General features: G+C 38.5%; 1 protein-coding gene across 9 annotated transcripts; it reads right to left on the bottom strand.

The window, feature by feature from the left end:
- Positions 1-22,183: 22,183 nt before the first annotated feature.
- On the bottom strand, positions 22,184-104,751 carry TAB2 (TGF-beta activated kinase 1 (MAP3K7) binding protein 2). Of its 9 annotated transcripts, XM_081529929.1 has the most exons (12): positions 103,617-104,009; positions 87,073-87,122; positions 81,139-81,218; positions 79,096-79,244; positions 74,448-74,578; positions 74,077-74,207; positions 60,737-60,926; positions 45,866-47,366; positions 29,261-29,421; positions 28,955-29,048; positions 27,557-27,637; positions 22,184-24,138 (listed from the first exon to the last, which is right to left on the bottom strand). In XM_081529929.1, exons 7-12 carry the CDS (start codon positions 60,836-60,838, stop codon positions 23,996-23,998), a joined length of 2,082 nt encoding a protein of 693 aa, XP_081386055.1. In that variant the 5' UTR covers positions 60,839-60,926; positions 74,077-74,207; positions 74,448-74,578; positions 79,096-79,244; positions 81,139-81,218; positions 87,073-87,122; positions 103,617-104,009; the 3' UTR covers positions 22,184-23,995. The 9 variants fall into 9 exon arrangements, with proteins under 9 accessions (XP_081386055.1, XP_081386053.1, XP_081386057.1 ...); XM_081529927.1 differs by lacking the exons at positions 74,077-74,207; positions 74,448-74,578 and adding an exon at positions 88,016-88,147; XM_081529931.1 differs by lacking the exons at positions 74,077-74,207; positions 74,448-74,578 and adding an exon at positions 63,646-63,798.
- Between the last annotated feature and the right edge of the window lie 24,883 nt (positions 104,752-129,634).

Below are 129,634 nucleotides of genomic sequence, written 5' to 3'. Positions count from 1 at the left end.
AATTCCCCAACTAGGGATTGAACCTGTGGCCTTGGCAGTGAAAGTGTGGAATCCTAGCCACTGGACCACCATGGAATTCCCAGGAAGAGTGTTTCGATATAAGCCTGGCAACCCATTTTCCAGGAACAGAAAACAACGAGAACCTGGACCATAGGGAATCAGGCCCTTGTCCAGGGTGCCTGTGGGGCCCACTGGGCGCTTGCCTCCCTCAACTCCCACTCTCACCGTGGAGGGAGTTAACAGTTACTGACGGTGATGATTAATTTTATCTACCAACTTGACTGGCCACAGGGTGCCCGGATGTTTAGTCATAGTATTCTGAGTGTGTCTGTGAGTACGCTTCTGGGTGAGATTAACATTTGGAGACTGACTAAAACAGATTGCTCTCCCAGTATGGGTGGGCTTCATCCGATCAGGCGAAAGCATAGACAGAACCAAAAGGCTGGCCCTCCCCTGAGTTAGACAGTTCTTCCTCCTAACAGCCTTCTGACCGAAACATCATCTCTTTCTGGGTTTCACGCTTGCTGGCCTTTGAACGGGAACTATTCCTGGGCTCTGCTGGTTCTCAGGCCTTTGGACTCAGACTGGAACTGAAGCATCAGCTCTCGCGGGGCCCAGTTCTATAGAGCAAATCTCTCTCTCTCTCCCTTTCTCTCCTATCAGTCCTGTTTCTCTGATGAACCCTTACTATACTGATGACTTTAACTCTCTCCCTGCACTAATTACTTAACAACCTTCAAATTAAGATGCTGACTTTTAGTAAGTTTGAAAGACTCAAGCTGGTGATGATTTCAAAGTCAAAGCAGATAAGCAGTCAGTTTTGTCGGTGGCCTATTACCGTGCAGATTTAGAGGATTTATAAATGACTGCGGAAGGAGAAAAATGGCTCATCTCAGTGTGTTTTCTGTTTGGGGAACACACACTCAGGCCACTGGTCCTGTGTATGGTGCTAGAAACATTAGTGTTATCGATCATTTCTCTTCTTGGTCAAGAGTACGTTCTCAGGCATCTCAAGACATCCTGTGTCTGTGGGGAACTGCTAAGTATGAGCTCCAAAGTCTTGTCCAGCCCCAGCACTCTATGATTTTTGAAACTATTTCCTCTCCATTTATGTAGCATCACTAGGCAGCTTGCTTTGAAATGGGTAAAAATACATGTGCCCATGGAGTCTTTCCTATCCAACTACAGAAGCCTTTCTTCCCTTCAAATCTCACTTCACGTGTGGGCTGGAGGCATCGTTTTTAAAAGGGCTCCAGACGCTGCCCTGGGGGTGCTGAGGATGCCTGGAGAAAGCTTCTTCAGGACTTAGAACTTGGCTCCCTTACCCCCTGGAAGGAGAGAAAAAGCAGCATCGAAATTCTCCAAATTAGTTCCGCTTTTCTGGGGGCAGTGTTCATCTGAGTCGGCTGAGAAGGGAGCTGATCAGCTACAATCCACTCCAGTCTAGAATCTTTAGCTCTGTCTCACTTAACAGCCACTGGAAGAACACGCCCCCCAGATGGCTGGTAGCGTTCACCTGTCACTACCCAGCCCTTAGAGGCTTCCCTGGTGGCTCAGTGGTAAAGAATCCGCCTACCAATGCAGGAGACACAGGTTCGACCACTGGGTTGGGAACATCCCCTGGAAGAAATGGCAATCCACTCCAGTATTCTTGGCTGGAGAGTCCCATGGATAGAGGAGCCTGGCGGGCTACAGTCTACGGCGTCGCAAAAAAGCTGTCCACGACTTGGAGACTAAACAGCCACCACCAACCCAGCCCCTCAGACCCAAGAGCACAGGGAAGTACCTTGTCTGACCATTAGGTGTCACTGTTGCACACAACTTGTATTGACCTGGATCCAGGCGCTTGACCGCGCTCCAGCTTCAACTATCCAGCAGTGCCCAGCCTGAGGCCAGAAATCAGTAAACCCGTGCATAATGTTTATAGAATATAGGTAAAACTCATTATCTTGCACTCTGGCAGTTACATTTCTTTGTTAATGGGAGATGTAAGAGCTGTGGGTATCACGAACTACTGAAAAGGAAAATAAATTTTATTTTTATATCATAGTTTTAAATTCATCGTAAACTAGTTTGAATACACAGAAAATTGCAGAGACTATTATGAGAAACATATGAGCTGAGTTGCAATATCTTGCCATGTTTTTTTCAGTGTTTGTTTTAATGAAATGAAACACTGAAGACACAGTTCTCTGGTTCTCCAGAGATAACACTATCTTAAATTTGGTGTTTATCATTCCTGTGTATTTCTATGCCACCACTGTATTTATATGTACTCATAAACATTATATAACATCATTCTGTGTGTTTTCAAATTTTAGGTAAATGTTACCATCCACACTATGTGTGTTGTTTTGAAAGTTGCTTTTACAACCTCAATCATTATTTTTCGTTTTGGAGGTTTGTTCATGTTGATGTAAGTAGCTCTGGTTTATTTATTTGAACCACTTTATTGTATTCAGTTGCATCTCTACAACAATCAATTTATAAAATTATTGGCTGATTTCAATTGTTTACTCATTACAGCAAATGTTACGATGACAATTTTCAAACAACTTTATTTAGGTATAACTTGCATACCAAACAGTTTACCGACTTTAAGTGTACAAATTTAATGACTGTTAGTAAATTTACCAGGTTGTGCCACTATTACTATAATTCAGGTTTCAAATATTTTGCTATCATTCCAGTAAGGCTCCATGCTTGTTTACCATAAATTCCCAGACTCACGACAACCAGGCAACTGCTATTGTATTTTCTGTGCAGTGATCATCCTTACACGGGTCTCTCTGTGCTCATGTGCAAGGGAGTTTCTCCCACGAAGAGTAGAATTGCAAAGGCCATGAGCACACGTATTTCGATTCTCAAATTTTGGCTTATTTTCCTTGTGTGGTTGAATCAATTTACACTCTTACCAGTGGTGTGTACCCTTCTTCTTTGTCTATGTTCTTTAATTTTGTTCTTTTCTTTGCCAATCTGATTTGTGTAATCATTTTGTTGTTTTAATTTGCATTGTCCTAATTTCTCTCTTTTGATATTTATTGACTTTTTGAGTTTCCTCTTCTATAAATTGCCTATTCATATTCTTTGCTCATCTTCTAATGTATTGTCCTTTCCTACTGATGTGTAGCAGTCCCTTATATATATCTATGTGTGTGTGTGTGTGTGTGTGTGTGTATAATAATTATTTTTTTTCCATTACATGCTTTGGAAATATCGTCTCCAAATCTGTGGCTAACTTCAACTCTAGGGATTTTTGTTGAAAGAAGTTGTAAATTTTTTTTTTTTTTCGGCTGTGCTGGGTCTTCATTGAGGCATGCAGTCTTCTCCAGTTGCAGTTCTTGTGCTTAGCTGCCCCACCTCCTGTGGATCTTAGTTCCCTGACCAGGGATTGTATTCTTGTCCCCTGGGTTGGAAAAGTCAGATTCTTTACCACTGGACCACCAGGGAAGTTCCAAAAGTTGTACATAATTATGTAGTCAAATTCATCAACAATTTGGTAAGGGTGTGTGAGTTTTGCATCTTATAAGAAATATTTTCCTACCCCGAGATCACCAAAATATCTTTCTATATTTTCCTCTAAAAGTTTTAAAACTTTACATTTCACTTTAGGTGTTCTTTTTTTTCACTTTAGGTCTTTAATCCACCTGTACTTGGTTTTTGTGTGTGGCGAGGAATTTTTTTTCTCCATATGGACTCCTTTTCCTCTTTCAAATCACATCCCATGTCAAGTTTCTGATTCTGGGCCTCTCTAGTCTGTTCGTGTGGGCCTGTGCCTATACATAGCATCTCCATTATCACAGCTTGAGAGCAAGTCTCAATATCTGGGATGTTACCAAGCTCTACAAGGGCACAGGTAAATGACCATTGTGCTAACTTCTATATTCCCAGCATCTAAAGCTCTAGCACATAGTAGGTGTTCAATGAGGATTTATTGGATGAATGAATGGTGCTGGGGCAAGTCTCTTTTCTCCTTTTTCTTCAGGAGAGTCTTCGCTATCTTTGGTTCTTAACAGTTTTCGATAAATGTTGAGATCAGCTTGTCAAGTCCCACAGAAAACCTTAATGGAAATTTTATTAAAATTCCTTTGAATTGATAGACTTGTAGAATAGTTCATGGAGAACTGAATCTTTCCATCTAGGAACATGGCATATATCTAGATTTACTTAGGTTGTCTTCTATTTCCTTTAGTAATAATTTGCAATTTTCTCTACAAAGGTATGGGTGCATATGCTACTGAAATTATTCCTGAACACCTTGTAGTCTTTATTGTTATTACAAATGGATTCTTTTTTCTTTCCATTTTCCCATAGTCTATTCTTTTCTTCCCCCATAGTCTATTCTTGGTGTATTTATTTTTGGGTAAATAAATCTTGAATTCTCTGAATGCTTTGTTGACATCTATTATGAAGATTCAATTTTCCCCTTTAATCGGTTCATGTGCCTTTCTTTTCTTTATTTATTTGGCCACACCACACGGCTGGTGGGAAGTTAATTCCCTGACCCTGGTTCACCAAGTTAGAAAGTTACCAAGTCCTAACCACCGGCCAGCCAGGGAATTCCCATGTGAGTTTCTTTTATAATATTAATCTTAAGTCATCTCTGCATATGGGAGAAGCCGGTTAATTTTCTCTGTTAACTGTGGAGCAGTGTGGAAGTTTCTGTAGTGATGGAAATGTTCTGCTTTGTTTAAGAGAGTAGTTACTACCCATGTGTGGCTACCGAGTGTTTGAAATGTGGCTAGTGTGGCCGAAGAAGTGAACTTTAAATTTTGTTTTGTTTGCTAATTTAATTCTAAATTTAAGTGGCCACACGTGGCTCACAGCTGCTGTCCTGCACAAAGTCCAATTGTGAGCCTGATGCTGGTCAGCTTGTGATGCCCCTCGGGGTTTATCTCTTGTGTTCTCTTCCCTTGAATGGGCTCTTCGGGAAATGTGATCAAGACTATGCGAGACCATTGCTTCCCCTGTCCTTGTTCAGTCACTCAATTTTGTCTGACTCTTTGCGACCCTATGGATTGCAACACACCAGGTTTTCCTGTCCTTCACCATCTCCCGGAGCCTGCTCAAATTCATGTCCATTGAGTCGGTGATGCCATCCAACCATCTCATCCTCTGTCACCCCCTTCTCCTCCTGCTCTCAATCTTTCCCAGCATCAGGATCTTTTCCAAGGAGTTGGATTTTCTGCGGGGAAATATAAAAAGGCAGCTGAACCCAAATCATGATGCAGTGAAAAGTCACATGATGGCCAGAGCAGCCTCCACCCCACGCTTTTCTGCTTCCCGCTTCTCACAAGCAGGGGAATGGTGCCCCACTGCACGTTACCAGGTGGACAACGCAGATATCCATATCCTGAGTGCAATGCCTTAACGCTAAGCGTTCTTGGGAAAATACTGTGCACGTGTATTCCACTGTTAAGGAGATACATATTCACTATAAACAATAAGGAGATACAGAAAAATGACCAGGAAAAAAATCAAATCATCTACGTAACATTTTGGTGTATTTCCTTCTGATGTGCTCTCAAGAGTTTTTGTTGCTATTGTTGGTTTGCAGATGTACAGTTGAGCTCATTCTCCAGATACAGCTAAAAATCGTATTGTTTCCTATACTATTATAACGAGCAATTTCTCATCTTATTACAGGCTTTGTAAACATCATCTGTTAGAGAGACTATAATTTTCTTTATTGCACATTATTTGTTTGTCTTTTGCTATCAATATACATATCTTTGGCATAAAGCTTTTATCTTCAGTTGAATTACTAGGTGCAAGCTAAGTGACAGATATGCTGAGGCCTATTGTCCAGTTCCTGGAGAAGAAAATGGCAACCCACTCCACTATTTCTTGCTAGGGAAATCCCATGGACAGAGGAGCCTGGTGGGCTACAGTCCATGGGGTTGAAAGAATTGGACACGACTGAGTGACTAAGCAAAGCTGCCTTGAGACCCTGCAGAGGGATAATAAATATTACTATTACTATTGTTGTTATTAGGCCCTTAATGAGCAAGTAAAGGCTGGGTGGGAGGCCTCTTGCTAAAAGCCTTTATCTTCTGCAGTGGAAAAACAAAACTGACACAGCTGAAACAACTGATAGACACAGAACTCCTCAGTCAAGGCGGGTCTGTCAGGCTGCTGAGGGCGTCGCCCTGGCTGGGAACACGTGACCCATGAGCATGTGATGGGGACATCTGGACGGATGCCTCTGAGGCTGTTGGTTCCGCAGATCCGCCAAGCCTTGAAGCTGGCGGAAGTGGCCCCTCACCAGGAAGAGGTGGCCCTGCCCTGTGTGGGAAGACATGGCAGGGCCTCAGCAGGGCCCCTTGAAGCCTCCCTCATCTCCCCTCCTGGCTGCCAGTTCGATTCCAGCACACAGACTGTACCTGATCAAGGAGAAAAATGATTATATTCCCAAGGAGCTGGGAGAATCAGAAAACATTACAGACAGGAGCCAGGGGTATCTCTCCGGAATTGGATTTTGAGGGCCTTGATCAAAGGAGGATGGAATATAAGATTGGATAAGCAAGAATTCATCAATTTGGGGTGCTTTATTGGACATGGGGTTTAACACCCTGGTAAGGCCTCCAGAGGTGGGGAAAACTCCCGCTGAGGTGGCTGTTTGAAGCTGAAGCGTGGCAGCCAGCGCTGAGTGAGGCCTGAGTTGCCCTAACAGACGGTGAAGGAAGGAATGGAGATGGCGGGGAATGGCCATGCTGGAAAGCGTATCCTAGGTGAGGCTGAAGACTTACAGGGGAGATACTTTAGGAGGGGCGGCCATCAGGAATGCATGGGGGAGAGGCAGCCAGCATCACCAGGAGGTTCACGTGTGCTTTCTGCAGCTGCCCAGGGTTGATGGTAAAGGGTGGCACAGGGCAGGGCTCATTAATATCCATTTCCATCCCTGGTCGGGAAGATCCCCTGGAGAAGGGCACAGCCACCTACTCCAGCATCCTTGCCTGGAGAATCCCATGGACAGTGGAGCCTAGCGGGCTACAGCCCATAGGGTCACAAAGAGTTGGACACGACTGAAGCGACTTAGCACACACGCATGTTATTGGGCCTTGATGATGGGGAGACAAGCGGCCATGCAGAACTGTCCATCATGGGCTCCACCAGACCCCTCAAGTCATGGGGTTGAATGAACCACCATCAGTTCATTTTCGGATGAAGATGGTCCACCCAGAATCAAGCCCAAGCAGGATCAGATGCCCCCAGGGCTGGGAGAGGAGGGGTGGAGAAGAAGTGGCTGCACTTCCCAAGACCACTAATGACACCAGGGGTTGCATGCTTCTCTTTCTCCAACTTTGGGCTCTGCAGGGTCAGAAATGGGGAGCCTTCTTGCCAGAGTGCACGGCCAGGCCCACTGAACCACAAGTACCGCGGTGGCACCCGCAAACCTTGTGTCTGGCAACCAGCTCGTGAGGGTCATGGTCACGGTCGGCGGGAGAAGGCTGGGCTGCTTCTTAAAAAATGGGGCCAAGGAGGCATATGTGAGGAGCCCAGGTGATCGGCTTGGCCTCCGGCTACCTGCCTCCCGCGGCTCTTAGTAGACAGTGCTGCCTTGGGCTGTGCAGGTGGTGGTTGGCCGGACTCAGGACCCTCAGGGAACGAGGTTTGGGTTACATCGGGGACGCCCCCAAGACCAGCGGAGGGTGAAGGGAAAGTGGAAAGGGCAGAGGACGAGGGAGGCAGTGAGTATGGGCTGTGGCCCTGAGACCAGCTGCAGTGACGGGAGCTGGAGCTGGACCACCTCCCTCCATCCACAGGAAGAGGCCCACAGACCCGTGGAGGTGTTGGTCCCTAGACCCACGTGGAGAGATGCGGTAGATCCATGAGGCATGTGGCTGGACCGTGACAGCCATGAACACGGACCATCCAGACATCCCGCTGCCACAAGGCCCCAGCTGCTGCCCCCTGTGGATCCATCGTGGCATCTCTGCTGAGGTTTCCAGCCACTGATGGAGCCCAGGGGTGCCGAGTGGGGCCCCTTCCGTGCAGACATGGGCTCCTCTGCTCCTCAGATAGGTCGCTAGAGCTGATGACTCCCCACCGCCTCGGCTGGAAGGAACTGCCTTAGATGTGTGCTGGGGTCCCAGTCTGTCTGCCTGGTCCTTCTCCTCTCCCCCCACAACCCTGGGGCTCAGGCCCACCTCCAGCTCTACAGGCTCCCCCCACCCCCATCTCGCCTCTCTCATCTCGCCTCACCGTGTCTGCTTCTTAGAGCCTGGGAACTAACAGAGAGGACCTTCGGATTTAAAGCCTTCACCGCTGGGTCATGTCTCAAGGGGTTCAGGGTCTACAGAGAAGTTTAAAAATGTTTAGAACAAAAGGCAACCTTAAAAAAAAAAGTCAGTTATGGAAATGCAACATATTGTTCTCGTTTTTTCTTATTTGCCACAGATCGCTGAAGGAGTCGGCGTGGGCTGGGAGTAGCTTGAAGCCTGGGTAAGGGAGCCACCGGAATAAACATCCCGCTTCGGGGCTCCTCTGTTTCCCTGGCTCTGTTGCTGTGCCTCCTGATGAGCCCGTGAACCCAGCGTGTGCATGCTGTGTGCTCGCGTGGTGTGTAGTTGTGGGTTTTTTTTCTTTTTTCTTTTTTTCCATTAGTGCTTTGTGAAGAGGGCCAAGGATGGGACTCACACAAGGTTAAATGCCTTAGCCCAGCCAACGTAGGTGGTCAGCAAAGGCCCACTGCTGGGGGGACTTCGTTCTCAGGCACTGGAGGTGATGGCTTCACGTGGACTTTCAAGCAGCGCCTTCCGAGGTGTGGAGGAGCCCAGACCCCTCCGTGGAGCCGTTGCTTCCTCCGCTCCATGTCCGTTTCCTGTGATCAGCATCCTAGGTGCTTTTGAAGCCTGCTGGACCACGTCTGTGCCATCTTGTGGAATTAATCACAACTTTAATCCTCTGCTCAAAGAGTTGCTTTTGAACTCTGGAATTATCAGCCCTGTCAGAAACTATTTCTGAAGGGAAAACTGAAAACAGCTTAAACTCCTCTCTCTAAAGTTTTTTCCGGGTGAGCAATGTTTTCAAGTCAAAAACGTTCCCTTGTAATTATGCCTCCGTGTGCATTGGTGCTTTTCTGCCGCTTGACTTCCCTTCTGTTTATTCAGCAGTCAGGAGCCATGCCGCATGGGGCTGGGCGGAGGGAAGATGTTCTCACGATGTGCTTAGAAAACAAGAAAGGGGGGCCGAAGGGGAGAAGCCACGCGTGTGCTGAGTCCCTCACACCCCAGCTTGGCAGTCAAGGGGGGAGGCATCCTTCTGAGATACTCTCGCTCTCCCCTCCTTATTAAAGAGAACATTGAAAGACAGCGAGAAAGAAGCAACACCATGTCAGATTTAGGAATCCATCCAACTTAGTATCAGCGGGTGCTGAGCAAATCAAGAGGCAAGGAGTATAGTATCGGAGCGCCCCTCTCCAGCCTTTCGGGTACGGTGACCCCAGAGCGGTTCACTTGCCTGTTTCTCTTTCCACCCGCCTCAATCTCACAACCGAAACGTGCTCTGAAGAGGCTGACAGCTGATTTTTGGAGCACTCTGCAGCATGTCTTGACTGGTGAGGTTCTCCACTGTTTCACAGAAGCGGAAGCCAGAAAAGCCAGTTCACAGTTCTTCAGTAAAGGAAACGGCTGCTGACATTTAGAAGTGTATTTTTGGGACTTCCCTGGCGGTCCAGTGGTTAAGCCTCCGTGCTTCTGATGCAGGGGGCCAGGGTACGATCCCTGGTTAGGGAACTAAGATCCCGCATGATCCCTGGTGCAGCCAAAACAAAACCACCCAAAAAACTACTAGAACTGTATTCTCTTGAATTTGAGCACAGGCTACTAAGGGGAGAACATGAAGCTAAGATATGACAAGACCACTCTCAAAGCAGGCATGTGACAGGCAGTGCAGGAACGCAAGAGGTCCTGGGGGCCAGGTGGGCTCAGGGGAGAACTTAATGGCCTGCCTATGTCCCTAGAACCAGAAGAAGCCTCGGCATGTAGGACTGCGTGTTTTGAATGAATAAAAAAGAAATTTATAAAGCAAGGTTTAACTCAGAAGAAGCATCTGATGGTTGTTGAGGACGTGTAAGCATAAAATATTACATAGCGAGTATAACCAGAGGTATTAATTTTATATACAAGAAAATTACTAGAATTAAATAGTTTAATGAAAAGGCAGTCACCCTGGGAGGACGTCTGTTTGTTCTGCAGAATTTGAGCTGCCAGAGGCTGTGCCCTGGGGATGCCCTTCCCGACGCTGTGTCCCTTTGTGGGACACGGGGTGCTGGCTGCGTGGGACTGAGCACTGCCAGGACAGGGCAGCTCTTCCCTCCCTCACAAAGAACGACCCTTAGGAGGGACCAGAGGATCCAAGGTCCTTAGACAGCGCCGATCTTGGTGGGACAGTTCACCGGCCACTTCCACAGTGTGTTCACAGGCGCTGGTCTCATGCTGAGCTCCCTACGATGAATGGGGGCACTACGCTCCTCAGCACAGGTTGTCCTCATCTTTCTTAGCGTTAATTCAATGGCGTCAGTGAATTGAGAAGAACACCAACCAGGTATACTGGTCACCTGATAGACCACGACAGCTTTCAGAGAGACTGGTATATATACTACTGTGAACTTGCAAACAAAACACAGGTTGGCGACAGTATAGATAATGGAAATTCTCACATAGGATGATGTCTGTGAGTCCTTGGCTTCAGATGTGACAAAGTTCCACATAATACCTGATCATTACAAGAGGGTACCTCGTTGGTACTTGTTTTGTGTTTCTGCTTTACCTCTTCTTTGTCTTTCTCACGAGTGTTTCTTCATCAGTTTTTCCTTCAAAGTATTAAAATGTATTAAAGGTTTCCTCCCCTAAAGTTTCTTTTAAGACACATTCATTATTTTAATTTAATATGTATTGTTTTCATACGATAAAGGGCACTCACATAAATTGTGTGACTTTTATAAAGAGAGTTCCCAATTTTTAAATGAGTTTTGACAAATGGATACATTTGAACTGATTCATTGGGAAAGACCCTGATGCTGGGAAAGATTGAGGGCAGGAGGAGAAGGGGACGACAGAAGATGAAATGGTTGGATGGCATCACCGACTCAATGGACATGAGTTTGAGCAGGCTCCGGGAGTTGGTGATGGACAGGGAAGCCTGGCATGCTGCAGTCCATGGGGTCGCAAAGAGTCAGACATGACTGAGCGACTGAACTGATGTGACTTTTCCACAGTCAAGGTGTAAACACGTCCGTCACTCCAAAGGTCCCCTTGCGCCCTTCTCAGTGAATTCTATCCCACTGCTCTGTTTTCTGTCACTGTAGATTAGCTTCGCTGTTTCTGTAATTTCACAGTTATGAAATCACACAGAATTTGCACTTCTCTGTCTGGCTTCATTTTGCCTTTTCATTCTGTTCATGGGGTCAAGGCAATAATACTAAAGTGGTTTGCCATTCCCTTCTCCAGTGGACCACGTTTTGTCAGAACTCTCCACCATGATCCATCCAACCTCTGTGGCCCTACATGGCATGGCTCACAGTTTCATTGACAAAGGTCTGTCAAAATGCCAACAAGGGTCCATCTAGTCAAAGCTATAGTTTTTCCAGTAGTCATTTGTGAATGTGAGAGTTGGACTATAAAGAAAGCTGAGCACCGAAGAATTGATGCTTTTGAACTGTGGTATTGGAGAAGACTCTTGAGAGTCCCTTGGACTGCAAGGAGATCCAATCAGTCCATCCTAAAGGAAATCAGTCCTGGGTGTTCATTGGAAGGGCTGATGTTGAAGAGGAAACTCCAATACTTTGGCCCCCTGATGCGAAGAACTGACTCATTGGAAAGGCTCTGATGCTGGGAAAGATTGAGGGCTGGAGGAGAAGGGGATGACATAGGATGAGATAGTTGGATGGCATCACCAACTCAATGGACATGAGTTTGAGCAGTCTCCGGGAGTTGGTGATGGACAGGGAAGCCTGGTGTGCTGCAGTCCATGGGATTGCAAAGAGTCAGACACGACTGAGCGACTGAAATGACTGTGGCTTCTTTCACTCAGTGTAACACATGTATGATTCATCTATGTTTTGGGGTCAGTCTTTGTTCCTTTTTAATCATTCCAGTGTATAGATAGGCCACATCTGTTTGTCCCTTCACCTATTGATGGGTGTGTGAGTTGTTTCCAGTTTGGGGCTATAATGAATAATTCTGCTGTCAACATTCACGTTCAAGTCTTTATGTGGACTTCTGTTTTCATTTCCTTCAGCAAGTTACCCTCAAAACTTCCATGGCTCATTATTGTCTATCAAATTAAGTACACTCTCAATCATCATCAACAGAATGGTTCAAAGTATCTTTCCTGTCTTATATTCCCAACTGTACTTAACCTTTCAGCCAAGCGAGGTTCCCTGTGGATCTTTGCAGTCTCTGTAGCTTCTAGACTTCTACGAGAATCTGCATTTGGAATGTCTTTTCACCTCTGTCAGATTCCCACCTGCTATGAATCCCATTTCAAATGCCTCCCTTTCATAAGTTGTCTTTGACTCAACCAGTAGAAGTCATCTCTCCCATCACTGAAACTTGTGCCCCCTGTACAGCACTTGCCTTATAATTATAGTTGATTCTCATTATTTATGGTAGTTGTGTTCTTTGAAGTCTCCACAAACACTGAAATTGTCAGTACTAAATCCCTGCTCCTAGGGGAATACAGGGTTAGGTTCCCATGAGGCTTTGGTCACAGTGTTTTCATCAACCAATCAATATGTTACCTTGTTTTTACTGTGTGTTTTTCATACATATGGTTGACTTGTTGACATTGACCTCCCCGGTAGCAGCACTGTTTGACTCGTTCATGCCCGGATGAAACTTGCCTGACACACCGTCGTCTTCACAGGCACACGCTGGGCTTGAACTCAGGAACACTAGACAGCACTTTAGCATTATGTTTGGGGGTCACTGTAAACAACAAGATCATCAATAAAAAGCACAAAAACTCAAAACCTGTGGCACTAAATAGACCATAAAAAAAGGACAGGTGTTTGTAGTAGGAGAGCTGAAACAAGAAGGCAGGGTCCTCACCTGGTCTGTCTGACCTGCGCCTGAGCATCAGGAGATGTTCATGCCCATGAATGCCCATAGTGAGGAGGCAAATTCGCAAATGAAAAGCAGTTAATGAATTCGTTTTTGTTGTGGTTGCCCTGGGTCTTCACTGCTGCGCATGGGCTCTAGGGTGCACGGGTTTCTGTAGTCGTGGTTCGCGGGCTTAGTTGCTCTGCCACAGCTGGAATCTTCCTTCCATCCCTTTGACCAGGAATCAAACCTGTTGTCCCCTGTGTTGGCAGGAGGATTCCCCCCCACTGAACAACCAGGGAGTTCCCCAATTCACAAATTTTATGGAATTCTGAGAGTAACAAAGATTGACTGTACTTATTTCCCTTTCGTAAGCTCTAAGATGGTGACTTTATCTGCCGTGTTGTCTAACACAATGCCACGCCTATGGGAGGAATGTGATATTGAGATGCACTTGGAGGGGGGAAGTGATAGAAAAATAAAGTTACATGAGATCACCAAATTCATCAGGTCACTTAAAATTCATTGTGCGCCTTTGTGTGCCAGGCTCACGTGGGGAGCAGCTACATAGTGATGAACAAGAGATCCTGTCTTCACTCGTAGGAGTCAGATTAGGAAGATCAGCAAAAGGCGGAGTAGCAGAAGTTGAAATGTGAAATTCCTCCTCAAATGGAAAGCAGATTCCAGAGACTGAGAGCTGGAATAAATAGCGGCCTTGGAATAAACAGGAATACAAATTGCTCTGCAGCTCCCTGGAGAACCTGAAGGCAGCGTACTGCAGTGGTTAAAAGCACAGCTGGAGACTGCTTGGTTTTTAATACTGGCCGGGACTTCCCTGGTGGCTCAGACGGTAAAGTGTCTGCCTACAGTGAAGGAGACCAGGGTTCAATCCCTGGGTCGGGAAGATCTCCTGGAGAAGGATATGGCAACCGACTCCAGTGTTCTTGCCTGGAAAATCCCATGGACGGAGGAGCCTGACAGGCTATAGTCTATGGGGTCGCCAAGAGTCGGACACGGCTGAGCTACTTCACTTTCGCTTTCACGAGTCCTATTAGCTGTGGGAGAGTTACTTAACCTCTATTTGCCTCAATTCTTCTTTTGTAAATGGAAATATCATGTTATCTGCCTCTTTGGGTTGTTATGAGGATAACATGAGTTACTATTTGAAAAGCATCTAGAAAATGAAAGAAAGTGAAAGTTGCTTAGTCGTGTCCGACTCTTTGTGACCCCAGGGACTATACAATCCATGGAATTCTCCAGGCCAGAATACTGGAGTGGGTAGCTGTTCCCTTCTCCAGGGGATATTCCCAACCCAGGGATCGAGCCCAGGTCTGCCACATTGCAGGTGGATTCTTTACCAGCTGAACCACCAGAGAAGCCCAAGAATACTGGAGTGGGTAGCTTATCCCTTCTCCAGCAGATCTTCTCGACCCAAGAATCGAACGGGGGTCTCTTGCATTGCAAGCAGATTCTTTACCAACTGAGCTATCAGGGAAGCCTTGACAAGCATTTAGAACAGTGTCTAATAATGCAGTAAAAAGCAGGTGTTAATCATTCTTTTAAAAACTACACAATGCCCAGATTATCTGCCGAAGAAGCGAACCGTATCAGATCAATGTGATTCTCTTTTTTAAGAGAAACAGGGAAGTGCAATGTGAGGTATGTAGGTCTGCTTGACATTTCATTATCAAGCCAGTAAACGTGAGCAGCGTAGTTCGAGGATGTGCTGAGTTAGAGGTGTTCTGAGATGGTTCCAAGGACTGAGTCATGGTTGGTCCTGAGGCTAAGAATCACCACCCCATGCTGCTTGTCTCCTCATGGGTCATGTACAGCCCTACAGAGAAAATGCTTAGGATGTAGAGAAGGATGAATTCAGGATGGTGGTTAACAGTTAAATAACCTAAAATGTTAGAAAACAAAGAGTCTATAAAAACAGCAGAGGGCATTCCCTGGTCGTCCAGTGGTTAGGACTCAGCACTTTCACTGCTGTTGGGCACAGGTTCGATCCCTGGTTGCAGAAGTTCTGCATGCCCCTCGGTGTGACCAAAGCATGGATGCATTAAAAAAAAAGGATGTAACAAAAACCAGAGTGAGTAACTGGATAGCACAAGTTTGAGGTCAACTAGATCCATGAGATGGTCCTGCACAGCACACAGAGAGAGCTGTGTGACAAACGTGGTGGGAGGAGACCTCCAACATGTCCCCAGCGTGTCGGCAACACATAGGACACGCAAGCGCCAGGAAACACATATTAAGCCCATTTTCTGAATGAATGAAGATGCCAAAGGTTCTATGTCCAATTATAATTTATAAAGCATAGTAGAGCAACCTGGGACCTTGAGAAATGAAAACAGATTGTACGAGGAATAACTGAAGGTCGCTTTTCTGTTTAGAGGAGAAAGCTGGTGTTACTAAATTGCATTTTTTGAGAATGGAAGGGTTTTTTTTCCTCTATTTGCTTGTAGAAATCTGAGAAGATAGAACCAAAGACTCAGTATAGTAATACAATCTTTTTACTTGTGGACTCATGATCACGTAAAAATGCCATGAAAAATGAAAGGTTTATACAACGCTAAGGGTCTCAAGAATTCTGCTCTGTAGCAAACACAGATGCCAGAGGACACATGCTCAGAGGGAAAAAAATGACTATTGGCTAAAGGTTTTCAGAGAATCCTGCTTCGTCTTTTTAAAATTTTTTTCTCTTCTATTTTTTAAATTATGAAAGTTGATAACACATTTATAGGAGACCTGGAAAATACAGAAAAAGTTACATGCAGTTTCACTGTATATTACAACTGTGGCTCGAGTCCTGCTTATTGTTTCACTTGTCTTAGAACGTGGGGTCCATGTGTTTTAGTAATATGAAATCAGTGCTTCTAACTATGGTATGTTAATGGTTGTGAACAGCAGAAGACAATGAAATTGTGGTTAATGAAGAAATAACAGGTGACAAGTTTAAACCCTTTGCTGTGTGTTTCTGCCATTCAATAGCAATGTAACTGTGCTTTGGGACATTGAATCTGTGCTTCAGTGAAACAGCCTGTGGGATAATTCTTTGAAAATTCAAAAAGTCAATGTCATCCCTATCAAATTACCAATGGCATTTTTCACAGAACTAGAACAGAACATTCCACAATTCATATGGAAACATAAAAGATCCCCAAATAGCCACAGCAGTCTTGAGAAAGAAGAATAGAGCTGGAGGAATCAACCTTCCTGACTTCAGACTGTACTACAAAAAGTCATCAAGGCAGTATGGCACTGGCACAAGAACAGAAACATAGACCAATGGAACAAGATAGAAAGCCCAGAAATAAACCCATGCACCTATGGGTACCTTATTTTTGACAAAGGAGGCAAGAATATACAATGGGGCAAAGACAGTCTCTTCAATAAATGGTGCTGGGAAAACTGGACAGCTACATGTAAAAGAATGAAATTAGAACACTTCCTAACACTATACACAAAGATAAACTCAAAATGGATTAAAGATCTAAATATAAGACCAGAAACTATAAATCTCTTAGAGGAAAACATAGGCAGAACACTCGATGACATAAATCAAAGCAAGATGCTCTATGACCCACCTCCTAGAGTAATGGAAATAAAAACAAAACTAAACAAGTGGGACCTGATTAAACTTAAAAGCCTTTACACAGCAAAGGAACCTATAAGCAAGGTGAAAAGACACCCTCAGAATGGGAGAAAATAATAGCAAATGAAACAACTGACAAAGGATTAATTTCCAAAATATACAAGTAGCTCATACAACGCAATACCAGAAAAACAAACAACCCAATCAAAAAGTGGGAAAAAGATCTAAACAGAGATTTCTCCAAAGAAGACATACAGATGGCTAACAAAGACATGAAAAGATGCTCAACAACGCTCATTATTAGAGAAATGCAAATCAAAACTACCGAGATATCACCTCACACTGGTCAGAATGGCCATCATCAAAAAGTCTACAAACGATAAAAGCTGGAGAGGGTGTGGAGAAAAGGGAATGCTCTTGCACTGTTGCTGGGAATGTAAATTGATACAGCCACTATGGAAGACAATATGGAGATTCCTTCATATCTAGGAATAAAACCACCATATGACCCAGCAACCCCACTCCTAGGCATATACCCTGAGGAAACCAAAATCGAGAAAGACACATGTATCCCATTGTTCACTGCAGCACTATTTACAATAGCTAGAACATGGAAACAACCTAGATGTCCATCGACAGATGAATGGATAAAGAAGTTGTGGTACATATACACAATGGAATATTACTCAGCTATAAAAAGGAACACATTTGAATCAGTTCTAATGAGGTGGATGAACCTATACAGAGTGAAGTAAGTCAGAAAGAGAAAGATAAATATCGCATTCTAACGCATATATACAGAATCTAGAAAAATGGTATTGAAGAATTTATTTACAGGGCAGCAATGGAGAGACAGACATAGAGAATAGACTTATGGACATGGGGAGAGGGGAGGAGAGGGTGAGATGTATGGAAAGAATAACATGGAAACGTACATTACCTTATGTAAAATAGATCCAATGGGAATATGCTGTATGGCTCAGGAAACTCAAACAGGGTCTCTGTATCAATCTAGAGGGGTGGGATGGGGTGGGAGATGGGAGAAAGGTTCAAAAGGGAGGGGATATATGTATACCTATGGCCGATTCATGTTGAGGTTTGACAGAAAACAACAAAATTCTGTAAAGCAATTATCCTTCAATAAAAAATCAGAAAACAAAAACTCAAAAAGGTAGTAATTTTGACTTCAAGTTGATTCACGTCATAAAATGTACACGTTTCATGGCATCCATCACACAGGTAGTGTCTTGGTTACACACGCCCTAGTCACAAATACACACCTAGTCCATGCTCTCTGCTATTGTTCCTTCAGTCAGAAGTCTGCCTTTCCATCTCCCTCTTGGGAAAGGGGAGGAGAGTTATCACACATTTCACATTCAACTTTCGTCTTTTTTCTTCTAGACCAATTTTCCCGGAAAAATATTCTCCCATTTTTCTCTCTGCTTCAATTGTTAGTTCAAAAAAAATTGAACCTTGTTATCTTTAAGAGTAAGTCATGCAAACATCTTTATCTAAGAAAAGACAAAATTAAAGCTCTAAAGTGAAGTCAGAGGTAACAGAATCAGGAGACTCAATTTCAAATGCCAAATTTCTGAAGGTTCCAGAATATCCAGGGGTCTCAACTCCTTCATCGTCTTCCAGAAATGCATGTTGAGAGTTGAAACGTTCTCACTTCACTTCATTGTTGATTTATCTATGCCAATAGCACTGTGTCATATTTTCAGATGCAAAGCATTCCAGTCAATCAGTGGTTTGGTCTGGGAACGTATCACTTATGATATTGCTCCTATGAGAATATATACATCAAGTTCAAAGTGGCTGTACCTGCTGATTAACTTAGGACTAAAATGTTAGAAATTAACTTGGTCCTCAAGCATCATTATCACCATCAATTACTGACTTCTTTTTATGCATAGTGGCATTGAGTGTGAGGACACAAAGGGGTTAAGTCACAATACCTACTGTCAGTATGTGAATGGAGAGGTCAAAGCAGCAATGAACGCCAAGTGGGCAGAAAATATAGCAGGTGTAGTTTGGAAAGTTTTCCTAGTCTTGACCCTTGACCTGATGCTTGAAGGGTTAAACCCAAGTAGAGACTGGGGAAATGGGATGGACGAAAGTACATTGAGGGGCGGGGGGGGGGGGATGTGCAAGATCTATTACAGTAAGTGGTTAGGCCAGCTGAGTTGTAAAGCATATTCTATTGGAAAGTAAAACCATCCTGGTAAGACTACAGAATCTTACAAGTCAGCCCAGTTAGCAATGGGGAAACAGTTGACATTTCTGAAGAGAACATGGATAGGATGTTTTCTCTTTAATCTAGCTGCAGTGTGCAAGGTAAGAGGAAGCTGGAAGCAGAACCACTTAGATCAGTGTGAAAGGTGTGAGCCTACTAGGAACTAGTTAGTGGTTTCTTAGGTGGGAGTGGTTTTTTTTTTTTCCTTTTTTTTCTTTTTAAAATCTCTGGAAAACATTTCCCCAGTGAAGATACTGCAGTATTTATTCAGTGTGCTATGAAGGATCAATAAACATTTTTGGAATGTGGATCAGTAAGTTGTAATTGTTCTATTATTTAAGTCGTCCCTTGGTATCCTCCTGACCCCATACCAAAATCTGTGGATGTTCAAGCCCCTTATAAAAAGGTACAGTATTTAGTATGTCTGAAGTCATCTCTGATTCTTACAATACCTCATACAATGTAAATAGTTGATGATACACAATAAATTCAAGTTCTGATTTCTGGAACTTTTTTCCGGAGTATTTTTGATCTATAGTTGCTTAAATCTGAAGATGTAGAATCTGTAGGTATGGAGTGCTGAGTGCAGTTGGGATCAAAGGAAGGATGTCTTCCTGCCCCCAGAAAAGGGGTGTGTGGGGGGGGAAGGGGGTAAAGAAGGGGAAAGAGTGGCTAGAATGAAGTGGACTTTGGGTCAATTTTAGGCTTAAAACAAATATGCAGATGTGCAAACACTGGACTAAGTCCTTTGAAGAAAGTATTTATTTTCCTGGAGAAATGATTTGTTATTCTCCATCATAAAAAGTACATTCTTTAGAGAGCTGGACATGTATAAACAGACTTGATCTTCAGGTCAGCCTTGAAACCTTTGCAAAGCAATAAATCTTTTGACATCAAAAGAGGGACAGAATTCAATCACAGTGACTGAAATACCAAACTCTGAAAGACTGAGATGTTCTGAGGCCAACTCAAAGAAATAAACAAATCAAGTTACCATTCTGTTCGTTAATACTGTTGAGAAAAATGTTTCAAAACCCATTCATACAGAAACGTAACCCACTGCTTTAGGATACTCCAGTTCCTAGTGAGAGAAGAGGTTGGCTCTGATGGATTCACATTAAGCCCCTCAACACCCCTGTGAGGAGAGTTTAACATTAATATAATTATCCTCCTTTAACAAGGTAAGGAGTGAAAAGCAAGTGACTATCCTAGGATCACAGAGTAAATCCAGGGAGATGCCCAATTGGATCGTGGCTGTCCCAACTCTTTAAGACTTGAGGGGGTCTAGCTGTGGAACAACATGGCAGTGTTAAGAAAGCAACTGCTTTCATAACCTTCTTAACTAAGTAAATAAATGAACTATTATACTGTTAACACAGCAACTCTGTTTTTGAATCTATAACATAGAAAAAACTTAATAGTTGTGAAGACAATGCATAACCAAGCATTTTTAATGATTAACTACACTCCCTGGGGTGGGGGGGTTGAAAGACAAGAACAACAGAAAACACTGAACAGCCTAGTACATGTTGAGGGGGGAAAATCCAATTTAACAAATACAAAGCTACAAAATTGTGCTTTCTTTAGAGGAAGTCTTTTCTCTCATTTGCCTAGTTATATTTTCAGATGGAAACAATAAAAATGAAATCGCAACCCTGAATCACTTCAAGTAAAATGGATATGCTTATAGCTTCTAAAAACTAGAGCCACAAAAAAACATGCTCACTTGTCATGGAGAAATGTTAACTATTTTGTAATATTATGTGTAAAACTATACTAATACCTAGCAAGCATATATTAAATCTGGAATGGCCTTTGGTGCCACTGCAGACTTATTATTTTCTAAGGCAGCATGGCCATCTTCAATTACTCACAGGTTATTGTATCTTTTACCATTTAAAGTATCATTGTTCACTATAATTGCCTATCAACATTAAATTGGGATACAGGAAACTGATGAAATGTCAGTTAACTTTGCTATTTATACATGCTTTGATTAAATTACAAATTTAAAGCTAAGAGCTAATACAGTTTTGGGCTATCATAGATATGATTTTATGCACAATTTCAATTTTCCAGTATAAAGTCAATTAACATTATGCTGTAGCTTGATCCTTCTTGGTCATTTAAAAAAATGGAAATTTTAAAAGAAAAATAAATTTATTTTTTCTACAAAAATTCTCAATACAATGTGCATCTTCTTTGTATAATGTACTAGCTATGATAGTAGATACTAGTCAATATTTTGTTAAAAGCTTTCCTGAGAGGGCCAGTTTACATGAGCCACTAACTGCCCACCCCCCTTTTAAAAATAAAAAATGTCAGCACCCACATATGATCAGCAATGAGAAGTGAAGTCCATTTTTCCATCTGAGGCTCATAGGACCTGTAATTCTATTTTACTGCAACAATTCTTGAAGGTGGTCTCTAGACCTTATGTTCCCTGGCAAAGAATATATTCGTCCTACTAGGTTTAAAAGACCAATCATGGTGGACAAAGTTGCTCAGTCCTGTGCAACTCTTTCAAGACCCCATGGACTTCCAGTAGCCTTCCAGGTTCCTGTCCATGGGATTCTCCAGGCAAGAACACTGGAGTGGGTAGCCATTCCCTTCTCCAGGGGATCTTCCTGACCCAGAGATTGAACCCTGGCCTCCTGCATTGCAGGCAAATTCTTTACCGTCTGAGCCACTAGGGCAGCCACGGCAGAGCTTTAAGTTATGTCATAATGAGATCAGCAAGCACTACTTGGCTCTTTTTCAAGTTCAGAAAAATTGAGTCGTAAGTTTTTGAAAACTCTTGAAGGTTCTCTTCCAGAGAAGTACTGCCATCTTCAGCACATATACATAGTGTGAGAGAGCCAATATGAACCAAGTGACTTACTCAGGCTAAATGGCCCAAGAAATCACATGTCAACAATGGGGTACACTTAAAGAACAAAACCCCAAGAGAAATGAAAGAATAAAGCCATAGTAAACTTTGAAAAGAGGAATATTCATTTCTCTGGCTTAGCTGAACATGGTTGCTTTCGTTAGTTAAAAAGAAGCCTGGGGAAATTGATACGAATAATCCGAGAACTGCTGCGGAATGCCATGATGTCAGGAGGAGACTCTGGAGGTTGAGTTTCCTCTGATTTCTATTAACTATCAAATGTTCTGCTGGGGCATAATTTACCTCCTGTCCCACAAAACTTTAAGAACAAGTCACAAAATCCATGTTAGAATATAAGTTTTTTAATTTTTATAAATAACTTATCTGTTACAAAGATAGTTTACCCAGCTAAATCACAAAACTGTCAACTCAAGATATCCAAATTACGTTTTATTAATAAAACAAGTAAAAACTGATTTATCAATCTTCACATAGAACTGCAGATGAAGCTGAAAAACAAGGCCTATTTTAAAACAAAATGCATCAAGTGTGAGGGCTTTGGGTTTCTTATCTAATTAACTAGGATTGTCATAGTTCTTCTCATATACAAGATGCAAAGCCTGCAAGTTAAGGCTCTGACATTCATATAGAATCACTTGTAATAATCTTGCTTATTTAAAAAATATTCATTTGCAAACATTTACAGTGGGTGCCAGTCTACATTATCTCCTATCTTTTGCTACATTTCAACACTTCCCTTAATCCCATTCTAAGCACTGATATATAATTTCATAATTGTTTTTTTAAATGCATATTGTTATTTTTTCCTTGATTTCATTTCGTTATATACATTCCTGATCATCTGAATATTTATTTTCCTTATAAAAATATATCATCAAAATAAAGAGATGCTTGAGGTTGCTTCAGTGTTCAAGTTTGTTTGTTTTTCTTTTTTTTCCAGCTTTTCTTCAGTTGTCCTAAATACGACTAGCCTTGTTTTATAAATATACACGATACTGCCACCAAGTCAGGTTTAGAAACGGACTGCCCCAACAGTAAAGCGTTTAAATTTCTCTCCAGAAAAAGGGCTGTAGGTACTGCTGCTGGTTTTGAAACTGTACTTTCCCAATAGTAATCTCTTGTGAAAGTTCTGTGGGACACAAGGCAGATAAAGCAAGCTTAACCTTGTTGCTGTCAGTGGGTTAAAAACACCTTTTGTTTTAACCTTCCCTGTGGAAGATGAAACACCACGTTGTGTTACCCACCACTAAAGTCAGTATATAGTGTGACCTATAAACATAAGTCTTGTAATATTTTCTGCAATTCACTGTGCAGCATCTGTATGTCTTCACAGAACATCGGTACTCATGAGGGCAAAGTACAGAATAAGTAGAGGAAAGTTGTTTTGTGCATAGTTTCATTTCATTAATGCTTTTTTATTTTGAAGGCAATGCTTCTCTCACGTAAGGCTTAAAAAGGGACATGATAGTACTTAATCACTAAAAGGAAAAAAGAAAATTAGTTAACAAAAGACTATTACACTATACATATAGAAATATAAGAAAATAATAGGGAAGAAAAGAAATCACTTAAAGCGGACTTGAGAACTCTGTACAGTAGGAAAAGCTTTGGGGTATTTCACTCCATGTTTGTACAGACAATGCTGCTGCTCTCCTTTCATCTTTAGACCCTAGATGCTGGCTTCACAGAGTGGAGACGTTTTCAGGGAAGACAAAGACAAGGCCAAGAGTACCACAGATTTGTGAAGTTCTTCCCCTTTCCATTGGCACTATACAGCAGCAAACAGTTTTTAAATAAACCTTGTTGCTTTTCTTCATGTTTGTAGTGTTTCACCGAAAGCTTTAAAAAAAAAAAAAAGCCATGGTTCTATTCCTTCCTCCTGTCAAAATTCAGTAGTGACATGAGGGAAAAAAGTACTGGGAACACCTAGGTATATTAATATGCTGAGAATTATCCATGATGGGCTACTGGTAACACTGTACATGGTTAGGCAGTGGGCAACCAAGTCTTTCAGCAGATTACCTTTCATGTGATGAATTTCAACTGCCCATGACATTAGACTGAGGTATTATTAGCTCTGTGGGTTGACATTTAACATTAGCACAACACCATCTTGTCACACCTTCAATTTTACAAAATCCTATGTGGCAGTGAAACTTTTCCCCTGATGACAGACTGGTTTCTTGAATTTCAGATGTGGTTTTAGAGAAGATATAGGGCCTCCTGGCTCAGAAATGCCTTGGCATCTCACACTGTTCGCAACGGATTAAGGCTGGATGGTTCAAAAAAGTACAGGCAGTACAATTCCACTGAGCCCCCTCATCATCTTCTGTGTCTTGAGTCTTTGGTGTTTTGATGGTGGACCTTTGATCTGTAAGGAAGCAAAAGAATTATTTTAAAAGCAAAATCAGTCATAAATTATTGGCAACTATAAACACTGTTGGGCTTTTCTCATAGCTCAGTCAGTTAAACATTAGCACCACACAGCATGAAACAGCCTGTTAATCAAGCGGAGCATCTAGCTGAAACTGACCCACAGGCTTGATCCTCACAACCTGTATCTATCAGGCTGGCACGTCTCCGCTGGGGAATAGCAACATGGACATGACTTAATCCCCTCAATATCTCCTCAAATGGGAAAAGAGCATCATTTCCCCTTACTTATAGCAGGAGAAAAGGGAAATCAATTCATATGGTAACTAATAGCCAAGATTACCATAATGTCACCTAAGAATGTGAAAAGGTATCCAACTACAATGCAGTATTGCTAGTGCATTAATGTCTCATTCAAGTTTGAGTTTCATTTCTCACTGATGTAGTAGTTATATTTCTGATTTCTATCATGAATGGAAGTGTTTATTAAATGTTCTCCATCTGATAGAAATCTAAAATTGAACAATACATACTGATTTCTAAAATCTTATTTAACTAAATGTCAACAACAGACTTGGAGAAGCAAATCAGTATAAAATTTTATCTGACTTTATTTCTCATGCTGTTTGAAAACATATTTACTGTGGAACACTAGAAAGACTACCAGATCCAGAGTCATGAGAATGGAGTTCTATTCATGGTTCTGTTATTAACTCCTAATTTCTTTGCTCTGTGATCTTAGATGATCATGTTTCCTCTACATCTAGTCTTTCTTTCTTATAAAATAGTCACTGCAGTTTTATGAGGTCAATGTTCTAAATGCTTGAATGTACAGAGGTATCTTAAATATAAGAAATATATTCCTCCATAGTTGTGTCAAAGATGAAATTACATTTATAAAACTACTTTCTTGGGGGAGGGAAGTATCTTTGTAATTTAAAAATAGGATTCCTATAAATTATTTGGGGAGGTTTGCAGTAAAAGGAGCATGCATTATTGGCTCTCTCCAGTCAAAGTTTATGATTTGTAGTTTATAAATTATATTAAAAATGTATATTAATTTGCAAATTCTACCTATTCCACTGAGCTGGTAAGTAAATGATATCTTTTCTGTTATTTTAAAAGACAAACGATGATATATAGTGGATAAAAATATAGGAAGTCAAGTTTCTGTAACAAATTCAAAATAATTAAGTGATGGAACTTTGTTTAGTGGCACTTTATTTACTGTTTGGTCTTAAGGTTAACATTTTATTGCAAAATTCCCACTTTAGGCATGGTCACAATTTTCAGGCATCACCATGATTTTTGGCACATGCATGAGCACCATGAAAGTATTATTTATATAGTAATTGTCTTTAAATTGAATAGCTTTAAAACAAATATCTAGGGAACTTTGCTGGTGATGCAGTGGCTAAGACTCCGCACTCCCAATGCAGGGGGGGCCCAGGTTCACTCCCTGGTTAGGGAACTAGACCCCACATGCCACAGCTAAGACCTAGCACAGCCAAACAAACAAATACATATTAAAAACATTATCTATTTAAGGTTTATCTAGGTAAAAATATTTTAAAAGTCAAGGGTCTGACAATATGAATTAATATCCACCTAAAACTCATTAAAATGAATGGTTTAAAAAAGTTCAACTTTTTACCATCTACAATTATTCCGCATTCCATACTTAGGAAACATTTTATACAACAACTGTTTTAATCTGGGGATAATCCAGTCTACTTATCAGAATTTCGGTCTCACTAAGGTTAGAAAACATTCCAATCTGGCACATTTTCAGTAAAACCCTGTCTATCCTTTTTGTTAACTACAAAGGTTTTTTAGGAGGGCCATTCAATCTGTATTAACACTTCATTCTATTACTAAGTGCCAGGATTATCTTCAATATTTAAATATCTAAGGTAATCAAATAGAGGACCTAATTTTTTTTTAAATGAAAAAATCTTCAATGGTTTTCTTGCAACTGCACAGAATCTTCTGGTCTTTAGAATTATGATTCTTTATTATTAGTGGTATTTGGAAACTAAGTAACCACCAGAATCCAGAAAAGAGGAAGTTATTTAGGGTGCACAGTACAAGATGACTTGTGATGGCCACACTTTATTTTAGCTGTTAAAAAACCACATTGTAAAGCAGAACTGATTTTAAGAACTAAGTAAACCTCTCTAAGTGAAACTAGTAACTCCCTATTTTAGCCTGAAGGCAAAAATGACTAATTCTTTATTTCTCTAAAAATATCCAGTATACAAGCATTTATCTTTTGTGAAAAGCTTTTTAAGTATTTTTTTTTCCTTACTTTTTATCATGGAAAATTTCACACACACACAAAAACAGCGAAAACAGTGAAATAAACTCTCAGACCTTATGCTGCTTCAACAACTGTCAAGACAAACCTTATTTCATCTATACCCCATCTCCCTCCTACCCATAACACATAAGCACTGAATTACATGGAAACAGAACAGGATCTTTTTATATGAGAATTTTTAGTTTTTGAAAGAGAATAAAAAGATTATATTACGGCAATTCATTCAGAGTCTAAAATATCCATTTTGCTTATCTTAAGGAGCTAGGCTATACCACTGCTTTCCTTACTCCTTTATTTAATTAACATCCAATGTCTGAACACCTGCTGACTCATGTACTGTGTCAAATGCCCAATTTCACTTTTGCTCCTCTGTAATAAGACTTCATTACATTCCAGCTAATTATGTTTAAAAACTTCTAAATAATAAAAAATATGAAGCTACAGCTAGGCCTAATTGAATTATAACTGAATAAAAACTTAAGGAGTGGAGAGAACAGGATACTGAATGAGAATATGAAAATTCTTGTAACAAACCAAAGATTGTTCCTATTTCTACATATTTTTTAATGCCTGGAGTAAAAACCCCACACAAATGTTTCGACATTTCTTATTTCGGTGTGTACATAATCTGTATCAATGATGTAAAAGTGATAGTAGGTAATAATCAAGAAAAACATTTATCTGAAATTCAGAGAATTTTGACTATAGAGAACTATGCATAAACTATACAGGACAGAATACTTATGAAAAATAAACTTTCGTAAGTTAGTGTCTTCCTTAACGTTTGTCTAAAATTTCAAAGAATCCAAGTTTTTATACCTGGTGATTTTTTTTTTTTTTGCCAAGATTTGCTATTCTGGGATTATACAATGAATGTTAAAAACATGCACATTACTTTTAAAGGGCTAAGTACATGACATTTTTGAACACTTCCAATTCCTGGCATGTTAAGTGAAAATAAGTATCTTCCTAATGAATCCATCCAAAAATGACGAAGTTGGAAGTACTTCTAGAGTTGAAGGCTGCTAAGAATAAAATTTTCTAAAATCTTGCTTTTCAAAATGCAACAGTTTTCACACTTACTGGATACACTAACCTTTGGGTTTTGGTGGCACAGGGCCTACAAATCCAATATTGTCATAAAAGTTATGAATAGCGCTGGGATTAAAATGTGGTCCTGAAATATATAAAAAGAAGTATATCAATGTTTATAGCTCAAAAAAATTATAAAATTTTTAAAAAGCAAATATTTTCTTTCTTAAAAAAAAAATCACAGTTAAATAGAAAAAATATTTTTCTTTTATTTCACACCTCTAATCTCCAATTACATGAAAGGATTTCAAAAACAGCTGAAATAGGTGTAATATATTGATAGTACCCATAACAGAAGTCTAAGCTGTAAACTGAGGAAGAAGTTAGATTAATGCTAGTAAGTAACAGAATTAGAACAGATCCCTATTACATGTGAAAAGTTAAGATAACTTAAAATTTGACAATGTAAAATATAATTTTAACATGGTCTTAAGCAACTAAATAGCTTGGCCTCAGGTAAGAATAAAAACCTGAACTCATATAATATGATGCTTCAGATTTTAAACAAAAGGAACAAGTTCAAAGATTATATTTTCTAGACTAGCACTAAATTTTTCTCTCCAAAGTTAAATTATGCCATTTTCTATGACTGTTTCAAGATAAACAGCTTACTTACTAAAAGAAAATAAAACAAATCATCTTTCAGTTTAATGGATTTTGGCACATACTCAGAAGTGTGACTAAGGGCTTATTTTTTGGCTTCTTCCCTTTCCTGTCTTTTTCATTTTATATATTTCTATTATTTCCAAACTTTAGAATTAGGTTTAAGTTATAAACATTCTTTTTACTTGTCTATGGAACACTTTTTACTCACTTACGTACTGTGCCAAATGCCCCAATCTTTTTTTACTCCACAATAAGCAATTATTGCTGGTCAATAATAGTTGAAGTATCATAAACTATCATTTTCCTAAAAATATTTTAAGTCATATTTTAATTTTCTTCTCTATGTCATCAATTAAGAAAGTGCCATCAGAGTGGGGATGCCTTTTAATCATGTTCTTAAAAGCATAATTCTTCAAAGGTAAAAGGAAAAAAGGGAAACAGGAAAAAGGAATATAAGTATATATATGTTACAATCTTAATAAACATTGTAACAGATTATATTAATACATAACAGCAATACTTTTGACAATATAGCTAGACATACTAATCACTGTCTTCCCTTAACATATGACTAAAGGGGATCTGAAGGATATTAAACATATCAAATTACTCCTCAATCAAATATACAACTTTGGAGGGAGGAGTGGAGAGTGACAGAAAATAAAAATCTAAGTAGTACCATATGGCTCCAAATCAAATGTGAAACAAGATTACAATTGATAAGTCTGTTTTCAGCCACAGGAAGAGCTGATAAATTAATACAAAGAATTTCAGCTGAATATGCATTGAACTTTACCTCGGGCTTGAAAAAGATCAATTTCTTTGGTTAAGCAGTCAATGTCAATCTGGAGTTGTCTATTACAACTTCTCAACTGCTGCATTTCTTCGAGCTGAAAAATAATTTCAGGTAAGGATCTACATTGAACTCTTGTGTTATTAGTTAAGGAGGAGTCAAGTTTTGCAGGGGGAGGTAAGGATAGAAAAACAAGTATGAATTAAGAGCATTTCTAGAAAACTAGGTCAAGCTTTTATATTGGTGACAGGTTGCCTGTTCTCATGTTCAAGCATAGCAGTTACAACAGTTACAGAAAGAAAGACTTACTGAAGGTATTTGGGATATGGAATTTGATCTTTTCAGACGCCTTCGAGTTAGATTATTTTCCATTTCATTGACCTCAGATTTTAGTTTATCCAGCTTTTTCTTTTGAATCTCAAGTTCTCTTTGAAGCCGTTCCATTCTGGCCTTCTGGTGTACCAAAAGAGCTGCAATACATATTAGTATACATGAAGATCCACCCAGTTTAGTCAGTTAACCTTTAAACAACCTTAGGAAAACAAAACAAATAACTATTTCTGTGACAAACAAGAGGCTGCAAAGAATCTCAAAGATAACACTAAAACAAAGTATTGTGTGTTAAATATTTAAAATTTCAAAATTTTTAACTTTAGAGAATTATTTTATTTTTGACTTGAGAATCATTTAAGCATATAAATGTCTTAATGGGAATGTGGGCTAGGTTAAATCCATTTTGATATATGTAATAAATAAAACTGATTGATTTCGATCCACATGATGTTAACATTAAATTGCTCAAACTGCAAATCAAAAACAAAACCATTCAGATAAACCAAATATATTTTCTTACATTCCAATTATATTTTGTGAAAACGTTTTCCTAAAATTTTTTAAAAAGAAAATAAGCAATCAATCTTGTCACATGAATGATGAACTGCTTGGGAAACCTTAGTAAACTGAAAAAATTGGTATACATGTTCTTGCCACTTCTGGACAAAGCGAGTTTTGACTTTTTAGGATATTGCACTGATGGGGAAGATAACTGAATTTACTATTAAATGGAGGCTTGGGATGACTCTACCATGAGAAAACAAGATGATTTGAAAAAGTATAATAAGTAACCTCTAAAAATGAAAAATAGCAATTAAAATAAAAAAGTCAAGTCGATTAAACAGATTAGATTAATGCTAAATAGTCACCATCAATCAAACTAAAATTTCCAAGAAGCTAAAAAATAAGGAAAAGGCTATATATATTCAGGCCATTCAGTCCAGCAGTGTATTATACAATCTGAATTAGGGTGTGGGGTACAGGGAAGCTAGTTAGGCTCAAGTACGTTAAAATTAACTTTAAATGGTACATAATATTTTTCCCAACAAAAATCTGACACTAATATAATCCACAAGTATCTCTCTCTGTAATTCTTCTTTCTTACTTATTAGAAGAAGAGTATTAGGGGAATATGTCTCAAGTTTTAAAAACCATGACTGATTCTTGGTATCTTATCTCTCATTTTAATATATATCCCAAAAACACAGGGAGGTGTTTTGGAGGTACACACGTTCCTGATAGAAAACTCACTGTGTCTTTGTATATCCATAACCACCCCAGGCTTGTTTTGTCAGGCTTTTAATTTGGTTTATTTTACTTGAATTACAAAGTTTTATCCCTCTATTTCCAAAACATAAGAATTGTGCATTAGAGTTTATTTCATTCTCTTAAAAGAAGATGAGGAGTGGATCGTTAATTTCTGAGTGGGAGAGTAGGAGGAGAAAGACAGAGGCATGAAGTGGGAATGAAGGGCAAGGCAAAGGAAAACTAGAAGAACATCACATACTTTCCTTCATTTCTAAACTCTGATGATCTACCAATGAGTCTCAAATGCCATTAGTTAAGACATTTGTTCAAATTAATGATTATTTAAAAGCAGTACTTCTTAAAAATCAATGGAGATTATCTCCCTAAAAGCTTTCTGCTAAACATGCAAAACAAAAAAAAAAACCTTTAAAAAACACATTTATTTAGTGGTTCTAACGACTAAGTGATAATTTATATTTGTACTGAGTTAGAAAATAAGACATACATTTGTGATATTATTCAATATTACATGAGGAGAGGGGATAAGAATAGATTTTCTGAGAAACTGATTTATATGTTGAGGGCAGAGAGAGAACCTCCGAGTGAGGAATTACTGTTAACAATTAGCTCTAGGCTGGTGATTTCTTTGAGGTAACCAGCAGAAGCAAATGCAAACTGCTCTGGCAACCTACTTCCAGTACGGAGGGGCACCTACTATGGAATCCAAAAAGGAAAAATCCTCAACAAAGAGAAGCTCTCAGCAGAAAAGTATGACCGAACAAGAAAACCATCTACCATGAGAATCAACAGCCTGAGAGGAGCCCCCTAACACTTGGTTATATAACAGTTTGAAAGAAGCTCTGGAAATATCTGTTTAAGATGATTATAATGATTACAGAAGAATATAACAAAACAATAAGACACCATGAATAAGTTTTGGAGAAGTACCATAAACAATCTCTAGAAATGGAAAATAGCCATTGAAACAGTCAACCAAATAGATTAAACAGCAGATTACACATAGTCAAAGATATATTTAGTGACTCTTAGATAAATCTAAGAGTATTCTCAAAATGCACGGAGATAAAGTGATGTGAAACATGAAAGAGGGGTTCAATTCAGTTCAGTCGCTCAGTCATGTCCGACTCTTTGCGACCCCATGAATCGCAGCACGCCAGGCCTCCCTGTCCATCACCAACTCCTGGAGTTTACCCAAACTCATGTCCATTGAGTCGGTGATGCCATCCAACCATCTCATCCTCTGTCGTCCCCTTCTCCTCCTGCCTTCAATTTTTCCCAGCAGCAGAGTCTTTTCAAATGAGTCAGTTCTTCGCATCAGGGGGCCAAAGTACTGGAGTTTCAGCTTCAGCATCAGTCCTTCCAATGAATATTCAGGACTGATTTCCTTTAGGATTGGCTGGTTGGATCTCCTTGCAGTCCAAGGGACTCTCAAGAGTCTTCTCCAACATCACAGTTCAAAAGCATCAATTCTTTGGTGCTCAGCTTTCTTCACAGTCCAACTCTCACATCCATACATCACTACTGGAAAAACCATAGCTTTGACTAGACAGACCTTTGTTGGCCAAGTAATGTCTCTGCTTTCTAATATGCTATCTAGGTTGGTCATAACTTTTCTTCCAAGGAGTAAGCATCTTTTAATTTCATGGCTGCAATCACCACCTGCAGTGATTTTGGAGCCCCCCAAAATAAAGTCTGTCACTGTTTCCCCATCTATTTGCCATGAAGTGATGGGACCAGATGCCATGATCTTAGTTTTCTGAATGTTGAGCTTTAAGCCTACTTTTTCACTCTCCTCTCTCACTTTCATCAAGAGGCTCCTTAGTTCTTCTTTGCTTTCTGCCATAAGGGTGGTGTCATCTGCATATCTGAGGTTACTGATATTTCTCCCAGCAGTCTTGATTCCAGCTTGTGCTTCATCCAGTCCAGCATTTCTCATGATGTACTCTGCATATAAGTTAAATACGCAGGGTGACAATATGCAGCTTTGACATACTCCTTTCCCGATTCAGCGCCAGTCTGTTGCTCCATGTCCAGTTCTAACTATTTCTTTTTGACCTGCATACAGATTTCTCAGGAGGGAGGTCAGGTGGTCTGGTATTCCCATCTCTTTCAGAATTTTCCACAGTTTGTTGTGATCCACACAAAGGATTTGGCATAGTAAAGAAAGCAAAAGTAGATGTTTTTCTGGAACTCTCTTGCTTTTTCTATGATCCAATGGATGTTGGCAATTTGATCTCTGGTTCCTCCACCTTTTCTAAATCCAGCTTGAACATCTGGAAGTTCATGGTTCATGTATTGTTGAAGCCTGGCTTGGAGAATTTTGAGCATTACTTCGCTAGCGTGTGAGATGAGTGCAATTGTACAGTAGTTTGAACATTCTTTGGCATTGCCTTTCTTTGGGATTGGAAGGTCAATATTAGTCGAAGATAAAAAACTGATTAAGAAAAATATATAGTAAGAGAAATGAAGGAGTCATAGTTACTGAAGGTATTATTATGGGGATGTTTTAAAGTTACAGAGTAAATACTTCAGAATGTTTCTTAAGCAGAAAAAATACTACATCTTTGGGAATTCACAAAGAAAGGAGTTTTTGCAACGGCTGAAGATATGCCTTACCTTTGGGAATAAAGGTGAGATATCGCCTACAACAGGCTGAAACCCTAAAGTAAATCTACTGTCTTAGAACTTATCTAAGAGATGTTTCTTTTCAGTGAAAACAAAGTCTTGGAGCAGAGTTATGACTACATTAGAAATAACAAACAATTTGCAGACTATTAAGGATCTTTTAAGTATGTCCATTAATTATAAACAAACTAAAAAATGCTCTGGAAATAGTATAAGAGAGACATGATCTCAATTTCTCTAGTAGGTGCCTGGATTTTTATGTGTCTAGTTCACTTTTCAATTGTGGTTTGGGTGTTTTAGATAGGAGTCTGAGAAAGATGAATTACAAAGTAGTGTCAAGGTGAATTTCTAAAAATCACTGAAAATTCATCTAAAGCTAAACTTTGTCTCCAGTTGTGGTTTTGTCTACAATTCTAATCTTCACTGTACAAAATATTACACAACACATATTAAGAAACATTATTAAGACTCATAATAAAGAAAAATGATTATAACGTTTACTTATAAAGACAATTTTGCTTTCATTAGTCTCTCCTAAATGAAGGAGTTGGGTATTGATTGTCTCGGGAGAAAGAAATATGAGAATTATACTTCCAGCATCCAAAAGAAGCAGACAGCTTGGAAACAGTCTGAAAGGGTGACAAAATTACGGCTGCAGTTGTGGGGTAAGACTAGAACATTTCACCTCTGTTATATGAAAAGACTGAATAGGAATCTGAGGAAATCCCTTAGACTGGCTTTTTGGGTTTTTTTCCCCTTTGTTTTGGCATACAACAAAACTGCTGTAAACAAAATACTATCAACCACACCTACAGATGAATTAGGTTCATGTACAATGTAGTGATATGTACTTGTAAAGAAGGGGGGGGTGATTTGTTATACAGACTCCAGTGGGTAAGCTGAGGAAAAAATCCTCTCCATTCCTGTCATTTATTTACATTTAGACTAATATGGACTTTAAAAGTCAAATACAAAGAATCAATATTAGAGAGGATTTCCAGTTAAAGGTGACTGAAAGGAAAGTGAAAATGAAACTCGCTCAGTTGTGTCCGACTCTTTGTGACCCTATGGACTATACAGTCCATGGAATCCTCCAGGCCAGAATACTGGAGTGGGTAGCCTTTCCCTTCTCCAGGGGATCTCCCCAACCCAGGGATCGAGCTCAGGTCTTCCACATTGTAGGTGGATTCTTCACCAGCTGAGCCACAATCTTCTGCCTTTAGAAACCTCATGAAAATTACAGAGGAATAAAATGGATAGAATCCAACAAAGGTAAACAATAGGAAGAAGGCAATTAGTGACATGAGATTTCAACAAGTTTCTGGAAGACTGAAAGCAGATGAAATGGAATTGACTAATGGAGGGTGGAGAAAGCTACAGTCTCGTAGACAAGGAGGGTACTGCAAAGAGGCAGCTTAATTTGCCACACAGAAACCTAAAAGAGGCTCCTGGAGAATGCAAGTAAATAACAGAAGGTAGAAGTGAGGGATGGACCAGAAAGTGGGGCTTAACTGCAAGTCTCTGGATAGAACAGTCAACCTCTCTCCATCCCGTGGAATCTTAAGCACAGGATGCTTAAGCATAAGCAACCTAAAGCCTTTTTAGGTTGCTGACACTACAGAAAGGTAGCTCTTTGATATGCTAATTCTACCAAGGAAATAAGGGATATACTTAACTCTTCATATAGTGACTTCTTTAGTTTTTCCAAACTTAACTGTCTAACCTGCCCTTTTAAATAAACAAAAAAAAGGAGGAGGAATAACAAAGAAAAATATACTCAGTACTTTTTAAATCTTTCAGTCAAAATGAAGTTTTAATTAAGTTTTAAGCTTACGGCTCCCTCTGGTGGTTGTTAAAATAAACAAGTAGAATCTCTATAAACTAGTAGAATCTTTTCAGAGACTCAAAATTAAAATTGGTAGCATGTACTGAAGCAGTCATCTGTGTTCTTCCTCAAATACTTCTGGCTCTCTGCTTTCCAGGTATATGGTAGAATTGCGCCTCCTCATCCTCTCTGAATTAGGGGTGGTAAGTGGACTTGTTCTTTCTAAACAGTAACATGTGTCGGGGCAGAAAATTAAGGAGTCAGAGCTAATTTGCTGGACGGCCTTTGTCTCGCCTGAACAATCATGGAAGCACAGACATGGAGCTTCCCTTAACCTGGGTACCTGAGTGAGGGTGATGTAGAACAGAGCCCACCAGCTAATCTATTTGTCAAGTGAGCTAGAAATAAACCTTTGTTGTTTAAAGACACAGTTTGTTAATAGCAGCATAACCAAGCCTAAATGATACATCTATCAAAATTAAAAAAATACAATATCGTTTGACACAGCAGTTTCCTACTCCTGGTAATCTCTTCTGCCAACATACCCGGGTGTGGTTAAAATTTTCATGCATAAAATTTTTACTGCAGCAGTTTGTAAAAACAAGACCCTAAGATCTATCAAAAAAGGAGTGATTAGAAATTATGGTACAAAATACTATATAGTCATTTTTAAAAGAAGCAGATCTGCAATTCCTGACTTGGAATACTCTCCAAGAGACAAAAACAAAAGCTCTGATAAAAAGAGAAACTATGTTTCACTTGTATTAAAAATGTATAAATATATGTATGCTTCATATATAATTTCAATTTCTAGAAGAATACAAAATGAACTGTGAATAGCTACTGGTTGTCTCTGGTGTGGAGAACTTTTCATTATAAATCCTTTTAGTTTGCTTACATTTTTTTTTTAAAAAAAAAATCAAGTATATTTAGAAAAATATTTTGGTGTAATCCCTATAGAATCCCAGCTTGTAAAAACTGACAAGCTGATTCTAAAATATATATGGAATAGCAGGAGACCTCAAATAACCAACCTAAAAAAAGAACAAAGTAGAATGTACACACTACAATTTCAAAACTTACTATAAAGTAACAACAATCAAAGCAGTGTAGTAATGGCATAAGGACAAACATATAGACAAACAAACAAAAAACCTGGAAGTACAGAAATAAACCCATCTGTTTATGGTCAACTGATTTTCTATCAAGGTCCCAAGGCCATTCAGTGAGAAAAGTCTTTTCAACAAACAGTGCTGGGAACAGATAACCAACAAGGACCTACTGTATAGTACAGCGAACTCTGCTTCAATATTCTGTAATAACCTAAATGGCAAAAGAATTTGACAAAGAACAGATACAAGTATATGAATACCTGAATCACTTTGTTGTACACCTGAAATTGACAACATCGTTCACTCCACTCCAACATAAAAAAGAAAAAAGGAAACTGATGGCATAGGAGAAAATTTTGCAACAACAGCAACAAGCCTAAATGGTGCCGGGACACCTGGATTGCCACATGCAAAAGAATGACATGTGGACACTTACCTCACAGCTTTACATAGAAATTAACTCAAAATAGATGAGAGACCAAAATTTAAACTCTAAAACTAAAACTCTCAGGAGTAAATCCTGATCACCGTGGATCTACCCGTTGATTCTTAGACATGACACCAAAAATATGAATAATGAAAGGAAAGAGATAAGTTAGACTTGAGCAAAATTAAAAACCTGTGCTTCAAGGACACTTACCAAGAAAGTGAAAGGATAACTCACAGAATGAGAGAAAAGAGTTGCAAATCACATAGGGGACTTATAACCAGAAAATACAAAGAACTCATACAATTCAGTAATAAAAACAAATGACCTAATTAAAAAATCGGCAAAGGATATAAACTGGCATTTCTCCAAAGAAAATACACAAATGGCTTGACATCATTAGTCATCAGAAAAATGTAAATCAAAATGAGATACCACTTTACAGCTACTGGGATGGTAAGAATCAAAGAAAATAGCAACCGTGGTAGAGGATGTGGAGAAATCAAAACCCTCAAAGATTGCTGGCGGGAATATAAAATGGTGCAGCCACGCTGGAAAACAGTGTGGCAGCTCATTTAGTGTGGCTAAACGCAGAGCTACCATAGCACCCAACGCTTCTACTCATATGTGTATACTTACACTTATGTGTACACATATGTCCACATAAACCTGTACACAAATGTTCACAGCAGCATTATTTACAAAAGGCAACAGTTAGAAACAATCTAAATGTCCATTAACTGATGAATGAATAAACAAAATGTAGTGTATCTATACAATGGCAGAATGCACCATAAAAAGGAATGAGGTACTAACACGTTACAACTTGGATGAGCTTTTAAAACACTATCCATAACATAGTGAAAAAAGCTAGTCACAAAAGACTATGTATTATGTAATTCCATTCATATGAAGTGTCCAGAATATGTAAATCTACAGACAGGAAGCAGATTAGTGACTACTTACGGCTGAGGGTGGGGATGATGAGATAGGAGGTGACAGATAAAGGGTACTGAGTTTCTTTCTGAAGTGATGAAAATATTCTAATATTGGTTGTGGTGACGGCTGCACACATGTGACTATACTAAAAATCACTGATTTGTACACTGTAAATGACAAACTTTATCTCAATAAATGTTAAAATAATGACTAAAATTTTTTAAAGCAAAAGAATAAAATATTTGTACATGCTGAAATAAAATGATCTTAAGATACGTTAACCAAAATTGTATATCATATAGCCCCACACAGTATGTTTATCAGTGGGTTTATGTTATACAGACTGTAGAGTATATATATAATTCCTCATATATGTATTTATACATACTCATATATATGTGCATATATATATTGTCTTTCATAGAAGAACTTTTTATGAAAGTTTCATAAAACTTTCATAAAAAAAAGTGACTGTGAGACAAAGACTGTAATTATAAAGGGAAGGAGGATAAAGAACTAATAATGGAATTTCCTCAGATAATTAAATGGTGGGATGGTTGGGCAAAGGGAGAGGTCAGGGGTCAAAAGGAGACATTTTTATTGTACCTTCCCTTTTTGGCGTTAAATTTCTTTTACCATATGGATATGTAATTTTCATTAATAATTGTAAAAAAGTTCAGCTTAATATAGGAAATAACTTGCTAGTAAGCAAAACTCTTCACAAATGGAATGTACTACCTCAGGAGGCAGCTTGTTTCTCAGAAGGTACCCAAGAATAGGATGGATTCACATTTGATGGGTCCACCTGCTGGATGGTAAGTGGACTGGACAATGTCTGCTGCAGAGTTCTAGATGATGTTTAGAGTCTCTTTCAATCTTGAGATTTATTCCAACTTAAAAAGGTGGTTAGTCTTAAGACTGGGAAGAATCTATGAGAAGTAGGCCATTCTTTTCTCCAAAAGAAAAAAAATTTTTAAGTGGTCTGATGTCAAGTAATTACTGAGTTAATTTAACATGATCTCAATGTCAACAAAGCAAATCAATGTTTAAAAAAAGGCATTTCCAATTAGCAAATGAGTAAGTCAAAGTGCAAATTTTAAAATTTAGATTTTTAGTTTTTTGAAAAGAATATCTAACATCCTCAATTTTTGTCATGATTAGCATTTTTATTAAATCTTGTTAAGTAGAAAGGTGCTGGGTTTGGAGGGAAGTACTGCTGAAAAAATGACAAGGAATGAGAAGCTCTAAGAAGCTAATTTTCATCTCATAAGTTTTTTTATTTGTATTTCTATTTTAGGTTCAAAGTCAAAGCTACTGCTTTTTAATATAATAGGACCATAAATATAACTGGGAAGTATTAAAGTATCATAAAAATGATTATAAGAAAAGGTCACTACCATAGGTGTTTTCGGTATCGATAATGGAGAAGGAGAAGTCATTTTTGGCAGCAATGTTAGTTTGGTAAGAGCCTCTGGCAACTATAACAAAATACAGAACACAGGCCAACCCTTTCCTCCCCCAGTCTCCAATGAAAACTGGTTTGAATGAGTGGAGCATTTGTTCTCCACACTTACCTAAGTTGCCAGTGTTACAGAAAGCATACGTTTATGAACGGGAGAGGACACCAGAAAATCTCAGAATACAGTGTATGATGAAAGTGCTTATTGGTTCTTTTCAGAAGTTAGGTAAAGTCAAGTGGTATGACTCAAGGAAGGAAATACAGCTATCTGGCCAGTAACCTTACTACTGGTAAGCAATTTTCACTTTAATGTTTGTTTTTAGCAAGTAAAGAAAGAATCTACTAGACTTTGAACTGAAATCTCTGAACTGAATTTGTTTTTTCTATTTGGGACTCATTTTTGTCTCTGATTATTATAGCACTTTAAGGACTCAAGTATAATTTGTTTCCTTTACAGGAGGTGGTAATAATAGACTTGGTGCTGAGATGAGCAGGGTTCCAATTGAAGTCTCTGTGTCTTTGTCTTTTGAAGTAAAATGCTGACTCAAGAGTTAATGACTGGGAAATGTGAAGATGTAGAAACAGAATAGCTGTTGGGCTAGGAACTGGTAACAATTTAGACTATAATTTGGCCATATAACACAGTCACCAACTCTCAGTTTTCTGAAAGATAGAGATAAAGGCCTGACAAACATTCCTAAGTTGTTTATACAGGAAGGACCACACTTCAGATGAAAACTGCTGACTACAAGAACACAGACCTTAGACTAGCTGAAATCAGAAGGCTAATGATACTGGAAACCTCACCCTGATGCCAACCAATCGAAGAACTGTCCATGAGCTCATCAGCCCTGCTCCTTGAACACTATAAAACTCACTAACCTTCCAGGGTGGGTCACATGGTAGTCAGGGAAGTAGCCCACTGTGGCCTCCTTTGCCTGGCAAAGCAATAAAAGCTACTCTTTTCTACTTCACCCAAAACTCTTGTCTCCGGGTTTCTATTAGGCACTAGTGAACAGAGTCCGAGTTTCAGCAAGTTTCATTAACTGTCCTCCTTCCCTCTCATTCTACAACAGAGGGCGTATAAGAAATTATAAAGAAATTCTCATTTTTGAAATTTTTATTGCAGTATATATTTCAAATGTTAAATGGTAAGTTAAAAATAATGCATTTTGGTTCCCAAGTTACTGATGCATGTTCTCTCAATTTGAGAAAAATATTTTCCTATGATTCTAGTACTTGGCTCAACTTTTTTTCTACTCTGAAACAGTGTTTCAGGAGCTTTAAAAAGATCAATTTCACTGCAGGAAGCAGGGACATTTCTTTTCTCTTTATTACCCACACCACACAAATTAAGAGTTCAGAAAAGATCCTTACTTAAAGACCAGTGTTATTTGGGTCACCTCGTTTAGTGCTGTGTAAATGGTAAAGCATTACACATGTATAAGCTGACAATGCAAGAGATGCATTGTGTAGGAAGGAACAGTCCTTTGATTTGATTGGATGATACAAAGTCTCGGTCAACACTCATTTCATGGTAACTAGAAGGAAAATGAGGTAAGAGGTCGAAGAACAACAGCCACCCCACTACAGTGCACACACGCAGATAACACAAGGGTACACAGCCATACACGTGTTAGGAAATTTCATATGTATGCAAGTATGCTTAAGGAAAGTGATCATGGTTGTTCCAGCTGTCTGAAGGTGATTAGTAAAGAGAAATAATCTGAGTGGCCCATTCTGGGAAACCCTACTTTTTTGGGTAGGATTTGAGTTCTCAAACCAGATCCCTTATTCATTAGTAATTTTGTTTTCTACCTTCAAGTATCTTTATAAAGTGCTTCTTACCCCTACCCAGGGTATTCCTTTATTGTTCCAAGTTATTTCTAATTATATCTATATATAATCTATTTGTGACTTCTTTCCTAATAGCTGCCTTTATTTTTATTAAGTGATCTTTTAGCTCCATGCTTCTCAAACTGAGGCATACATGGCCCCTATAGTGGTATAGCAGGGGTTATATAAAGGTACAAGATAAACTTGAACCATCTTTTCAGAGGGTTCATTCTGAAAATCTGAAAAGACATTATAGTGCTGTGGGCTCTGTTAACTGCCTAGGTGAGAATCTTGATGCTGCTACCTGTCCTTTGTATAGGTATTTAACCTACCTGTTCTTAAGCATTTCAAGCTGAAAATAGGAATATCACTAGTATCTATATTTGGTTACAAGAAATAAATGGGCTTTCAGAACAATGCCTAACACACAGTAAGCTTTCAGCAGGTATTAGTTGTTATGTATCTTAACATATTGCACTCATCTCACACGCTAGTAAAGTAATGCTCAAAATTCTCCAAGCTAGGCTTCAGCAATATGTGAACCGTTAACTTCCAGATGTTCAAGCTGGTTTTAGAAAAGGCAGAGGAACCAGAGATCAAATTGCCAACATCCGCTGGATCATCGAAAAAGCAAGAGAGTTCCAGAAAAACATCTATTTCTGCTTTATTGACTATGCCAAAGCCTTTGACTGTGTGGATCACAATAAACTGTGGAAAATTCTGAAAGAGATGGGAATACCAGACCACCTGACCTCCCTCCTGAGAAATCTGTATGCAGGTCAGGAAGCAACAATTAGAACTGGACATGGAACAACAGACTGGTTCCAAATAGAAAAAGGAGTACCTCAAGGCTGTCTATTGTCACCCTGCTTATTTAACTTATATGCAGAGTACATCATGAGATATGCTGGGCTGGAAGAAGCACAAGCTGGAATCAAGATTGCCGGGAGAAATATCAATAACCTCAGATATGCAGATAACACCACTCTTATAGCAGAAAGCAAAGAGGAACAAAAGAGCCTCTTGATGAAAGTGAGAGAGGACAGTGAAAAAGTTGGCTTAAAGCTCAACATTCAGAAAACTAAGATCATGGCATCTGGTCCCATCACTTCATGGCAAATAGATGGGGAAAAGGTGGAAACAGTGGCTGACTTTGTTTTTTTGGGGGCTCCAAAATTACTGCAGATGGTGATTGTAGCCATGAAATTAAAAGATGCTTACTCCTTGGAAAGAAAGTTATGACCAACCTAGAGAGCATATTAAAAAGCACAGACATTACTTTGTCAACAAAGGTCTGTCTAGTCAAGGCTATGGTTTTTCCAGTAGTCATGTATGGATATGAGAGATGGACCATAAAGAAAGCTGAGTGCTGAAGAATTGATGCTTTTGAACTGTGGTGTTGGAGAAGACTCTTGAGAGTCCCTTGGACTGCAAAGAGATCCAACCAGTCCATCCTAAAGGCAATCAGTCCTGGGTGTTCATTGGAAGGACTGATGTTGAAGCTGAAACTCCCTTACTTTGGCCACCTGATGTGAAGAGCTGACTCATCTGAAAAGACCCTGATGCTGGGAAAGATTGAGGGCAGGAGAAGGGGACAACAGAGGATGAGATGGTTGGATGGCATCACCGACTCAATGGACATGAATTTGGGTAAACTCCGGGAGTTGGTGATGGACAGGGAGGCTGCGGTTCATGGGGTCGCAAAGAGTGGGACAGGACTGAGTCACTGAACTGAACTGATCTTATCTTAACATTATTCATTTCCCCCTTGAGCAAATGTAAGCAAAGATGGAGAGACAGGAAATGCTGGGGGGTGGATTCAGATAGGGATCTCAGAAATAGTCTCATTGAATATTTGACTTTGAGTAAAGACCTGAAGGAACTGAGGGAGATAACCGTGTATTCAGGGAGAAGAGAATTTCAGAGAGAGAGAGACCAGCAAGCACAAAGGCCCTAAACTTATGCCTTCTAAGGTTTAAGGGGCAGAAGTATGAAGGCCAGTGACTGATGTGGTGAGTAAAAGTAAGAGATGAGGGAGAGCCAGTGGCTCTCTGAATGAAAAGGTGGTGATCGTGTGCAGATGAGTCATATGATCTGACTTATGTTTTTCAAATCGTATTCCTGTGGATGCTGAGTTAAAAGACCCTAAGTAGGCCAGGGTGAAACCAGGTAGACTACTGCAATAATCCACTTGAGAGAAGATGGTAGCTCAGACCAGAGTGTTGACAATGGATGGGGGTGGTAAGAAAAGAGAATTCTTGATATACTTTGAAAGCTAAAGTTGACATGATTTAGTCCAATTAGATGTGAAATGTGAAGGAAGGAAGGAGTCAATGGAGATAGGAAGAGTAAGCTGGGGGCAATGTAAGACGTTTTTTCAGACACAGTATACTTGGGATGCATTAAATGGAGATGTTAAGGAGAGTTAAATAAACTGCTTGAAATTCAGGAAATAAATCCTGGTTAGAGTTACAAATTTGGGAGCATTTGGCATAAAATTTAAACTTATGAGGCTGATAGAGATCATCCAGGGAATAGTAAAGACAGAAAAGAGAGAAAGCCCAAGGACTGAACTTTGAAGCTTTGATCTCACTTGTTTGAACAAAGCAGTGAAAGGTCAGAGAGATGAGGGAGAGCCACCAAAGAGCAAAAGGCGAGGTGCAGTCCCAGGGTGGCAGACTGTAGTACGTCAGGTGGAGAGAATGTTTCACCGAGAAGAGGGTGCTTGCCTGCAGCGAACACTACCGATTCAGATCAAGGAAGACAAGGACTGAAAGACTACTGGGTTTATAATGATGCTGTCAATGATGGCCTTGCCAGGAGCAGGTGTGCTACAGCAGGAAAAACCCCGACTATAGAGTAGGCTCAAGAAAGAAGGGGAGAGAAATTAGAGACGGCAAGTTTAAGCAACACTTTATTTTCATATGCCAGTCAATGTATGAGTACCTTATGTCTACTTAAGTAAAAAATTCCCCTTATCAAGTTATCTTCATAAAAACAATTACACTCTGGGAGGGTGGGAGGGGAGAGATACAGGTGAGGAAGATGAAGAGGTACAAACTTTCAGTTATGAAATTCTCAGTCACAGGTATGAAATGTACTCTGGAGGAATACAGTCAACAATTATGTAATATTTTTGTAAGGTGACAGGTGACAGCTAGACTAATCATGATCATTTTGAAATGTACAGTAATAATGAATCATATGATGTGAGTGCCAGGAACTAAAACAGTGCTTTAAGTCAATTATACTTCAAAAGCAAACAAATAACTTGAGACATCAGATCTGTGGCTATCAGAGGGGAGGAGAGAGAGGGGAGTTGGATGGAAACAGTCAAAAGGTACAAATTTCTAGTTATAAGATAAATACTAGGGATGTAATACAGTAAAGATAAAATACAGTAAAGATAAAAAAACACTGTTACACATTGTAAATGAAAGCTGTAAAGAGTAAACCTCAAGAGTTCTCATCACAAGGAAAAATATTTTTTAAATATATTTCTTTAATGTTGTATCTATATGAGATGATGGATGTTCACTAAACCTACTGTGGTATCATTTCATGATGTGTGTAAGTCAGATCATTATGTTGTACACTTTAAGCTTATACAGTGCTGTATGTCAATTATATATTAATAAAACTGTTAGAGAAAAATACTCTCCATTTAAAAATTAGCAACTATACAAACACAGGAAATCTACTTTGATGGAAAGAGTAGAAGAAAGGACTTTGGGGGAAGAATAGGAATTAAGTATCAGTGGAAAAACATGATGTAATATTAAAAATCACTTATTGCCAAAACTAAACAGAAATGGCTCCAGTTTAGTCACAGATATATGGAACATAAAGTCTCAGCACAATTTCTAGAAAATCAGAATAACCCACAGAGCTTTAAAACACATGTGTATGCATGTACACGTATGCTCACATGCACCTAGGCTTTACCATTCAGAAGCTCTAATTGAGCAAGTCTGGGGCTGAGCCTGGGCAATTTTATGTTTTGAAAGCTTCAAAGGTGATTACAGAATTTGAAAGCACCACAGCCCAGCATGGGTTGAGAATCACTAGAATATAATTGTTTAAAACAAACCAAACCAAAACAATCAGGCTCCTTTAAGAAACTCAGCAGTAAGATTACTATTTTAGAAATTTTAAAAAAGGACAAGTGGTACTAGTAGCAGTAGGAGGCTATTTACTGCACGGGGGTGACTATGTAGTATTTTCCAACCTGTAATACTGAGAACAATTTACTGGGGGTATAGATGATTGTGATACATCCTTACTCCAAAGGACTCCGGCTAATTTACAAAACCCGTGTCAATACTGAAGAAACAAACACTTTTTTTTATCTGACTGAATTTAATAGCTTCTTATTGAAGATTAAATAACTTAAGAGGTCAGATATAATATAAATGATCTCTAATTGAATTAATATAGATATAATTTAGTATTATGCCAATATTACCTAGTCTATTCCTGAAAAGCACAATCAAGTGAGATAGATTTGAAACTCTTATTCACAATTCCAAACAAAAAGATTGCATTAACTGGTGTTTAAGGGAGACTGAAAAGAAGAAAAAGAGAAATTTGAATCCTGTTACTGATACTTTTGAGTTATTCAAGAATGCATAGCAATTTAGACTTTGATACAAAATAAGGCAAAACCGTATTAGAACAATGAAGAACAGAGGATTCTTCTGGCCAAAGATGGCAGTTCGCTGTACTAGTTCACTAATCTCTTATTAAAATGTATGTTTTTATGAATTTTTATTTTCAGAAAATTTAAAGGGAAAGTCAGCACCACTACAGGTGAAAACAAACTTTTATGAATATTAAGAAAACAACCAAATCAAGGGGTGATTATTCAGAACATCTGATAAGGCTATCATTCAAGCTTCAAGTTATAACATAATAAAACTGATATATTTAAAATTTACATGAATACTCTCAAAGGTTCTTAAGATAGTATTATTTTGGGCAACATTTACAACGTAAAATAATGATACCGATACCCACTTCTGCAGTGAAGTCAAATGTACACCAGTTAAACCCAGAACGGAGAATGGCCCCATTGCAGTATTTTTATTACCTTGCGTGTAGGCAGCATCATCAGATCCCACACTCAACTTCCGCGCTTCACTTATTCTATCCACATGTGCTAAAGCAGGGTCCGTGAGGTGCTGAATATTCTCTGTTTCTACATAATGATCAGGGTGGTTTAAAAGGTTTGTAAGTTCAAAGGTAGGGGACACCACCCCTGGTGAAACTGCAGGGGGTTTATTGGGAGAAACTGTAATTTTGAAAGTATATTTTGTATTGGGTTGAGTGACCACTACTCGAGGAGAAGTTGCAGAGTTATTGCCTATTGCTCGACTTTTGGGAGGGTGGTGATGAATAAAGGCAGGACCCATGCTCACTTGCCCGGACATATTCCTGGAGGCAGCAGATGCTCCAGAGTTGGTGGATATGAAGAGAGTGGGCTGATTTCGTATGACCTGCTCATCTCCTGGGGCAGCATTCGCTGATATATAGACCTTAGGTTGACTACGGGACATCACCTCATCAGTATTTGGGGGACTGGCAGCTATGTAAACAGTGGGCTGGTTTCTGTTTAAGGTCTGGCTGTTGACTGAAGAGGAACTGCTGGAGGTTCGAGGTCCAGAAGAACGCAGTTTCGAAGAATTGTTTCTTTGTGGGGGTTCAAGTTTGATTTCAATCTGGTTTTTTCGAGGTCCTGTTGAAATATTCTGAATGTTATATTGGCTATGGGCAGAAGACTGTGAGCTACCAGACGAATGAATTGTGGGTGGTTGTGGAGTCGTAGGTGAACTGATGGGCATATAGACATGAGAGGTCTGGTGGCCTTGCTGATTCGGCTGCTGGGCTGAGGTATGTGGCAGAGGATTGGATGCAGGATATGTAGTCCAGGGACCAGGTTGTGAAGGTTGATAAACTTGTTGAGGGTTCATGGGATTAAACTGAGATACCCAGCCAGAATGCTGTTGTGTCTGTCGAGTTGTACCACTAGGAGTTGTAATGTAGGGCCTAATATAGATAGAATTTCCCTGTGGACTGTTAAGTACAGGTGGAGGTACACCATGTATGTGCAAAGACGTAGGAGTATTACGACCAGTCTGGATATTTGGGGCTAACGTTACCATAATGGGATTAAATCTTGGAGTTTGTGGAGAAAGGTTAGATGTTCCTTTGCTGCCTAAGTGAAATCCAAGGTGTGGTGCTGAATTAGAAGCACCGGATGCACTGGACATTCCAAAAACATTAAAGCCTTGAGGAACTTGAGCTGGTGCTGTCTGTGGCTCCTGCTGAAACAGTTCATTATTGGACTGACCACCTTGAAGTTGTCCGTCACTAATGCTGTGCGTTAGAGTCCTGCTTCCATTCATTCTATTTCCCTCTCTTCCATGGTGGTAAACATTCTGTGACTGCAAGTCCAAGTTGAGAGAAGTCATGTGATTGCGTAGACCAGAAATTCCAGAATCATCCGAAAAATTCAAGTCTCCTTCACCATAAAGATACCTTGTACTCTCCTGAGAGAGAACTGCACAGCAGGCATCCAGGTTATTATTATTCTATAAGACAAAATAAAAACAGCTTGTGTTAACCAGAAGCCAATGCATATACTCTCATTGCTATTAAAATATTACAAGATTAATCAGAGATTATTAGTTAGTACAATTATAACAGATACATTTGAGCCTTTTTTCTTGAGAAACTAATATTAATGCAAACAGTTGAATTAAAAATCCTCATTACTGGGACGTCCCTGGCAGTCCAGGGGTTAACTTCATCTTTCAACGCAGTGCGTGTGGGTTCAATCCCTGGTCAGGGAGCTAAGACCCCACATGCGACTCGGCCAAAAAACCAAAACACAAAACAGAAACAATATTTTAACAAATTCAATAAAGATAAAAAAAATCCTCATTACTCAAGTAATGGTAAGTTCTCTAACAAACAATAGCTATAATAGGAGTCATTATTATAGTAGAAATAAAGAAAGGGGACCACAGAGGACAAGTTGGTTGGATGGCATCGCTGATGCAATGGACATGAGTTTGAGAAAGCTCCAGGAGATGGTGAAGGACAGGGAAGCCTGGCGTGCTGCAGTCCATGGGGTTGCAAAGAGTTGACATGACTGAGCCACTGAACTGAACTGAACTGACTGATTTACAGAACAGATTTATGCAAATATAGTAACACTGCAACGTCATTAAAAATGCAGTTTGAATGTTGAACAAAATATAAATACTCAACTTAAGCATAGTAGTTAGTTCAGTTGCTCATTCGTGTCCAACTCTTTGCGATCCCATGGGCTACAGCACGCCAGGCTTTCCTGTCCATCACCAACTTCTGGAGCTTGCTCAAACACATGTCCATCAAGTCGGTGATGCCATCCAACCATTTCATCCTCTGTCGTCCCCTTCTCCTCCTGCCTTCAATCTTTCCCAGCAACAGGGCCTTTCCTAATGAGTCAGTTGGCCAAAGTATTGGATCTTGCTGTATAATTAATACTTTGCATGTTCATGTGCTATATGTATATATAATTCTTTCAAACCAATGACCTTTTAAAAACTATTTTTTGTGGTATTTAAGTTAAAAAGTTCTAAAATTCATAACAAAGGTGTCACAATTCCTTACGTGCTTCCTCTTTAGTGTTAAAAACAAACCACATATGTATATGTATGTAATATAAGCTCAAGGTAGCCCCCAGAGTAACTGAGTTCACACCTTTGCCTTTAGAGAGCATCAATAATTCTACTCCAGAGAAATGAAAAAAATAAAAACAAACCAAAACATGACTGGATTGCTTCTTAAGAAGAGACTGACTAACCACTACTCAAAAATTATCCATAAAAATATTTACTGAATACCTACGATGTGTACAACATTCCTGTTTGGGACTGTGGAGGACTCAAATGATGTATAAACCCAGACTTTTCCCTAGACGAGCTTGCAACTCAATTAGGGAGACAAAATATGGATTTGTGAAAAAGTAACATTTTAAAAACATGAACATGTGCCAAATAATAAGTGGTACTGAAGTTCAACAGAGAGTTAATATTGTAGGCTACTGTAAAAAGGACTGTGTTAATGAAGGAGGTACAATCTCATTGATTTCCTTAGTATATGGAGGAGCTGAATAGGAGAAAAAGCATTCCTGGTGAAGGGAATGGCATGAGTAAATACAGACATAAATGTGACAGTAAGTAAAAGTATGTTCTAAACAAAGTGATTGGAATAGATCAGGCTGGAGTTAAAAGTTTCTATTGGAAATTCTGTGGAACAAACTGTTAGAAAAGCAGATTGGGATTAAATAATTCACAGTTTTGAAAAATGAGTCACAGGACGGAGTTTGGGCTTTAATATAGGAAATGGGAAGAGCCAATCAACATATGCCAACAGAGAAGTGAAGACACAAAGGGTCTCTGGGGAAGATAAAGAACTCCACTGATACTTAAGATAAAGAGGAGAGGGGAAACGTTTTGACAAGAAGATCAGTTAGAAGACATGAAATAATGACTGATTGTGAAAACAAATTATGAAAGACTACAAATAATCTTTCCCTGATAGGCTTCCCTGATAGCTCAGTTGGAAAAGAATCTGCCTGCAACACAGGAGACCCCGGTTTGATTCCTGGGTCGGGAAGATCCGCTGGAGAAGGGATAGGCTACCTACTACAGTATTCTGGCCTGGAGAATTCCATGAACCATATAGTACATGGGGTCACAAAGAGTTGGACACGACTGAGTGACTTTCACTTTCACTTCACAAACAGTCAACACAATTTGGCTATAAGGGAGAAAGAGAACTCAAGGAGAACTGGAAGACTAAGAACCTGACAGAAAGAGGAATTTTAGAGATAAAAAGGATGAACAGTCAGGTTAAAATGTCTACAGGTGATTTGATATGAGATAAAATCTCGGTACAGAAAATGGTACTAAAAGGCATCTCCAAGTCTTGTTAAGAAATGGTAGTTCACAATTTGAACAGGTAACACAAAAGAAAAGATTAGTGAGCAAGGTTGGAATTTTTCCCTCTTAAACCAACAGTTCAAATCTTTAATGCCATAAAAACCCTTTTATCCTACACACAGCTATGAATTAATATACACTAGTTTTTCAAAGACGGAGAAGGCAATGGCACCCCACTCCAGTACTCTTGCCTGGAAAATCCCATGGACGGAGAAGCCTGGTAGGCTGCAGTCCATGGGGTCACTAAGAGTCGGACACGACTGAGCGACTTCGCTTTCACTTTTCCCTTTCATGCACTGGAGAAGGAAATGGCAACCCACTCTAGTATTCTTGCCTGGAGAATCCCAGGGTCGGCAGAGCCTGGTGGGCTGCCGTCTATGGGGTCGCACAGAGTTGGACACGACTGAAGCGACTTAGCAGCAGCAGCAGCAGCAGCAGCAGTTGTTCAAAGAAAATTTAAAAATTCATCACAATCTTTATCAACTGATTACTCCTTATCATAGTAAGACCTTATCTTTTGCCAAACCTAACTGGTGCTTTTGCTTCAAGCTCAGTTTATTGCTATTCCTAGTAAATTCTTCTCCCTCCTAAGTCACAAAAGACCTCATCTACTCATCTCCTTTTTGCTAACATTCGCAAATTAAAATGCATATTCCCTACTAAATCCAATCCCACACTTCCTTTTCAAAAGCTGACATCCATATTTACAAAATCTTTTAATTCTCCTGAGCTCTCAAAAATCCCTAATTCTTTATAATCTCTCATTACTTAGTATTAATACATCCTAGTCCCAACTACGCCATAACTCACATGTCCTTAGGTTTTTTTACTCTCTTACAGACATTACTTTCTTATTAGCAAAACCATAAAAGAGTTCACAGGGACTTTTATAAGGCTACAATAGGATAAAAGGAAACACACTTTTTAAACATTTTATTTCAGAAAAGTTTAAACACATATAAAAGCACAGTAAATATCACAAGTGAAGTGAAGTGAAAGTTGCTCAGTCGTGTCTGACTCTGTGTGACCCCATGGACTATACAGTCCATGGAATTCTCCAGGCCAGAATACTGGAATGGGTAGCCTTTCCCTTCTCCAGAGGATCTTCCCAACCCAGGGATCAGACCCAGGTCTCCTGCATTGCAGGCGGATTCTTTACCAGCTTAACCACAACGGAAGCCCAAGAATACTGGAGTGGGTAGCCTATCCCTTCTCCAGTGGATCTTCCTGACCCAGGAATAGAACTAGGGTCTCCTGCATTGCAGGTGTATTCTTTACCAACTGAGTTATCAGGGAAGTCCAAATATCACAAACTCTCCTATATTCATTATCAATCTTTATATGGCAAATCTTTCTTCACCAATTTATCTACCCCAGCTGTTCCCATTAAGCTAGATCAAGCCTGACACTATTTTGTTTCCATCTGTAAATACATCAATATGTATCTTAAAACATAACCTCAAATGGCATTATCATATCCTAAAATAATCAGTACTTAATATCACATAATATGCAAGTAGTACTAAAGTCCTCTGTCTCGTAATATCACATAATATCCAAAAAGTGTTAAAGTCCCTTGTCTTGCAGGTATTTTTTTAGTTAGTTTAAATCACGATCTGAGCAAGGTTCACATATTTAATTTGGTTGATATGCCTCTTAGATATCTTATAATAACAATTAACCCTCTCCTCTTTCTATAATTTTCTAAGCCATTTGTTTTTTGAAAAATGGGTCATTTGTCCAGCAGAATTTCCCATCTGGATTGGCTGACTGCACCCTTATGGTGTGACTATTTCCTGTATTTCACTGTAAACTATCTCAATACAGGTGTGCGCAGGTTCATGCGCACAAGTTTTTGGCAAGTCCCTTTGTAGGCTTTGTTTCTTTTTTTTTTAATTTTTTTTTATTTTTTAAATTTTAAATAAATTTATTTTAGTTGGGGGCTAATTACTTTACAATATTGTAGTAGTTTTTGCCATACATTGACATGAATCAGCCATGGGTTACATCATGTGTTCCCCTTCCTGGACCCTAGGTTTTGTTTCTTATTGTATCACACAGGAGGCACAATAATGTATCTGCCTGTCTTTTTGTGACCTTAAGGCTGATTGCTAGGTTCTGATGTTGTCACAGTTTGATCCAGCTAATGACTTTTAGCAGTCAGTAATCATCACTGTTTAGAAACTTTATTAGGGGATGCAAAAGGGTAGTATTCCAATTAAAAGATTCCTTTTTCATGTATTGACCTGCAATTCTTCCTCAAAGAATTTGATCTTTTCAACTATTACTTTTTGCACAGAAGAGGCAGGATAAATAAATTCTTTCTCTTTACTGGTTTTTAGAATAATGAATTGGTGCCCTAGCAACTTCCAAAGGTGACACGTTTTCAGTATCATGATACACTCCTGTATCTTTAACATTTTGATATGTGTCAAATGCTTGTCATTTATGGTCATTATATCCTATCTTTAGGCTAGTGGGAATGATTCCACATTGGCTCCAGTGTACACAGGACATGAGCCCAGTAGTCTTTCTTAGCTTCCTTGCTTGCTAATATGACAAGATGTTCAAGATCACCTTGTACAGCTCTTATCCCAGAACTAGGATCAGCTGTTTCTTAAAGAAGCCCAGGTTACTTTAGTGGGAAATGGTGCAGGACTCCCATTAAGTGTATCAAAAGAGGTGGGGTGAGTTTTTAAAAGGTTGAAAGTCACTGCTTTTTTGTACATATACAAATCTGCATTCTCTTCAAAATTACAGGATAGTCTGAATTGTTATTTCCAGCTCATCTTTCGTTTTCCCCCAAGCTTCCCACACAGACAATATCAAAGTATACACTATAATCATCCTTCTCATACTTTAATTCATTCAGTCTTTCAACCAATATTTACTGAGCATCCCATTAGGCAAGCAGAAAGGAATATAATTGCTGTCTTAAGGATTTCATGGTCCAGTGGAAATTAATGTGTACATAAATAAATATAATGCACAATGGTAGGTGTTTTAATAGGAATATGGATAAGGTTTATGGGTAGAGGTCATCTGAGAAGACTTCAATTATGGCTATAGTACTTAACTACTAAGGCTTATAAGTAATACTTAATGCATTATTTTGAAAAGAAAAGCAATTTTAAACTTACAGATTTAAATGTCATATTAAGAGAATTAAAAAATAGTGAAAATTTCAGTTAAAAAACTGAAAGTGGCAGCTACACAACATTTGTACACTATTCTAAGTTATGATTTAATTACCAAATATGAATGTTAAAGATATGAATTACACCTGCTGAAAACACAGCTATCTTAGAGAATCCACAGCACAAGGAAACGATGTAAGTAGTTCCAAAAAGAGGGAGCTGAGCAGTAAACAAATGCAGAAGAGAACAGAAAACTGATACTTCCATTCTCCTAAGAAGTAAGATGTTTAAGAACATGTATACAAAGTGGCAGTGTGACATGATCCTTTAACCACTGATTTTTAATATTCTGTATACTATTTTTTCAGGGATGACCTAAATCAAATCCCTTATGATTATACAAAGGAAGTGAGAAATAGATTCAAGGGACTAGATCTGATAGACAGAGTGCCTGATGAACTATGGACAGAGGTTCGTGACATGGTATAGGAGACAGGGATCAAGACCATCCCCATGGAAAAGAAATGCAAAAAAGCAAAATGGCTGTCTGAGGAGGCCTTACAGATAGCTGGGAAGAGAAGAGAAGCGAAAAGCAAAGGAGAAAAGGAAAGATATTCCCATCTGAATGCAGAGTTCCAAACAACAGCAAGAAGAGATAAGAAAGCCTTCCTCAGTGATCAATGCAAACAAATAGAGGAAAACAACAAAATGGGAAAGTCTAGAAATCTCTTCAAGAAAATTAGAGATATCAAGGGAACATTTCATGCAAAGATGGGCTTGATAAAGGACAGAAATGGTATGGACTTAACAGAAGCAGAAGATATTAAGAAGACGTGGCAAAAATACACAGAAGAACTGTACAAAAAAGATCTTCATGACCAAGATAATCACGATGGTGTGATCACTCACCTAGAGCCAGATATCCTGGAATGTGAAGTCAAGTGGGCCTTAGCATCACTACGAACAAAGCTAGTGGAGGTGATGGAATTCCAGTTGAGCTATTTCAAATCTTGAAAGATGATGCTGTGAAAGTGCTGCACTCGATATGCCAGCAAATTTGGAAAACTCAGCAGTGGCCACAGGACTGGAAAAGGTCAGTTTTCATTCCAGTCCCAAAGAAAGGCAATGCCAAAGAATGCTCAAACTACCGCACAGTTGCACTCATCTCACATGCTAGCAAAGTAATGCTCAAAATTCTCCAAGCCAGGCTTCAGCAATATGTGAACCGTGAACTTCCAGATGTTCAAGCTGGTTTTAGAAAAGGCAGAGGAACCAGAGATCAAATTGTCAACATCTGTTGGATCGTTGAAAAAGCAAGAGAGTTCCAGAAAAACATCTATTTCTGCTTTATTGACTATGCCAAAGCCTTTGACGGTGTGGATCACAGTAAACTGTGGCAAGTTCTGAAAGAGATGGGAATACCAGACCACCTGACCTGTCTCTTGAGAAACCTGTATGAAGGTCAGGAGGCAACAGTTAGAACTGGACATGGAATAACAGACTGGTTCCAAAGAGGAAAAGGAGTACGTCAAGGCTGTATATTGTCACCCTGCTTATTTAACTGATATGTAGAGTACATCATGAGAAATGCTGGGCTGGAAGAAGCACAAGCTGGAATCAAGATTGCCGGGAGAAGTATCAATAACCTCAGATATGCAGATGATACCACCCTTATGGCAGAAAGTGAAGAGAAACTAAAAAGCCTCTTGATGAAAGTGAAAGAGGAGAGTGAAAAAGTTGGCTTAAAGCTCAACATTCAGAAAACTAAGATCATGGCATCTGGTCCCATCACTTCATGGGAAATAGATGGGGCAACAGTAGAAACAGTATCAGACTTTATTTTGGGGGGCTCCAAAATCACTGCAGATGGTGACTGCAGCCATGAAATTAAAACACGTTTGCTCCTTGGAAGGAAAGTTATGGCCAACCTAGATAGCATATTAAAAAGCAGAGACGTTACTTTGCCAACAAAGGTCCGTCTAGTCAAAGCTATGGTTTTTCCAGTAGTCATGTATGGATGTGAGAGTTGGACTGTGAAGAAAGCTGAGTGCCGAAGAATTGATGCTTTTGAACTGGGTATTGGAGAAGACTCTTGCGAGTCCCTTGGACTGCAAGGAGATCCAACCAGTCCATCCTAAAGGAGATCAGTCTTGGGTGTTCATTGGAAGGACTGATGTTGAAGCTGAAACTCCAATACTTTGGCCACCTCATGCAAAGAGTTGACTCACTGGAAAAGACCCTGATGCTGGGAAGGATTAGGGGCAGGAGGAGAAGGAGACAACAGAGGGTGAGATGGTTGGGTGGCATCACCGACTCGATGGACATAAGTTTGGGTAAACTCCGGGAGTTGCTGATGTACAGGGAGGCCTGGCGTGCTGCAATTCATGGGGTTGCAAAGAGTTGGACATGACTGAGTGACTGAACTGAACTGATACTATTTTTTTATCTAGAATAGTTCTGAACCAGTATATTATAGGGAAGATAATATACTTGTCTTCAGAGAAAAGACAAAGAAGCCTACCCAACTGAGAAAGGGAGTTGCTGTTCAGTCGGTCAGTCATGTCTGACTCTTTGTGACCCCATGGACTGCAGCACACCAGGTTTCCCTGTCCTTCACCATCTCCCGGAGCTTGTTCAAACTCAGGTCCATCGAGTCCAGTGATGCCATCCAACCATCTTGTCCTCTGTCATCCCCGTCTCCTCCTGACTTTGATCATTCCCAGTATCAGGGTCTTTTCCAGTGAGTCAGTTCTTCGCATCAGGTGGCCAAAGTATTGGAGTTCAGCTTCAGCAGCAGTCCTTCCAATGAACACCCAGGACTGATCTCCTTTAGGATGGACTGGTTGGATCTCCTTGCAGTCCAAGGGACTCGCAAGAGTCTTCTCCAACACCACAGTTCAAAAGCATCAATTCTTCAGCGTTCAGCCTTCACTACGGTTCAACTCTCACAATCATACATGACTACTGGAAAAACCACAGCTGTGATTACAAGGATCTTTGTTGGTAAAGTAGTATCTCTGCTTTTTAACAGACTGTCTAGGTTTGCCATAGCTTTTCTTCCAAGGAGCAAGCCACTTCAGTGATGTCCGACTCTTTGTTACCCCATGGACTGCAAACCGCCAAGTTTCTCTGCCCATGAGATTCTCCAGGCAAAAATACTGGAGTGGGTTGCCATTTCCTCCTCCAGGGGATCTTCCCAACAGGCTGCCGTCTATGGGGTTGCACAGAGTCGGACACAACTGAGGTGACTTAGCAGCAGCATATATACTCTACATTTTATTTTACTTAATACACCCTGAAGATTATACTTTAAGAGTTTCTCTCTCCTCCCTCCCTCCACATTCTGGACGGTTCTTTCAGTAGCAAATCTTATATAGTCTTATTGAAGAATATAGTATTTTTCTATTTTTCAATGATTCAGTGAACATTCTCAGTATAGTCTTATCAGCGAACGTGATTTAAAAAATTAGGAAGAGGTACCTGAGTTGTATACCTCTGTGTATTTTTGCCACTTCTTCTTAATATTATCTGCTTCTGTTAGGTCCATATCATTTTTGTCCTTTATTGTGCCCATCTTTGCATGAAATGTTCCCTTGGCATCTCTATACTTTTTTTGAAGAGATCTCTAGTCTTTCCCATTCTATTGTTTTCCTCTATTTCTTTGCATTGATCATTGAGGAAGGCTATCTTATCTCTCCCTGCTATTCTTTGGAACTCTGTATTCAAATGGGAATATCTTTCCTTTTCTCCCTTGCCTTTCACGTCTCTTCTTTTCACAGCTGTTTGTAAGGCCTCTTCAGACAACCATTTGCCTTTTTGCACTTCTTTTTCTTGGGGATGGTCTTGATCCCTGCCTCCTGTACAATCTCACGAACCTCCCTCCATAGTTCTTCAGGCACTCTGTCTATCAGATCTAATCCCTTGAATCTATTTCTCACTTCCACTGTATAATCATAAGGGATTTGATTTAGGTCATACCTGAATGGTGTAGTGGTTTTTCCTCCTTTCTTCAATTTAAGTCTGAATTTGGCAATAAGAAGTTCCTGATCTGAGCCACAGTCAGCTCCTGGTCTTGTTTTTGCTGACTGTATAGAGCTTCTCCATCTTTGGTTGCAAAGAATATAATCAATCTGATTTCGGTATTGACCATCAGGTGATGTCCTTGTGTAGAGTCTTCTTTTGTGTTGTTGGAAGAGGATGTTTGCTGTGACCAGTGCGTTCTCTTGGCAAAACTCTATTAGCCTTTGCCCTGCTTCAATCTGTACTTCAAGGCCAAATTTGCCTGTTATTCCAGGTATTTCTTGACTTACTACTTTTGCATTCCAGTCCCCTTAATGAAAAGGACATCTTTTTTGGGTGTTAGTTCTAGAAGGTCTTGTAGGTCTTCATAGAACCGTTCAGCTTCGTCAGCATTAATGGTTGGGGCATTATTGTGATATTGTTATATTGAATGGTTTGCCTTGGAAATGAACAGAGATCATTCTGTTCTTTTTGAGACTGCATCCAAGTACTGCATTTCAGACTCTTTTGTTGACTATGATGGCTACTCCATTTCTTCTAAGATTCCAGATTCTTGCCCACAGTAGTAGATGGAATGGTCATCTGAGTTAAATTCATCCATTCCCGTCCATTTTAGTTTGCTGATTCCTAAAATGTTGATGTTCACTCTTGCCATCTCCTGTCCGACCACTTCCAATTTGCCTTGACCTAACATGGACCTAACATTCATGGATCTGACATTCCAGGTTCCTACTGCTCTTTAAAGCATCAGACTTCACTTCCATTGCCAGTCACATCCACAACTGGGTGTTGTTTTTGCTTTGGCTCCATCTCTTCATTTTTTCTGGAGTTATTTCTCCACTGATCTCCAGTAGCATACTGGGCACCTACTGACCTGGGGGTTCATCTTTGAGTGTCCTATCTTTTTGCCTTTTCATACTGTTCATGGGGTTCTCAAGGCACGAATACTGAGAAATCTGTATGCAGGTCAGGAAGCAACAGTTAGAGCTGGACCTGGAACGACACACTGGTTCCAAATAGGAAAAGGAGTACGTCAAGGCTGTAAATTGTCACCCTGCTTATTTAACTTATATATACAGAGTACATCATAAGAAACAACTGGGCTGGATGAAGCACAAGTTGGAATCAAGATTGCCGGGAGAAATATCAATAACCTCAGATATGCAGATGACACCATCCTTATGGCAGAAAGCAAACTAGAACTAAAGAGCCTCTTGATGAAAGTGAAAGAGGAGAGTGAAAAAGTTGGCTTAAAGCTCAACATTCAGAAAACTAAGATCATGGCATCAGGTCTCATCACTTCATGGCAAATAGAGGGGGAACAGTGGAAACAGTGACAGACTTTATTTTGGGGGGTTCCAAAGTCACTGCAGATGGTGGCTACAGCCATGAAATTAAAAGACGCTTGCTCCTTGGAAGAAAAGTTATGACCAACCTAGACAGTATATTAAAAAGCAGAGACATTACTTTGCCAACAAAGGTCCGTCTAGTCAAGGCTATGGTTTTTCCAGTGGTCATGTATGGATGTGAGAGTTGGACCATAAAGAAAGCTGAGTGCCGAAGAATTGATGCTTTTGAACTGTGGTTTTGGAGAAGACTCTTGAGAGTCCCTTGGACTGAAAGGAGATCTAACCAGTCCATCCTAAAGGAAATCAGTCCTGAATATTCATTGGAAGGACTGATGTTGAAGCTGAAACTCCAATACTCTGGCCACCTGATGTGAAGAACTGACTCATCTGAAAAGACCCTGATGCTGGGAAATATTGAAGTCAGGAGGAGAAGGCGATGACAGAGGATGAGATGGTTGGATGGCATCACCGACTCAATGGACATGAGTTTGAGTAAACTCTGGGAGTTGGTGATGGACAGGGAGGCCTGGTGTGCTGTAGTCTACGGGGTTGCAAAGAGTTGAACACGACTGAGTGACTGAACTGAACCTGAGTTGTAGGAGAAGATATCGTCCCCTCACTGTTGCTGCTCCTTTTCAGACTTTCTTTAGTTTTTTACTTCATTTTTATTACCCTTACTTCCTCTTTCATTTTCATTACCCATCTGATATCAACAAATAGGGACTACTGATTCACTCACCAAATATTCATTATGGGACTTCCACTATTATTACTGTTATTCATATTGGTTGCTAACATTACTTGAGCACTCATTATGAATCAGGTATCCTACTAGCTGCTTTCCTGTATTATCACATTTAATTCTCTGTGAAGTTTTTTTTTAAGTTTTCATTGCACACTGGAGGAAAATGAGGGTCAGAGAAGTTAATTCAATTGCTGCTATTAACTGTCAAATATTGAATTCAAGTCTCTGTTGCTCACAAAACATAAGCTATCTGTTATTATTAAAATTTTTAAATTAATTTATTTCCCCTTAGCTTTACCTGAGGTATGATGGATATATTTAGGTTGGACAACATGATTCTTTTTAAAGGTTACAGTGGGAGGATTTAATATGTATGTATCCATTGTGAAATGATTACCACAATTAACACATCTACTACTCCACACAGCCAATTTTTTCTTTCTTCCTTTTTTTTTTTTTTTTTTTGCAGTAAGAATACTCAAGATCTGCTCTGTTAGCAAATTTCAAATATACAGTACAGTACTATTAACTCAAAACATATGCTTTTAAATAATATACCACAGAAAGAGCCAGACATATTTGGAGGATTCCAACTAGCTGAAGATGATTATGGCAAAGGGTATGAGGGAGGAAGGACTAGGCAAAAGGTCATGCTGCAGAAGAAGGCAGGATTTTAGATCACAGATCTAGTATGCCCTCATCAAGATTTATCAGCTTTACTCTGGAAGGTATGGGTAACAACCATGGGGCTTTTAAGCACGTAAATATATGATAAAATCTGAATTTAAAAGGACATTTCTAGCAGAAGTGAGAAGGACACACTGGAAAGACCAAAACTGGGTTAGACTAAAGGTGGTAGACTAAGTGTACAGGTAACAGGTGACAGAGTGTGAACAAAATGGAGTTACTTGATATCAAATACAGATATTCAGCCTTTTCAAGTTTCATATAATTTAAAACACTAAAAATCATTCAACAAGAGTAAATATGTCTGAGCCCCAATCACCTTTTTTTTTATCTCCGTTTGAATAAGCTGAAAAACTGTTCTTGACAGAAAGATTTCCAGTTTAATCAAATGAGAAGGTACACTATCACAAAATATTTAGAATTATGTATTTCTAAAATTGTATGTACTAAGAAAAATCTAAAAATGTATTAGACAGTGATACTAAATGGAAAACTTACAGAGTAAATTAAAAAAATATAAAAATAAACTTTTTTCTTTAGAATTGGGACTTCAGGCATTGTCTAGTCAAATCCCTCCATTTTACATAAGAAAACTAGAGGACAAAAGAAGGCATATTACTTGTCAAATATGCTTAGGGCGCCATTTAGGATTAGATCCCAAGTTTCCCGACTCCTTATTTAATGATTTTCTCATTTTCATATGAAGTGGAAGACCTGGAATTTTTAAAAGTTCTCCTGGCAAACTGGGGTAAGGGAGGAGTCAAGTAAGCTCATCGTAAATGTGACCATATATTAATGCTTTATGTAAGATCTCACTTAATCTTCACATTTACTTTACAAGGCAGGTATTATCCATATGACAGATGGGAAACAGAGAGCCTAGAACTTGCTAAAGGCCAAATGACTATCAGACACCAAAGCTCATCTCTCCATCACACTGCACTAATGCCAAAGAAGATAAAAGTGTTTTCTTCCAATGTTTAAAAAAATACCAAGTTGTATTAATAAATTCAGAAATCATTAAACACTGACCTGTAACATGCACCTGGATACAACAACTTCAGGTACTTCAGGGAATTTTTGTCGCAGGTCATGCAAAACCTGAAAATCAATTTGGTGGCTTCCTTGGGCCATTCGTATATTGCCTGATCAGGACTATTGTACAATAGGCAATTCTAGGCCTTAGTGGAAATAGTACTCATCTCTTCTGTCCAAGCATTTTCTGTGAAAGAAAGAAAAAAAAAATTTAATGAGAACTGTTATAGAATTAATATTATCATGGATTTAAAATTTCAGTACAAAAGGGTATGTGCTTTAGTATCTAACATTCAGTATAAATTATAAAAATATTTAGTCTTATAATGCTTCCAGTATAGTTATACTGTCTTTTCAGTTTATAACTACTGATGGCAAACTTTTAAATTTTGTAATTCCTATGTATTTGTGTGTGCTTTATAATGGATGTGCCTAAGGCATTCAAATAAGAAATATTGTCAAGGTTGTTTTAAAAGGTAAAAAATGAGTAACTTCACTGATTTTTTTCTTAATTATCAGAGGACAGCCTAAGGTGAGTAATTTTATTTATTCTACTAAAATTTTTAAACTTTGGATCCTAAAAAAGTTTGGTTCAACAAATAGCTTTGCATGCTGTATCTAAAAATGATCTGTAAATCAAAAAACATTTGATATTTTGTCTTAATTTTCAGATGTACTTAATCCTTATATGTGTAATCAATTCATTCTCAGGGGCTTGGTAGCATTTTATTCCCTCTGTCTCTATTAAATCAGTATTTTAAAATACTAATGCTTGAGCCCAACCCCAGAGGTTCTGACTTGATTGGTTGGGAGCAACATGAGCATATGGATTTTTAAAAGCTCCCCAAGTGATTCTAATGTATGGCCCAAGTTGAGAAATACCAAATTTAGTTATATTCCTAACATTCTTAACATAAACCATGTTTAATCTTAAAGCCTCTTTGGGATATAAATAGCATATAAATATATTAAACCTATGTAACATATTAAAATATTTAAAATCATACTATTTGCACAATAATTAAAATACAATTCATTTTAGAATAAATTTAACAATAAGACAATCTCTTTAAAACAAATTTCTTATCTGTAATATTTCTCTTTTCCATAAGCTTAAATACAAGTCTATAAACTCCATGAATACAGAAATTGGTCTCTCATGTTCCTTATTGCACACCTAGCACTCTGTAGACAGTTTTCAGCATAACAGTAGATATTTAAACACTTTTGAGTAAATTTAGTTATGACAGAACTCCTGAATCCTCAGTAGAATAAAAGCTCATTTAGATATCATGTTTGGTAAAGACTTTCAAACTTTTTATCATCATTTGGTTAATTCTTCCCTAATTCTTTAGTCTGTGTGACTTCAGCTTAGTTACATCTCCTAGGTAAAAGCACTGCCAAACAAAATTATTTGCATTACAGATTTCCCAAATCTATTTCCAAAACACACAGACACACAATATTTTAGCACCCAACGTAATATTTCTACAAATGGGTTGCAAGAGAAAAGAAGAGTACCGGAAATTAGTAAATGATATTTAAACATAATATAAGGGACAGTAAACATGCTACAGCATTGCTGATCTTGAGAAAGTCTCTCTGGACTTCACTTCACATATCAACTCATTTATCTGCCATTCCCTCTTTCCGGCTAAACTCCTTGAAAGGATGGTTTATACTTTGTCTTCATTTCCTCCCTTTTATCACTTTAAAATCTACCAAGTCAGGTTTTCACAGTTTTTCTCCACTGAAACTACTCATCAAAGTTGCCCAGGATCTTCAGATTGTTAAACTTAACGTCACTCCTCGGGCCTCCTCTCACTAGATCTCTCTTCAGTTTATAAACCAGTCAACCACTCCCTCATTCTCTAAACAATTTCTTCACTTGGCTTCTGAGATTTATACTCTCCTGGATTTCCACCCACCCACTGGCAGTTCCTTGTCAGTTTTCTTTGTCAGATCCTCCTCTGGACATCTAAACATTGGTGAGTTACGCAGTTCAGACCTAGGGTTTCTTTTCAATTACATCTGCGTTCCTCATCAAGGTAATCTCAACCAAACACACTACTTTAAACAGAGGCTTTGCAAATCTTTATGTCCAACTCCAAGGGAGCTTTCTCCCTTGAGTTCCAGGCTATATGACCAGCTGCTTTCTTCACATCTACCTCTGGATATCTAAAATTCACTTCAAAGTTGGTATGTCCAAAATTGAACTCTTAATTTCCCCCACCCAAACCAAATGTTTCCAAGTCTCTTTCATCTCCCTATATGGTACCATCAGTCACTCAGTTGGTCCTTCTCACATGCCATATCTAATCCATCATCAAGTTTTGCTGGCTATTATCTGCAAAAGAATTACTCTGAATCTGATCACATTTTCTCACCTCCTTTACTGCTCTTATTCAAGCCATGATCACAGTTCACCTAGACTGCTACTGCCAAGGTCTCCTCCCTGCTTAACTCTTTGCTCCACTCGTACCTCTTACTCTACTGAACAGAGTGATCCTCGTGAAAAGTAAATCAGAACAATCATTTCCCCAGCGCAAAATCCTGTAACACAAGACCTCTGGCTAACTACCACCTGGGACTTCACCTCCTACCACTGTCTTTGTTCCCTCAGTTCCACACCGAGTTCCCTCACACTGGTTATCTCTCAAAGAGAAGCTAACCTCATTCCTCCCTTGGGGGTTTAGACTTGTGGCCCCTTTTGCTTGGAACCCTTTCCCCTCAGATATTTGCATGGCACTCTCTCACACTTCACTAAGATCTCTGATCAGACTGCTTCCTTGACCAACCTCTCTACCTAAAAATATTGCCACACTTCTCTCCCTCCCTATCATATCTTCACACCTTGCTTTTACTTCATAGCATTTTTATCAATACTGACATATCTACCTACCTACCTGCCTGTCCTTAAAGCGTTAGCTCCACAGGATCAAAAACTTCGAAGTTTACAGCTGTATTCCCAGGACCTAGGTCCAAGATGTTGGATGAAATAAAGGTTTTACTGTATGGTTTCTTCATGTATTTTGCTTCTAAAGTGCATTTCAAGTAATCTAGATTTGGAAATTATAATTTGAAGGAGAGGCAAATAAATCCTCAGTCTAATTCAGGACAACCTTATTTAAAAGAGGATTGAAAATAAATTTCAACTCATTCTATTATTAACACATATACAGAAATCTCTGAAGTTCTCTGAAAAAACTATTATATGACTATCAAGTATACTAACAAGAAAACTGTTCAAATGCACAATTGTATTTTAGGGATTCCACTTCCTGAAATGGCAAAGTAGCTCCTACTGGACTAATGCTCTCACAGTAACTTCTGTCAGTTCAGTTCAGTCCAGTCGCTCAGTCGTGTCTGACTCTCTGTGACCCCATGAACCGCAGCACGCCAGGCCTCCCTGTCCACCACCAGCTCCCGGAGTCCACCCAAACCCATGTCCATCGAGTCGGTGATGCCATCCAACCATCTCATCCTCTGTCGTCCCCTTCTCCTCCTGCCTGTAACTAGACAATATAAAGAGCCCGAAGGCAGAAACAGCAAAGTGGGAGTGGGGGTGCTGGGGGCTGGGAGGAGGAGAAGCCAGTCAGTAGTTGGAGGAAATAGACAACATGGCGTTAGTTTCCATTTTTAAATGGTTTTTAGCTGGAGGGCAGATCTCAGTTGTTTTGTGCAGCAAAAGCCCAAACAAGTAAATCTTTAGTCTAATTCGCTTTAGGAACCAAAGGACAGATTTTGGCATGACCACAACAGCTGAAAACCTGGCAAGTAAGTCACTGAAAGGAGAGGAACACCAAATTCTGTGTAATATCTACACGTGCCTTTGGTTCCCAAACTATACACACCTGAGATTCCAAGCGATCAGGCTAAGGTTAAAGTAACAGAACTGAGGTTTCAGTTTGTAGTGTAAGTTCAGCCAAGTTAACTACCTACTAAAACAAACAAGCAAGCATGCAAACCACTAACCAAATATCAACACATACTAAAGGAACACAATAGAGTTCAGTCTCCACAATGTGCCATTCATAACATCCAAGTTATAATCTACAATTATTACACATAAGAAACAGGAAAAACTGACCCATTGTCAAGTGAAAGGCAACCGAGGAAGACCAAGCCCAAGATGACCCAGATGCTAGAATTAGCACATAAGGATTTTACAGCAGCTATTTTAACTATGTTCGGAAATGTAAGGGCCAATATGCTTCGATTTCTCAGTCGGGGGGGGGGGACCTATAAAAGAAATGCAAATTCAAGAAGTGAAAAATAAAATGTCTGAAATAAACTTCACTGGCTAGGTTTAATCACAAATTGGAAATGACAAAAGAGTCAGTAAACTTGAAGACACAGCAACAGAAATCATTAGAACCTGAAGGATAGAGAAAAAAAAAAAATGACTGAGGCAGGGAAATGAATCTACCTCAGGGACCTGTGAGAAAGAATCACTAACTCTTAACATACCTGTAACTGGAATTCCAGAAGGAAAGGGCACAAAGAATGGGATAGAAAAAAGTATTTAATGAAACAGTGTCTAAAAAGTTAGTAAAAGATCTAAATTTACACATCAAGAAGACCTTGACTGGCTCCCTGACCATCTTGGAGGTTGCTCTTGGTTGGGAGCCATCCCACACCTAAAGCAGGAAGGTGGTGGTCACAAGGAAGACAATAAAGTTGCCTAAATCACTCAACCCTAGGCTCTGTATCAACCCAAGATTCCAACTCCTTATGAAAGTGGCAAGCCCATGTTGGGGTACATGCAGGCTCTGAAAATGGTAAGACGAGGCAATGTGAAACTCGTTATCCTCATCAACAACTGCCCAGGTTGAAGAAATCTGCAACAGAGAATTACGCCATGTCGCCCAAAACTGGTATCCATCTGCAGTGGCAATAATGTTGAATTGGGCACAGAGTGTGGGAAATAACAGAATATGCACCATGGCTATCACTGATCCAGCTGATTTGATATCATTAGAAGCATGCCAAAACAGATTAGTGAAAAGTAAATTACGGAAAAATTTTCTATAATAAAACTGGTCAGAGTCTGCTTTAAACACAACAAACAAGCAAAAAGATCTTGATCAAGATCAGCAAGTCTTAAATAGGAAAAGCCAGAGAAATCACACGTAGGCGTAATAGTCACAGTGCTGAAAACCAAAGAAAAAGAAAATCCTGAAAGCAGTCAAAGAAAATAAAGGGCAACAACAATTTAAATGAAGGCTGACTGCTCATCAAAAACGGTGAAGGCCAGAAGATACTGAAAGGACAAAATTCAAGTGCTGAAAGGAAAAAGTAACAACCCACATTCTGTATCCAGCAAAAGTAAACTTTAAGAACAAAGCAAGATAACTATTTTTAAATGTAGCCTTGTGGGTGAGTGAATAAGCTTTACAACTAAACAAACTACTGAAACAAACAGGTATTTATTTAATTTTGAAAGGAAAACCAAGAAATACCTTACAATTTAATCTGGAAAATTATTTCTAATAATAAACAGAAATGCATTTTCTATGGTTAAGATGCAAAATGCTCTTCTGAGAAAAGAATAAAGAAACCATACTTTACAAGAATGCTTCTAACAATAGGGGCAAAATTTTAGTACCTAACCTGCTGCTAGCTCAAATAATCTGGGAGGAATAAATTCTTAATGATTTTAAATAGTAGCAGAATATATATGCTGCTGTGCGCTGTGCTCAGTCGCTAAGCTGTGTCTGACTCTGTGACCGCATGGACTGAAGCCTGCCAGGCTCCCCTGTCCATGGAATTTTCCAGGTAAGAATACTGGAGTGGATTACCATTTCCTCCCCCAGAGGATCTTCCTGACCCAGGGATCGAACCTGCATCTCCTGCATTGGCAGGATTCTTTACCACTGAGGCACCTGGGAAGCCCAGCAGAGTATATACAGCACTACAAACCCAACTGTGAGTATACTGGAAAGATTTACAAAATGTGCCATGTTATCTCCTTTCCTAGAGTATGTAAGCAACTTATTTCTAACCTCTCAATATTATGACAATGCAGAGTACTAACTATCAGTTAATGGCTCACGCAGGCTTCATGTTATGATAATTATCAAGTCTTCATTTACACTACCGTTTACTATGGTGAATTTTTCCAGGACTGTAAGAGTAGTATAACACATGTAACTATTAATCGTACTCCCAAGAGACCACAGCCTCCAGATTAAAAACAACACCATCAAAGAAAAGCAACAGGACTTACAAGTCTGAACAAAATTTGAGCATTTATGAGGACTCAGATATTTAAATTTGGACTATCATCATCCATTCACAACCCACGAATTTAAGGAGTCCCTAGTATGCAGCAGATAATCATGCTGGAGATACAAGTATTAGAGTCCATACCCTTGCTCTCCAGGTCCCAGAAATTCCTGGATTAAAGACACATCAAAACAAGCTAATAATTTAGATAACTATTTTAACTTGCCCACTATTTTATCTTTTGTCTGCCTTCTGCTACCAGATCTGGTGACTGCTGTCTCAGTCTATCTCACTGCTGACACAATAATGTTTTTCATCCCTTTCACATCATTCAAAAACAGACTAGAAGGGAGTATATTAGGAAAAACTACAGATAGCAGCAGCAAGAAAAAGGTAGGAGCCAAATCATGCAGTGCCTTTATAGGCCATTAAAATTTGGAGGTTTTAGTCTCAGGGTAACGAGAAGAGACTGAAAGATTTAAGCTCAGAGGCAGGAAAGGTGACATGATCAAGAAATCATGTATGTGTGAAGAATGGGTACAGTATGGAGAAAACAGCAAAAGATAAGAAGACCAGTTAGAAAAATGCTTTAGTCTAGCTAAGGCGGGAGAAGGGGACAACAGAGAATGAAATGGTTGGATGGCACCACTGACTCAATGGACGTGAGTTTGAGTAAGCTCCGGAGTTGATGATGGACAGGGAGTCCTGGCATGCTGCAGTCCATGGGGTCACAAAGAGTCGGACACGACTGAGCAACTGAACTGAACTACCTAAGAAATAGTTAACACCTTGTAATTGTAGAGATAGCAATGGACACTGACTAGAAGGAAAAACTGAAGGGATAATTAGGAAGTAAAATTTACTAGAACTTGGAGATGGATAAGATATTTGGGTAAAGAAGGAGGTGTAAAGGTTGCTTTCTTATTTGTTCAGATGGTGGTCCCATCTATAAACTAAGGAACCAAACTAGAAAAGGTCCAAGAAAACAAAACAAAGTTTAGTTTTGAACATATTGAGTCTAGGGTACCTTTACAACCTCAAAACAGTGATATCACAGAGGGAGCTGGGATATATGGACCTGAAGCTCAGGGTTCTGGGCTGCAGATAAATATCTGAGAGGCATTCTTGGTGCTGGCATTAATTAACCAGTGTAGACGAGACAATCCTATCATATAACTTAAGAATACACAAAGAAAAATACTCTTGGTTATACTTTATATGAAAATTACAGTCATTATTAATTTTTCCCTAAGAGGCCAATGTTCCTTCCAGCCCAAATACTAAACATTATATACAAAAATTGACTTTAAGATATCTTAATTTTTTGACCTACCCTATAATGAAAAATTTAAATAAAAATTTAAAGAAGAACATATGTACAGTTTTCACATTCGTATACAAGATTTTTTATAGGACTATTTCTTGATTTTTTTCAATTTTACACATCTTCTACGGATTTCCTACTATGGAAAATGAAGAGTTAGCTTTATAACTTAGTTCTCATCCCATAATATAATCATCCTTCTCTACTCCTATGTCCATCTTCCCAATTACTTATTTCATAGTTTTTGTTTAAATCCATATTCAATATTTATATTACTTTTCCCTGTAAATACTATCAGCCTAGCCAGTTAATAGATTATGAAGGGTGGACTATATCACCAAGGTCCTTTCCAAACTAGTCCTTTGGGAAGAAAAGTGTGTGTGTTGTTAATGAAAGAGCTGTAGAATATTAATCATGTATGACTAAAAGCTGGCTTTCCATCAAGTCCAATAAAACAGCAAAGCTCTTGCAATTCTAACCCCAGGGGAAATGGGGAGACGTGAGAGTGGAGGTGCTGCTGCTGCTGCTAAGTCGCTTCAGTCGTGTCCGACTCTGTGCGACCCCATAGATGGCAGCCCACCAGGCTCCCCTGTCCCTGGGATTCTCCAGGCAAGAACACTGGAGTGGCTTGCCATTTCCTTCTCCAATACATGAAAGTGAAAAGTGAAAGTGAAGTGGCTCAGTCGTGTCCGACTCAGCGACCCCATGGACTGCAGCCCACCAGGCTCCTCTGTCCATGGGATTTTCCAGGCAAGAGTACTGGAGTGAGGTGCCATTGCCTTCTCCAGTGAGAGTGGAGGGGATGGGGTAAACATTACTTTATCATTGAAGCTACAGATATAGATGAGATGTGTTACTTTTTAGCAAACCTTGATAAAAGATTAAAAAACAAACAAAACTCCCAAACAATGACTATACAGATATGTAAAAGATTCAAGTCCCTGCTCCTGACCAGGAGGTACCATACAAAGTAAATGATGGAGCAAGGCTAAATTCCCAGAGTTCCAACTTTTAAAAAAGGAGTAACTGGTAATATACCTTATATAAACTACTTAGATTTACATAATTTAAACCTGACAGTCAAAGTGTTGTCCTTTAGTATCAAAGTCTTATTAATGAATAAATTAGATGTTACTCTTCAGTTCAGTTCAGTTCAGTCGCTCAGTTGTGTTCGACTCTTTGCGACCCCATGAATTGCAGCACGCCAGGCCTCTCTGTCCATCACCAACCCCGGAGTCTACCCAAACCCATGTCCATCGAGTCGGTGATGCCATCCAACCATCTCATCCTCTGTCGACTCCTCCTCCCGCCCCCAATCCTACCCAGCATTAGGGTCTTTTCCAATGAGTCAACCCTTCGCATGAGGTGGCCAAAGTAATGGAGTTTCAGCTTCATCATCAGACCTTCCAATGAACACCCAGGATTGATCTCTTTTAGGATGGATTGATTGGATCTCCCTGCAGTCCAAGGGACTCTCAAGAGTCTTCTCCAACACCACAGTTCAAAAGCATCAATTCTTTGGGGCTCAACTTTCTTCACCGTCCAACTCTCACATCCATACATGACCACTGGAAAAACCATAGCCTTGACTAGACAGACTTTTGTTGGCAAAATAATGTCTCTGCTTTTAAATATGTTATCTAGGTTGGCCATAACCTTCCTTCCAAGGAGTAAGCTCTTTTAATTTCATGGCTGCAGTCACCATCAGCAGTGATTCTGGAGCCCAAACAAATAAAGTCTGACACTGTTTCCACTGTTTCCCCATCTATTTCCCATGAAGTGATGGGACCAGATGCTATGATCTTAGTTTTCTGAATGTTGAGCTTTAAGCCAACTTTTTCACTCTCCTCTTTCACTTTCATCAAGAGGCTCTTTAGTTCTTCTTCACTTTCTGCCATAAGGGTGGTGTCATCTGCATATCTGAGGTTATTGATAGTTCTCCCGGCAATCTTCATTCCAGCTTGTGTTTCTTCCAGCCCAGCGTTTCTCATGATGTACTCTGCATACAAGTTAAATAAGCAGGGTGACAATATACAGCCTTGACGTACTCCTTTTTCTATTTGGAACCAGTCTGTTGTTGCATGTCCAGTTCTAACTGTTGCTTCCTAACCTGCATACAGGTTTCTCAAGGGACAGGTCAGATGGTCTGGTATTCCCATCTCTTTCAGAATTTTCCACAGTTTATTGTGATCCACACAGTCAAAGGCTTTGGCATAGTCAATAAAGCAGAAATAGATGTTTTTCTGGAACTCTCTTGCTTTTTCGATGATCCAGCGGATATTGCCAATTTGATCTCTGGTTCCTCTGCCTTTTCTAAAACCAGCTTGAACATCTGGAAGTTCACGGTTCACGTATTGCTAAAGCCTGGCTTGGAGAATTTTGAGCATTACTTTACTAGCATGTGAGATGAGTACAACTGTGCGGTAGTTTGAGCATTCTTTGGCATTGCCTTTCTTTGGGATTGGAACGAAAATTGACCTTTTCCAGTCCTGTGGCCACTGCTGAGTTTTCCTAAGATGTTACTCTTAGGTAAGCTTAAAACTTTCCTAAGCAGTAGAATTTCAAGAAACAATATTCTGTTAAAACTATTTGTTTCTAAAATTTTCTGGTGAAAGAACATGTTAATAGCTAAAAACAGAAATAATACTGCTAAATATTTCACCCTCAATTCTCTATCAGTAGGGGTTAACAAGATGAGACAATTAAATGGTTGGTTAAGTATAAACTCTGGTTCCATCACTTCATGGCAAATAGATGGGGAAACATGGAAACAGTGACAGACTTTATTTTTTGGGGCTCCAAAATAACTGTAGATGGTGACTGCAGCCATGAAATTAAAAGAAACTTGCTCCTTGGAAGAAAAGCTATGACCAACCTAGACAGCATATTAAAAAGCAAAGACATTACTTTGCTAACAAAGCCTTTGAAGCCTTCCTTTCCCATGTATATGGGACAAATCATTTGTCTTAATTGGATAATTCAGAGAAAGCTACCTGAAAACCAAATATTAGGTTGAAAATAAGTGTCAGATAAGTGGTATAAACTGTGCTATAGGTGTTCAGAGTGCTCTCAGGCCTGAGGGAGGAGGTAGAAGGGCCTTGAAGCATCAGAAGGTTGAAGTATGAACCAAGGCAATCCAATAAATACTAGGCAGGTTCTGGAGACAATGAGTCAGTCACCTGTTTGGCTAGAAGAAGGAGGGACAGGAGGAAAGAGGATTATGAAGAAAGAGTTTCGGGTGGGGAGTATCTACAAGAGAAGATGAGAAAGGCTGATGAAGGTTGCAAGTGTACAGTGGCTTTTATTATAGATCTTGAGATACATGAATGGTTTAGCCTATTATTATGTAAATCAATATACATATTTCATCTTTGCCCTGTTTGTACATGGTTGAGTTTTACTGGAACAAACTTACTACTATAACAAAGAAAAATATAGCTTATGTTGAATATCATGGAAGAACAGGACAAAATATATAAAACTAAAATTCACTTCTCAATTGCACTGGGATTCTCCTTTAGCTTATAGACAATAAATTAAGAGGTTGTTCCATTTTAGTATATATACTATCCTAAAATTTAACTCTGATTTCCATAGTGACCTCCTGAGATACTAATTTTTTTCTATAAACAATGGAATCTTGACCTGGACAGACCCCTAGAAAATTATCTTGTAAACGTATATAATTTAGGGGGTTAGAGAAAAGTCTTAATGCCCAGTAGACTCTTTTTTTTTAACTCTTTTTTTTCCATCTATCCAATTTTACCTCTTAAAACCAACCGTGACAACAAACAGAAATTTTTACACAAGTAATATTAGTTTCAAAGTGGAGAAACTATCTTGTTCACTGCTATATCTTAAATATTTAGAAAGTGGAAGGCAAGTAGTGGATGCTCAGTAAGTATCTGTCATAATAAATCTCTAACTAAAGATCAGAATACATCTAGATTGAAGACTACAATAAAAAGTGGTAGCTATCCCTCCAAACTACAGTGTTTGTCTTATCCTTGGCTATATGTGAGTGCTGCTATAATAGCTGTTTTGAAACTGCATCAATGCAATTGATATATTAGGCAACAATTTGAGCACTAAATGAATTCTGCTGTGAGTCCATCTGTCAGAAACACTAGGTGAATGCAAAAAACCACACTCAGCTGAAACATGCTGCCTATGAACACTCAAAATGTAAATATGAACACACCTCAAACATCTGCCAGCAACCTCAGCTTACTGCAGCTTCAAGGAATCAGTCACACCCATCCACAACTTGTGTTCAACTTTCTTTCCCATTTCAAAAAACCCTTCTTCACTTCACAATAACAAGCTTCCACAACTACGTGCAAGTTCCTTCTACAAGGCAAACTTTAGGACTGTTTAAAAGCAAAGTACAGTATTCATTTGTATAAATATTATATAAGTATTTACACATATTTCTTAGCCACTTGACATGTGTAAAATTACAGTACCATGCTTTTTAATGTTTCTACTTTTTAAAATGTTCACTGATGACATTCTGAGTGTTGTACCTCAATTCCATTTTTCTTGTTAAGTCCTGTGGGGTTCTGTTCTTTAGTTTTTGACTATAGTGGTGCTTTTTAGGGACATATAACCTCAACAACCATCACTAAATTTCCCAGGATGTCTAATGGGAAGGGAGAATGTTTCAACTTATGTACTTGGTTGTCAATATGATGTTAACAGTTTTTTATTACTAATTTTAACTTGTGTCTCTTCTGTGCACTGGCTGATGACTGCAGTGAGTTAGCTGCTGATTTTTTTTAAAGTTAAAGCAAGTTTTGAAACTTTTTGGCCTTAATAAGGATTTCAGAAGTAAACTGAAAATAAAAAAAGTATTATCTTTCTAATTATATACACTATTTTAAGTACCTCTTTCATTACTGATGACGTAAGTATCTCATCAAATGTCAAGCAGGTATATAACAGCTGATGCTTCACATGTGATTAACTTTAAAATAATCTACAAATGTCATTAATTGAATGAAAATTTCAAAATTACTTTTAATAGCAAATTATTAGAATTGTATTTCTTGGAACATGATGTTACATCTTTATTAAAGCAAAGCAAACTTGCTGCTCTCCAAATTCTATAATATCAAATTATTTTCCTGAGTTAAAACGTAAGAATTATAGCTATGGCATTTAAAAATCTAAAATTCAAATACTATCATCATTTATGATAAAAAAGAATAAGTATAATCCATCTTTAGCATAAACTTTAGCATAAAACAGCTATAGTCTTGACTCACTTTACATAGATATTTGCAAAAATAAAATAATAGAAACACACCAAATTAAGTTACCTAAATGCTACTTACTTGAATTACTTATCATGTTCAGATTTAGTGTTACTTAAAAGCTTAAAGGGAACAAAGGATTATGTTATCAGAGAATGTATTTCTCAACTTTATAAGCCTATAGTAATTTATTTTCTACAGAAAAACAATAAATATTAATAGTGTAATTTTATACATGTCAAATGGCTAAGAAGTAACATAATGGCCCACTCTATCTGCTCTTAAAAAAAAATTCCCAATTTACTCATTAATACACTGCCTCAAGTCCATGAATACTGACTATTTCTTATGGTTAAAAGGTTTAGCAGTTATAAGTTCCTCTAAAAGGAATGTGCAAGTCAGCCACACTTGGCAATTTATGTACTGTGGTTTTGTGGTGAGTGCTACCATTTTCTAAGGATCAAGAAAAGTGCAATAAATCTAAGGCAGAATGGTTATAATTCATCAAAACATATTATATAACTAACTACCTTGTGTGTATTTTCCAATTCATACTTCATTATTATTTTCCAATACATTAGGGCTTTAAGATGGAAACAAAGTTACTTCTGAGTGTGTCCCCTTTAATGTAATTTTTGGATAATCCATCTCGTGTAAATATCTTTAAAAGAAAGCACAATATAAATAAATGATATGATAATGAGCTCCTATTTATAGGTAAAGGGAAAAAAAGAGGAGAGAAGAAAATGAAAGCACTTGAAAGAACCAGTTTTCATCTTACATCCACCATAAACATTTGGAATGAACTAAGTAAGACTCAATGACATGTGAAAATTACAATAACTTGGCTAAAATATTGATCTAAATTGACATTTTAAGATGAAGATTTAGAGAAAGTTACAAGAAATTTCACCAAGTGATTCCCATGCAGTTTCATCCCCTTATTTGACTCCTGTTTCTTCTGTTCATCTGATCGAATTTAACATAATCTTGTTAAGTATGTGCCAGTCTTTCAAAGCTAACACTATGGAACTGTTGAAAAGTTGGTTGTTAATCTTGTTATAGTTATGGGGGATGAATTTTACATTAGATGGTCAAGAATAATTTCAAAACTGTACAGAAACTTCTATCTCAACATATTATATATAAAGTTATTTCACAATTCTCCAATTATAGATACCCTTAGAGAATATTTAATAGCATATAATTGAATAAAGAACCAGAAATCTCATGATGTAATATTTATCCATAAATCTAGAATGACTTTCATAACAATATAAACTATGAACATATATGAAAGTGATAATCTACTCAACATTTTGATTTTATTTTCTAACGTATTATTGTTATATATTTTCATATAACATATTACAGTATACACATTGCCTATGTAAACATTTGTTGCTTGTCTATTACTCACTCTCTACTATCGTGGGTGCTGAAAATATTAAAATTAATAAAAGCAAACTTTTCTATACTCAAAGAAATTTACATTTTGGTAGAGGAAGACAAATACATCAACAAGTAAACATAATAACTCAACTGTAACTGAGCTGTGTTGCAGTGCACAGGGAAAACATAGGAGGGGCCAATCAATTCTGAGGGAAGTGGAGAGTTTAAGGGCAGGATTAATTAAAGAGGGCAACACCTAAGCTGGGTCTTAGAAGATAAAAATATGTTTTACCAGGTGGACAGGCAAGAGGGGAAGAAGATTTCAAACATAAGTAGCTGCCTGGGAAAAGACTTGAATCAGACAGCATGGCAAGTTTGGGTAACCACAAGTAGCTGGTTCATGTTGAAGGGCAGGGAGTGAGAAGAACAGGGAGAAAGTGTGATACAGGATGAAGCTGAAGAATTAGGGTAGGCACGGGCCTATCATAGATGATCTTAATTGCTTTGCCCTGCCCTATATGTGCTGAATCCCACAAGTCAGCAAGAACAACACGCCTCTCACTTTCCAGATCCACCTAATTTTCTCTGAAGCTCCAAGCCCTGCCTGGTTCTGTGACATTCCACACAGTCCCAGAGGCGGGCATGCAGTCGTTCAGTAACATTCACTGTGTGGCACTGAGAGGTGTATAAGCAGCAGTGGAGATCAGGAGGAGGAAGTGCCTAAAACGTAGGAACTGAGGAGAGGCAGGAGAAATTTCACAAAGAACGTAGTACTTGGACTTAGCCATTACAGATAAATCATAAAGAGTCTTGCAGGATATCACTGACAACTGTTTGTGTGGAGGAAAAGATCATGAAAGAATAGGATAAATTTGAAGAACTATAGCTGTACTGCAGAAGGGAAGTGAGATAAGGCTAAAAAGGTGGAAAGTTTTCAATGAAAAACGCACAGATTCCAGATTATGTATAAGATCTAAGAAAATTCTACTGGCCTGGAATTTTCATAAATACAATCTACTTTTTGGTTCACCTTAATGTCTGTGATCCATTCTACAAACATTGCCCACTGTAACGTGCTCTAAATACGCAAAGATGAATAAAGTATAGTTCCTGCTTTTAAGAAAATCAAAAACGAGTAGAATTCAGATTTTTATGAGACTTCTTATAGCATTTATCTCACTCTATCCTCCCCACATGTGAAGCAGAGAAGATAAATGTTACTCCACTTTTTTTTTAACTGAAGAGAATCAAGGAAAGATGTATTAAGAAATGTATTTACAGTTCCAACTAAGTCAGCAGCAGAGCTCTTTTCTAGGCCAGTTCTCAACTGTGGTGTCACTATCCAGTGCTAGCTCCATCAGCTGTGAATGAAAATTTGTTGCTGATCATAAAGTACCAGAGCTCCATCTATAACAATATAAAGTATCCAACCTACAGACAAGCATATGTGTTTAAAGAGGAGCATATAGGAATGTCAGTTTAGTTCAGTCGCTCCATCGTGTCTGACTCTTTGCGACCCCATGGACATATAAGAATGTCACTTCAGTGTATATCACTAAAAGAACAATCTGAATAACCATTTAGGAATGAATAAATTAATGTACAGCAATGTGTTTTTTTTTTAAGTCAAGTAAGATCCAAATAATTATATGCAAAGGCCTATTGAGACATTATTAGATGAAAAAAGATGCAAAACTCATGTATAATGACGCCCTTTGTGTTAAAAAAAAAAAAAGACACCAAAAAAAATTTTAAACAGATATTTTTATATGAATGCACAGGTAATGCTCTGAAAGGATACACACTAATTATTTTGGAGACCTGGCTGGGAAAAGGAACACATAGACAGAAGGTGGTCCAAGGAGATTTAGTCATCTCTTATGTTTTAATTTTTTATAAGAATATATATTCAGGTATTTTTGTATAATTAAGCATAAGCAGCTGAGATTAGAGCAGAATATTTTCCCTATAAAAGTATTTCCCATATATTTTCTATGTATTTCCCCATAACACTACTTGTATTCTGATATGGGGGGTCAGAGAGTAGGAGCAGCATAGAAAGAATTATTTGAAAGTACCAGAACTGAGCCAATTTAATGTACTTTCAAATAACTCTAAGCCTATGCTATCAATGCTGAAATTGTTACTGATATACTTAATAACTGCAACAATGCTCAATCATCAGGAGTCTTGACAGATGGGATTTAAATGTCCACACATGAAAGTGGACAAGGGCACTTTCCTCTGAGCTTACAGCATGATTACTCTGACTCACCACGGATCAGGTTCTGTGTTGAACAATGTTAACCTACATTATTTCAATTCTCACAACATTCCTGTAAGGAGTAAGTGAGAAATTACAGGTAAAACTCTTCACACATGATGCCTAATCAGTAAGAGTAAGTGCTGGCCTTCATAGGTATTGCTACTGCCTAATCTCTAACTTTTTCAGGTTTCAACCCTCACTATTGCAGTCAGCTTTTCAAAAGACTCACTGACTTAAGTGCGAGAATGCTAAGAAATAAATCTGCAATGGATTCTCATGACCTGACCTACTGAACTAAATCCAAACTCCTTCATTATACATTTGAAAGTATGTGTGGCAAAGCTCCACCGTCCATCATATCCTTCTATACCCTACTATTCTGCAGGCATACTGGACTGTTCACAATTTTTAGAACATATTATATACTTTGACTTCTATAACTTAGGAATATGCTTATCTTTCTTGCTAACAATTTCTATCTACTCTTCAAGGCTCAGTAGAAATATTACTTTCTCTACAAAGTTGATTCTCTCATTTTTTCCACCTCTATTATGATACTTTTTTATGGTATTATTTGTCCATAAGCCCACTGAAAACAAGGTTAATTTATTTTTACATCCCTAGTGCACCTAATAAAGTGTCTCATATACAATTTACATTCAATGATGTAGATAAGTTTCACCATTACTCATAGCCCCAGTGATAACTAGTAAGACTTCAAATTCAGAAGCAATTCTCTCTTATCTCCCCTTCAATTCACCTACCAGTGGTAAGGACCCTAGTAACTCTGGTAGTAGCTCTCTTTCCTGCCCTAATTCAACACTCAGTGAGATATAATTATTTCAATGCTAAACAAATGAAGTGGCACAGAATCAGTGACCTAACGTTGACAAGACTGGCTGACATTAAATTCATTATGCATTAACACTGGAGGAAGGCATATAAAGCATAAGCTAGGATATCAGACTCATTTTTTAAAATCACAACTGGGACATAAAATTCCTTTGTTCAATTTTGGATAATCTCTAACCTCTCTGAACTGAACTTTAAAATCAAAAGATATGTATGGTCATCTACCCCAAATAAAGTCACCTTTTATGGATTAACTGTTCCTAAATCTATACAAATTAGTAAAAGTGATAAATGTCCTTAAAAGCTAACTTAGCCCTCTAAACATTCACAAGTAGTTTTTTCTCAGTTAAAATCTAAGGTAGTAAGAAATCTTAATTTTTAGTTTTGCTGTTACCTTCCATGACAACTCCAACTACTGATGACTTTCTCATCCGGTTTCTTTTGGACAATCAAGTAAAAATATAGCAAATACTAGTTATATACTTACATTTAAAATAGAACTAAATTCTTCAGGTAAAACTACTGCATAATACATTACTTGATTCTATCCAGGAGTTTTCTTTCAATTTCCCCACTCCCATTTTTGAAGACCATATTAACTCTTATGTGAAGGCACTCACAGTGTAGATTAGTTGAGGACCTCAGGACAGACAACTGTTTCATTTATTTAATTCTCTAAATTACTTGTACCATATGTGAACCTCTTAAAGGAAGACAGTTTGGTTGTTTCTGTACTTCTCAATGAAGACCAGAGTACTTTTTGTACATTTTTACAGGGCTTAATTCAATAGCATTTCCAATTAATTTTTCTTTAATTGTTTTTCCATTAGTTTGCTGTTACAAACAAGTTAAATTAGAAATAGTCAGGCAAAAGGTACGTTAAAGTCAATACTAGATGCATGTCACCCAGTGGTTAGGGATGTTACCAAACTGTAAGCAAGATGACCAAAGTTTTGAACGTGAAGTTTTGGTTATTATAGATTTCATAGTAAGGCAGTTACGTGGCTAAGCTTGACTGGTGCCATGGACTTGAGCATACCTGGAAATAGAAAAAGTCAAATGGTAGCTGTTCTTGATTGGCCCATTGCCATTTTTGCAGCTTACAAATTTTTAATTAAGTAACTGCAGTGAGCTCATCTCTACTGGATACTTCTTTTCCAGGGCAGGTCCAGGAACTGGGTCTGGAGCCTTGAAAGCAGAAGAGAAACTAGAGTAAACTAGAGGTAGGCAGAACGAGAAACGTGACCAGATACCATTGTGATCTAATAGCAGTGAGGTAGTCCCCAGTGTCTCGCAAAGGAAATATTCTTAAATGGAAAAGACTCTCTTAAATTACAGGTTATCAAAAGATGCTATTTGCATTACTTAAGTCATTGTCCTAATCTACCCAACTCCACTCTAAACTCCCAATTCTAGAAACTAAACCAGTAGCCTTTATGAAATCTCTACTGGCTTTCAGCAACCGACTGTCCAATATGGGAACAGAGTATATAGAATGAGAAAACCAACAGTAAGTTTATTTTCATTAGTAAGACTGGAATTGTAAAGTTCTCATTTTTAGGTCACTTTACTCTTCTCTTTTGCTATCTTATTTCCAATTACCTTCTGTTTCCCTATATTCCTACAATCAGTTCTCAGACTCTTCTTAAGAAATGCTTTAGGCACATCTAAGCAGTGAAATAAAGTTCCAATTTTTAAAAATATTTGGTAATTCTTAAAGAGGGACGCAAAGAACAGCTCATAAGATGTGGCTCTTTATTAACCACACTAGAAATTCTTTTTTCCATTACCAAAATAGAGTCAATGATTTTTTTTTTTTTTTGGTTAGGTCCACATTATTAAAACACACACAAGAAAACTTGCAAGTACAAAGGTTACAGCAATGGTAGGCTATTAAAAATGTTAGACTGTTGTACTAATTAGATTACTAGGGCCTAGAAATGATGTTCTTATGCTTGGCAAGCTGATAATTTTAGGAGTGTCTAAGAAAGAAGAGAATCAATTGCACAGTAGTCAAAATAAACTGAATCCTCTGCTGCTGTCCAATGATGGCAGATGGTGAGGATTGTAACAGGACAAAAAAGTAGTGAAGACAAGGATGCAAAGAACTTAACTCCCTGCATTTCTAGTAACTAGGACACAACAAAGCAGAATAGAATGAAAGTAGTTTTTAAGGACAAGGTCAATTTTCCACCTTTTGTAATGGCATGCTATAGGTGAAAATATTCTGGTAGAGAAAGATCTAGGTTCCAAATCTGGTTCCTGTACAAACTAAAACTCTGCAGAAGTTTCTGTTGTATTAAATGGGATACCATCCCTACCTCACTGGATTGTCATGAGAATTAGCACCTAACAACCTGGCAGACAGTAGGTATTCAATACAGTTTTCTATATGCTCAGTTGTATCCAACTCTTTGTGACCCCATGGACTACACAGCCTGCTAAGGTCCTCAGTCCGTGGGATTCTCCAGGCAAGAATACTGGAGTGAGTTGTCATTTCCTACTCCAGGGGATTGCCCTGACCCAGGGATCGAACCCACATCCCTATCATCTCATGCAATGGCAGGCGAGTTCTTTACCACTGTGCCACCTGGGAAGCTTTGCTCTTAACATCTGAGTATACTTAAGCTTTCATTTTCATAAAATGCTGAAACGACAGCTATGTAGCAAGCTTTAGCTTTAAATAACTCAACTGCATCACATCCTAAGAGAGATAACCTGATTTATCAACATTGATCCCCGAACAAAGCAAATGTGAGAGAGCTCAATTCTGAGAACTGATGATAAATAAAAATACAACAATTTACATTTAGGATAAAGAGAATTAATGGTAAACCAGTAAGTAGACATGTAATTCTTCCTCCTTCAACTAGAGTAGAAAATACTTTTGTCAACACACCTCTAGTCAAAACATTATAGAACTGGGATACAGTGTCTTTTAGAAAACAAAAGGAATCAATATATGATCTAACTTGGTCTTTAAGTCAGGAAATGCTTTAAGGGCATAGAAAAGCCTTACATTTGAGCAATAATTTTCCTCTTACTGATAGAACAGTGGGTTCCACATAAAATTATTATTTACCAAATATGGTTCAGAGATCAGATTACACCTTCCCTGGCATTACCAAGTAATAGAGCAAGTATCACAAGCCACAAGGAATTCTAAAAAGAAAAAAAAAAAAATTATTTTCTTAAAGTTTACTTGAAATGTGTTCACTACTACAACTTTATTTCAAAGAGGTTTTAAAAGTTAACATGGAAAGAATCTTACTCAAAATAGAAATGATAAGATTAAGTAAGTTTTGCCAGAAGGCATAATAAAGAGTATTTAAGAATGAGGATTCCCATTCATTAACCCATATGGATAGGCTTTCAGTTTACAGACCATCAAAAAAAAAAAACACCACTTTTCTAGATAAACCATTAATTTTTTGGTGTTTTTATTTTATAACCAGATTCATTGAAATCTCATTACTCACATAATGTTTCAGTTGATCCTTTTGGATTTTCCAAATATAAACTGTCATTTACAAATAAATGTGCCTCCTCCTTTTCAATAATTAGACCTCTTGTTTTGTTTTTGGTCTAATTATATTGGCCAGCATTCTCAAGACAATGTTATGTAACAGTAATGCCAGCCAGACCTTTTTTGATTCATGAGTTTTTAAAACGAATTTAGTATTTCACTAAATACTAAAATAGAAATTCTAGTATTTCACCATTTCTAGTAACAAAATGCTGGCTTCTGGTTTGAGATATATAAAATCTTATATATCTATGTTCATTTCTTCTTGTTTCACTAAGGATTCTTATTAGAAATAAATGTTGATTTCCCTTCTTTTCATATCCCTCAGTATATCCACATGTCCCATCACCAAATATGACTTAATTCGATTTATTCCTAACGGGAATACCACTCATTTGTAGTATTCTGTTAATGTAATGCTGGATTCCAATTGATTTTATTATGCATTTTTTGCATCAAATTATGTGAGACTGGTATGTAATCTTCTTTTATGTTCATATTTTGTGTTACCTTGGTTTTGTAAAAAGAATATGGAAGCTTACTTTTTTCCCTCTATGTTCTGAAATACATAATTACCTGGTACTTTTCGTAAGGAATTGTCTCTCTACCAGTTAAGACAAGCATTTTCATTTGTGGCTCTAGATCCTATCCCTTTTTTCCCTGTTTCTTTGAGAAAACCAGCACCTTTTCTTTTCAATCTCTCACTTCAACCTATGAATATGTTTAAGTTTTAACCATCTTAAACATACATCATGCACAAATTGGTACCACAAAAATTTTCTTTACTAGTTAAGTCTTGTTCAGCAAGTATTTATTTACAAAGCTATTTATTAAAATTGCTGCTCTATTCAAGACACTGAGAATAAACTGCAGTTCCTGCTTTCTACCTATTTCTAATCCAGTAAGGAACACAAACAGGCAAACAAAAGTCTGCAACTACAATGCAAGGAATAAACAAGCCATGCCAGGCCATCTCTCTCTTAACATCTGTGCCTTTCCAAACTTCTCTACTGAGCAATAATGTCCTGACCTCAACTTTACTTTAATCTGCCCTCAAGTTTCCTCCCTTGGTAACAGTTTCATTCAAATCACCAAATTCAATAACCTCTTCAGGATCCTTACCTATCATTTTGTAATAACTTTGCTGCTTGATTCATATATTTTTAAAAATAAATCCAATCACATCTTCAAATGTACTTAGTTAAATTTTGCTTTTAAAAAGAAAGTTCACGGAATATTTTAAGTTTTATTGCGTGTGTGTGTGCTATGGCGCTTCAGTCGTGTCCAACTCTTTGTGATCTGTAGCCCGCCAGCTTCCTCTGTCCAAGGGATTCTCCAGGCAATCCTGGAGTGGGTTGCCATGCCCTCCTCCAAGGGATCTTCCTGACCCAGGGATCAAACCTGCATCTCTTGTGTCTTCTGCATTGTCAGGTGGGTTCTTTACCATAGTGCCACCTAATTTACCATATCATTTGATTCTTATGAAAAACCATCAAGTAAGGCCAGGTACTTAATACTCTCCTTCGCAAGGTTCAGAAAAATTAAGTAATTTACTGATCATCAAAACTCAAATGAGCAGCAGAGTTAGAGCCAGAAATGTATTTGTGGCTTTCTAACTTCAGGTCCAGGGCTCCTTCCTCTATAGTTTATTAACTTGACTCATTAATTAAGTACTAACTTGAATGCTTTCTGATCATGCTCTTCTTGAAAACTTTTCTGGTCAACACTGCACATTCTTCTAGTTCCAAGGTTCCTTGTTTCAGTGCTTCTTAATGTTTGCCAAAAGGATTTAAGTACAGACTATGACATTTCTTCTTTCACTTCTTCCTCTGGTATCTTATCTACACTTATAGTACTAATCTAGGGAGAGGCTTCTTTAAGTAGTTGCTTTCTGTTCTATCTGATGAAAATTAAACAATTAGAATCACAGAATTCAATGTTGAAAGGGTCTTAGAGATTTAGTCCAACACCCTTATTTAATAGAAGAGAAACATAAAGTTCAACTCACACAAGTCACTAGCAGAATTTGAATAAAAGTTTAAGACAATATTTGCCTTTTTGAACTTATGAATCATAAAATATACACTTATACAGCATATTTATATATAGTAAACAGGAAGCAACTAAACAAATTTCAAGAGTAATTATTGGACCCTGTTTCATTTTTGTTAAAGATACTTGTCCATATTTCTAGTATGACAAAACTAATGTATGAGTCCATTCACCAAAGTTTTTTTTTTTTAAAGTCACAGAATGGCAATAAAGTTAAAACCTATTCAATTTCACAAACTCATGCATTAGTTATCTATCTTCCAGATTTTTAAAGGGACCTGGGAATCAAAATCATACCACTATCTAGCCTAATGCTTCCCACTTAGGTTGATAACCACAACCTTGTCTACAAGGCAGGAACAGATAGCACTAGACTGTCTGCTGAACACGGCCTGCTATGTGGTAAGCACTGAAAACATGTCAGTTACCACTGCTTCTCCAGCAATTACTACTTCTGAATATATTCATATGATTATAAAACCAGCCATACTAATGACTCAGCCATACACACAAGCATCCTGTTAGAGGACCCCCTACCTTACTCCACTCCTTTCAGTCTATCGGCCAGGTTCTTTTTGTAGCAAGCAGAGCCACAATCCTAGTTATATAGGAATACCTTTCCAACCACTCCCAAGCTAGAAGTACTTTAATATCTCAACAACAGAATCTACAGGCTCTGAAAATTAAGAGCTTATTTTAAAAGGAAATTTTCCACTGCAACACTTCTAAGCTACTAAGCTCGTTTACCCATGACACAGAATACATGAAAAATAAAAGGGTATCTCATGTGAAGCAAGATTTTTTTTCCCTCTTAACTGTGCTGAAGTTTAAACTTAAACTCTTCCCCAAACTGGCTTCCCCTCTTCAACTTCCCGTTTTCATTAGAAATAGCAATTTTCTTGTTAACCTGAAAACTGAAATTACCTTTTCTCTTGCCTTCTTTTACTTTTCTCAACTGCTTCAAATCTCATCCATCCAATAACTAACATTCCTTAAAACACCACTCCTAAGACTCTCCTCACTGGATATTACAGCCAACACAGCTCACAATTACTTCCGTAGTTCCAAAATCTAAAAAGTTCTGAAAAGATTTCTTTTTAAGTTTCATGTCAAAGCTCATCTGATAGTGGCAAAAATCTGCTTTGAACTGATGTGAAGCTACTTACAGGCTTTATTTAGCCTACTTACTGCAAACATTTCCATTTTCCACTGCAGAAATACTAGTGTTTAAATACTGGGTGATACCTCAAACTCTGCTGGGGGTGTTACATAATATACAATATATACACCCCAACTCAGGCGTCTTATTCTTAACTTTCCTTTTGATAGTTTCCCTAACACCACTCCATGCATTTCAGCCTTCATATCTACCACCAAGTCCTATAGATTCTTCTTTCCAAATACCACAACTGCCAATTCTACTTCACCCCAACCGCCACCACATTATCCCAATCATCCGACTTTTAAATGACCAGACCCACAGCTTATATCCCAGCCATTAAGTCCTTCACATTTGACCAATCACGTATAGCAGAGCAGATTAAGAGAGGTTCCTATATAACCACCCTAAATATTTCACTGCTTTGCATAAGAATTTAAGAAACTGGAACAGACAAATAATAAGAGGGTAAAGACAGTGATTGTGGTATTATATTCGAACTTCTGTTCACTTTTAAAGTTTAGTTTATCTATAACTGTAAGCTAAGAAGAGGCTCTCTTTGCTCCAACTTAATGAAATTTTAAAAATTGTGTATTTACAGTACAGAGTAAATACATAATTTTGTTAACACAACAAAAACAAATGAAAAATATACCAGGTTCCTCCCCTGTTTATCACTTCAACTAAAACTTCTCAGTGTGGTTTTCAAGGCCTTCTCCAGTTTGGTTCCACTGGAACTGGTACCTTGGACCCCCGCTTGGCAGGGAGAAAGCTACATATCGCCTCTCAGAATGACTTGAAATACATAAAACACAGTACATAGGATTACAAAGAAGGCCAGCTTTATTTTAAATGAGTAAAATAAAATCAATGATCACAAAGAAAATCAATTATACTGAAAATCACCAAGTGTTTTTCAGAACCCATATTTTTGATATATTTATGTATCAGCTTCTTTACTAACACCCAACATGTAAACTCCAGTGGGGTCTAATAACAACTATAGTTTTAAAGTAGTAATTTGCATGAACTATATTCAGAGATAGCCAAAACAGTAAATGTAATATTTGTGCTTTTTCTATGACTAATAAAATCACAGCACTGGTAATACTACTGTGCTTTACTGATTAAAATCATAATAGAAGGAAAGGTTAAATTTCAGTTACAGTTTATTGTTAGTAACAATAGAAAGAGCTTTTTTTTTCATCTAAATGCAGGGACTCCTCTAAATTCTGTCCTCAGATCCTCTTCAGGGTTTTGGAGTCTAGAGTAAAACCCTATTAAGTCTAGTTACTTTTACTTCCCACTAGTCCCCACACTCAGAGAAATTTGGGCTTTGACTAAACATGTTCAACCCTGTTTTCATTCCTGACTACGCTACTGCTCTCTCTTAGGATGTCATTTCTCCACCGGATGCTTGTCAAAATCTTAACTACCTCTTCAAAAGCAATTCATGTTCCATCTCCTTTTTGCATTCTTTTCCTACTGCTTCACCCCACATGGATCCCTCATTTTCCTAGAACTCCTAACGCACCTGTGGATCAATGCTTCATGACCCAAAATGTAATTATTCTCTTAGAGCTCCACTTCTGTCTCTTCATCTAAAGTAAAGATCCCTGGGGACATGGGTGACATACTTGTATATAGCGGCACTGCCTATACGTAATACAGGCCCATAAAATGTATTCAGTAAAGAAACTATTCTCAGTAAGGGCTTCCCTGGTGGCTCAGATGGTAAAAAATCTGCCTGTAATGTGGGAAACCCAGGGTCAATCCCGGGGTTGGGTAGATCCCCTGGAGAAGGGAATGGCAACCCACTCCCATACTCTTGCCTGGAGAATCCCACAGATAAAGGAGCCTGGTAGGCTATAGTCCATGGGGTCCCAAAGAGTCGGACACAACTGAGTGACTAACTTACTCATTCTCAATAAACCCAGTAGTAGAATATCATTTCTTTCAAAAGTTTAAGGACCAGAAAATGCATCAGGAGGACTGAAAATTCTATTAAGCAGCAAAAACAGACTCGTAAAGGAAGTTTAATATTAATAATTCAACTCAATTAGAACCTAGATAGTCATATTAAAATCTCAGAAACTTATTTACTAGGCAGTGATGAATTCCAAGTAATAAATCAGGGAAAGAGAGCTAAAGTAGGCATAAAACAATGATTCATTCAAAAAATACTAAGCATCTACTATATGCTAGGCACAAATCCAGATTTCACAGATTCAATGGTAAAAAACAACCAAATAAGAAAAGGTTCTCAAACAAGAATTTACTTTTAGACCGTAGACTAGAATCAGGGGCTCCTGTTTCTCATTCTGAAACTCTGTAACAAAAAGCAGAACAGGAGGTACAGTTAGGGTGGAGAAATGTTCTCAGAAGGCAGTAAGTCATATAAAACGTTATAAAGAAATAGATTTGGAGCTATTTTTCTATATATATATATATATAATCTACATGGTATATATAAAAATAGCATTAAAAGCTCTATATACATAAAGTCTACATGGAAACAGATTTGGGGATAAGTTTCAATTGTCTTATTTAGAATATTTATTGCCCAGTAATACTAGATGAACGAGGTATACTCTACTCATTGATTAATGTTTTAATCACAAACACTTCATAAAGTTTTATTTTTCTTCAAAGAGCCCAGCCAAGTTGCCCCATTTACTTTATATAAAAATAAAAAATTTTATCTACGAATATCCCAGAAGTGGGGTGGGTGATAGTAGTAACCGTGGTAAATATTACTCTAAGTAATCTTTTTGGAAGGTTCCAAAAGAGGAGGGCAATGGGAATACAGGTAGGAAACAAGAGACTGCTCTCCACACATTTCAGTCTCTAGTGCTGATTATGACCAAATAGAAATTACCTTTCTTAAAGGGAAGTTCTTAGACTAATAGCAATGGAATTCAGTGAGTGAGGGGGGAGGATGAGTGGGTGGGACTGGAACATATAAACTAATAGTCTGACAGTGCCATGCTACTAAAGTATCTTGTCCAAAACTCAACCCTCTGCCTCCCACACAATAATATATCTATATGTTAATGACTAATAGTACAGGACTGATTTCTGAAGCTAAAAATCTCAAGGTCTTCAATTCTTTTCCTCACCATATACAATCAGTGGCAAAGTTCTACTGATTACTCCCACAAGTGTTTCTTGCATTAATCCCCCTTTCTATTCCCACAACATCCTTGCTCAGGTCCCTGTTACCTGGACAACTGAATAACACAGTCATCTTTTATCTGACCGCTTACTCCACTCTTAGGTCTTCTAAGCTCTATTTCAGAGCGGCAACAAGATTTCTAGTTTCTGAAACACTGCTGGATCATGTCATTTTCCTTCCTAAGAGAGGTAAGAGATTTTGCAGAATTAGACTGCACTGAATTTCAGTAGAAGGTGATGACATTGATCTAGGGAATAATGGAAAAGAGGTTGGACAGGAAGAGAGGAGACGTAAAGACCAAGAACTTACAACAAAGGAGTTGGAAAAGTTAGATAAAATGCAAGAAGCAATGGGACCAAGAAAGTCAAATGAAAAGAGGTATAACAATAAAGTTTTAGTTTATTATTTTTATAACAAATAGTTTACAATTTTGTAACAATGAGTAAGATTAAACATTTGCTAAGCAAATTAAACATTAAACATGTGCTAAGCACTAGGTCAAATGATTTATAAGGCATTTGCTCATTTAATGTTCTCAAGAATCCTCAGCTGACTACACACTGGTCTCTCCCAGAGAAAATAAGGATTATTTTATATAGCCCCCTTGTCTTTCCACGACAATGCCTAAAACAGCACTAAACAATTTATATTCTTACCATGTTGGTGTCAACGATATCAGAGGAAAGCCATTTTTCCCATAAACTTCATTAATGTTTCATGGACTAGCACAATAGATACATGTATATACAGATATACAGATATATACATGGTTTTCCAGCTGGCTGGACAGGCCCTGGTGGCTCACATGGTAAAGAGTCTGGCTACAATGTCAGAGACCTGGATTTGATCCCCTAGAGAAGGAAATGGCAACCCACTCCAGTATTCCTGCCTGGAGAATCCCACGGACAGAGGAGCCTGGCGGTCTGCAGTCCATAGGGTTGCAGAGTTGGACATGACTGAGCGACTTCACTTTCTTCTTTTCCCAGGTGGCTCAGAGGTAAAGAATCAGCCTGCCAATGCAGGAGATGTGAGTTTGATCACTGAGGTGGGAAGATCCCTTGGAGGAGGAAATAGCTACCCACTTCAGTACTCTTGCCTGGCCAATCTCACGGACAGGGGAGACTGCAGGTTGCAGTCCATGTGTCACAAAGAGTCAGACACGACTGAACAACAGAGCATGCATGCACAGATATATACATACACTACATAAACATACACACAAAAAAGACACACACTAGAGATTTGGAAATAAAATACTATGGCTTTCAAAAATAACTGCTCTCCTGAGGCTTAAATATGAATTGGAACAGTAAAGGCTCAGGGTATTTTTGTCTTATTAAGCTCAAAGGAGAAAAGGTATATGAAAATGTTTTTTAAAGTATGTATAATCATTACTGAAACGAAACATGGCTTATACCTCTACCATCAACCTGGAAATGAGGGGGGACTAGGTAAAAGGAAGATGAAAGTTACTTTCTTTTTTAAAATGGTATAGGAAATTTCCAATGAGATACTACTACAGACCAAACTCTAAGCCCAACCTACTATTTACAATATGTGCTCTGCATACAAGAAGTCTAGGCCAGGTTTAGATTTTGCAAAAATCCACTGTGTGTGTGTGTGTGTGTGTGCACTCAGTTGTGACCAACTCTTTGCGACCCCATGGACTGCAGCCCACCAGGCTCCATGTGTCCATGGGATTCTCCAGGCAAGAATATTGGAGTTGGTTGCCATTTCATTTCCTCCTCCAGGATCCTTCTTCATGATCCAGGGATCGAAACTGCATCTCTTGGGACTTCCCTGATGGTCCAGTGGTTAAGACTCTGTACTCCCAATGCAGGGGTCCTGGGTTTGATCCCTGGTAAGGGAACTAGATCCCACATTCTGCAGCTAAGACCCAGTGCAACCAAATAAATACAAATAAAGTTAAAAAAAAAAAAAAAAAAAGAAACTGCATCTCTTGTGTTTCCTGCATTGGCAGGGGGATTCTTTAAAACCACTATTACTATGAAAAAAGAACAAATAACAAGAGGCAAAATGTGTGCCTCACTGACCTTGGGTTAGTAATGTCACTATGTTTGGGTGTACTTTTCGGGGGTATAATGTTTGTTTGAAAGCATCAGGGCACTACTCAGAAAAGACTTTTGACCATAATTTATACTGTGGAGTCTCAAAAACACACTTTCAAAAGCAAGTAAATCTAACAGCTTTAAACTTTAGTAGTGTGTGTGTTCACTCATTCATTCATAAATATTTACACAGAGCTTACTGTACTAAGGCATTGTACTAATGCTGTAAAACCTTATTCAGTGGGAGAAACGGAAAAATAAACAGAATATTATAATGTAATATGGCAAACCTTGCAATAGGGGAAATAAAGTGCTACAGATATTTATATTACAAATAAGAAAAGATCATTAATTAGCTACAACAGAAAATATCATGCCACTTAAAAAGCATTTTCCAGAATACCTTAATATGAAGAAAACATATCTGAATGGAACTCAGAGGATATCTTTTTATCAAGTTTGTAAACTGAGGCTCACTCTTTCCCTTTACCAATTTAATTCTGGCTCTAAGTCAGAAGTCTTAAAACAAAAAAAGTCTCTCCTTGCTATCTATTTTGCATTCTTGTTTTTAATTTTTGTTTTTGATAGGTCTCTCTGGCTCCCTGTTTTATCTAGAAAAGAAATGTTGCCTCAGAAAGCCTCTCAGCCAGTTAATCATAGTATCAAAACTTTTCTACAATATGCATAAACTTTTCTACTTTGTTTACAAAGATTTAGGACAAAGCTCTCAAAATTAGTAAGGCACATGTGTCTATACTACTATTATAGCCATCTACTTATCAAATAAGCATGACTAAATACACATTACAATAAATATGTATCTCCCAAATTGTCTCCCAATCACATAATTTCTGGTGCATTTAATGTGAGATAAGGCAACAGTGTTAATAAACAGAACAATCGCAATTTTCACAAAGTTTTTCATGTGCTATGAGAATCATGTTTTTTGCTAATAAATCTTAAATAACAGTATAGTAAAAAGAAGAAGGTTATAGGTAAAATTTTTAATTTATCACTGTAGTTTCTCACAAGTCAACTGATGACTCTAATTTCTATTTCTAGCCTGAATTTCTTGCTTGAATTTCATTTTGTATTTCAAATTACCTACTCGATAGGTCCAGTTAAATATCTAGCAGGCCTTTCAAAGTTAACATGTCCAAACAAAACCCCTTTTGATTGTTCAGCCCAACTTGTTACTTCACTGTCTTCCCCAACTCAGTCAACAGCAACTCCATACTTTCAAATGCTCGGGCCAAAAATCTTTGAGTGCTCCCTGACTGCTCTTTTATGCCTCGGATCCAATTCATCAACCCATGCCTGCTACTCAGGGTTGGTAACATATCCAAAATCTGCCCTCTTCATACCGTTTCCTGCTGTTACTGTGGTCCAAGCCACTATCAGCTCTCATTTAGACAACTGCAATAATTTCCAATATGGCTTCCCCGTTGACATCTTTGCCCTGCCCTTGGAGTTTATTCCACAAAGAGCTGCCACAGTAAATCTTTAAAAAGGGAAGTTACCATCAGTTAACAGTTTAAGTAAGAAAAACTATATGACCATATCAATTGACATAGAAAAACCACTTGAAAAAATTCAATACCCAGTCATGATAAAAACTCAAACTAGGAAAAGACAGGCACCTACAAAAAGCCTACAGCTAACATGAACTTAATGGTGACAGACTTAATGCCTCCCCTAAGATCAGGAATAAGACTAGCCTGTCTCATCTCCCCATGCCTACTAAACATAGGACTGGAAGTATTTACCAGAGCAGTAAGATAAGAAAAGGGAACAAAATCATTGGAAAAGAAGAAATACAACTGTCTGTATTCACAGATACATTAGAAAACTCACACAAAAAAATTACTAGAATTTATTAGTTTAGCAAAGTCTCAGGATACAGGATCTACTCACAGAAGTCAACCACATTGTTATAAACTATAATAAACAACTAGAAACCAAAGTTTAAAACACAGTATCATTTATGACTGCTCCAAAAAAAAAAAAAAGTGCCTAGGTACAAATCTAGCAAAACATATATAAAATGTGTGTGTGTTAGAAGCTATAAAATGCTGATGAAAGAAATCAGACAATCTAAATATAAAGAGAGACAAACTGTGTTTATGGATTGAAGACTTAACAAAATAAAAATATCAATTTTCCCTAAATAGATTTAAGGGTTTAATGAAATTTTTACCAAAATTCCAGCATTTTGTTTAATAGGTCCTAAATTTCACATGGAAAGGAAATGGAATAGTTAAAAACAATTCTGAAAAAGAAGAATTAGGGAAATTTCACTACCTGGTTTTAGGACTTACCATACAGCTACAGTTGTCAAGAAAATGAGATACTAGTACAGGGATAAATACAAACATCAATGGATCAGAATAGAGAATCTAGAAGTAGACCCTCATAGCACAGCCATCTTCTTTTTGACAAAGGTGCAAAATTAATTCAATGGAGGAAGGGTAATTTTTTTTCAACAAGTGGTGTTGCAACAGCTGATCGTTTCACAGACAAAAAATGAAACTCAATGTAAACTTTATACCTTTATGTGAAAATTAAGTAAAAACGGATCATAGATCTATATATGCAAGATGTAAAGCTTTTCAGAAAACTTTTAGAAGAAAACAGGAGAAAATCTTTGAAACCTAAAGTTAAGGAGATATTAGTCTTGCTAACAAAAGAACAATTCATAAAAGAAAAAAGATAAATTAGACTTCATAATTTCTTTTTCTCTGCAAAAGCCTCCTTTAAGAAGATGAAAAGATAAGCTACAGACCAGGAGAAAATATTTGCAAATCACATATTTGACAAAGTGCTTCTATCCAGAATATATAAAGAACTCATTAAACTCAACAAGAAGAAAAGTCACATTAGAACATAAGCAAAAGACCTGAACAGACACTTCACCAGAGAGGATATACAGACATCAAACAAGCACATGCAAATACACTCGACACCATTAGCCATTAGGGAAATACAAACTTATGTTACAATGAGATATCACTACATATCTATCAGAGCGGCTGAAATAAAAAATATCCTGACAGTATCAAATGCTGACAAGGATGCAGAGAAACTGTATCTCTTATACACCGATGGTGGGAATGTAAAATGGTTCGGCCATTCTGGAAAAGTGGCAGCTTCTTATAGAGTTAAATATATATTTATCACACAACCCAGCAACTCTACTCCAGAGGACTTACCCTAGAGAGACGAAAATGTATTTTACCTACAAAACTGTTCACAGCGGCTATGTGTTTATAGCTCCAAACTAGAAACACAAAAGTCCTTCAGTCAGTGACTGAACTAATTGTGTGGTACACCGTACAATGGTACCCTTCCAACTTCCTCCCTGGAGGAGGGCATGGCAGCCCACTCCAGCATTCTTGCCTGAAGAATCCCATGGACAGAGGAGCCTGGCGGGCTACAGTCCATGGGGTCTCAAAGAGCTGGACCTCACTGAGCGACTAAAACACACTCACAAAGGTACACTTCTTAGAATTAGAACGGAACGAACCACTGATACAAGAAACTAGAATGGACCTCAAGGGTATAATGCTGAGGGAAAAAAGCCAATCTCAAAAGATCACATAATGTATGATTCTACTTTTATAACACTCTCCAAGTGACAAAATTACAGTGATGGAGAACTGATCAGTGGTTAAGGCTGGGTAGCACAGAGGAGTTTCTTTGTGATGATGGAACAGATCTAGATCTATATCCTGACGGTGAGGGTTACATGAATTTACATACATGAAAATAATATAGAGTTACACACACATAGCCACCAACAATCATATTCTAACAGGTGAGAGGAGGGCAAAAGGCAAATAGCTCATGTTTTAAAACCCTCCAGTGGCTTCTAAGCTCATCCTAAATACTAAAATCCCTACCACAATCTAAAGGCACTACATGAAAAGCACATACTCACTAGGATCTCATCTAATTTCTCCCTCTCTCCACTCCAACCACACTGGTCTTCTTGCTCTTAGAACATGGCAGGCATGCTCTCACCTCTCTATTTAGAAAGTTTTCTCTTTATTACTTCACTCAGATACCTGCTCAAATGTCATCTAATCAGAGAAGACTTCCCAGTTGTTACCACTCCCCCCCCACATAAAGTGATGTCTTCTTCATCTTTCTCTCTATAAGAACCGTAAAACCATAAACAGAACTCAAATATCTTCCTCACCTGTTAGTGCCCCTGGCATGTCCTTGCATTGATGATTGGCAGGCACTGCACTTTGCACCCAGGTACTCTAGCCAGGGCGTGTGAGATTCTTACCTTACTCCACACTCAGTATTCTCAAACTCATCACCCACTCTTCTCCTTAATTACAGCCTTAACTCATGTCTTCATCAGTTCTCAAATATATGGTTATAAAGCTACCTCTCCCCCCCTTCCCACCACAGCTCCTAAATATTCTCTACTCTAGAGCCAGAGAAATCTTTCTAGAGCGTTAATTTAAGCATTCCATCATTTACGGGATGAAGTCAAATCTACTTTACAGAGTATACAAGTATTTTCATGCTCTTTCTTCTCATTTTCCACCTCACTTCCGATTAACCCACCACTGGTACCTAATACATGGTCCTGAGTAGGTGCGTCCTCTCCCACCCATCCTTTACGCATATTGTTCTGACTGAAATGGCCTTGCTTCTCCCAAATTCTCCTCTTCCTTGCCTATCTGGCACACAGATTGTGTCACCTTTCCTATGAAGAATTCCCTCTCATATCTTTCCTTCCCTCAGGGGGTCAGACACTCCCTCCTATAGATCCCTGAAGTGTTTTACATCTAACCTGGTCACTGCATTTTCGAGAGTACTATACTGATTTGTATACCTGTCCCTTGAGGGCAAGAACATATCTTACTCATCTTTCCAATCTCATCACCTAGCAAAGTACCTGGCACACAAGCACGACTCAAAACTAATTCAAAACTGCTGGATAGGTGAATTAGGTTGACTAATAAAGCAGACTTGACTCATGGTGAAAGAATGAATCAGGCAAGACTTCTTGGGTTAGTAAGCTATTGTGCACAGGTGTATCATAGAAGGCATATGAAACAAACTCTATGGAGTTTCTTTCTATTCTTTTGGTCATGTATTACCCTACAGAAGTTGAAGCACTGATTCCGCAGCTTGGTTAAGCTAAGATCATCAGTTCAATTTTCCCGTGAACCAGTTTTCTTCCTCAAAAGAATACAATGGATTTATTTCATTCACAAAGCTACAGCAACGGCTCTGAACTGTCATCCTATAAATTCACACCAGTGTTCATGAAGGGAAAATCTCACGAAGAGAATGAGGATGTCTCACTCAGGGCAACCCTCACCTCAGCTAGAAAAATCTCAGAGAAGGAAAAATCAAGCCCAACCAACACGTGTCAATACATTTTCACGCGTAAAAAAGACGAATCGGCTTTGTGGAAATGGAAAGTTTTTTTGAAACCTCATCTCCACGTGTTTATTTTTCCATTTCCTTTGAAAATCATCATAAAGCAGCAAACAGCACTTAGGTAAGTACAGTTCAGGTATACACTTGTCACAAGGTAAACACCAAATTACTCTCAATGCAAATACACAGTGCCTGTATTTTCAACTCTTGTTTGATGGTGATCCCTTAAGATATCTTAAGAACTTTTTCCCTTCAATTCTAGTAACTATTTAATGGTGACCCCTACATACCTCAGCTTATGTCCCAGAAAGTAGATGCTCATGTTTATCTGGTCACCGACAGTCTTTTAAAAAAGTAACCCAAGCAATTTTACCACAGTTTGTACTCAATGAATTAAAATGCAACACATACCCTGTTCTGAATTCCTTTTAAAAAGTAGATTTTCTTGCCTATATTACTATCTTCTCTGTAACTATTTTCTAGTGATAACTCACCACCAATTGGGTCGCAAAGAATTGGACACGACTGAGCGACTGAACTGAACTGAACCACCAATAAATGCTGATGAAAAGAAAATATTGGTATAAGCGTAACTGTGTAATACAAGTATACTACTAATCTGTTAAATATTATTTATAAAAATATCAATTAATACTCATTAGTAGAGCAAAATATTCTACAACCACCACCAGTTTGATCAATTAACATAAAAAACTTTTAGATAAAAATCAAAGCAAAAAAATCAGTCAATCCAGTTGTAAACATCAGGAAATTTAGCACTGTATCTTTCCTGAATGCGAAATACGGACATAGAAAAGAATATTATTAAAGAAATGAAAAAACGTTAACTAGTAATTAAAAAAAATACTGGTGATGTTTTACTTCATCCTTGCTCTGAAGAGTTACTGTAAATTAAATAATATAGAAGTTACTTCCCTTTTATTCTACTTGTTGAGAAAAATGAACTGAACAGGTATCCTGAAAGAAAAACCTAATAAAACTAAATTCCAAGTGTAAAACTGCTTCCCATTATTTAAGTATAATTAACTAAGTGAAAATTTACTTTTTTGCACTTTTTCATCTCAGTAATCCACTGTCATCTGTTATTCTCCCAGAATCTGTCTTCTGCACTATCCAAATAGACAAGTTAAATGATCAGAATCAAACCCCCAGAAACTCTGAAGTTTCTGATAATAGCACTAATCTCTAGAATATACCTCAGTATGTGGCACTGCTTTTGATTTACTATTAACATTTTGGCAAGCATGGGCAGGGGCTGGTTGCAGGGGTCACAAATTTTCTTTAACAGATGGATTTTTTTCTAATCATTTTATTAAAAACAATCATATACTTCCACCAAAATCTTTTAAATCCTACCCTTTGTTACTCTTGCTTCTTCTCTCTGTGGGACCGTTCCAACCTCTACTTTATTATTTGGCTTCTGAGGCTTGTTCAAGGACTGTGTTTTGTTTTGTTTTTTTCTTAAGTGAAACAAGAATGCTATTTTCTTTAATAAGGCAATTAAAATATTACAAATTCTTAAAATGCCCTTATCTATGTTGTACTTGTTTGTGGATAAATCAAGACTTTCTTTCTGAAGCCACTCAAGCTGACACCCTGTAGTAGTATTCCTTTCCAGTGGTAGGTTTTGTTACAGTTCAAAACAAGCAAACAAGCAAAATTGTACAAGAGTATAAAAATATTCAATGGCAGGTATTTCCATCTCATTTCTAAAACAAATTTGAATATCAACCAATTTGTTTCTATAAATCTTCAAGGGGAATTTTTTTTTAAGCCAAGAAATAATTCATATAAATGACTAAATATCTTAGACCTTAGGGAAGTCTTCAAATTTTAGGAAAGCTAAAATTATTACTGTATTCATTAGGCAGAGAATAACTTGCCACAGAATAGGAAAAAGCTGACTGATGCTAAGATTTAAACATCTGAAAAATGGTTACTGGTAAGGGTGGGGTGGGGTGGGATGTTTTCCCTTTTCCGTGAAAACACCAATATTCTCCACATCACAGGAATGTAAGAAATTGACTGAGCCATTTAATTTATAATGTCAGTATAAATCTACAGTTTCATTGAAATTGCCTTAAAGAGACAAACGAGATAAGCTTGTCTTTTAAAGGTTGGTTAAGAGTGCAAAATTATGCATGAATTATTTTTTCTACTCTGCTTTAAAAATTGCTATTCACTTTTTTACTTTAATGTCAATAACTTCATAGGAATAGGTTCACAAATACTAATCTAGTATTACTAGATTAGTAATCTACTTATTAGTAATCTAAATACTAATCTAGTTGTAAATAACTGATTTCATTTTCTTCCTTCTAATCTCTAGGACCTTTTTTTCAAACTTTTGGCTAAATTGAAAAAAAAAAAATGGCATTCGGAAGACCGTGTGATACCTTAGTCTGTGTTTAAAACAAGAGATTTAAAGGCTTAAGTCCAGCGTAAGCACTTTTCAAAATCAGAAGGTGCTTACTACCAAAAAGAGTTGTGATATCAAAGGAAAACTATCACTAAGAGTCGTTCAGCACTGAACACACAGTATTTCTTGAGCTCCTAAGTACAGGCCAGGCACTGAAGACATGGTGAAGTCAAGACTGAAAGGAAAATGAGACATGGTCTGTCCTTGAAAAACTCAGTTGAGTGATTTCCCAGGCTAAAAATGAGAAACAAATCATTACAATCTGATCGACCATTCCACTCTTTCTTCAAAAAACTTATCCACAATTAGCATTATTTTCTCTTTGTAAAGTTTTGCTTAATACTTTGTGAATACTTTGGATTACCCCCATCACACAATAAAGGCATAATAATTAAAGAAAAAGTGAACATTTATTGAATACTCAGACTGCGTTAAAGGTTTCACAGTGTTCCATGGATCCTATACAATATTTTTATCTACTTCTCAAAATGCTGATATTCAGCTCATTAACAAGATCTGTCACCATGTTTCTTCATCATGAAGACCAAGTTTACTCCTGACAGCACACTGATTCGACAGTAGGTACCAACTCTCCAGAAAGTTTGACTATAAATTACAGTTGAGTTTTAATTAACCTTATTCTACCAGAGAAGAGTGGTAACTGTTCAAATACAATGTGTATTAAACAATGTCCCCCACAGTGCTGTGAAAGCTTCTTGGAAGGGTTACCAACTTCAACTATGTTTGTTTTATAACAGAACTCCAGATAAGCAACAGACAAAAAAGTTCCAATGTATTGAGCCCCTTCTATAAATTAGATAATTTACACAAAATGTATAATTTATCATAACAACCTTATAGATACACTCATTTTACAGAGATGAAAATTAGCTCAAAGAGGCTGAGAAATTGTAGTTGATCTCAAATCACAAAGCTAGTAAGCGGCAAAATCAGGATTCAAACCAGTATAGCAGACTCCAAGATTTCTGTTGAGCCAAAAAGCAGCTTTCTGAAGCACGACCAACACCAAACTGCTATTAATTAAAACTCTGAAGTATAAACATAATGTCGTTCCCAAGTTATGAAATATCGTCTTAAAGAAAAAAATTATGTATGGGAGTTTTTGTTTCTGAAATCAAATAAAATATCCATTATGCAGTTTTTAAAAGAGCAGATAGGCAATGTCTGTTCCCCAACCCCCTTTTCTGTCTTATGTTTCTCCACAGTACTTTTCTTTCTCAGACACACTTGATTTTCCTCATTTATTATGTCTTCCACTACTAAAATGTAAACTACATGAGGACAGAAATCTTGTCTATGTTATCCACTGCTGTCATCTCCAACATCTCTAAGAGCCCTGGCACATAGTAAGTGCTCAATAAATATTTGTGAAACAATAGAAAACTTGATACCCAGTAGGTATTCAACAATATTAGTTTCTCTTTTCTTTTACTATGTAGGAAACACTAAAAAGGTTAATGTTAAGATATTAAAGGCCAAAAGAAATTTGCCACTTCCTTGATACCAAATTTTGAGCTGAAACAGATTAGAAATCCAATAGACTTTCTTGTTAAAGTAAAATGTTAAGGCAAATCAAAAAGACACATTTAGCAAGTCTCATTTAGCAAGCATCATCTATTGGGGTCTACATAAATTATACTTCAAACAAAGCACTTTTTTAAGTGCCAAAACTTAAATCAATTTTCATAGAAATCCTTTATTGACATTAATATTCACAATTTTGATTTGTGGCGATTCTGACTTCTATCTCCTTCCAAAACATCAACTTCTCAGCTGACACATCTTACTGTGCTTTTTAACAGGAGCCCATTCCTTTAGAGGATTCAGAAATTAGAAACAAAGCCTATTTTGTAAAACGAGTCAATAAAAATCAAAGTCTAAATGAAATGAGTAACTTTAATGCTGGAAGGCTAGTATTAAGTACTACTTAATACCAAACAATGTGTTTTAAGGAATGGAATACTTAGAAAAACCAAGACAAAGACAGCCATTTTAAATCTCTGACTCTATCAAGATCACAGGCAAGTTTAGTAGTTAACTAAAGGGAACACGGGCTTCCCTGGTGGCTCAGATGGTAAAGAATCTGCCTACAATGGTGGAGACCTGGGTTTGATCCCTGTGTTGGGAAAATCACCTGGAGGAGGACATGGCAACCTACTCCATTATTCTTGCCTGGAGAATCCCATGGACAGAGGAGCCTGGTGGGCTATACAGTCCGTGGGGTCGCAAAGAGTCGGACATGACCGAGTGACTAAGCATATCACTAAGGGAACATAAAGCACAGTACTGGCTACCCCTGAGTACTTACTTAGGGATTTTAGCTTTCTGATTAAGTCAGTGTCCTTGGTTCAGTGGTAAAGAATCTGCCTGCCAATGCAGGAGATGCAGGTTCAATCCCTGGATCAGGAAGATTCCCTGGAGAAGAAAATGGGAACCCACTCCAGTATTCTTGCCTGGAGAATTCCATGGACAGTGGGGTCCATGGGGTCACAAAAGAATTGGACACGACTTAGGGAGTAAACAACACTCTGTCATTCACCATAAAAAAATGAAATCTTAAAATACCATATAAGTATTCTGGAAATATGAGCCAGAGGCAAAGAAGTAAGAACATATTAATACATATGTTTAGATTTCATATGATTTCAGTCACCAAATCCTTACCATCTTAATACACAGGATTAAAAATTACTTACTACTAGCACTCCAGCATTAAAGTTATGCAGTTCATTTAGACTTTCACTTTGATTTTTATTGACTCATTTTAAAAAATATCACATATAGATTGTGAGAGTCTATCAAAAGATTCAGACCAAATCTCCTTAGAACAGCTCAGCATGATGACTTTCCTATGCTTGGCACCCACCACTATTCACATCTCCATTTTCCTAGTTGCCTAAAATTGTTCATCTAATCCTCTACTAGCATCTTAGCTCCTATCTTCTTCCTTATTACTGTTTTGCCCCATTTTCACATTTGCCTCTGTTATTACCTCATAATCCTTCTATTTTACAGAGTCCCAATCTTAGATGGATCAAATGAAGATGACATAAGTGACATAATGGAAAAGTGCTACTATTGTTCTCCTTTGGGTCATAGGAGCCTGGCCAGGTAGAGATACAAAGGAATTGAAGCTTTCTTGAATTATAGTTTAATTCACAAATTTTATATGTTGTAAAGATTATCAGGAACTTTTTTCCCACAACATCTACAACAATGTAAAACATTGCCTTTTAACGTATGTTGATAATTGTTAAAAAAATAAAGTTTTAGTCTTGAGTTTATACAATTAAAAAAAAAATGCTGTTTCAGAAAATTCACACATTCCTCATGGGACTTTTTTGGCACGTAAACCCACAAAGTTTCATGCAAATGGTGTACATTACACCTATTTTGCACAGTGCCATATGTTCATAGATACACATGTCGATTTTATCCTAAATAGTATTTTGAGAAAAGAATTTTCCTTACAGAGAAATGTACAGAAGTATAATAAATTTTTATTTGTGTCAAAACATAAGACTAATCATTTTAAGACAGTTACCCAAGTGTAAAGTGTTACTAATACTAAAGAAGCAATACTCAGTAATAATGTAATTGGGGATCTGAATAATGCTTACTTTGTAGTTTAAAAACCTCCTGATTTCATTAAATGCAATAATTATATGCAAGTTTTAAATAATATCATTAGTTGAAGGCAAGTGCTTCTTTTCAGTAAAGAGAGGACCAAATATAGGTGTCATTTCAATCAGATCAGATTAAAACATTTTTCAGAAAATTTCTATCAGATGAGAGTGATCGTTTATACACTTAACAAGTTACAAAAGCACAGGTTGCACTACGTGACAGTTCACTAGAGAGAAGTGAAAGGCATGCATTTCATCAGCGTTCCCTGAGAACAGTTTTGAACTCAAGAAAAGGTATTCCACTTGCCCAAAAGCAAGATGAAGTAACATAGTATATGCAGCAGATGACTTATTCATCTAATTAACACATTCAACTTTCAGTTGATCCTTTAAAGATTCAAATATTAAGCACCTTCTATTAGAAAGTGATAAGATTTAAGAGGGGAAAAAAAACCCAACAGAAGTTCTGAATCACTGGAATTTTTGTTCTATTTCCTGTTAACACACTGATAGTGCCATCATTCAATATATTCGTTCCATACACTTCTTTTTAAAAAAAGCTATAGATCCTTTTTAAACTTGACCCTTTTTAAATTTGTAACTGATTTATCTAACAATTCCTCCCATTGTTTCTAATTTAAGTGCTCAGCCAAAGCGCACAAGATGAAAAGCATGTCTGTCTTTATTAGAAAATGTAATGGTTTCAAAATCTTAAGTTTCAAACTGGGATTAAAATCAAGCACGATTTCACTGTTACAAGGAATTCAAAGATATTTTTAAAAAGGTGTCAATACTCTGCCACTGTACGAGGAGTGTGGCAAGCAGTAGTAGTGTAAAAACTGAAAGCAAAATTCTGTTCCATGCCCACCAAAATTCCCGGCCAAATCCGAAATTGCATAATGAGCAACATACTCTTTAGAGTGAGCTAAAGCACAAAGTGATTCCTTTCATAAAAATGTGAATCAACCTGACCTTAAAGTCTGACACTGTTACAAACCTACCTAAAACAGACAAAATGGATGCAAAATTATACTGCCTCACTGTTGCCTCAAATACGACCTTAGTGTTCAAGAACTTTCCAATGAAATACAGCACTCAAAACGGCCTCGTACTGGCGACCCGAAATTGACGGACTCTTGAGAAACCCCCGGGAAGCTGCAAATTCCCTCCACCCTCCTGGAAACCCCTCTTATCAGAAACATTTGAAGAATTTCTCCACAACAATTAAGCTGACTTGAAGAATGGAAACCCAACATCTCAAATATACTATATATGGAATGAAACATGGCCAAACACATAAATACGGACGCACACGGTCTCTGACACTGTGGTACACTACCCTGCCCGGGCCATCCCACAGCATCAGCCACAGAAAGATACACCTGTCACCTGTTCGGCGATACCCAGACCCTTCCAGCCTTCCTGCCACAACCACAGTCTTAGGGTTTCAGACTGATTGAACAGAAAGCTAGAATTATCTATCCATTGAAATCTAGGGGCCACACGTTCCCAGCGGGGCTGGCTCCCCACTTGAAAAAAGGCTGCAGAAAACCAATATTGGAAAGGGAAACGACATTCTCCCCTCCACTACCACCACCAGATTCCCTCGGTCTCTCCCCTCGCCCAGAAGTCATCTTGATTCGGGCCACGACTCCCCCTCAAAGGCGTTCTCCTTCCCCCACCCCCCATATCTCGCACATGCCAAAGGGGCGGACCGGGGGGCACCCGTGCAGGCAGGGGCCCTCCCCACCCCCCTGGCACCCTCCCCCACCCGGGGCTCTCCCGGCGCCCGACTCCAATGAATCTCCCCCTCCCCCTACTCTTAGTCCCCCGAGCCCAGGCCCGGCCCGATGCTCCCCACCCCCGGCCGCTCAGGAAGACTTGGGGGGGCACCCCCCTCTACCTCGCCACTGGGGAAAGAAGGAGGCGGAGGAGAGGAAGAGGGAGAGGCAGAAGCGGACGCCCCGCAAGGGCCTCGCGAGTCGGCAGAGTCCCTTCCAGATGAAGGGGGGGTGGCGGTGGTGCGGGGAAATGAGGGGAGAGCCGGGACTGCGGGTCCCGCCGAGGCCCGGCAGCGCTGTCCGCTTACCCTTCGCCGCCGCCGCCGCCGCTTCCCCCTCCTCCTCCTCGGCCGCCGCCGCCGCCGCCTCTCCCACTAGGGCAGCCGTCTCCACCGTCGCCGCCGCCTCCACCACAGCCGCCGCCAGCGCCGCCGCCGCCTCCGATTCCACCCGGCAGGGGGGACACCTCAGCCCTCCCTCCCTCCCCGCTCAGCCCCTCCGATCGGCCGCCGCCGCCGCCAACTCCCTCCGGCCGCCGCCGCCGCCGCCGCCGCCGCTCGTGGCTGAGGGGGAGGGGAGGGGGGTCGGGCTGGGTCGCCCCGCCGGCGGCCGCTGCAGATCAAAAACGATGGCTGGGTGGCGTCGCCGCTCCCCGCTCCTCCGCTCCAGTTCGCTCGGCCTCCCTACCTCCCTCGGCCCCCACCCCCCTCGCGCTCGCCTGCCCTCCCCCCACCCCCCCAGCTCTCGCTCGCTCTCGCCGCGGCTCCGCCAGCCCAGTGCAAATCAAAATACTGTCACACAATATGGCGGCGCGGCCGCCGGCAAACACCGCGAGATCTGCGGCCGCTGCTGAGGCGGCGGCTGTGACGAGGCCTTCCCCCAGTCGGGCGGCGGGGGAGCGGCCGGCGGCGGCGGCGGCGGCGGCGGCAGCGGCAGCGGCGGGGAGATGCTCTTTCTCCGCCCTGCACCCCTCCCCCGACACTAGCAGCCTCCACGCCCGCCTTGCGAAGGCTGGAGCGAGAACGTTGCCCGGCCGCGCGGTTAGGCGCGGGCGGCCGCCGGGGCCGTGCGGGAAGGGTCGCCGAGGCAAACGGCTCCGGGAGGGCCCGGGATCCTACTTTTGACGTTTTATCCCGGCCGCCGTTACTTGGAGGGGTGTGTGTGTGTGTGGAGGGAAAGTGCAGGTTTCTCCTCCCCTCCCGCTCCCAACGGGCGCCGGTCGCAGTTTGGGTTGAAAGGAGAAAAGAACTCCGCTCCCCGAGGCTCGGCCCGTCCGGAAGCGGGCAGCGGGACCTGCAGGGCAGCCGGCCTCGCTGCGCGGGAAGAGGCCCCGAGGTCCCGGCCGCGGGGCGGACCGGACGCCGCGGCCGCCCCGCGCTTGCTCCCGGCCGGGCCGCCGAGGGCGGCAGGTGGGCCTGCGGCGGAGGCGGGTGTGCGGCGGCAGCGGGGCGGGGACACACCCCCTCGGAGGCCGGCGGCTAGGAGGCCTCGGGCTGACGAGAGTGACCCGAGCGGGAGACCGGCGTCGTCCCGAGGGTGTGCGAGACACGTCCTAAAAGGCTCGGAGCTCGCAGCTTCGAGTCTGGAAAAGAGTGTTGGGCTCTTGAGTTTTCTTGAGCGCTGGAAAGAAAAACCAGTCTAAATGCTGCGAGGGTTTTGTTGTTTCGATTTTATTTTAATTGCACGTTCCTAGAAGTCCTAGAAGTTGAGCCAAAGACACTTTAACTTGGGGGTGGGGGGGAGGAGAAGGAAAGACTTGTTTCTATCTTCTTAAAGAAATATTTAATTTCCCCCTAAAATAAAACGTGTTCAACACTCACACATTTCTCACAATGTAAGATATTTATTTAAACATTCGGCGTTTTAATGGTGTCCTAAACACTACAGCATTTTTTTTTTGTCCCTGTCCAAAATGTCCATCTCCCTGCCAGTTTCTTCCTTGAAACGATTCTTACTCCCGAGAAAAATCCTCCAGAGTGAGCGCTGTGGTTACAGCCAGAGCCTTTAAGCGTGTGTACACACACACACACACACACACACACACACACACACACACACCCCTTTAAGAAGTACAGGCTTCTCTACACACACAGACACACAGACACAGACACAGACACACCCCTTTAAGAAGTACAGGCTTACACACACAGACACACAGACACAGACACAGACACACCCCTTTAAGAAGTACAGGCTTCTCTACACACACAGACACACACCCTTTAAGAAGTACAGGCTTCTATACACACACACACACACACACACACACACACATTCTCTATGGTTAAGGTACTTTAGCCAGTATCATTTAAAAATCCTTGAAATATTGGGATAGGGCACCAGTTCAAAACTTTCCTCACATCAAAAGCCGAAAGTACTCATTGTTACTTACTGGATCTGAATTTAAGTATTTTTCTATTGTCGATATCATTAAGAGGAGTAAATCAGGATTTTAAAAAATGGGAAGACTATAGTTTTAATGTATTCAATGTTGGATAATAAAAAAGATCACTGAATCTTAATACTTTACATTAGTTCTCTCCGAGGAGCTATTTCCATACTAAATGTTAAATTAATTGATGAAATGAGTTTAGAGCAATTGAGTCCACTATTTAATAAATTTAAGCGAAACCACTATAAAATATAGAGCCAACGATTCGTTTTGAAATGGTAGAATTATGTATTTTATCCAAACTATTGTTAGAAATTTATTTAATGAAATAAATATACACATTTTAATAGAAATATAATGTTTTATAATCTTAGGAATACAAATAAGTATGAATAGCTCAAGTCTAAGAACCAGTGGGTGGCAGAGAAGGTATGTATAACAATACATCCTTGAAGCAATGCTGAAAATCTTTAACCTGGATCTAATGATAAGAAGCATCAAACCCAAATAGAGAAAAATTCTACAAAATAACTGGCCTGTATTCTTAAAACACTGTCAGTGTCCTGAAAGCAAAACAAAACTGCAGATTAAAGGAAACGAAAGACCTGACAACTAAATGCAATTTGTGACCTTGAACTGGATCCTTTATTGGGGGAGGGAAGTGCTATAAAGGACATTATTGGGATAATCAGTGTTGGTGGAATATGAACTATAAAGTACGGTATTCATTTAAGTTTCCTGAATATATTATGTATGAGACTATCCTTGTTCATAAGAAAACACACTGAAATATTAAGGGGTAAAGGAAATTTATGTATGCAATTTTTTCCCTAATGAATCAGAAAGAAGAAATTATAACCCTTATGCATACATACACATTTCTCACATCCCATTCACATATACAGAAAGATTGATAAAAACTGATGAATCTAGGTAATCTTTTTTTTTTTACTGAAGAATCAGTTTTATTTCTGTTGAAGTTCAAATATGATGGAAAAGTGGTTATCTCCTAAAACAAAGAACTTAAAATGAGCCATAACAAAGGACTAATAAAAAGTGAGATTTCCAAAATACAAGAACAGATGGATTCCAAAAAAGGATCATTCACAGGACAAAAGAGAAGATATTTTCTTTTTTGGAGTTCATGACAACATTATAGCTTATTTTTCAAGGATGGTTTAACTGTTCTCATGCTGGAAAGTGGGAGTCTGTTTTTTTTTTTGGTAGTAAAAATCATAACCTTAAATTTACCATCTTAACCATTTTAAGTGTACAGTTCTGTAGTGTTAAATATATTCACATTATTGTGAATATCTAGAACTTTTTCATATTGCAATATTGAAACTCTACACACACTAAACACTAATTCCCTCACTCCCTTCCCCACAGCCCTTGGCAACCACATGGCTATTTTTAAGTTTTAAAATGTGTTTAAATATTTTTTAAAGACTTGGTGAATATGGGAGTTTCTGTACTATTCTTGCAGTTTTTCACTGTCTGGAATTATGCAAAATAAAACATTTAAAGAAATAGAGGTTTAAACTGCAGAGTTCCTTGCTTAACCAAAAGAAGGAATGTTGTGAGATAGAGAAATATAGATATTCTTGCACAATGAAAGATAGAGAAAGAGATATCCTTTCACAATGGAACAAGCCATCTTTCTCAGTAACAGATGGGAGTTTCGGTCATTCAACTCTTCCTTCTTCTCCCTTATTTAAATTACTTAAATTTGGAACAAAAATATTTAGGAACCGTTACCTATATATTTGGTAGATGTGATATCCATAATTTGTGAGCCAATAAATATGCAGTGTCTATTATGCACAAGGCTCTGTGGAGAAAACAAGAGGAACAAAAGAGACTGTGCCTTTCAGATGCTCTCTGTAATGATTACAGAGATAAAACAGGACACAATCCCCATACTGCACTCAAGAGCCTTTTAGTCTAGTACTGTGTGGCCACTAGCTACTGGTAGCTATTTATATTTAAATTAATTAAAAGGAAAAATTCAGGCCCTCAGTTGCATTAGCCACATTTCAAGTGCTCATTAATCATCATCACAGAAAGCTCTATTGTACAGCACTGGTAGTAGACAAGAATAGTACACTGTATAAATACCAATAACATCAATACAAAGTAGTAATAAACACCACAGAAGCTTAGAGGAAGGAGAGACTACACTGCATGGGCTGGCAGTAGGGGAAACATCAGGGTCAGTTTCCAGAAGATTGTGTATAGGCAAGTGGAAATGGAGCAAGAATATTCCAGGCAGAGAAAATGTGAACAAATTGGGAAAAAGAGAGGTATATTCAAGGGACCATGCTTGTGCCTGTGTGTGCTAAGTCGCTTCAGTCCTGTCCGACTCTGTGTGACACTACGGACGACAGCCTGCCAGGCTCCTCTGTCCATGGGATTCTCCAGGAAAGAATTCCGAAGTGGTTTGCCATGCCCTCCTTCAGGGGATTTTTCCAACCCAGGAATTGAGCCCGTGTCTCTTGGGTCTAACCTGCATTGGCAGGTGGGATCTATAGGGGTGTGGTGGTGGTGGTTTTGTCACTAAGTCGTGTCCGACTCTTGTGAACCCATGGACTGTAGCCTGCCAGGCTCCTCTGTCCATGGGATTCTCCAGACAAGAATACTGGAGTGGGTTGCCATTTCCTTCTCCAGGGGATCTTCCCGACCCAGGAATCAAACTTGAGTCTCCCGCATTACAGGCAGATTCTTTACCAACTGAGCTACAATAATACAGGGGTGTACAAAACCACAAATGCTAAGCTGCTGAGCTTGGACTAATCTCTAGGCAATGGGAAGTTACTAAAGGTCTTTGGACAAGACAAAAGATATGATCAAATAGTTCTCTAGGAAGGATAATCTAGCAGCAGATTACGAAATGGATTAGGTTTGAGGGCATAAAGACCACATAGCTTTGCAATAGCCCAAATGAGAGATAGTGAGTTGATATAAAGTGGTCTATAAGTAAGGATATAATAAATTCCAATTTAAAATGGCTTCAGTTCAGTTCAGTTCAGTTGCTCAGTTGTGTCTGACTCTTTGTGACCCCATAGACTGCAGCAGGCCAGGTTTCCCTGTCCATCACCAACTCCCAGAGCTTGCTCAAACTTAAGCAGTAAAAAAATTTATATCTCACAAGTTTGGTAATTACAAAGTAGTGTAAACTTCAGACTTGAAAGATTCAGAAGCTTGATAATATCAAAGACCAGGTTCTTGCCATCTCTGCTCTGATGTCTTGGGTGTTGACATTATTCTATAGCTGATAATAGCAAGATGGTAATGGCAGTACCAGGCATCATTTCTTGAGCACATGATTTCCAGAGAAAGAAAAAGAGCTCTTCTAAAGAGAGGGAAGTGCTTCCCAGGTGGCTCAGACAGTATAAAGAATCCGCCTGCAATGCAGAAGGCCTGAGTTCAATCTCTGGGCTGGGAAGATCCCCTGGAGGAGGGCATGGTAACTCCATGGCAACCCATAGAGAACCCCCATGGACAGAGGAGTCTGGAGGGCTACAGTCCATGGTGTTGCAAACAGCTGGACACAACTGAGCGACTAAGCACAACACAAAGAGAGGGAAAATGTTCCCCAGGACCACTCCCCCTCACTCCCCCTCTCACTTCCCTCCCATCTCCTAGGCCATAGTTGAACCACATTCCTATTCATGAAATAGCTTCAGGTTCACATGATGGAACAAGTATCAAGGAGTCAAAGATGGAGAGGTGAGATGGAGAGGTGAAAGTCAAAATTAAAGCCTAAATGACTAGGGTCCATAGGAAGAAGAGGCATTATGGAAGGAAAGATGATGATTTTTGTGAAATCATCACAAATATGAGGTATCTAGGTAGAAATGATCATCAAGTAAAAACATGAGATTGAAGTTCAGAATGAAGATCAAAGTTGGGAATATGCGTTGGATATCCTCTGCAGAGATAAAATCAATGAAGCCATGAGATTGCCAAAGGAAAAGAGGGATAGAGAGGGTCTACAGCACAATATCAGAAAATAAGGTGGATGCAAAGAAAGTGTGGTCAGAGAAGTAGGCACACCTGGGCTGTACATTACACACCCTACAGGATTATAACTACAATCCTAAAGGAAATCAGCCCTGAATACTTATTGGAAGGACTTATGCTGAAGCTGAAGCTCCAATACTTTGGCCACCTGATGTGAAGAGCCGACTCATTAGAAAAGACCCTGATACTGGGAAAGATTGAGGGCAGAAGGAGAAGGAGGTAACAGAGGATGAGATGGTTGGATGGCATCACCGACTCAATGGACATGAGTTTGAGCAAACTCCAAAAGATAGTAAAGGACAGGGAAGCTTGATGTGCTGCAGTCCATGGGGTTGCAAAGAGACATGACTCAGCAACTGAATAACAACATTACACATAAATCAAGGGGGAATGGATGGAGTTTCAAGAAAGCCAACAGTGTTAAGTGCTATGGAGAGATTCAGGATGATACAGGTTTAGAAACATCAGGTTGCCAACTAGACAACTGTGATCTTTCAGAGTCTTTTCATAGTAAGGTAGAAGCAGATATATTTCAAGAGCTAGAGGTAAGCAGATAAGTAGAAGCATGAAATACTGACTACTCTTTCAGAAAGGTTAGTAGTTACAAAAGAGAAAGCTATATGAATGAATGTGTTTATAGCAATATTTATTTATAAGACTAAAAACTGGAAGCAACTGAACTTTCTGAATACACTATTGTTTTAAAATTGGAATTTGTGTACTCCACTGTATGTGATGCAGTCATTTAAAGTAACTAAGATTATGGAACAATATGGAAAAATACTTATTAAGTAAAAGAATAAGATAGAAAACTAAAAAAAACACTAGAGACATAGATAATAACAGCAAAAAGTATACATACTTGTGCATATGTAAGATACTGTTGTTGTTCAGTCATGTTGTTCAGCTAAGTCACGTCTGACTCTTTGCAACCCTATGGACTGTAGCATGCCAGGCTCCTCTGTCCTCCACTAAAATATATAAAATAATTATAATTGTTTTGGAGTTGTTAAAAATGGTATACGTATTTTCTGAGCTTTATATGTTACAAAAATTTTGTAATTAAAACACATATACATTATTTAAAAATATTAAATGGCAAAGACAGAGAATGGTAACTTGTGGTAACTATAAGGTTGAAAAATGTTTCCTTTTTTTGTTTTGTTTTCTTTGCTTTGGCAGGAAAGAAAAGACTTTTAGCTGTGTTTATAGGCTGGAGGGAGGAATTAAAAAAACAGTTTAGCTTTTTAAGACAAGGGACATATTATGAGACAAAAATAATTAAGAAAGGCAAAACATCCTAAAACATTTCTATGTGTTTATGAGTGTGCAAACTGAATGGCAATTCTAAAATTTATGTGGCAATATAAGGGTCTATAGTAATCAAGAGAGTTTTGAAGAACAAACTTAAGATTTTACACTACCAAGTTTAAAGACTTGTTAAAAGGCTCATTAATTAAGACAATGTGGTATTGGCACAGGGATAGATGCATATACCAAAGGAACATAATAGAGAATCCAGAAATAGAACTTGATTTATGACAAAGTCACTGTTGCAATTTAGCGAGGAATGGATATATTTTTAACAAATGGTGCTGGAACAACTGGCTATTCATACGGAAAAAAAGGATAATTCACTCCTACCTCACACCATATACAACAATTATTAATAACTCATGATGGATCACAGACATAAATGGGAAGTTAAAAAAAGCTTCTGCTAATCAAAAGACACTATAAGGAAAGTGAGTATGGAAGAGAATATATTTCAATATATATGCCTGACAATGGACTCACATTCAAAATATATGAAAGAAATTTCCATAAATTGGTAAGAAAAATTAATCAGCCCAATTTTAAAGTAAGGGAAAACTCTTGAAAAAGTATCCTGCAAGGTGATTTCCAAATGGCCAGTAAGTCCACTGAAAAGTGTTCAACATAATTTCCTATAAGGGAAATACAAATTACAAACACAATGATGTATTAGTAATAGTCACTAGAATGGCTAACATTAAAAAGTCTGACAATGCCAACTATTAGCAAAGAAGAGTGTAGAGCAACCTGAACTTTCATACACTGCAGAAACAAAGTGTTAGTCACTCGGTCACATCTGATGCTTTGCAACCCCATAGACTATGGCCTGCCAGGCTCCTCTGTCCATAGAATCCTCCAGGCAAGAATACTGGAGTGAGTAGCTATTCCCTTCTCCAGGGGATCTTCTCAACCCAGGAGATCAAACCTGGATCTCTTGCATTGCAGGCAGATTCTTTACCATCTGAGCCATCAGGGAAACCCAGACTGCAGACAGGAGTGTAAAATGATTCAGCCACATTGGAAAACTCTTAGACAGTGTCTACCGAAGCTAAACATTTGTCCTCTTTCTCACCTAAATACAATATGTTGATTTATTTTATAAGTCAGCTTGGCTGTGCCTGGTAGCCAAACAGCTCACTGAACATTTTTCTGGGTGTTTCCATGAGGTGTTCTTGTAAGAAATAAACATTTAAATTGGTGGACTCTGAGTACAATAAGGATGAGCTTCATCCAACCATTGAAGGCTTGGATAGGACAAAAGAATAACTTTTCCCCAACTAGGAGAAATTGTCCAGCGGATGGCTTTCTGACTTGAAGTGGAACATAGGCTCTGGTTCTCCAGCCTGCTGGCTTTTGAACTGAAACTACAGCATTGACTCCCCCTGGGTACCCAGGCTGCCTGCTCATCCTGTAGATTTGGGACTTGCCAGCATCCATAATCATGTGAGCCAATTCCTTATAATCTCTCCCTCATTCTCTCTATGTATTATATTGTTTTTGTTTCTCTGAAGAACTCTTATACACCAACAATTTCACTCCTGTGTATATACTCAAGAGAAAAAAATATGTGTCCATCGGAAAACACATACATGAGTATACATAGCATATTTATTCATAATAGCCCAATAATGAATGTTCATAGCAGCTTTACTCTTAATAGCTCCAAACTGGCCACAGCCCAAATGACTATCAAGAGAAGGATGAATAGATTGTAGTATTTTCATATAATGGAATAAGACTTAGCAATAAAAAGAATAAACTAGCCCTCTTATTTATAGTCAATTGATTTTCCACAAGACAATTTAAGAGGGGAAAGAATTGTTGTTTCAACAAATGGTACTGGGACAACTGGATATCCATATGCAAAAGTATGAAGTTCAAATTATACCTCAGACCATTATATAAAAATGAACTCAAAATAGATCATAAGCCTAAATATGAGAGCTAAAACTTTAAAAGTCTTAGAAGAAGATGTAGGAATAAACCTTCATGACCTTGAGTTGGGCAGTGGTTTCTTAGATATGACATCAAAAGCATAAGTGCCAAGAAAAAATAGATTAATTGGATTTCATCAAAATTAAAAACTTACATATATAACCAAGAGAAATAAGAGCATGTGTCCACACAAAAACTTGTAGATGAACATTTATAGCATCATTATTCATAATAGTCAAAAAGTAAAAACAATCCAAATGTTCATAGAGGGATAAACAAAGGGTGATATATCCACCAATGGAATATTATTCACCAATAAAAAGGAATGAAGTACTGAAATATGCTGCAACAGCAATGAACCTTGTACACCTTATGCTGACAGAAAGAAGCCAGTCACAAAGGACCACGTATTGTATATGTTCATTTATAGAACTGTCCAGAATAGATAAATTCATCTTTCTAGAGATAGAAAGTAGATTAATGGTTGCCAGGGGCTGGAGGGAAGGGTAGACTATGGAGTGATTTTTAATTGGTACAGAGTTTCTTTTGGGGATGATGAGAATGTTCTAAAATTATATATTGGTGATGGTTTAATAACACTGAGTATACTAAAATTCACTGAATTTTGCACTTTGAAAGTTTAATTATATGGTATGCAAATTAAATCTAAATAAAATGTTGCATATTTAAAAAGAATTAATTGCTGATGGGCTTCCCAGGTGGCACAGCGGTAAAGAATCTGCCTGCCAGTGCAGGAGATGCTGCAGACATAGGTTTGATCCCTGGGTTGGGAAGATCCCCTGGAGAAGGAAACAGCAACCCCCTCCAGTATTCTTGTCTGGGAACGCCCGTGGACAAAGGAGCTTGACAGACTACAGTCCATGGGGTCACAAAGAATCAGACACGACTGAGCATGCAGGCTGCCCATGGGGGCTATAGGATGGGGAGTTTTGATTAGGATTCATGAAGGAGCCTACTGAGGTACTAGAATATTCTACATCTTGATCTGGGTGGTGGTTGTTTGGATTTAAACACATGCATAAACCCATCAAGCTACATATATACTAAAGTTAAACATGCTTTAGGTACTTTATTGAGTATATTTTGTACTTCAATAAAATTTTCTAAAAGGAGGACAATGGGTAACATTGTAGAGAAATTTAATCTTAGAAAGAGAGACAAGAAAGAGGTTGTGGGGGCCTCTAAGTTTTCGTATATGCAGAAAGCAAGAATTTTACTTAGAGTGTTGGGAATGGGATTAAAAACTTATGGGAAGGAGACAGAGATACAAAGGATGAAGTTCACTCATCCATTGTTGCCTTCTTTCTCTTTAGGGTAAATACAGCAATATGATTTATGTCATGGGCTCTCATGTATACAAAATATGGTATGTATGTGTTGTGTAATGCCACGGTGGGTGGAAGCACCAGAAGTTGTCATGAATAATTTAAAAACTTATTCCAGGAGAATAGATAGATCTGTAAGAAATCAACAGTCCTTTTCACTGACTCAGCTACCCTTTGCCTCCGGACTAGACTTGAAAACCGAGGGAACTAGAATGGCTAGTCTTCTCACCTTTGTGTCTCCCTTTCCTTTCACCTTAGATCATAAACTCTTTAATAAAAATCTGTTTCATTTAGAATAGTTTATGTCAGCATAATTAGCAAGTGTTTACAATCCATAATCTATCTTTAGACTAGACCTGGGTGCTCAGTACTTTCAAGGCTTGTCTTCACCTTTGGAGAACTATAAAACCATTATTTTAAAAGTCTGTTATCTTCCCAACCAACCAGTTATGCTGTTTTCCATTACTGAGACTAGATGATGATGCAAGACCCTATCAGAAAAATGTTGCTACCGTCTGATGTAGAATATAGCAGGCTGATACACTAGTGTGAAACACAAATGTGACAGGAACCATACAAACTTTACTAGTTATAAACCACTATTATACAGTACTTTACAATTTACGAGGTTTTTTTTCCATATATATTTTATCTGTTCATCACAACTTCTTTTGTGTTATACCTTACTACAACCACCAATTCACAACTAAAGATTCTGAAGGTTCAAGAGGTTAAAGGACTTGCTTTAGACTGAGTAATCTAAAACAATTATTAAGTGAACAGTAGGGCTTTGAACAGATTGTCTGATCACATAGCTCAGCTCCTTTTCACCCTACCATCTTGCAAGACATCTTCTCTTTGCTGAAACAATTTATAATGATGATAATAATAGGGTGGGCAGTTTAAGAGAAACAAAGTCACTCTGGGAATTCAAAAGAGGAGGAGATCACAGGAAAGGTTTCTTGGGGATGAAATTCCAGATGGGCCTTGAAGAAGTGATGGAATTGCAAAAGATCAGAAAAAAAAAACCAAAACCCCAAAACCAAGCAAAAAAGCAAACAACAAAAAAGGGAAGGCATTCCAGGTCCCTGTAATAGCAAGAGCAGAGCCATAGAGTCAGAAAAGCACAGAGTGCATTTTGGAAATATTATGGAGTTCGGTTTTGTTCAAGTGTAGGAAAAATGCAGGATGATGGTAGGAGACAAGACAGAAAAAGTAGCACTATAAACTAAGTTTATTGGGCAGTGGCATTCCATTCAGGTCTGATGAGCAATGCAATACACCCTGGAATCCGTGCTGTGTGTGTGTTTAGTTGCTCATTCGCGCCCTAGCCCACCAGCCTCCTCTGTCCATAAGATTCTCCAGGCAAAAACACTGGAGTGGGTTGCCATGGCCTTTTCCAGGGGATCTGCTTGACCCAGGGATTGAAGCTCTCTCTCCTGCTTTGCAGGCAGATTCTTTCCCCTCTGAACCACCAGAGAAGCCCGGAATCTGTGGTTCATCTATCCTCTATTCGGGTGGAGAAGAAAGAGAGTGAGTGGGAAGATCACAAAGCCAATCATTCCTAGGCAAAGATATGGACAACCTGAACAGACCTGTGGCAATAAAAAGGAAGAGTCAGGAGCCAGAGAAATTTCAGCGGTAGATTTTATGAAAAGTCATAAAATGAATGAAAAAATGAAATAAATGTAATTAATGTAAATGAAATAAAGTAATGTGTGAGGAAGGAAAAAATGTATCAAAAAAGACAGAAGAGTGGAGAACTATTATCCTAATTAACAGAAACAGAAACAGAAGTGCTTTTGGTGGGAATAGTAAATTAGATTTTTAGTGTGTTGAACAATGGTTTTAATTGCCCTCTGCACCTTTTCAAGCCTCTGTCATTCAGATGTTTAAAGAGGAGAGATTGAATTTACAAGGAATATGATTGTCCAACAAATGTATAAAAATGTGTTACCTCATTGGTAATAAAGCAAATGACATTTTTAAAAAAAGGAGGTATTTTTTTCTTCCAGTCTATCAGATGTAGAAAGACTGAAAAGACCAACTACTCAGAAAAAAGCTTAAGAAATATTTAGGATTTATAAGAAAATGAAAAGCTTTACTGAAGAAAACAAAAGAACACTTAAAAAAAGAAACAACATATTCTTGAGCTGTAAGACAATATTTTAAGAGCAAAATTGTTTCCAAGATTATAAATTTAACTCAACCACACTCAAATGTTGACAAAATGATTTTGAAGAACATCTGGATATTTTATTAAATAAAAATTGCAGAACAGTGTGTATAGCACGCTGCAGTTTGTGTAAAAACAGGGGGAAATACACACATATACACATACACACACTGGGGAGGAAAATAGGGGCAGCTGAGATGCGGGGGAGAGAGGGAGACATCTCACTTTTAAAAATTAATTTTTATTAGAGTATAGTTAATTTGCAGTGTTATGTTAGTTTCTGCTGTACAGTAAAGTGAATCAGTTGTGTGTATTCTTTTCCCATGTAGGCCATTACAGAGTATTGAGTAGTTCCCTGTGCTACGCAGTAGGTTCTTATTAGTTACCTGTTTTATTTATAGTAATGTATATATATCAAGCCCAATCTCCCAATTTATCCTTCCTCCTGCCTCCCCCTTGTTAACCATAAGTTTGTTTTCTATGTCTGTGACTCTGTTTCTGTTCTGTAGATAAGTTCATTTGTACCAATTCTTTTTAAGATTCCACATGAAAGTGATATCATATGATATATATGGGCATCTCATTTTATTCCTTTTCCCCCTGATTTAGAAAATATGGAAGTATTACATATTAAAATCAATGAGATTGATTGAGAGAAAGAGCTAGAATGATTTTTTTTAAAGAAAAATAATTGAGGTGGGAGTAGGATGGGATTGTGATAACTAGACAAAGGCTCGTTACAAGAATTAAATGAAGAAACATAGGTAAAGTGGTTGCAACAGTTTTGGCACATTTGGTGTACACACAAATACTTGCTGATATTATTTTTTATAATCTTTAGATGGGAACTATAAGACTCAAATATGTAAAGGAATGTGTTGACAAATTTTTGCTACATGAAGTTTAAAAAATTTTGGATGGGGGAAAAAAGATTAAGAAAAACATAAACTGAAAAAAGTACACTTACAGCATATATGAGGGACAAGGTCAGTCATTCCACAGATATTTTGTGAGTGTCTGCCCTTGAGTGTGGCATATACTAAAGGTGGGCTATGTGGTGATGAAAATGGTCTTGGCCCTTATGAAGTTTATAGTCTATATAGAGTAATATTACTATCCCTAATACATAAAAGCTTATTAAAGATCATAAGGTTGGAAACCTACAGGCTGACAGAGACAAAGGACATCAAGAGGTTACTTTAAAAAGTGTTGTTACTGGTTAATAAACACAGAAAAATAAAGTCATCCTCATTAGTCAATTTCACTCAAAAGCAATGAGATTTAATTTGTTGTTTATTAATGGCTGGATGGCATCACCGACTCGATGGACATGAGTTTGGGTAAACTCCAGGAGTTGGTGATGGACAGGGAGGCCTGGTGTGCTGCCATTCATGGGGTCACAAAGAGTCGGACACGACTGAGCGACTGAACTGAACTGAACTTAACTGAATGATGAAAACTAAAAAAAAAAAGAAAGCCTGATGTTGGTACAGGGGAGACAGAGGCATTCTTATATCCTGGGAGTGGGAGCAGAATAGTGTAAGCTTCCCACAAAGGCTATTTAATAACATGTATTGGTATTTTAAATATGCAAACTGTTTGACCTAGCCATTCCACTCCTAAGAAGAAACATATATTTGAAGGCGTGTGTTCAAGGATTTCTACTTCAGTCATCCTTTTGACAGTAAAACAAATAGAAAACAACAGGAATACATCTTAATAAGTAAAGGGCTAAATAATGGTGCATTGATAAAGAACATGATGCAGTGATTTAAATGGGTGATGTACTACACACATTGACAGGAAAAGATGCCACAATATTATGTTAAGTGAAGAAGGCAGATTGCTTGACAGATTATTAAAAAAAAAAAAAGCTGGTCACATTGAAAACAGTGCATGTAATATGTATAGAAAAAATTCTCGAAAGATAGGCTCCAAAACATGACATCGAATGATGACGAGAGATCATCCTTCTGTAAAGCAATTATCCTTCAATAAAAAAATAAATTAATTTTAAAAAAGAGAGAGATCATCTTTATTTTGTTTTATACTTTTGGGAGGGAGTGGTATTTTCTGAATTCTTAGCAATGAATATGTTACTTATACATCCACAGACAAAATAAAACTCTTTAATAAACAAAATAAAGCTGTTTCTTGAATACTTTTTTTCGAAATTCCTTTAGGAATAATCTTTGCTTAACCAAAGCAATGAAGATTGAAATTTTTATGATTAGGACTCTCAGGTTTTGTACATTCATAGTTTTCTTATCCTAAGTCAGAAGGGAAATCTTTTGTAAATAATAAAATATTTCAAGAATTTGGAATGAATGACAGTCACAGAGTACTGACCTCATTTCCACGATGGTTAAAAGAATAGGCAAGAAAGAAACCTTGACAGGGCCGTGGACAAGAAATCTGAGCAGCACTGGCTGCCTGAAGTTTGCAGCAGGTTCTCTGGCAGGAACCAGGAGTTGGGAAGTGAGGGAGGTGGACTGGAGGAAAGACAGGTAGTTTGACCTATTTTGGTTTTCCATCCTGCCTTATTCTTCCCCAATCTGCATAAATTTCCATGTATGTAAGGCTTTAGGGTACAACAGAACTCCTTTCCTGGTCCCTGTCCCTCTTCCCTTATCCTTGCTGAACCTGATCTTATTTGCACTGTTATCTGGATGTTAAGTCCTCTTGGCTCTTTAGCCATTATTGCACAAAAAAGGTTGAAAATCCTTAATTCAACCTACTTTGTTGTGGGCCTCAGGGGCCTCGTGCGTAACAGAATCATTCTGTGACTCACGACACTTGCTGCCCATCTCTGAACAGAAAAGAACTGTGTCTCAACCTCAGGCCTTGGAGGTGGAGAAGGGGGCCTAACTCCATAGACCGAGGGGCTATTGTAAGGAGTCAGTGATTTCATATAAGTCCCAAGAATAGTCTGAACACTGAACTGACTGAAGCACAACCGTCGTTGTATGGAGAGAGCCACCTTATTAGGATACTTAGATTAAAAAGGAGTTATTATTCTCAAAAAAAGTTTACAAACTACAAAATTGATATAATAAACTTTGTATGGTCTTTCATATCTCTGTATATGTGGTCACCTCCACCCCACTCTGCTTTCCTGCCCTGGTGAACCCAGCAGGAGCATGGAGTATGAAGTTAGTCTTCAGTAAGTCGATTTAGTCCAAATTCTGTAGACATTTCAAATAGCACCCTCTATTCTCACTCCTCCTCTTAACTTCTCTTAGAGCAAAATTCCTATATAAATACAAGAACAAAATATAAAAAATGAAAACTAACATCGATTATTCAGAGGCGGGGTGAGGAGAGACACTGAGTAATCTTCATGATCCTAGACCTAATTATTGGTCTACTTACTAGAAAAATTCACAGATTTTTCTAAACAATTTTTTCCAAAATAAATGCTGAAATGCTTACTATTGCAAAATGGAAAACCTTATGAATTCTGAAGAACTTTATAATAATAAGTCTACGTATCTGAATTGGAGGAAAAAATGACATGTTAAGGAAACACCTTAGACTCTAGTTTCAGCTACTATAGCATTTGGTTAAATAAAATTCAAAAAAATGTTACCTCAGATTTATGAATAACTGCTTTGTCTATGTTACACTCAAAGTCAGCATTTCACTGAAGAACTTTGTGTTCTGTTGTTTTTTCTTCAAACTACTTTTCTTTCCACAAGATAATGTCAGGATTTTTTTGTTCTAACAGCTCATCTATGAATAGCAAAGAACAGGCAGGACTTTTGAGATAAGAAAATGACTTGGAGATGCTTTTATACATTTAATGGTTCCTGAGTCAGAACAGTCTCATGAGATTTGGATAGGGCTCTTAGAAAAAGGAAATGTGTTCAGAGAGACAAGCTATTGGACTATTTGAATTTCCAGCTTGTGGTGAGTCAAGTATTAATAACAAGACGGGCTCATGTGGCAGAATTTGATTTTAGATTATCTTAATAATGCACACTCCCGCTCCAACTCTACCCCACTTATATTAATACTTGACATTTCAGTAAGATATTTGAACAAGAAGAAAGATGTTCTAATTGTGACAAAATAATTTTCAACATTTTTCAAGCAATGGCTCCCACATTTGGAAACTGCAGCATTAAGCCCCTTTTAAACAAGTGAGTCTAGTCCTAAAGGTGAAATGATGGGAGATCCTGGGAGATGCACGTTGTGGCTTACCTGTGCCATTTTCCATAGATAAACCAGGTACATGGTATTAATTTGTAAAATCAACTGCTTTGTGAACTGAAAGTAGAGCATTGGGACCTAACTAACCTCTTGCTGTTGCACCTGTCATTTTTTCCATCTCTACTCATCAAAGGGTGACCTGTTTTATAACATGTCTGTCTCTGGTGAGGGATATACCCAACTTTCTGAAGCTCCCAAAAGAGAGTTTATCTGAGTAAAACAGACACTTGAAGACTGAACTCCCACACCTCTGTTACTGAAGGAGTAGGAGGAGTCAGCAGGATACTGAGCTGTCTGGCAAAACCCACTGTGCCCATCAGCGCAAATGAAGGTGAGCTCACAATGAAAACCAAGAGCATCTCTTCAATTAATGAGAACTCCTTTAAGCTGAGAGCAGAATTTTTTGTAGGTTCTCACTAGTAATCTATTTTATACACCGTAGTGTATATATGTCAAGCCCAGTCTCCCAGTTCATCCCACCCCTACTTCCCTCTTCATGTCCATATATCTGTTCTCTATGTCTGTGTCTCTGTTTCTGCTTGAGAGAAGAATTTGAGGAAGCCATACTAGATGGCTAGAAAACTAAGAGTACAGTGATCCTCGATAATGACTCCTTGATTCAGGTTCAGGACTGGGCTGGCGGGGAGCCTCCCAGAAGGGGAAAGTTGGTGGATAGGAAAATGGCCATGGGAAGTGCAAAGGGCCATCAATAACGTACTTGCACTGGGACTCATGAGAAAGTATAAACATATCTTCTCAAACCTGAAGCCCTTTTAAACTGTGATCCAAACTGCTGAGGTGGTTTCAATAAAATTCAAAAATAATTTAAAAATTACCTATTCCTCCTGAGTCTAGCTGAAAAGTGAGACCCTGGTCTCTTTCCAACTTCTGGGCTTTCACAGCACTTGCTTTGTGCCTCTCAAGGCACTTCTCATGGCCACTCACCTCCACTCAGATTCCAGCTTCATTGATGTCCTGATTCATCTTTACCTTTGCCTCTGTCATGGTTCTCAGCTTGCACAGGGCTTGCACATAACAGGCATAATACATGTTTTTGTGAAGAAATGAATGAATGGATGTATCTTCCACCAATCTGGTAAAATGTAAAATTAGACATAAACATATGTCACAGATCAAATCAAATTAATAATGTAGAAATTTGCTTTTAATTTATTACACAGTAACACATACTTAGGGCTTACATGGTGTCTCAGTGGTAAAGAATCTGCCTGCCAGTGCAGGCGATGTGGGTTTGATCCTTGGGTTGGGAAGATCCCCTGGAGAAGGAAATGGTAACCCACTCAGTATTCTTGCCTGGAGAATCCCATGGACAGAGGAGCCTGGTGGGCTACAGTCCATGGGATCACAAAGAATCAGACATGACTTAGCAACTAAAAACAACACATACTTAATTTAGAAATTTAAGAAAATACAGATAAACCAAAAACTGCCTATATTCTTTCAATCTAGAGAGAACCATTCTTCTATGCTTTTTTAAAATTTGTAAACAGATAATATGTGTATATACATAATGTAAATATACATATGTGCACACACAGACTCGCACAGGTATATTTTTCTCTCTAACCAAAATATAATAATTAAGAGAAAGAAATAATTGGAGAAAGAAATGGCAAACCACTCAAGTATTCTTGCTTGGAAAATCCCATGGACAGAGGGGCCTGGCGGGCTACAGTCCATGGAGTCACAAAGCGTCGGACACGACTTCGTGGCTAAAAAACAAAGTATAATAATACGTTATATTGCTTTGTAGCCTGTGTTATTTCAGGTTCTCTAAGAAGCAGATTCCAAGATAGGACCAAATGTACATGAATTTCATTAGGAAAACACCTGTGAGAGAAAACGGGGATGGAGCTCAGAGAAGCTGAAGGGGCATCAGCCTATGACCTAGTTCAGTTCAGTTCAGTTCAGGTGCTCAGTAAAGAGTCGTGTCCGACTCTTTGCGACCCCTTGAATCGCAGCACGCCAGGCCTCCCTGTCCATCACCAACTCTCGGAGTTTACCCAAACTCATGTCCATCGAGTCGGTGATGCCATCCAGCCGTCTCATCCTCTGTCGTCCCCTTCTCCTCCTGCCCCCAATCCTTCCCAGCATCAGGGTCTTTTCCAATGAGCCAACTCTTCGCATGAGGTGGCCAAAGTATTGGAGGTCTGACCCCAAATGAAAGAGGGAGGAACAGCAGGTTGAGTGGTGGCAGGCTGCACGGTCACGTCCTCTAGGGAAAGTTCAGCAAGTCTCTGGGGGAGTCCTGGAGTAAGAATCGGCCATCGGAGGAGTCCCAAGACCCACTGGAAGAGGCCCGCCTTACTAACCCTGTCAGGCTACCATTGGTTGGGAGCTGCCGTGGGGGGTGTGGCCTTGGCACCAATGCTGCGGATGGATTTCAGAGCACAGTCTCAGAAGCCCTCGGTCAATCAGATTCTTTGAAGTTGCAACTCAGCTGCCAAATAGCTACCTTTTATTTTGAACGTCTTTCAAAATCAAAAACTATTCACCTATAGTGTTCTGATAAATACTTCTTTTTCACAAGTAATACGTGGCAACTTTAGAAAACTGGAAAATAAACTGAACACAAAACTTAGTAATAATTCTAATTTATTTATATATAAGTATGCCCACTTAAATAAAACACATGAATATTTATGTGTATAAAGTACAAATATACACACAAAAAATATGCACACACATATACTGTCATAGTTTTCTAGCGTTTGTGAGCATGGTGGGATCTGTTCCTGAGCCTTTCTTGGGCATATTTTTGAAAGACTGTATGCAACAGAACAGGCTGGAAGTTCATAGAAGCGGATTGATTTCAACGTGCAGGACTTTAAGACTTTATATATGCCAAAATGATTTCTTTCTTGGATTTGAAAGTAGATTTAATTTTATACCTCTTTGTCAAAACTGTTTTGCAAATGGCATATACAGGTTTGTATCAAATAAAATAAGAATGTAATGAGTAAATATGCCTTAATCCTGTTAAGTTTCATTCTGTTCTCCAAAATGGTGGCTCAATGACTACTGAGTTCATAGCTTTATAAAAGTGATTTATTTTGGAATCATAAAAGTAAGATTTTAAAGGATATTGACATGTTCAGTATAGTGTTTTCTGAAAAGCATTTTTTGAACATATAGCACTCTTCTCAGTCACGAGGTACAAGCCTGAAGACAAAATATTACATGCAAACAATAGATGAAGGTATATAGCTCTACAATACAAAATAACTGTCACATGGATCAAATAAATAAAAAAAAGAAATTTTAAGATGAAATGGCATTCATAGAGTTAGGATTTATAAACATAGCTTCTTGTTACTCCTAACTATATTTTCTTGATGACTGTTTAAATATAATGTGCAGAAATCACCATTCCATCCTCGTATTGACTCTCCACTAGACTTCATTTTAAGAAATTTTAAAGGTTGAAAAGATAATCTGTGTATTGCTGGCTTCAACAACCTCAACTGTTACCTTACTACTCTACATTACAACGGCCCCCAAGATTCTGTAATTTGATTAGCAGGATTTCCAGTTTTTTTCACGGTTATTCAAATTCCTCTGTTAATATCCATTAGAGGAGAGAGAACTTGAATGTCTCTTTGGGAGAAACTCTGAGCTATTGGCCTCTTGCCATGGCATCTGGTGCTGGTTGCCTCACATGCCAGAGATCTGCTCTTGATGTCACTGGTGATGTTATATGGTTGCTGACCACCATGTCAAGAGCCCCCGCTGTCCCACAGAGATGTATCTGGGGACATCTGACCAACCCCAATGCGGACCTCTGCCTATTATCCCAGTTCATGATGACCAACTGCACTGTGGACCTCTGCCAGTTATCCCAGTTCATGATGATTCCAAGGCTGAGAGGGAAGGTAGCTTCCTGTCATCACTCAATCTCTACCCCAGTTATCTCTAAGCAAAAATCCCTAAGCCCTGAATGGTAGAGTGCCTGATACAGCATTTCAGTCTACATATGGGTTCATTTTAGCAGAGGTGCATCCTATGAACTTGGATAACTGAGTCAGTCTCCTCCCTTTTCTTGCAGCCAGATGCAGAGTTCCATCCCAGTGACTTAGGCCTTGAAGCTAAGGCTCACTGGGATAGACTCCCCCACTTTCTCTCAACCTTCAGCCCAACTCTCTCTATGTTTGACTCCTTAATTTCTTGCTGAAATCCCTGGTCCTTTCCTCAGTCTGACATTGGGTCTGTCTTTTAACCATTGTAGAGTGTATGTGTGTGTGTGCGTGTGTGTGTGTATGGTAGAATGAGCTGAAGTAAGGGGTGGAAGAGATGGTTTTAGACACATGACTGACAGAAAGTTCTGTTGCATAACACTACACTGTTCTCTAGGGCTAATGTTCAACTAGGAAAAGTTTGAAGAAAAGAGAATGATTCTAAAGAGTCACTTTGAGTCCTACATTGAATTTTAAAATAACCCACAGAACTACGGAATTTTACAACTGGAAGGGATTTTAAAGACCATTTCATGCAACTTCACTTGACCTGTGTAGAAAGGAAATGTTTGCCCAAGATCAGAGTTATTGGCAGAATCAGTTCTAGAATCAAGAATATTTGACTCCAGTTGATTTTAAATACACAATTCAGCAAACATGTCTTGTTGATCAAAATCGTTTTGTCTGATTTTCCTTTTATATGAAGGACATAAGACAGTTGAGATCTCAAGCCAAATATACCAATGGGGCTTAAAATTTAATCAGAGTAACTTAACAATGCATAGACTTTAAAGAAAAGCTTTTTTTTATTAGAGTACAGTTGCTTTACAATGTTGCATTATTTTCTGCTGTATAGCAAAGTGAATCAGCCATATTTATACCTATGAATCCCTTTACATGGATTCACTCACAAACAATCAGGATCACCAGGTCTATCCTCAGTTTACCATCTTTCTAGTCCTATATAAATGAATGTTCCTGTATTGTTAATACTTTGAGACCAACATTCTTCGAAAACAATGAAAAGAAAAAAATTCCTCTGTCTTCATCCGGAAGCTCCCTCTTTTTCTAGTAAAAATATCATCAGTTTATCTAGCTTCATTTTTATCTGGCAAAATCCTGGGTGTAAGAAAAGCAAATTTTACCCTTATTTGTATTGCACTGTTAGCTTTCTGTTGCAGTTTACAACAGCAGCTGACAATAGACACTAAGGCAATTACTATAGTCTCTTTTTCTTTAAAAGATTTTTTTTTGATGTGGACCACTTTAAAAATCATTATTGAATTTGTTTAAATATTGTATCTGTTTCCTATTTTGGTTTTCTTAGTTCCCTGACCAGGGATTGAACTCACACCCCCTACATTGGAAAATGAAGTCTTAACCTTTGGACCACCAGGGAAGTTCCTTATAGTCTCTTGATCAGAATTAAATATTTCAAACTGATGCTATATTCACAGATGAACATTTCCACTAAAATTATATTCTTAACATAGTTTTTCTCTTCCACAGTAACACTTTTCATTTTCTGTTGTATTCAAAATATACAAGAATTTCCGAATTAGCTGTCCAGTCAAGGAAAAAAAATTAAATCTCCCTGTTTATTTAGCATGAAAAGATTCTTTAAATAAATCCCCAATGAAAAGCTATGATTAATAGTAATAATGGGGCTAGGAGTACATTTTTAATTCAAAAACAACTTTGAGTAGAAAGAATGTACTTGGCTAGTTATGGAGTTAATCCTTTTAGCTGAGATTATCTGCAGAATTCTCAAACAGGTTCTATCAAGTGAGAGAATATAACATCATTTTATGCGATTTGCCTCTGAAATAAAGACAAATAATGTTTCTCCGTGTGTGTCCTAGGCTTTGTAAAATGTCTTCCATATTTGAATTCTTCCTTAGAATATCTTGAAGAGTAAATACTATACTCTCAAATTCATAGATGACAAAACTGAATTTCGAAGAGGTTAAATGGCTGGTTCAAGGTTAATCATGTAGAAAGTGATACAGTCTTGATTTAAAATGATGTCTTTTGACTTTAAAACTATGTATCCTTCTCCAACAAAACTGCATTCCCAAGGAATATCACACATATTTTCAGAGATACTGAGCTCCACTCAAATCTCCTAGTCAGTTTGACTTCCTTCAGATCTTTGGGAATGTCAAACTTTGAATTTGGTGTAAGGTGGTCTGGGGTTGGTAATGCCAGATTTGGCAGAAGTAAACACAAATCATCTCTGGAGGAAAGTGCCTTTACTGTAAGCCTCAAATTATTCCTAGAAATTATTCCTTTTACAAATGCAATATGAAGTGCATGCTTAAAGATAACCAGGCACAACGATAACTGAGAAGGGAGATTGTGGTGGATTTGAAGCCATCAAATATAAAAACCAGACGTAGATGAACACATATGTGAAAAAATTTAGTTTAGTAGATGGTTTTAGCCCAAGATCAGAGGCAGCTAAAAATAGAATCTGTGAACTATATAATAGGTCAGAAGAAATTATCCTGAGAGCAGAGAAATAAGAAGAGAGTTAGAAAACATGGAGCTATTGAGAGAAAATCTAACATGTTTAATTGAAGTTCCAGAAGGAGAGGAGAGAGACAATGGGACAGAGTAATGTTTGAAGACATAGTACTTGAGAATTTTCCAGAACTGATGAAAGATACTAATCTACACATTATAAATTCTCAAGCAAGGTAAGTCACAAAAATAAACAAACCAAACCCTCACTTAAACTCATCTTAATGAAACCAAAGAAAACTGGTGACAAAAACAAAGTCTTAAAAGCAGGCAGAGAAGAGAAAGACATATTGTCTTCAAAGGAGAGATAGTTGGTTTGAGTAAAGGCTTCAGTGGCTTCACTGGCAGCTCTACTAAGCATTTATAAAAGAAATAAATCAGATCTTCCATAAGTTCTTCCAGAGAATTTTGAGTCTATGTTAAGAGTCCACTGTAACATCCACTCATGATGAAAACTAGTCAACATTGTACTGGGGGCTTTGGAGGTATAGTAAGACGAGAAGGAAAAACAAAAGTATAATGTCTGGAAAGGAAGAAACAAAGCTGTAATTTAGATGGTATGATTATATGCTTTTCTATATCTGAATTATATTTCACTCTAAAAAATTTAAAAAATAACTTATGTTTGCATAGCACTTTATGGCTTTCAGTGCGCTCTTACATTGATAGTTGTATTTGATCATCATAATTCTGTGAGGAAGCTCAGGTTCAGAGAAGTTGGGTCACAGAGCTGGTCAGTTAGAAGAGGCACTAGAACCCAGGTCTACTGACTCTTCAAGAGTCTTTCCAGTTAACAAGTATTTTTACTATGGCATACATTGCAATAACAATTGTCCATAAAGCAATCTATTTATTTGGGAACATAATTTATATCATATGTGTTTCTATTTGTTATAAAGCAATACCAATGGATATGTGACCTTGGCATTAGGTGGGAGAAAGAAGCTATCAATGCAGCTGCTTTATACGAGTGTCTTGGCTTATCAAACCTGCAGGTGGTAAATTATGTTAGAAATCATTGATAAAGCTAATGTTACAGTTTGATTGTGCACTCCAGCCCTCTGCCTACTAATTCATATGTTTGTACTTGGAGGTTGTCACTGTTTAGTCACTAGTCGTGTCCTAGTCTTCTGCAACCCAGCCAGGCTTCTCTCTCCATGGGATTTCCCAGGCAAGAATACTGGAGTGGGTTGCCATTTCCCTCTCCAGGGGATTTTCCTGACCCAGGGACTGAACCCGTGTCTGCTCCATTGGCAGGCAGATTCTTTACCACTGAGCTACCTGGGAAACCTGGATTTGGAGATAGAACCTTTAAAGAGAGAAAATTAAAACGAGGTCATTAGGGTGGGCCCTAATCAACTATGACTTATGAGAAGAGGACATTTGGGCACATATGGGTACAGATGGAAGACTATGTGAAGGCATAAGGAGAAGATGACCATCTATAAGCCAGGGAGAGAGAGGTGGGATACATCCTTCTCTCATGGCCTTAAGGAAGAATCAGCCCTACAGACAGCCTCCAGAATTGCAGGAAAAAGAATTTCTATTGTTTTAGTTACCCCAGTCTGTTGTACGGAGAAAGCAATGGCACCCCACTCCAGTACTCTTGCCTGGAAAATCCCATGGACACAAGAGCCTGGTAGGCTGCAGTCTGTGGGGTCTCGAAGAGTCGGACACAACTGAGCAACTTCACTTTCACTTTTCCCTTTCATGCATTGGAGAAGGAAATGGCAGCCCACTCTGGTGTTCTCGCCTGGAGAATCCCAGAGACAGCGGAGCCTGGTGGGCTGCTGTCTATGGGATAGCACAGAGTCGGACACGACTGAAGCGACGCAGCAGCAGCAGCAGCAGTCTGTTGTAGTTGGTTACAGCCTAGCAAACTGTTGCAGCCCTAGCAAACTAACGCAAGTAGTGACATACATGCATACGTGCCATTTCTCTTGAGCAAAAGTGATGCTGGATTTGTACAGTGATGCTTTTAGCTATTCATTTATCTATAGCTTTAAAGACCTTCTCTTAGTTAAGTTTCTTTTCAGGGAAAAAAATCTTCGTTATTGAGTGTCTGACATTCTCTAGTCTCTGCCTTTTTACCATTGAAACGATTGCTTTTAAAACATTGCATTGTATTATTGAGGTTTTTCATCAATTAAATTGTCACAGCAGAATAAGCCCCTTTATGATGATTCATCTAATATTATCAGGTGATGTAAATGAAGTCGTGTTGTCTGTGAAGTGGTCTTAATAGCGTTTTGAAAGATATCATAAATTTCTCCTTAACAGATCATGTTAAGCTTATATTTAGAGTATGGTAATTTTGAAGAGTTGAAATGATTTGTAATTTATTAACACTTTTTAAAAGGCATGGGGGCCCTGTCACATGTGTTGTTCTCACCCAGGCTGATGTACCTGGAGCATCTGGTCTTTCATTCAT

Source organism: Giraffa tippelskirchi, chromosome 9 (assembly GCF_054371585.1).
Source record: "Giraffa tippelskirchi isolate mGirTip1 chromosome 9, T2T-mGirTip1v1.2.pri, whole genome shotgun sequence".
Taxonomy (NCBI): domain Eukaryota; kingdom Metazoa; phylum Chordata; class Mammalia; order Artiodactyla; family Giraffidae; genus Giraffa; species Giraffa tippelskirchi.
Note: the sequence above shows the minus strand (reverse complement) of the source record. Positions and strands in the feature narration are given on the sequence as shown.

Bases quoted from the DNA above. Each gene is read 5' to 3' on its own strand.
- TAB2 (XM_081529926.1), bottom strand. From the start codon at position 60,838: ATGGCCCAAGGAAGCCACCAAATTGATTTTCAGGTTTTGCATGACCTG. The intron at 29,422-45,865 runs GTAATAAAAATA...TATGTATTGCAG, and splicing joins TGATGCTGCCTACACGCAAG to CTCTTTTGGTACACCAGAAG. The intron at 24,139-27,556 runs GTTAGTGTATCC...GCTTCCTTACAG, and splicing joins TGTGCCACCAAAACCCAAAG to ATCAAAGGTCCACCATCAAA.